Source organism: Tremella mesenterica (genome assembly GCF_000271645.1).
Source record: "Tremella mesenterica DSM 1558 unplaced genomic scaffold TREMEscaffold_11, whole genome shotgun sequence".
Classification (NCBI taxonomy): Eukaryota; Fungi; Basidiomycota; class Tremellomycetes; order Tremellales; family Tremellaceae; genus Tremella; species Tremella mesenterica.
The window spans coordinates 158,812-297,169 of NW_006711235.1; the positions used below are offsets into that span (position 1 = coordinate 158,812).

The 138,358-nt window shown below is 47.0% G+C and overlaps 32 protein-coding genes across 32 annotated transcripts; 14 read left to right on the top strand and 18 right to left on the bottom strand.

The window, feature by feature from the left end:
• Positions 1-748: 748 nt before the first annotated feature.
• Positions 749-1,889, top strand: TREMEDRAFT_64437 (uncharacterized protein; the record flags this gene model as incomplete). The annotated part of the gene is made up of 4 exons (XM_007006723.1): positions 749-1,002; positions 1,030-1,121; positions 1,483-1,528; positions 1,694-1,889. The coding sequence occupies 4 exons, from the start codon at positions 749-751 to the stop codon at positions 1,887-1,889; spliced, it is 588 nt and encodes a 195-aa protein (XP_007006785.1).
• A 22,200-nt stretch (positions 1,890-24,089) lies between these two features.
• TREMEDRAFT_64441 (uncharacterized protein) lies at positions 24,090-24,748 on the bottom strand (the record flags this gene model as incomplete). The annotated part of the gene is made up of 2 exons (XM_007006724.1): positions 24,090-24,128; positions 24,182-24,748. The coding sequence occupies 2 exons, from the start codon at positions 24,746-24,748 to the stop codon at positions 24,090-24,092; spliced, it is 606 nt and encodes a 201-aa protein (XP_007006786.1).
• A 2,163-nt stretch (positions 24,749-26,911) lies between these two features.
• On the bottom strand, positions 26,912-27,536 carry TREMEDRAFT_64442 (uncharacterized protein; the record flags this gene model as incomplete). Its single annotated transcript, XM_007006725.1, has 2 exons — positions 26,912-27,097; positions 27,366-27,536. The coding sequence occupies 2 exons, from the start codon at positions 27,534-27,536 to the stop codon at positions 26,912-26,914; spliced, it is 357 nt and encodes a 118-aa protein (XP_007006787.1).
• Positions 27,537-35,628: 8,092 nt separating this feature from the next.
• TREMEDRAFT_64444 (uncharacterized protein) lies at positions 35,629-38,134 on the top strand (the record flags this gene model as incomplete). Its single annotated transcript, XM_007006726.1, has 6 exons — positions 35,629-35,711; positions 35,777-35,883; positions 36,560-36,658; positions 37,173-37,330; positions 37,853-37,943; positions 38,013-38,134. 6 exons carry the CDS (start codon positions 35,629-35,631, stop codon positions 38,132-38,134), a joined length of 660 nt encoding a protein of 219 aa, XP_007006788.1.
• Positions 38,135-40,373: 2,239 nt separating this feature from the next.
• TREMEDRAFT_64445 (uncharacterized protein) lies at positions 40,374-41,072 on the top strand (the record flags this gene model as incomplete). The annotated part of the gene is made up of 2 exons (XM_007006727.1): positions 40,374-40,505; positions 40,686-41,072. The coding sequence occupies 2 exons, from the start codon at positions 40,374-40,376 to the stop codon at positions 41,070-41,072; spliced, it is 519 nt and encodes a 172-aa protein (XP_007006789.1).
• A 1,302-nt stretch (positions 41,073-42,374) lies between these two features.
• On the bottom strand, positions 42,375-44,066 carry TREMEDRAFT_64446 (uncharacterized protein; the record flags this gene model as incomplete). The annotated part of the gene is made up of 1 exon (XM_007006728.1): positions 42,375-44,066. One exon carries the CDS (start codon positions 44,064-44,066, stop codon positions 42,375-42,377), a length of 1,692 nt encoding a protein of 563 aa, XP_007006790.1.
• Positions 44,067-44,226: 160 nt separating this feature from the next.
• On the bottom strand, positions 44,227-46,237 carry TREMEDRAFT_64447 (uncharacterized protein; the record flags this gene model as incomplete). Its single annotated transcript, XM_007006729.1, has 7 exons — positions 44,227-44,409; positions 44,510-44,650; positions 44,752-44,803; positions 44,985-45,496; positions 45,643-45,800; positions 45,882-46,033; positions 46,197-46,237. The coding sequence occupies 7 exons, from the start codon at positions 46,235-46,237 to the stop codon at positions 44,227-44,229; spliced, it is 1,239 nt and encodes a 412-aa protein (XP_007006791.1).
• Positions 46,238-46,484: 247 nt separating this feature from the next.
• Positions 46,485-47,615, top strand: TREMEDRAFT_64448 (uncharacterized protein; the record flags this gene model as incomplete). The annotated part of the gene is made up of 1 exon (XM_007006730.1): positions 46,485-47,615. One exon carries the CDS (start codon positions 46,485-46,487, stop codon positions 47,613-47,615), a length of 1,131 nt encoding a protein of 376 aa, XP_007006792.1.
• Positions 47,616-48,073: 458 nt separating this feature from the next.
• On the top strand, positions 48,074-50,248 carry TREMEDRAFT_69735 (uncharacterized protein; the record flags this gene model as incomplete). The annotated part of the gene is made up of 4 exons (XM_007006844.1): positions 48,074-48,256; positions 48,317-48,478; positions 48,543-49,379; positions 49,934-50,248. The coding sequence occupies 4 exons, from the start codon at positions 48,074-48,076 to the stop codon at positions 50,246-50,248; spliced, it is 1,497 nt and encodes a 498-aa protein (XP_007006906.1).
• A 1,852-nt stretch (positions 50,249-52,100) lies between these two features.
• Positions 52,101-52,301, bottom strand: TREMEDRAFT_24075 (uncharacterized protein; the record flags this gene model as incomplete). Its single annotated transcript, XM_007006596.1, has 1 exon — positions 52,101-52,301. A coding segment is annotated over one exon (201 nt), but the record flags the coding sequence as incomplete, so codon positions are not given.
• A 3,004-nt stretch (positions 52,302-55,305) lies between these two features.
• Positions 55,306-57,404, top strand: TREMEDRAFT_64451 (uncharacterized protein; the record flags this gene model as incomplete). The annotated part of the gene is made up of 5 exons (XM_007006731.1): positions 55,306-55,320; positions 55,515-55,565; positions 55,625-55,875; positions 55,925-56,115; positions 56,317-57,404. The coding sequence occupies 5 exons, from the start codon at positions 55,306-55,308 to the stop codon at positions 57,402-57,404; spliced, it is 1,596 nt and encodes a 531-aa protein (XP_007006793.1).
• A 3,027-nt stretch (positions 57,405-60,431) lies between these two features.
• On the bottom strand, positions 60,432-61,984 carry TREMEDRAFT_33656 (uncharacterized protein; the record flags this gene model as incomplete). The annotated part of the gene is made up of 2 exons (XM_007006605.1): positions 60,432-61,603; positions 61,642-61,984. Coding segments are annotated over 2 exons (1,515 nt in total), but the record flags the coding sequence as incomplete, so codon positions are not given.
• A 7,697-nt stretch (positions 61,985-69,681) lies between these two features.
• Positions 69,682-71,949, bottom strand: TREMEDRAFT_64453 (uncharacterized protein; the record flags this gene model as incomplete). The annotated part of the gene is made up of 3 exons (XM_007006732.1): positions 69,682-70,957; positions 71,429-71,666; positions 71,838-71,949. The coding sequence occupies 3 exons, from the start codon at positions 71,947-71,949 to the stop codon at positions 69,682-69,684; spliced, it is 1,626 nt and encodes a 541-aa protein (XP_007006794.1).
• Positions 71,950-72,777: 828 nt separating this feature from the next.
• Positions 72,778-73,818, bottom strand: TREMEDRAFT_64454 (uncharacterized protein; the record flags this gene model as incomplete). Its single annotated transcript, XM_007006733.1, has 1 exon — positions 72,778-73,818. One exon carries the CDS (start codon positions 73,816-73,818, stop codon positions 72,778-72,780), a length of 1,041 nt encoding a protein of 346 aa, XP_007006795.1.
• Positions 73,819-74,461: 643 nt separating this feature from the next.
• On the bottom strand, positions 74,462-75,052 carry TREMEDRAFT_64455 (uncharacterized protein; the record flags this gene model as incomplete). The annotated part of the gene is made up of 1 exon (XM_007006734.1): positions 74,462-75,052. The coding sequence occupies one exon, from the start codon at positions 75,050-75,052 to the stop codon at positions 74,462-74,464; it is 591 nt and encodes a 196-aa protein (XP_007006796.1).
• Positions 75,053-76,184: 1,132 nt separating this feature from the next.
• On the top strand, positions 76,185-78,987 carry TREMEDRAFT_40410 (uncharacterized protein). The gene is made up of 5 exons (XM_007006656.1): positions 76,185-76,236; positions 76,350-76,644; positions 76,770-77,563; positions 77,646-78,426; positions 78,577-78,987. Exons 2-5 carry the CDS (start codon positions 76,442-76,444, stop codon positions 78,797-78,799), a joined length of 2,001 nt encoding a protein of 666 aa, XP_007006718.1. The 5' UTR covers positions 76,185-76,236; positions 76,350-76,441; the 3' UTR covers positions 78,800-78,987.
• A 2,667-nt stretch (positions 78,988-81,654) lies between these two features.
• Positions 81,655-82,581, bottom strand: TREMEDRAFT_69737 (uncharacterized protein; the record flags this gene model as incomplete). The annotated part of the gene is made up of 2 exons (XM_007006845.1): positions 81,655-82,186; positions 82,226-82,581. 2 exons carry the CDS (start codon positions 82,579-82,581, stop codon positions 81,655-81,657), a joined length of 888 nt encoding a protein of 295 aa, XP_007006907.1.
• Positions 82,582-83,449: 868 nt separating this feature from the next.
• TREMEDRAFT_33866 (uncharacterized protein) lies at positions 83,450-85,070 on the bottom strand (the record flags this gene model as incomplete). The annotated part of the gene is made up of 4 exons (XM_007006637.1): positions 83,450-83,737; positions 83,933-84,506; positions 84,714-84,853; positions 85,023-85,070. The coding sequence occupies 4 exons, from the start codon at positions 85,068-85,070 to the stop codon at positions 83,450-83,452; spliced, it is 1,050 nt and encodes a 349-aa protein (XP_007006699.1).
• A 492-nt stretch (positions 85,071-85,562) lies between these two features.
• On the top strand, positions 85,563-90,028 carry TREMEDRAFT_64459 (uncharacterized protein; the record flags this gene model as incomplete). Its single annotated transcript, XM_007006735.1, has 7 exons — positions 85,563-86,060; positions 86,105-87,858; positions 88,344-88,433; positions 88,532-88,676; positions 88,877-89,183; positions 89,676-89,823; positions 89,893-90,028. The coding sequence occupies 7 exons, from the start codon at positions 85,563-85,565 to the stop codon at positions 90,026-90,028; spliced, it is 3,078 nt and encodes a 1,025-aa protein (XP_007006797.1).
• Positions 90,029-92,012: 1,984 nt separating this feature from the next.
• On the bottom strand, positions 92,013-93,976 carry TREMEDRAFT_64460 (uncharacterized protein; the record flags this gene model as incomplete). The annotated part of the gene is made up of 8 exons (XM_007006736.1): positions 92,013-92,120; positions 92,358-92,416; positions 92,617-92,738; positions 92,774-92,915; positions 92,969-93,047; positions 93,214-93,581; positions 93,735-93,837; positions 93,890-93,976. The coding sequence occupies 8 exons, from the start codon at positions 93,974-93,976 to the stop codon at positions 92,013-92,015; spliced, it is 1,068 nt and encodes a 355-aa protein (XP_007006798.1).
• A 6,499-nt stretch (positions 93,977-100,475) lies between these two features.
• On the top strand, positions 100,476-104,101 carry TREMEDRAFT_64461 (uncharacterized protein; the record flags this gene model as incomplete). Its single annotated transcript, XM_007006737.1, has 7 exons — positions 100,476-100,557; positions 100,587-100,897; positions 101,087-101,373; positions 101,418-102,359; positions 102,446-102,760; positions 103,836-104,022; positions 104,057-104,101. 7 exons carry the CDS (start codon positions 100,476-100,478, stop codon positions 104,099-104,101), a joined length of 2,169 nt encoding a protein of 722 aa, XP_007006799.1.
• Positions 104,102-105,205: 1,104 nt separating this feature from the next.
• TREMEDRAFT_64463 (uncharacterized protein) lies at positions 105,206-105,667 on the bottom strand (the record flags this gene model as incomplete). Its single annotated transcript, XM_007006738.1, has 1 exon — positions 105,206-105,667. The coding sequence occupies one exon, from the start codon at positions 105,665-105,667 to the stop codon at positions 105,206-105,208; it is 462 nt and encodes a 153-aa protein (XP_007006800.1).
• A 1,019-nt stretch (positions 105,668-106,686) lies between these two features.
• TREMEDRAFT_64464 (uncharacterized protein) lies at positions 106,687-107,208 on the bottom strand (the record flags this gene model as incomplete). Its single annotated transcript, XM_007006739.1, has 1 exon — positions 106,687-107,208. One exon carries the CDS (start codon positions 107,206-107,208, stop codon positions 106,687-106,689), a length of 522 nt encoding a protein of 173 aa, XP_007006801.1.
• A 4,176-nt stretch (positions 107,209-111,384) lies between these two features.
• Positions 111,385-112,483, bottom strand: TREMEDRAFT_64465 (uncharacterized protein; the record flags this gene model as incomplete). The annotated part of the gene is made up of 4 exons (XM_007006740.1): positions 111,385-111,507; positions 111,565-111,597; positions 111,776-112,315; positions 112,445-112,483. 4 exons carry the CDS (start codon positions 112,481-112,483, stop codon positions 111,385-111,387), a joined length of 735 nt encoding a protein of 244 aa, XP_007006802.1.
• Positions 112,484-114,368: 1,885 nt separating this feature from the next.
• On the top strand, positions 114,369-115,419 carry TREMEDRAFT_64467 (uncharacterized protein; the record flags this gene model as incomplete). The annotated part of the gene is made up of 4 exons (XM_007006741.1): positions 114,369-114,393; positions 114,743-114,852; positions 114,976-115,149; positions 115,276-115,419. 4 exons carry the CDS (start codon positions 114,369-114,371, stop codon positions 115,417-115,419), a joined length of 453 nt encoding a protein of 150 aa, XP_007006803.1.
• Positions 115,420-117,750: 2,331 nt separating this feature from the next.
• On the top strand, positions 117,751-118,318 carry TREMEDRAFT_64468 (uncharacterized protein; the record flags this gene model as incomplete). Its single annotated transcript, XM_007006742.1, has 3 exons — positions 117,751-117,800; positions 117,828-117,829; positions 117,867-118,318. 3 exons carry the CDS (start codon positions 117,751-117,753, stop codon positions 118,316-118,318), a joined length of 504 nt encoding a protein of 167 aa, XP_007006804.1.
• Positions 118,319-119,877: 1,559 nt separating this feature from the next.
• TREMEDRAFT_64469 (uncharacterized protein) lies at positions 119,878-122,551 on the top strand (the record flags this gene model as incomplete). Its single annotated transcript, XM_007006743.1, has 4 exons — positions 119,878-119,978; positions 120,043-120,176; positions 120,441-121,555; positions 121,700-122,551. The coding sequence occupies 4 exons, from the start codon at positions 119,878-119,880 to the stop codon at positions 122,549-122,551; spliced, it is 2,202 nt and encodes a 733-aa protein (XP_007006805.1).
• A 509-nt stretch (positions 122,552-123,060) lies between these two features.
• TREMEDRAFT_64470 (uncharacterized protein) lies at positions 123,061-123,603 on the bottom strand (the record flags this gene model as incomplete). Its single annotated transcript, XM_007006744.1, has 3 exons — positions 123,061-123,125; positions 123,189-123,381; positions 123,514-123,603. 3 exons carry the CDS (start codon positions 123,601-123,603, stop codon positions 123,061-123,063), a joined length of 348 nt encoding a protein of 115 aa, XP_007006806.1.
• Positions 123,604-124,125: 522 nt separating this feature from the next.
• On the top strand, positions 124,126-126,460 carry TREMEDRAFT_64471 (uncharacterized protein; the record flags this gene model as incomplete). Its single annotated transcript, XM_007006745.1, has 7 exons — positions 124,126-124,227; positions 124,543-124,599; positions 124,881-124,934; positions 125,174-125,200; positions 125,482-125,946; positions 126,100-126,331; positions 126,456-126,460. The coding sequence occupies 7 exons, from the start codon at positions 124,126-124,128 to the stop codon at positions 126,458-126,460; spliced, it is 942 nt and encodes a 313-aa protein (XP_007006807.1).
• Positions 126,461-126,768: 308 nt separating this feature from the next.
• On the bottom strand, positions 126,769-129,013 carry TREMEDRAFT_69739 (uncharacterized protein; the record flags this gene model as incomplete). Its single annotated transcript, XM_007006846.1, has 9 exons — positions 126,769-126,808; positions 126,925-127,050; positions 127,206-127,439; positions 127,613-127,901; positions 128,000-128,321; positions 128,440-128,637; positions 128,685-128,708; positions 128,764-128,917; positions 128,958-129,013. The coding sequence occupies 9 exons, from the start codon at positions 129,011-129,013 to the stop codon at positions 126,769-126,771; spliced, it is 1,443 nt and encodes a 480-aa protein (XP_007006908.1).
• Positions 129,014-129,274: 261 nt separating this feature from the next.
• Positions 129,275-134,489, top strand: TREMEDRAFT_64473 (uncharacterized protein; the record flags this gene model as incomplete). The annotated part of the gene is made up of 6 exons (XM_007006746.1): positions 129,275-129,671; positions 129,724-130,127; positions 130,208-130,429; positions 130,472-130,579; positions 130,648-134,416; positions 134,485-134,489. The coding sequence occupies 6 exons, from the start codon at positions 129,275-129,277 to the stop codon at positions 134,487-134,489; spliced, it is 4,905 nt and encodes a 1,634-aa protein (XP_007006808.1).
• Positions 134,490-135,038: 549 nt separating this feature from the next.
• Positions 135,039-135,921, bottom strand: TREMEDRAFT_64474 (uncharacterized protein; the record flags this gene model as incomplete). Its single annotated transcript, XM_007006747.1, has 2 exons — positions 135,039-135,062; positions 135,142-135,921. 2 exons carry the CDS (start codon positions 135,919-135,921, stop codon positions 135,039-135,041), a joined length of 804 nt encoding a protein of 267 aa, XP_007006809.1.
• Between the last annotated feature and the right edge of the window lie 2,437 nt (positions 135,922-138,358).

Here is a 138,358-nt window from a genome sequence, read left to right on the forward strand (position 1 = left end):
AGAGTATAAATACTAGACATATCTACTTTGTAGTTTTCCTTTTCTCAAGGATCAAAATTTTATTTGCCACTCCCAAAAGACCTCTTGACATACTACTTACGCTCAACACATCCCTCATCATCATCACACCTGTCTACGCCATCACACACGTCCTTGTCATCATCTCGACTGTCACAGGGTTTGTTCTTCGTTAAGTTCCTAGGACTGACGGCCAATAACTTCGTGGGCTTTGACCTTTAACTACCTCGGTGTTTGAAATATGAAATAGATGACAATAACTTCTGGGTGTAATAACTTCGTACTTTACTAACTTCTATCACTAAGACAACAACCAGAGATCGTCAAAGATCTCTGGGAACTTTGCCCCTTAAGTACTTCGTCCTTCCCTAACTTCGCCTACGCAGAACTTCGTTCAACCCAAAGCCCCGAGCTTTGTACCTGATGAACTTCCTCCTCGACAAAGTTTGTGCCTCCCTAACTTCTTCTCTTCCTAACTTCGTATTCCCCTAACTTTGTATCTGCCTAACTTTGTATCCTCCTGACCTCCTACATGACTAACTTTGTCCCCGACGAAGTTAGTTTCCTAATACCCTCGTGGGTGGTGAAGTTCATGAGAACTGGGTCGTTGATGGTGAACTGATGTCCAAAGGAACCTCGTTGATGGGAAAAAGATGATGTGGTGCCGTGTGATATCGACCTGCCTATCAATAAAGGTGAACTCACACAAGTTCTTGCTCAGGAAGAAGGAATGAGCGGTTGGGTTATACAATTCAAAGCTACTGGAACAATCATGGTTTCTTGGGATGTGCGAAGTGCTTTGGAATATACAGTACCAGCACCTATCGTACACGAACATTTACCAGCTGCAATCCCAATACAACCAGCTCCCACTTGTACGCCTACGGTCAATGTACGACCTGCTCCATTACCAGAACCACTTCCTGCCCCTCCACAAGCCCTTACGCCCCCTATCAAACAAGTAAAACAACTGTCACAAACTAAGTCGTGACACCTCAACTATCCCACCAGCAACGACCCTCCTTTGACCATCAAAACCCCATCACGTCATAATCTCTCCAATCTACACGTAACTCAGGACAGCTGGGACCGACTACGGCAAAGTAAGACGGAGTTAGGTGGACTAGAGACAATGGTGGCAGAAGTACGGCAAAGTTGGACGGAGTTAGGCAGAGTAGGGACAATGGTGGCAGAAGTGCGGCAATGTTAGGCGGAGTTACTCGAAGGTGGAGAAGGATGGCCAGGGACTCGGAGAAGTTGGACGAAGTTTGTTGAAGTACGTCTAAGCGCGAGAGGGTTGGATGAACATCTAGGAGGAGTAGATAATAGTAGTTGAGAAGATTACTGAAGTTCTTCAGCGATCCTTGATTGTTGTCAGTAGTGAGATTCATAGAGATAGCTACATTCAAATCGAGATACATCACCATCAGTAAAAAAACCCTGGTCAGAGTGACTACGTTGAAGTACACCGTGGTTACACCCCTTTCAACGCCTGCGCCCTTCTGTTTGGGTGAGACACCAACTCCAAAGTGTCAAGTTAGCCGAGGTTCTTGGACCGTCGGTCCGTTAAAGAGAAGTGATTCGACTGCCGTGACACAAGGTAAGGCTAGAAGCACCAGGGATAACAGGCTGGTAAGGAGACGCAGGACAAAGTGTGGCAAAGTGAACAGAGTAGAATGTTGGCGATGTGGGGAGGTACAGTGAACTTGGATCGCGACTACGCGCACACCATGAATCTAGTTTACACACACCATTCAGGGTCAATCACAGGGTTTGTGAAGCCACTCCCCTGGAACTCCAGCCTGAATCAGCCCAATTTCCTGAGAGCCTGGGCCATGTCACACAGGTTGAGCCCCGACGATCTCGAGTGATACAATTAATTCCGCTTTTACCTCCACCGCCACATTGGTCATGTTTCAACTTTACCAACTCTTCTCTATCATTTCAAGTCATAGAATCACAAAATAATTTATTTCATCACATTTTACCTATCAAAATTCTAAGCTCAAGGCTGCGACATGGTCACAGAGGTTTCCCCTTCCATTCTACGTACTTTAGCGGCCTTGACACATGCATTAGCGGCCTCACAAAGACAAAAAGGGAAAGAACTCACCCTTTCTAGATCTTTGGCCTAGGACTGGATTCTTTTTGTCTTTTCCATGAGGATTTTTCTCTGTGCGGCCGTTTCTGGACACTTATTCGACTTGTGGCCTGGTTTGAGACAAGTAGAGCACTTTGGGAGAGGTTTCTCGACACCCCAGGCCCGTTCACCTGCAGAAGCAATTGTACCGGTCTTATGTACCTCGCGACAACCTGAAGGAAGTTTACCTGCATGTTTAGCCTTCTCCTGAGCCCTCGTAGACTTCAATGGTGGGTTCCTGAGCCTTGGTTCTTCAGAGAACTCTTCAACTTCCACTTCAAGCTGAACCACCGAATGTCATGAATAGTGATAAGGAATTCTGACTCATGCTCAGAATAGTGATAAGGAAATATGACTCATGCTAGGAACTGTGATAAGGATTGAAGGAAAATATGAGTCATGGTATTTAGCAGTTCAGCAGTGAGGCATTTACGTGATTGGCTGAAGCCTGGAAGGTTCAGCAGTTTAGCAGTGAGGCATTTATGTGATTGGCTGGAATTAGTTTCCCGTGGTGCACTCACTTTGAGGCATTTATGTGATTGGCTAGAAAATCCCTCACACGCTTTTTATTTAGTACACCTACTTTAGTTTTGAAGGGTTCAAAAGGAGCACATCTCCCCCCTCTTTCTTCAGCAATGTATCTTCATCTTGAAGTTGAACTTCATCTTTGAAAGTCACCTAGTTGGTCCTAACCCAACACCTCAGTACCCTCAGTACCTAAGGCAGTCATCAAGCTCTACGAGCCAGAGACTAAAACCCTTCAGTACCCAAGGCAGTACTTTGCAACCACAGTCTACCCGCAGGCGTGACACCGAAGGATTTTCACGATTTTTGCTGAACTGTTCATCAATCGCAGATTTCAAGCTCTTCATGTGACTCATTGAGGTTAGTTTCCACTGGTTGTGAAAGTCTTCCGGTTTAAGAGGACGATCCTGACGAAGCAGAGAGAGAATTCAATGAGAACAAGGGATCCCAAGGGCCGAAGTGGTGGTACCTAAGCAGGGGACACGGGGAGGAGGATTTTCACTTCGGCCACTTTTGATAGCTTGATCTGTAAGATTTTTTTGATGTGAAACCATTTTCAGAGCTCTGTCAGAGATAATACCATTCACCTGCACATTAGCAACACTCAGCTAATGTCTGGACAGAAGACAAGGAAGGAGAAAGACCGGAGACGTACCAAAGACATGAGAGGACCTGTCTTAGTAGCCTTTTCGTCATTTCCAACTCCATGGCCATTGTGTTCGTGGCCCATTGATCATTAAAATACTGCTGAAGATCATCCACCACATAATACATGTCTCTCCATCAACGGTCCAGGTATGTCTTGGCCAGGCTATGTCTTCCTTCAATGGGAGAAGTCGTACGAACCCCAAAATGACAAAATTCGTTGGTGTACGCATAACAAAAATGCTCCTTGTGATTGTCCAATAAAGTCATGACGTGATCCACTGCAGGACGAAAATTTTCAGAGTACTCTTCCTTTAACATCATTATCCCGTCCTCCATTGCTTCAACCGTCCTGGCCTGCACAATCCACACTGTCCGGGCCCTCACAAACTCAAGAAACTTCGGCTTCCACTCTTCTAGATGATGAAAATGTTTTCCAAAATTGCGCTTGAGGCTTTCCTTTATGTGCCAGAAGCAATAAACGAGTTTGATGTCGGGATATGAGTGTTCGAGACCTCTGTGCAGAGCAGCTTGCTGATCTACCACTGCTACCTTGAACTTTTTCACCATTCCTCCTAACAATTCTCGGAGAGCTTTGATAGCTAGCTTGTACCAAGCTGTTGTTTCACGAAATATGAATACAACTCCTGCAGTAATTTTTTTCCCAGTGGCTGTAAATCCAACCATATGAAGCATTGGTAGTTTATACGCATTGGTTTTACAAGTCGCATTGAAGTCAAACAGATAAGGAAATCGACGGGCCAGAGCTCTGGCTTTGGGGGTGGAAAAGGCAAGGCTACAGAGCTGATCGTCTTCGTTCTTGAAGGCTTTAAAAAGACTGTTGGTACCCTCGAGCTTCTTGATACACACCTCTGCAGCAGTGTGTCCTGCACGAGCTTCTTGGCGAGTACGAAAAGACAGGTTGCTGATGTCTTTGGGGATGATGGTGAGACCGAACTTCTTGGCAACTTCAGCACAGATTGTTCGCTGTTTACGACCTTTGGCTGACTCTTCTTCAACAAATTTGCGAGCTTCAGGAGAGAGACGGCAAAGTAACTTTAAGGAGACGTCTTTTATTGGTGGGTGGTTATGAGTACCATTTCTAACCTCTGCAGACCAATCCCATGTGTCCTTTTCCTCCAAAATCTTTATACCACACGCCCACGCATGGTACCCACACCCTGTCTTGATTGATTTACAGTTTCTCAAAGGTTGAAGTGGTGGATGGGCCCAAATGGCAGCTGAGTCAGGAAGTGGTAGCTTTGGGACATGGTTTTCAGCCTTTTCTCGATAGGGACGATATTCCCCGTTACAAACACATCGAAAATCGATGACACGACGAGTAGGGCTTGTGTACTTTGAGTGGGCGATAATGAGAGCGCAGTTGTGGTCTGCATGAAAGACATACAGGTCGCGAAGCATGTCTTTCTCTGAGTACCAGCTCATAAATTCCCGTGAGGGGTGGCTGAGTAGTTCGAGGGGATCTACTGCGTTGAAATCATGGTCCGAGGAGGCCTGTGAGCTTTGGTGGTGGAGCCCAAGAAGACTGGGAGGCTCAGTATGAGCAGGAGATGAAGAAGGGGGGGGGGTTGATACATGTCTTGGTTCGGTGGAGAAGGAAGAGTGATAGGACGTCCTTCTCTTTCAGCGGTTTCGATGTCATTGATGAGTTGCAGGAGATCCAGATAAGGGAGTTCTTCATCGTAATCATCAAAGGGGATGTCTTCTTCATTCTGGAAGGGAAAGATAGGCTCAGACATCTTGAAAAAAGGTGGGGAGATGTCTAGAAACATGTCAGCATATGGCGTTGACTGAAGTTCGAAAATGTTAAGAAGGAGGAAAGTCGTATGAGATCAAGAGACACTCTTACATGACGTTTCTAGTATCAACAGAAAGCTAGAGAGCAGGAGAATTGATTGGTGAAGACAGCAGAGTGAAATGATTACACAGTGCTGTTTTAAGAGGTTTGGCGTATAGGTGAGATGAGCCAAGATACAAGTTGAAATGATGTACGCGTTGAGTGGCATGTGTGACGTGTAATTTTGAACCACGTAGTGGTTGAAGGTACTCAAAACGTATGACAGGAAAAGGGGAGGTAAGGACTAGAATGACAACTTTTCCGTGTGAAAAGACTAAATTGACATCACACCCTACAATAACATCAAAGGACTAAAATGACATCACCACTTTTAGGAAATTTTGGTCACGGCACAATGAAAATGACACTTTCTAGTATCCCTGTGGGGTAAAAGTTATCTTCAAAGGATCAAGTCTCAAAATTCATGGATAGGGATGGAGAATCATGTAATTTGACTCCTGTCATTTTAGTCCTTTGATGTTATTCTAGTCCCTGGTGTTATTCTAGTCTTTTCACCCGGAAAAAGTGTCATTCTAGTCCTTACCTCGGAAAAGGGCAATTTCAGGCAATCAGGAAACTAAAATCAGCTGATCATAGCCAAAAGAGGAGTTTTTCAGGAGTGCCTGCTCAAAGGACACCAATACCCTATGATTGACCCTGAATGGTGTGTGTAAACGAGATTCATGGTGTGCGCGTAGTCGGGATCGTGAACTTGGGCCAAAGAGAACAGAGTGCGGGGCAGTGCAGAGTTGTGGGATATTCTACAAGGGGAGCAGAGAGGTATAGATAGTGTACAGATCACTGAACTTTCTCAGCAATTTTTGATTGCTGTCCGTAGCCAGAGATACAATCAGTAGCTGCCACCATCAAACAAGGGAGATATATGACTAAGCAGCACAACCTACTATGGCAAAGTGAGCTGCAGCACTCCAACAATCATCTTTGTCTTGTCAGTGTCAGGATCACGGGTACCTGGTTACGGGAGTGTAGAAGTACGACTACTACACTCCTGCAAACTCGGAGAACTTGCCCGATTGGGGGTCCACCTTTTGGGCAGTGAAATTCGGACGTATCTATGGCGTTAGGTCAGTGATCGGCCGACGACCTCTAATGACGTGGTGATTGGAGGATCTCGTCTGTAAATAGTGGTTTCAGCTCTCTGTTTCTTTCTCTGTCTCTCTGATTAATTGTCTTTTTTGATTCAAGCGCCCTACCTCAACTTACTGCCACCCTTAAGACTGTTTAAAAAACACCAGTGCAACTTCATCATCATCAGTCTTATATTCATGACAGGACCACTGTTAATAGACAGAATCCTCCAAACTGAGCCTGAAGCTCCTTCCTCTTCTCTCCTACTTCCAGGGTGGAGACCCTGAGGAAAGCCTGCATGAAAAACAGGATTTCAAGCTACCTTACAGAATGCTCTGAGTCATCCTGGCAATTGCCAAAGAGATCTTGGCATCAAAGGTTGGGAGCACGGATAAAGGATCCATGAAATGTGGTCGTTTAATACCTGCAACTTTCCCATGCTATCGTCGCGATAACGACGTAGGACACTACCCTGAGAGACCCCGGGCACCATCCTCGACCAGGAACCTAATGAACCGATGTATTGAATTAGAAACACAAGACTATTGGGGGTGATTCCTATACTAATTGTCACAAATCATAGTGACATCCCCTCACCACGACTACACCGCCTCCTTTGAAACACCAATATCCATCATTCATCCCTGACTACAACTTCCATTGGACCCAACCAAACAATCACCCTGACATCAGACTAGGTATGACAAAGTGGGGCTAGATAAAGTTAGGGGTATGAAGGGGGACTAACTGAGGCAAAGCCAGATTAAGGGGATTAAGAGCGGTAGGGTGGATGTAACGGTACTGGAAACACGACAACAAAGTCGCAGGTTCGGTCGAACTTGATGGAATTCTCGTTGAAATCTATGTGTCTCTGGTGCTATGTGTCACGACCTGTCCCTAGCAGATCTCTAAGACACAAGAGACAGGTGGACTGAAGTAGTTTACAAGCTTGAGCTACGACTAACGAAGTGTAGCTCGTAGACTTGTGAAGCTGGTCGGACAGCTGAGTGACTTGGAAGGATCTGGCAAGTCGAGATGATGAGGAGAGGGGTGTCGATAGCGAGGGAAGGTATGTCGAGGTTGAAGTCGAGTTGCAAGGTTAAGTCGAGATCTTTGAGGTGTGGCAAGAAGATATATTGATCCTTGAGAAAGAGGATCCTACAAGGGGGTTTATATAGACATTCTCCTGGAACAGATGGTATATCCAGTTTGTCCTTTTCCATCCTACATCTACCATATGTGTATACCATTTGGATATCCCATTTGTGCATATAATCTGGCTATACCATTTGCCTATACCATCTGCTTATACCATTTGACTATACCATCTGCTTATCCCATTTGTATCACCCATTTGTCCTGTACCAATTGTATCACACCATTTGGATATCCTGACGTATACAACTTCCTCTTCTATCATATGGGTGACGACAGGGTCGTAACACTATGTGATGGATTGTGTCTCCTCTGCAAACGATGTAGTCAAAGAATGATATTGAGGAATTGGCAAAGTTGGTACTTTGCTGATTGTACTATATACTATCTACCAGGGTTCGTGTCCTCCTTTCAGTCCTACTGCAAGCGTCTATGTACATACTTGGACAGGCGAAAAACCGCTTTTGAGCAAACCCAGTGAGGAAATCTCGAAAAGGGAAAACCCGTCCCTACCTAAAGCAGCACTGCCTCCAACTGCTGCTGTCCTCCATCCTAATTAATCAGACTCGATGGAGTTCTCTCGATTTGTTGTTACCCCATAACAAGTTTCCCCCCCTGTGTCAAGGATCCTTGCCGAGGATCCTGAATCCTGTAACCAGGTGATTCACATGGATTGCTCTGAGACACCTTTGGTGCGCCCTGACGTCATACCTACGCTAGTGTGACGGTTGGCATGAAATGTGTCACCCACATGGATGTCCAAAGTGATTGAGAAATTACTGACCAAGTCTCCTCCCTGTCTCTTTCTCTTCTGTCCTCCTCATTCCTTCTTTTCACCTTGTTTGTCGCTCTTTATTACTTATCTATTAATATTGATCCATATCGTACTTATATCTCACTTGTTGTTGACTTACAAGATCTCTGTTTGTAGGAAAGATACTTTTGGACATCTCAATGTAAGGCACTTCCAATAGCGCCTGGACTGGTTTCTACAACCGAAGGCACCCTGCTAAAGAAACCCTCTTTGCAGCCATGAATTACCCCAGCAATCAGGTCGTTCCAATTGTAGCTCTCTTTGTTCAGTAATGGGTACTCTGTTCAAAGATCCATCAGCACTCCAGCAGCATGACTCCACCAGCGCGTGTATGCCTGCGCATTGGCAAGTTCACTCCTGACCATTTTGCATTGCAATCGGCTACATTGGACAGTAAGACCTCTGCAGTGGCTTCTTCATTGCTCAAGCCAGTTCTCCATGTCTTTGCTTGAGTTGACATTATCTCTCAGATCTCTCTGATGGGTTTAAGAAGAGATTGATAGTGTGTGGGGAGTGGTTTAAGGGTTTTATGTGTATGGGGAGTGGTTTACGGGTGTTATCTCTGAAAGTGGGGTATCAAAGTGGAGTTTTGATACAGGTTGCTTCTCCACTTGTCCGGCACCCCGTCTGACCGTCTGACCGTCTGACCTTGAAGCCGTCAGACCATGGGAATGTGGGAATAAATTTGATCCGTGCGAAACTTTCAGGATGAATGGTGGAGGTTTGCTTCTTGTCTGAAGATCAACCTAAGTGACACGTTGCTACAAAGGCAAAGGGGGATGAGACTTCATCTTCTCCATCCTCTTCCTCGAATCTCATCCTCACGTATCGTCGGAGTTGTAATCGAACGATATAGTAATGCATAAAGACATGAACAAAGGAACGCAGAGAAAAGTTTCAACACCCATAGCTTATTTGATCCCTCCAACACTCCCACCAAGCTATTGCTGTTGAACATAAACTACACAGGTACTCTCACTGCTAGCAGGAAATAGCGATAGACCGAGCATTTCTGTGAATCGAGCAAACAAAGTTGGTGATAGGGGTTTTGTGAGTCCATCAGCAAGCATTGCAGCAGTTTTGACATACTCAATGTTGATGATCGATCGTTCAACTAATTCACGAAGATAATGAAACCGAATATCGATCTGTTCTGCTCGAGAGTGACCAATTGGATTTCGAGCAATGGCGATTGATGCTTGATTATCCCCATAGAGCTTGATTGCTTTCTTGGGAGCAAACCCAAGTTCTGACAAGAGTGAACGAAGCCACATTGCTTCTCGAGCGGCTTGAGCGAGTCCCACATATTCAGCATCTCCTGTTGCAAGAGCAACAGAAGGCTGAAGCTTTGACTGCCAACTAACGGTCCCACCCCAGAGTCGAAACACATAACCGCTTGTACATCGACGTCGCTCGATATCGCTTGTGGCAAAATCTGCATCACTGAATCCATCCAGTTCGCTCCCACCGTTCGCATATTGTATACCGACCGTTCGGGTTTGTTTGAGATATTGTAAGACAGAGAGGACTGCTTCCCAATGAGTGATAGAGGGGTCGTTTGAAAACCGACCGAGCAAACCAACCACATATGCAAGGTCTGGTCGAGTTCCGAGCATGGCATACATGAGCGAACCAATAACTGTCAAATATCGAGCTCGATGGGTTGTGGGTTCTTCAGGTAGGCGAGCATGTAGGATTGTCTTTTCTTTCATAGGTGTATCTTTCAGTTTGCAATTTTGCATGTCAAATCGTGTGAGGATGGTGTCAATGTATTGAGTTTGACATAGATTGAGCTGGCGCTTCGATCGATCGCGCTTGACTTGTAAACCAAGGATAAAGTGCAGCTCACCAAGATCTTTCATGTCATATCGCTTCGACATTTCATTCTTGAAGAACTCGAGCGTGCTCAAGCAAGAGGCAGCAATGGTGAGGTCATCCACTTACACTCCAACAATGATCAGATCATCAAACTGACCTCGAACATAAATTGAGTGATCGGACATTGTTTGAACAAACCCGAGTGAGTGAAGTGTTGAGTCGAGTTCACGGTACCACGCTCGAGGTGCCTACTTGAGTCCATAGAGGGATTTGTCTAGCTTCCAGACCATCTTTTCATCTTGAGTGAACCCTTCCGGCTGTTCCATGTAGACTACTTCATCGAGCGAACCATAGAGGAAGGCAGTTGTGACATCCATCTGATGAAGTTCAAGATTGTGCATAGCAGCAAGTGCAAGGATTGTTCGAATGGATTGAAACTTGGCAACAGGAGCAAATGTCTCATCATAATCAATACCTGGTTGTTGGGTAAAACCTCGAGCGACTAGTCGAGCCTTGAACCGATCGATGTCACCATTGGCAAATCTCTTGACCCTAAAGACCCATTTGCAAGTTACAATCCTGCCTTGAGCGGCCGAGCGAGGTACTAGGTGATAGACACCTGCCTTTTCTAGAGACTTCATCTCGTCCTGAGCTGCTATTCTCCACTGCATTGAATCGCTCAATCGAATTGCTTCATCCCATGAGCGAGGTTCATCAATCGAGATGTGAGCTGCAAAGGCAGCAAGCGAGTATGCTGAGAGGGGATTTGGCCATTGAGGGAGTCGAGCGTCCGAAGGGGAGAAGTCTTGTTCACCTGGTCGCCCAAGGAAATCGTTCAGCTCGATTTCATACTCTGGGTGCTGGGAGATAAGACCAAACGTTCAACCTGAGCGAGTTTGCATTTGTTCTGGTTGTTGTTCCTCCAGCTCAGGTGAGGGAGCATGCTCTCGAGCAAAGCGAGGATCTTCCTCATATTGCCATCCTGGATATCGAACGAGTTCGTTCGATTGATCCTGATTGTCCTGCTCTACTTTGTTTTGCACTTCATATCCCTGTCCTCCTGCTCCCACCAGTTCTTCATCCCCCACTCCTTCTTCATCTCCCACCACTTCTTCATCTCCCACCACTTCTTCATCTCCCATCACTTCTTCATCTCCCACCACTTCAAACGCATTGACCGGGGTCGAGATGCTTGAAGTACTCGTTTGAGAAGTGGGTGTGAGTTCGATTGATCTAGTTCTGGCACCAAGCTGTGTGTCCAGTAGAAAGAGCTTATTCAACTCAGCGAGCGAAGGAGATGAGCGAAGCATTCTCTGCGGTGAGATAGATTCATCAAAGATGACATCCCGCGAGATGATCACCTTTCGAGCGAGTGGATCCCAGAGTCTGTACGCCTTCTGAGTAAGAGCATACCCAAGAAGACAACACAAAGTTGCACGAGGTTGAAGCTTACTATCTCGAGCGCCTTTCTGAACGAGCGCCCAAGCCGCACATCCAACAACTCTGGGTTTGGATAAGTTAGGCTTGATATGAGCGAACATCTTGAGTTGGGGTCTTGTCTTTGATTGAGCGAGATGGTGATCGATTCTTGAGATACACAACAGTTGCCATGATCTCTGCCCACAGAGTGACAGGAAGTTTCTCTGAATGGAAGAGTGCAATTGTTCGTTCAACAATAGTCCGATTTGCTCGCTCAGCTACTCCATTCTGCTGAGAAGTGTAAGCAGCCGTGATTTGGTGCTCTACCCCGAGCGATGCAAGATAGCTTTCAAACTCCTTGCTTGTGAATTCTCCTCCATTGTCCGAACGAAGACATTTAAGTTTCCGCTCACTAACTCGTGCAACTCGAGCAAGCCACTCTTTGAATTGACCGAATGCATCTGACTTTTGAGCGAGAAAGAACGACCAGGTATATCTCGAATGATCATCCACCAGCACCATCATATACTGTGCTCCTCCATCCGAACGAACTCCCATTGGTCCGCAGAGGTCGGTGTGAACGAGGTCTAGGACGGCTTCAGCTCGTGATTCACTTGGTGGAAAAGAGGGCGCACAATCTTTCCCATGACACAACCTTCACATACATCTTTAGAAGGTGTTGAGCGAGCGAGTGAGGTCCCGCTGCTCATTCGACCGAAGAGTGATTTCATGGCACTAGAGGATAAATGACCAAGGCGTCGGTGCCAGATGTCCCAGGTCGTTCGAGTGTTACTGGCTTTGATGTTGTTGGTTGCCAATGCAAGAGTAGTGGGTTCGAACGAGGTGGGTAAGATCCGAGCCATGTCCTTCAGATCGGTCGATCGATCAGACCATTGTCCAGCTTCCACCACATACACCTTATCCACCTTGTGTGCTCGAAGTACCTCGAGCTCACCTTTCATGACAGAACACTTTCCACCACCAAACACCACTGTTGCTCCGAGCGAGTCAAGTCGAGATACCGAGATGAGGTTGAATCCCAAATCAGGTACACAAAGAACTCGACTAAGTGTTACTTTGTGAGCGAGATGGTTTGTAAGATTGACCGAGCCGCACGAGCTTGCTGTAAGAGTTCTCCCTCCAGCAGTTGTGATTCGAGCGATCGACTCGGTCGATTTGAGATCATTCATCCAGTAGATATCCCCACTCATGTGTTCACTTGCCCCAGAGTCAAGAATCCATTGACTTGAACAAGCGGCCAGCGAGATTGAGTTGATGTCTGTGGTGAGGAGGAGATGTTCAATATTGTTGCATTCAAACGAGGTGATTGCTTGCGAGGCAACGGCAGCTGTCTCAGTCTTTACAGGGGCAGCAACCTCGTTTGATCGACCCTGGTCTTTCTTTCCCTTCCATTTCTTGGTTCTACCTCGCTCATTCGAGGATGCAGGAACCGAGCAGTCCACTACCCAATGATCAACCAATCCACATTGAGCACAGGGATGTTCCTTACTTGGTCCCTTCCCTGCCTTCTTCAATCCAGCATAGAACACCATGAGTGAGTCTTCGTCCGAGCGAGCAGCTGAGGTTTGTCGCCAAGAAAGTGAGGAAGCTTGAGCTGCTAGAGCTTTGTCATTTGTTTGGCTCCTCTGACCTGTGTTCACTCGAAGGATTTCGATCTTGATGTTTTCCACAGATGGTGTATCATCTTCCTTCCAGATGCCGTCAATGAACAAACTGAAGCGATCAGGAAGACCATTGAGGAGAACATTGACACATAGTTGATTGAGATCGTACAAAAGAACTTTGAGATCACGATATTGAGCGAGCACTTTGTTCACCCATTCCTCAACATCCTCATCCTCTGAACACCGGTTCTCCACAAATTTCTTCCCAAGAGCGAACGAATATTGAGCACCAGTAGTTCCATAGATCTTCTTGAGCGAATCATAGATTGTTCGAGCTCGATAAGCAGGGGAAATGGTGGTGGAAACCGGTCAATCGGTCGAAGGAGGATCAATGGGTGACAAAAGGTGAAGATGAGCAGAGAGGATATCCTCAGAAGTGGAGTGGAGGATGGCGGCAGCAACCTGTTCATCTCGTTCGTTCCAGGCTTCGAGCGAAAGGGATGATCCAGTGGAGGGGATTGTAGTGGTAGCAGTTGGTGCAATGGTGGTGAGAAGAACGAACGAGCGAGTTCAAGTCATGAAGAGGACAACTGTTAACCTCTGATGCCATACCAGGTAGTTCTCTTTCCCAGTGAGCTTGGGCACAGTGTCAAACGATTTGGAGAAATCATTGGACGACATGATGGGGGTGATGATGCTGATATTGAGCGAGATGAGGACAGGACAGGACGAGTTCGATCTAGTCGATGTCGGTCGAGTTCTCTATGTATGTGGTGGTCAGCCGTTTGAACAAGCAAGAAGACAATGACGTTCAAGTGAAGTGACTGTTTGTATAAGAACCTAAGGCTCGTCGCACTCCCACTCACACAAAAGGCTAGTCTTCCTGACTTCCCTATCTATACTGCAGCAGTGACGAGACGAGCGAGGAGGCAGGCCGGTCGGGCTGGTCGAGTGAACAAGTGAACGAGCGATGGGTAGGTTATGCTTGCTGAATTCGCTTAGTCGGTTAAAGCACGGGTCTCATAATCAGTTGTAATCGAACGATATAGTAATGCATAAAGACATGAACGAACGAACGCAGAGAAAAGTTTCAACACTCATAGCTTATTTGATCCCTCCAACAGTCGGCACGGTAGTTGTTCAAACGCTTTGTCCTACAAATGCAGACGCTTGTCTGAATGTGTATGACGAGTATGATTACGATGATAGTAAGAATCGCATCGAAGACTACGGATGGTATCATATCTATAAACAGTTTTGAGTCGTAGTTACGTGGCATTACTTATCAACAACGCTCCTATGGCCTGAAGCAAACAGGGTGTATTGCTATGTTAGGTATGTCAGTACTGGCTTGGTGACATGTCACCAGCATAGTGGTTTGAAGCCAGGGTCTCTTACCCATGTCTTTCCTTCAGGGCCAGGGGCAAAGAGTGTGTCAGATTTGTCCAACTGCCATGATAACTGTTGCTGCTATGGGGTGAGGTGTCAATCTCAGTGTCTCCTGAATGCTCCAACCACAAAAGCACTCCTATTCTCAAAATTACTTGAGAATTTGCCAAAAGTGCGTCCAACATGCCTTGTCTGAAGCTTGCAATCGTGGGGTTGATTGGACTGTCCTTGTGTCCATTCTCCAAAACTTCCGGCTAGGAATATCTCACCGTGTGCTCCATGAATGTGTACCCCAGATCTTGTGCTGTACCAAAGATTTCTACTGCTTCCTGTGAGGTTGTCCCTCTGTCAGGACCTGTCACGGTCCTGTCCTTGACAGACCTTGATGGATCAAAGACAGGTGGACTGCAACTGTTTAGTTAGCTTGGACAACAACGGTTAGTATGTTGTCCGTAGACTTGTGATATGATCGGACAACTAAGTGACTTGCAAAGGATCCGGGCAGGTCGAGATGATGATGGCGGCGTATGTGATGGTGTTGACAGAGATAATGATGAGGGTTGGTTCGAAGTAAGTAGTATGTCAAGAAGAGGTCTTTTGTGAAGTGGCAAATAATATTTTGATCCTTAAGAAGAAGAATAACTACAAAGTAAATGTGCTCTTTATATAGTCTACCTAGAGATAGCAAACCTATCCATGATATAGCTCGCATAGGTAATTCTCGAGGCAAAACTGCCTATTTATCCCTTGAATTACCTATTCTGTCTATTAACTAACCTATCCCCTGTCTTAGATTACCTATTTCCTATTCGATAACCAATTTGGCTTGTCAACTAACCTATCTAATATGGCCCATCACCTATTTGATATGACTGATTACCTATTCAATATGAGTAATCATCTACTTGATAGGATTGATCCTCTACTCGATAGGATTGATCATCTACTTGATAGGATCAATCATCTATTTAGTCGTCAAACAACCTATCATGGCTTGATCACCTATCGTAGTGATTTGAATAGGTTATTTACCATAGAGATGAGATATGGGTCACGACTGAGCCATAATATCGCGGTCGTGACAGGACCAGATGTTGAAAATAGTCTGTGTCTATGAGCTATGGCTCATTTGTAGGTAACAGACCTAGTGAGGGATGGAAGAGACTATAAGTCAATGAAATCAAGTGGCAAAAGATTTAATGAGTGATGAGAAAATACATTCAACAAGACATTTACAAAAAGGGGCTGTTTCTACATACTAAAAAGGAAACACAGTGATACCAAAATCTATGGAGTAAAGATGGAAAATGATATGAGGTGAAGAGCAAAGGAAGACGAAGATAGATGAGGGACACACAGAAGAAGTAAAATATGTTGGTAGTGATTGTAGAGCGGTAGTGATTGCTAGAGCGGTAGTTATAGGTAAATGTATCTGGTAGTTCTCAGCTCTGTATAAAGCAATGCATGATACTAGTCACTCACCTGGTAGTTCTCAGCTCTGTAGAAAGCAATGAAGAACTACCAGGCAGGAAACAATTTGGTAGTATGAGTTGCTTATCACGATGACATGTATTTCAAAAAAAGTATCATCTGGTGGACAAATAGCAACCAGGTGTGGAAGGAGAACTATGGCTGGCCAGTATCCGTGGGCCGTGGGAAGGGGACGGAGAAGAGAATGCGACTCTGAGACACTTACGCGTGTTCAGGTGCCCGTGATCCTGACAGCCAGTGATCATCTTTGACACTCATCACCTACTGTGTTTGACGGAACACTTAACACATGCTCCATGACCTACACACCAGGACTAAGATGCTGAAAATGCTGACGAGCACTCCGCCAGACTTCTCACCTCCAGCTGGAGGTGGTTAAGGCACTTCAACTGGGCGGAGGAGCTGTTAGGGACCCAGCCGGAGACGGACCCCTCCGGAGCTGCATGGACCCAATCAGACCTGACCAAAGACGTTCCACTCCAGAGTGGTCTGACCCCTTCAGCAGACCCAGCCAGAGAAAAAGCAGGTTCCTAACAAGTTTATGAGGCAAGAACAGCTAGATGAAACTGTTTCCATATGCTTCAAACAAGCACATCCATCTGCAGTGATTTGCCGTGGGATTGACATGGTCTGTGAGCAATTTGTCATTTGATCATCAGCCCATGCCTTGCCGTGACAATACCAAACTTGAAGCAACTGTTAGAATTGTCTTGCTTACACAATGCTCAGAGCTAAGTAAGATAGAGTACTGGGAGGTTTGGCTACTAAATTGTCATTGGGAAGAAGAGTAGTTTGGGAAGACTAGGGTCAAAAACTCAAGGGCATGTGGATTACTCTGGGTGGGTCCGGACCCCTCTGGAGTGGCATGTTTCTCTGGCTGGGTCCAAAAGGGGTAGTTTGAACCATGCCACTCCCGGGGGGGGGGGGGGGGGGGGGGGTCCTTTTCTGTTGGGGCCTTAACAAGGGGGATTTTTGCACCTAAATCCCTGAAACATTTCCCATTGATTTTCTGCAATCCGCATTGTTAGCCGATAGAATCGGGCCAGGACGGCCGAACCGCCGTTAGAATTACCCCTTCCGTCGAATATTTCTCCGTTCAACTTATCCTCTGAACTTTATTCGATCGTCTCTGGTTTTATGCGTGTGAGTGGAATGTGATAAGTATAGAGACATGTAGAATTGATGCATGCTCTTTTTCCCCTCTGTATTACCATCTAATTATCAGCAAACAGATTAACAGTCGGAAGCCCACTTACCTCTGTGTATAATAAAGGCAAGTTCCACTTCTACTCTCCTCTCATAATGTCCTCAGTGTCGACTAAGATTTCGTTTGAGAATCTCCCCAAGTTATCCTACGATCCATCAATGTATGCTTTGTGGAGGAAGGCAATCGAGGTGTATCTACAGATAGGCGACGTATGGAATGTTGTCTCAGGTAATGATACCGAACCTGGTCGCAAAGGGGTTAGGCCGGCAACGGAGGGGGGGGGATCAGTACCTCCTACCACGCCCACCAAAGGGCAAGTGGTTGGTAGAAGGATTACTGCAGAAGAGTTGAAAGAGTGGGAAAAGTGGCAAGCGAGGGAGAATAAAGCGCAGGGGATGAGCAAGGGAACAGTGTCGAAAGCTGTAATGCTTGACATATCTGAGAAGATGTCAGCTAAAGAAATGTGGGATTACTGTTTAAACATACATGTAACAGCCACGAACGAGAATCAGAGAAACGTCCGTCAAGCATTGTTTGGCTATGACTTGAGGGAAGATGCCACGGCCGAAGAAATGGCTAAGCATGTAGAGGATGTCTCGAAGACAATGGCTGAAGCGAAGTTGGTGGGATTGATCTTTGACTCACAGGCTCAAGCAGGTTTATTCCTCAATACCATTCCAGCACCAGCATACAGGATCATCCACGTAGAACTAATGTCCGTACCCGAAGAGCAGAGGACATGGGACAAGGTGTCGTCAATCTTTAACGCAGAAGCGGCGAGACGTAAAGCTCGCCCTGTTGGTAGGACCAATAGAGAGGGATTCGCGATGTTCACCAAAAGGGATCAAGGAATGAGGGTGAACCGAGGTAATATCTCTGATGGTCAGCCCAGAAAAGAAACCAGAAGGTGTTATAACTGTGACACTGTAGGACATCTAGCGAAGTACTGTTGTAAACCTAAAAGAGAGGATACGAACAGGAAAGAAAACGCAGATGGAAAGGATGGAGGTAAAAAGGAATGGAGGAATAATAAGAATAACAAGAAAGGACATATGGTCTCAAAGGATGAGAACCAGTCCAAGGATAACTCCAAAACCTCCTTGATATATTGGTCATTGGATGGTGAACATGAGGCGTGGGCCGGGATGGCCATGTCGACAGAATGATGGTTCGATGATGACGAAGGGTACACGAGTAACATCGTATGGCCCGAAGAAATTGAAAACCCGTGAGTTGAGGATAATGAGTGGGTGGGATTAGCCACAGAGTCTAACGATGTAAGCCACACTCGTGTAATCCCCACCTGGGTAGTGGATAGTGGTGCTACTCACCACATAACTCCTCACAGGTCAATAATGATGAATATTAAAAGACTAGTGGAACCGAGAGTATTCGGACTAGCATCTGGCAAGTCAATGACGGCTTGGAAAACAGGTGACATTAACCTCGAACTAGATTCGGGACAGAAGATGGTACTGAAAGATGTACATCACGTTCCCACAGCAAAGATAAGTCTTCTCTCCCTTTCGAAGTTACTCTCATGGGGATGAAAGGCAAATCTAAGCAGTGGTGGTGGATGGATAGGTAAAGGTAAAGAGAAACTAGGTTTGAGGAAACATGACTCACTGTGGTCGGTACGATTTGGCAGAGCAATGTCTGCCGCAATGATCGTGATATCGACACCGAAGGCGACTTCACCGCTTGAATCTGAGCATCAGCGACTCGGACATATAGGTGTAGATAAACTAAAGAATCTAGGTAGACAGGGACTATTGAAGAAGGACTGGGACACTTACAAGAACGATCCCTTTACGACTGATAAATGTCCTGCCTGTATGCAGGCCAAGATAACACGTCTACCGAAGAATAAAGAAGCACCAATGTTAAAAGGAGATGGTGAAGGAGTAGGAATGGATGTCGATATTACTGGTCCGTTCGGTCCGGCGATAAAAGGTGAACGATATTTCTTCGTTGGTGTGGAGAGGGCGAGTTGAATTGTATTCGCTATTTCAATAACGACAAAGAACAAAGCGTCTGATATCGTTTGACAGTGTATTTCGAAATTGGAGAAACAGCTTGGTGAAAGGGTGAGGGTGATTAGGTCTGATGGGGGAGGTGAATTCGATAGTCTTGATATGGTGGGGAGGGAATTCTACCTGTTAGCAGGGATCAACCACTACATCACACCAAGATACACACCAGAATTAAACGGAGTGGCGGAGAGAATGATACGTACCTTGAAGGGGATGGTATCAACAATGTTGTTTGACTCAGGACTACCGAACGAATATTGGTCCTATGCTGTCAGATACACCGCCATTATAATTATGAAAACATCGATTGGTGTCAGTGGTAAATCAGGTTGGACATCACTCACTGGAAGAGACACGCACCTAGATAGCGTGTGGAGATTCGGTGAACGATGTTTTGTTCAGATACCAAGGGAGATAAGGCTGAAGTCTAATTTCACGATACCTAGGGGATCGTCAGCGATTGTACTAGGTCAAGATGAGGGTGTGAGCGGTTGGATTGTTAGAATGGACGGATCGGGACAAATCGAACACTCACGAGACGTTCGTCGCTCGACAGGACGAATGGTGGCTACTAGAGAGTTGCCAGATGTCATCCAAACCCCTCTTGACACCATCGAAGTGGACCTAGACCCCGTTGTCAACGAAGAAATTTTCCCTGACGACCGCTCAGAAAGTGGCGAACAGGAAAATATCAATAATGAACAAGGAAATGATGTCCACAGAGACAACTCACCTTACAGGCCCACAACCTACTGAAAGACGACGTGGACAGGGCATTTGGGGAGGAAATTGGATCTATGAGAACGATATCGTTGAAAATGAGAGAAATGATGAGGAAGGAAGAAATGATGGGGACGAGGGGATCATGACGACACATCACGGACGAATTATTCAACCCCCCCATCGTTTTGCCGGCCTAACAGACTCGTTCCTAGAATTTGGTCGCGAGCCTAATAGCTTAGTTGCACTCGCCTCTATCGCAGGTATTGAAAGCGACACTTCTCTCATTGATCCTGTCTCTCCTGAAGAAGCAGTAAACGGCCCAGATGGTGAGAAGTGGCTAGAATCCATGGAGAAAGAGATATCCAACATAGAATATAAGGATACATGGGTGGAGACGGTACTTCCACCGGGACGAAAAGCCATTGGATGTAAATGGGTATTCAAAGTGAAGACAGATTCTGAGGGAAACTTACTAAAGTACAAGTCACGACTAGTAGCTCAAGGTTTCTCACAGATACCAGGTGTCGACTACGAAGAAACATTCGCACCTGTAGGAAGATCGGGATCGTTGTGAATACTCTTGACTATAGCAGCAACCGAAGATCTCAAAATTCGTCAGGCCAATGTCGAAGGGGCGTTTTTGAACGGTAAACTCAATGTCGAAATTTACATGAAGTATCCCAAGGGGATAAAACCGAAACCTGGATGTAATACCTTGAAGTTAATAAAGTCCCTTTACGGTTTAAAGCAATCTGGTAGGACATGGTGGATAGAACTCGGCGAAGGATTATCTCACCTAGGCTTTTCAAGAATCGAATCAGATTGGGGTCTTTACTATAGTCAGAAGGGAAAATCGAAGGAAAGGGAGCAGCAATACTGCTAGCCTATGTCGATGATCTAGGATTAGCCACAAAATCGAAGGAAGAAGCAAAGGAAATTTTCGATGGGCTAGGAAAAAGGTGGATAATAACCGATCTGGGGGAGATAAGTACCATTCTAGGTATAAAGGTAACAAGGAACAGAGAAGAAAAGACAATATGGTTAAACCAACCAGCGTACATTGATAAGATAGTTCAGAAGTTTCCAGAAAACGACTTACATCGAGACCGAAAAACACCGTTACCTCTTACTGCGAAAAATCCTTTGATGTCGGAGGTGGAGAGTGAAATTCGACCATTTCAAGAATTGATAGGATGTCTACAGTGGTTAGCCACATGTACTCGACCAGATATATCCTATGCAGCATCCTACCTTGCTAGGTACCTCACCAAACCAACGAAGAAAGTATGGGAAGAAGGGATAATGGTAATTACATACCTTCGGTCCACTCGGTTACATGGTATTCGTCTCGGTGGCGAGGCTAGCGATCTAGCAGGATGGGTTGATGCCGATTGGGCAGGATGTAAAGATACACGACGATCAACAACTGGTTGGATCTTTATGATGAACGACTCACCGATAACATGGAGTTCAAAAAGACAAGCTACAGTATCGTCGTCAACAGTCGAAGCAGAGTACATTGCGATGGCTGAAGCAGCGAAGGAAGCTCAGTGGTTGAGAGGATTACTGAGGGAGATAGGCTACGATCAGCTAAATCCTACTGTATTGAAGTGCGATAATCAAGGATCAATATCACTAGCGAGGAAACCTGGTACTCACCAGAGGACAAAGCATATTGATATTCGACATCATGCTCTTTGAGATCTAGTCAGTAATAAAGTTATTGAACTAGAATACGTCAGCACTGTCTATCAGAGAGCAGATGTACTCACGAAAGCTTTAGGTGGACCAGTACATTCGGTGAATATGTCAGCAATACGGGTAGAACCACCAAAGAAGAAAAACATTGGTTCAGTATACGTCACATTAGATGATGACGAAATTATCGATTACAATTATTCTGATTTCGAGGATCTAGGAGATCTATCAGGTGGTACAGAGGACGAAGTGGTATCAAGGAATCAAATGGTACCAGAGACAGAACCAGTACCAGAGAGAGAAGTGTGGGTGGAAGGAACTTCAGAGAAACCCACCGAAGGTACCACCAAAGGAAAAATTCTCGTGAGCCAAAATGTAAAATTTTTGGGTGTACCTAAGAATGTGAGTAATTCTAAGATAGATCAGAAGCCACCGGTAGAACCTAGAATAGTTAGAGAGATGGAAGAGAAGGGACAGAAGAGGAGGGAAGGTGTTACGACCTGGTAAGCCAGCTTGTAACACCAAGTCCCATGATCTCTGAACAATCCACCTGAAGCCCTTCAACCCAATTACGCCTCATGGCTCCTACAAACTACAAGTGACTTTGTCACCAACCGACAACCACCGATATCATTCGATAACCTGTGCTTACCAGTGATATCCTTAGACAAGCACCGACACCCTACGACCGTCTCTCAACGCATAGCAAAGCACTGCGGTGCAACACATGTACTTGCACCGCAATGCATGCAGACCTCCGGCCAGACTCGATGGATCTCAGAGCATAGCAATGCAGTGCATAGGGAAGAGCCGAATGTATCATAGCAGAGCAATGATAAGCATAGGAAGGTGCTAGAAATCCGGTGGCCTGCAGAGCAGGCCTCCTGGGACCCTCTGTAGACTATTTAAACCCTACATCTTCTGTCCATAGTTTCTTTTCTTCAGAGATCAATTATCATATGTTTTCACCCTTTACGGACCAAGTCTTTGATACTGACTTTGACTTCAACTTGTCCTTCAACATCGGCCCCAAGCCTTAATCTGTTCAACACCTTGGGCCCAATATCATCATTGGACATCCTCTTGTCATCATCCTAGACCCTCTCATTGTCAGTAAGTAATCTCGTCCAGTGTATCAAAGTTCCACTCTCTCTCTCTCTTCATCCTTTTACATCCCTTCATCCTCAACTCTTCTCTCTTCATCACTCGTCCACCTGCTGTCTTTACCTTAAGACAACCAGGCTTGACAGAAGGACGGCTACATAGTGAGAAGAAAGAGAAAACTACGTATTTCCCCTCTCAATATCACGACCCCTCATTTCATTGTCCAGGACGTCTCCTACCGCCCCTTCCCAGACCACCATATCGTAGACCAAATCGAACAAAGGGGATGAAGCCCCTTGGCCACCACGAGAGGCCGCCACCAAGAGAAACCGAGCATAGGCCAATGTGGCCACCAACATTTGAAGATAAAAAATTGTTATTGGAGAGAAATCAAAAATTCAGTCTAGATAATGACAGAATCAATAAACAGTGTACCTTTTCTCTCCGAATCCCTCCACAGACCAACCACGAGAAAGCCTCTACGAGATATGACGATAATTCTTATAAAAATAAAAGATTTTCGAAAAGTGGTGAATCTATGATGTCTCGTCAGCCAGGACCGCGAAGGAAATTCATCGATTCTCCGGAGTCTACTAGCAAACCTGAAGTTTTAAGAAGTAGACAGGACAGAAGGAAGGTCAGAGAGTCAGAAATGAGTGATAAATGTGGAGAAAGTCGAAAGGTGGACATACCGATAATTGGAGATAAAAGTGATGAAGTCAAAGGAAAGATAGAGAAGAGTCAGGCATCAGTAGTGAGTGGTAACCACGTGTCAGAGCGGAGCCCCGCGGGGGGCCCCACAGAAATTCATTTCACGATTTCACCTACTACTACTACCACACACATAACACTCAATATTTCATCATTACTACCCTCTACATCATCACAAACCTCGCCGTCGCCATTGATGAATCGTCCGGGACTACTGCAGAGTCGTGCATTGTCCCGTGGGGGAGTGTCAGCCGATAGAATCGGGCCAGGACGGCCGAACCGCCGTTAGAATTACCCCTTCCGTCGAATATTTCTCCGTTCAACTTATCCTCTGAACTTTATTCGATTGTCTCTGGTTTTATGCGTGTGAGTGGAATGTGATCAGTATAGGGACATGTAGAATTGATGCATGCTCTTTTTCCCCTCTGTATTACTATCTCATTATCAGCAAACACGCATCACAGTGCATGTGGTTATTTTCATCATCTTTCTTTTAAAGGGGATTCACCCAAACGTCGGGGTGGTCCCATGCAATATTTGTCTATCACACATCATCAGCATGACTCCTCAGATGCATACTTTAGTCAAAATGCTCTACTTCCAAGCCAAGGACCCCTCCATTGAGGTTCAAATCAATCTTGCAGAGCCAGCGGTAGCTGTTCTGGCCTGGACAAGAAGCTCCCCAATTTGATTGAGATCTTGCTCAAGCTACCGCTCACATCCTTCCAGAGTTGATCAACATTGGATGTGCTGGGGGTGGAACACCTAGATTCGTGTGAGATTACATCATTGTCTCCTTCCATCTGACGCCACGCGGCCCCGTCCTCCTCCCAGATTTGGCTCGGTGGGAGCTCAGCATTCAACTTCAGTAACAGCTCAGTGAATATTTGGACGGTGAAATCCTCCCCTTCTGTCTCAGACGCTACCACCATCTCACTCTCTGAGAACTGAAGTAAGCACCAGCCCAACTTCATGCCAGACTTTAATGCGGTCTGCCTCTCTTCCTCTGTGTAGAACCCATTGTCAAATACTAAATGTGGATTGGAACTGAGATGCAAGGAGGTTCCTAAGGTGTGTAAAGCCAGCTTGAGTTGTTGCGGTTCAAGAGAAAACTTGTAAGAACGTCCACTGTCGGTGGCTCGCCAGGCATGGAACCCAACAGCACCAACTCGAATTCCATTAAGTCCTGCTTTTACTAACTGTGTGCCATGTTGAGGTCCTGTCTCCTGTGTCCCGTAAAATGTTGTAAAGGGGAGGGGGGAGGGGGGAGATTCCCCTCCAATCATACTGCCCTCGAAATCTAGTCTTCATATGACCGAGACCCCCGTTTGGCCGGTTTGGACATAGCATCGTGGGAAGATGTGGGAGGTTGAAAAGAACGATACGGAGTGCGAAGTAGAAGGAAGTGGTGGAAGGAAAGCGCCGACGGATATTCAGATATTCAGATACTCGTCACCTGTTACTCGCTCAGCACTACCTTGAAGGTGATGAGGAGCAACAGGTTCATCATGAGACTATAATATAATCGTTGGCGTCATCCTAGGTCATACCTTAGCTGCAGAGAGACACTTGAGCGCACTACCTATCTGCAACGAGCGCGACAATACAGTATCATAGGTGACGGAAGGAAGATCGAGGCCGTTCGACCGGTTACAGCTCCTGTCCCCATGTAGCATCATATCAGGTAAAGGCTGGCAGAAGAAAGCCAGAGATGAGGTGCTTGTCAGGAAGGCAGGTTCTAGGTGCTGAGTTCACTAGAGTGGTGGGCAGCATGAGGTGGACGAAGCAGGAAGAGAGATCCCGCTTTAGTTCAGACAGGTGCAGGCATGGGTGTCAGGATCACGGGTACCCCTAGACGGGTTCCTCAAGAGTCGTACGCAGAAGCAGAAGTCGTACTCCACCTACCCGTTCCCGTCTCCGCTCCACTATTCCCGCTACGGTGTCCTCCGTTCTCCTGTCCTACCTAATCGTTACTTCTTTACCATGCTATACTTTTCCTTCATCTCCGTGTCCCTCATCTATCTCCGCCTTCCTTCGCTCTTACACCCCTCGTCGCTTTCCACATTTACTCCATAGATTTCGGTATCGCTCCGCTCCCTTTTAGTATATAGAAACACCCCTTTTTCGTAGATGTCTTGTCGAATGTATTTTCTCGTCACTTAGCAAATCTTTTGCCACTTGATCTCATCGACTATAGTCTCTTCGATCCACTACATCACTAGACTATAAACTACATCACTAGGTTTGTTCCCTGCGAGGCCCTATAGCCATAGCTCATAGACGCAGACTATTTCAACGTCTGGTCCTGACAATGGGCCATTGCATCTCCTGGTCTTTCCTGCATTCCAAGTGTAACATGTGATCTGGATGGGCCAGGGTGAAGAAGTCAGCTCCTTCTCTTTGTCACAAACCATGTCGTAACATCCCTGACAACTACCATCACCGACCCTCCTTTCACCATCACCGAACCACTATCCATCATTGACCACCATAACCCCAAACCGCTGAGACCCATTACAACAAAGTTACGAGAACCTAAGGAACATTTGTCACGATGATCCTGCCTGGCAGAGAACTACAGCGAAGTTAGGAAAAGGGGATCAAGGGATACTGAGTAAAATGGAGGGAGCTAGACGAAGTACGGCTACATTAGCGGAGTAGGATATTGGGGATATGGCGAGGTACAGCAAGGTTGAACAAAGAGAACTAAGTGTGAGGCTGTGCAGGAGTTGAGAGACGTTCTATGAGGAGAGGGGAGAAGTATAGATAGTTTACAGATCACTGAACATCTTCAGCAATCCATGATTGTTGTCAGTAGCGAGAGATATATTCAGTAATTACCACCTTCCAGTTAAGGAGAGCTACCACTCAGCAGTTTGACACACTACGACGAAGTTAGCCGCAGTTCGTCGACAATCATCTTATTATTTACCACTCGACCTATCACCACGGCGTAGTTAGCCGTAGACGCCCAACGAGTACCCTGTCTCAGTGAGACATCACCGCCCCACGACGACGTAGTTAGTCTAGGTTTGTCGACCGTCGGTCAGCAGAGAAGAGGAACAACATTTGTGGCAGGGGTTGTGGTGGTTGATGACAGATAGGGGTTCAGGGATGGTGAATGGAGGGTCAATGATGGTGGCTGACGGGGGATGTTACGATATGATTCGTGACATCACGCCTAACAGGCATAAGCTTCAAGTACTTCTCTAGTTGCTCTTTCCTCTGTTCTGATGCATTGTAAGGCATAATCTCTCAGTCTCTTGTTCTTGCAGCTCTTCTATGTTCTGCACGGTTCCTCATTGACCACCTTCAACAAAGTCACCGACTTCTAGTGCATCACATAGGATTTCATAGTAGGACGTGGGTCAACACAGATATGCCATCATAAGATATCAGCGGTAATTGGTGGGATGCATGACAATGCATGCAGGACAGAGCAAGATGGTTCAGAACGCTCGTATTCCACAGGCCTGCAGGAGCCTCTTGGAACAGGCTGATTTTGATAGTGCTGTAGGTTTCTTCTTCAGGAAAGTATCTTCTCTATTCCCTTCCCCTTGTGTGGTAACTGTCACGTCCGTCGAACTACTACTATTTAACAGACCGACGGTCGACGAACCTCGGCTAACTTGACGCTTCTAAGTCAATGTCTCACCCAACCAGGAGGGTGCAGACGTCGAAAGGAGTATAACTACGGCGTACTTCGACGTATTGACTCTAACTGGGCTTTTGTTCTACTGATGGCAATCTATCTCAATTTGAATATAGCTATCTCTGTCTATCTTTCACTACTGACAACAATCAAGGATCGCTGAAGAACTTCATCAATCTTCTCAGCTAATATTATCTATCCCTCCTAGACGTTCACCCAACCCTCTCATGCTTTGACGTGCTCCAACGCACTTCGTCCAACTTCCCCGAGTCCCCGGCCATCCTTCTCCTCCTCCGACTAACTCCGCCTAACATTGCCACACTTCTTTTGCCATTGTCCCTACTTAGCCTAACTCCATTCAACTTCGCCGTACTTCTGCTCCTGTTGTCCCTACTCAGCCTAACTCCGTCTAACTTTGCCATACTTCGATGTTCCTATGCTTTAGGTCCCTGTATATCTTATTCTCCCGTTGTACTTCGCCGTAGTTGGTCTCAGATGTCCTGAGTTACGTGTAGAGTAAAGAGGTAGAGACATGATAGGGGTTTTGATGGTCAAAAGAGGGTCATTGTTGGTGGAATAATCGAGATGTCACAACGTAGTTTGTGACAATAAGTCACTCATTCAGGTCTAACCTAACCTCTCAATCCCCTCAGTACCTAAGGCAGTCACCAAGGTCCACAAGCCAGAGACTAAACCCCTCAGTTCCCAAGGCAGTCCTTTGCTACCGCCGTCTATCCGCAGGCGTGACAGTCAGGGGTAAGTGTTCCATATATGTTTCAAGTATGGGAAGACATGGGAAGACTATCTTGGGTGGCGACTAGGTGATGTATGACAATAAGCCTCAGGGTGCAGCCGTAACGGTACTGGAAACTGTCACGAACCATGTCGTGACATCCCTGACAACTACCATCACCGACCCTCCTTTCACCATCACCGAACCACCATTCATCATCAACCACCACCCGAACCACTAAGACTGACTACAGCAAAGTTACAAGAACCTAGAAAGGACTGGTCACAACAACCCCACCTGGAGGAGAACTACGGCGAAGTTAGGAGAAGAAAACTAAGGGAGAGCAAGTTAGTCGAAGTGAGTGGAGTTGGATACCGGGGATATGGCAAAGTACGGCAAAGTACGGCAAAGTTGAGCAAAGTTGAGCGAAGAGGACTGAGCGCAAGGCTGTGCAGGAGTTGAGGGACGTTCTATGAGAATGGAGGGGAAGTATAGATAGTTCAGAGATCACTGAACTTCTTCAGCGATCCTTGATTGTTGTCAGTAGTGAAAGACAGACAGAGATAGCTATATACAAATTGAGATACATCGCCATCAGTAGAACAAAATCCCAGTTAGAGTAACTTCGCCCAAGTACGCCGTAGTTACACCCCCTTTCAACGTCGCACCCTCCTGGTTGGGTGAGACATCGACTTAGAAGCGTCAAGTTAGCCGAGGTTCGTCGACCGTCGGTCTGTTGGAAGATAGTTTTCAACGGCGGTGACATTGGGTCAAACTCGATGGAACTCTTGTAGAAGTCTAGGTGTCTCTGGTGATGTGTGATGGATTGTGTCTCCTCTGCAGTTGATGTAGGCAAAGAATCATATTGGACAATCAGCAGAGTTGGTACTTTGCTGATTGTACTATATACTGTCCGCAGGTGTCCACATCTCTGTCCCTCCCGCTGCAAGCGTCTAAGTACATACTCGGACAGGTAAAAAACCGCTTCTGCACAAACCCAGTGGGGAAATCTCAACAGGGAGAAGCCGTCCCAACCTAATTGCAGCACTGCCTCCAAATCCTGCTCTTCTCTATCCTAATCCGCCAATTTCAATGGATCTGTCTCAAGTTGTTGTTACCCTGTATCAGTAGTCTCCACACAGGCTTGTTCCTCACCAAAAAGCACATTAAACAATGATGCTCGCTGACCTTTCACATCATGACACTCAGTATTGGACCGTCTAAGCCTGGATGTAGGAGCCGTATACCCCACCACATTGGTGAAGGGATCATCTTGAGGGTCCTGTTCACTCTCAAATGGATTACCCCTGTACCCCACAAAGACTTTGCTCCAGAAAGTATGTTCTAGGAGCTCAGGACAGAAAGTCTTCCCTCTGAGAACAGCAAATGTGACTGCTCCAAGCATATGACCAACTTCCCATACTCTTCTGGTCTCATGTTCAGACCACTGTGATTTATTGAGAATGGGAGAGATCTCACTAAGAAGGTTGCACATGCTTGCATGTTGCACATATGATGGTGATCCCCGTTCCTGGGGACTGTCAGGAGAAGATATCTCCTCCCTCCCCTCTGAGTTTATTGCTACATGCTTTTGTTCTTGCATTCCATGCTCCACACTTTCCCAGAAGCAGTAATCATCTGATTTTGAAAAGTGTATTGTTCGATGACTAAGCAAGAATAGCAGACCTCCAAACCGCATGCCAAGGCACCCCACCTGATCATGGTCAAAGGTACTGTTCTGGGACATTGTACCTAACTTCTTGATTAGGTCCTTCCACTCGTTTCCAAAGCTCAACGCTGGCTGTGTATTCTGGCGAGGAAGAATGAAGTGGGTTTGTATTGGAGAGCTGTGAAGACTTTTGTTGCTCCACCTGTCTGGCACTGCAGAGAGATCTAACATGTTTTCTGTTGAATACCCAGCTTGACTGGTTTGGGGGAAGGAGGCCATCTTTGTCCCAAAAGATCTTGTGTGTCAGAGTGGGTTAAGGGAAGAGAGGCTCCACAAACAGCTCACCCATCTTATCTATTCTGTCCAAATCAAGCTCAACCCCTTGATCATACTCCGAAGTGAAAGGTTGGCGAATTGACGGACATACCCTGCGGCGTCGCCTACCACACATCGCAACCGGTGCAGCCCGTCTCCGTTCTCAGGACAACACCACCGGAGATGGACATCTTCGGAGCTGCAAGGACCCCCCGGAATTCAGCAGGAGACGTACCACTTCGGAGCTGGACGCACGATTAGATCAGCAGGAGACTGCCACTTCAGAGCTGGACGCACGATTTAGACATCTCTGTTCAGTGAAACATGTAATGTGCTATGTATGTTAAGGACCCAGCCGGAGATGTTCCACTCCGGAGTCGCACGGTTCAAAACACCCTTCTTGGACCCAGATGGAGAGGCATGCCACTCTGGAGGTGTCCAGACCCAGCTAGAGTTATCAATGCTAGTCTTGCCAAAATACTACTCTCCTCAAAAAGTATACTTAGTCTACCATTCTTCCCATCAATGGCACATTGTAGCCCGCTCTGAGATTAGTTTGAACATACAACCACTGCAATAGTTGCTCCACAATCTGTATGAACATTGAAGACATTGACCCAAGAGGCATGGTGTATTGGTAATGAGGAACAGGTTCAGTTGAGTCAGAGTTGGAAACAATATTGAGGGGAATCATCACTCACATGTAAGGGTGTTCAGATCATATGTATCTAGTCTGCTGCATCCATCTGTCCCCTCCTCAGCTCCCAGGTAATGAGACTCTCTGGCTGGGTCCGTCCAAGGGGTTGGACCACTCTGGGATGGGGTGTCTCCCATGGGGTCTGATCAGGTCCCTGCAGCTCCGGAGCTGTCCGTCTCCGGCTGTGTCGATAACTGTTATGACACTGCATACAAGGAGGTACGATTGGGATTGGAGAGTATGACAAGGAGCATGATGTGGAATAGGAGAATGAAGCTTATCAGAGTTAGACAGAAATCAGGACATTAAGAGACTTGGTGAGAATTGGTCATTGCTGATTCAGCATGGAGATTAGTAGTGCTTACTCAGCTGCTTGATCAGCAATGACATCATTGCTTGATAAGCTGCTTACTCAGATGCTTATCAATCATGATGTCATTGATGATTCAGCAAGGTGGAGGCAGCCGGACTAGTTTGTAGTTTGGTAAAAACAGAGGTCTAGATAAGAGCGCTGAATTTGCTCTTTTCCCTCTGTCAATGAAGTCTCATAAGTTACTCTCATAAAACTTTGCCACTCACTCTACTCATCCCTTGTTATCTTAGTGACTTACGCCATAACGCATTCACCACTGAGGTGCTCGTCATCATCATCCAATCCACTCTACGCTATCACTTTGTCTTCCGTCGCTCTTGTCCACTTAAGTTGGGTCTGGTCACTGCCTAGCTCTCCGTTGTAACAATAACACATCCTTCTACTACGCATCTTGCCCTACATGTACAGTCTGGTTCAAAAAAGTCATGTGTTGGCTTTCAATAGCAATCTGGCAGAGACGTCATGGCAATCATCTGTGATGTGCTATACTGCACTCAGCTTGCAATATGCATGGCTAGTGACATAAGACACTTTGTTTAGAAAGGGTGTTGGACAAGGTTTTGTAGAGATGAAAATGAAGAAAGAGGTTGATAAATGAGGCATTTGAGCAAGAGTTAGAAGTTCAAACAGTCCATGCTTGGTGAATCATCTGTAACAATCTTGATGCCTTCAAAAGCCAGATCATATCATTAAATAGATCCTACAATTGGATTATACACAATTTGATGGGTTATTAATATGATAAAATGGTGTACAATACAGCTCATTAGAGGGTAGCTTAGAGAGACAATGTGGACTGAGGGAGGAGAAGGGAATGCATATTGTGTATGACCGTCTCTTACCACCTGCCTGTGAAATTCAGTATCTCATATGAGACCTGTCATCATGAATATGCTTATCATGTTTCAAGTCAAGAGCTTTCCTGATGCATGAGATATGGTGATCTAGTGGGGAAGCAACTCAGATGGAATGTGCAGTGAAAATCTCAACAGAGACGCGACTTTTTACACCTGACTGTAGTGGCAACAACCCGGGCGAAGTTAGGCACAACGGAGTCAGGTAGTGCGAGTACGGCCACATCTCCCTCTGGTCTCAACGTGGCAAACTCCGCTGTATCTAGTAGATACTTTATACCTGTTGTATCTTCATCACGTATAGAATAGTGCTGACTGAACAACAGGTGACGGACACATATAATGTTGTCAAGGCAAGGGGACCATGGATAACAGGGTAGGGAGTGACAGAGTCAGTATGGTAGAGTCACACAGCCACACTCGAATATCCAAGACTTGTGGTAACTGCAATGATTGGTAGATAGTTAGATTGTAACCTGTTTCCTCATCATCTCAATAAGTGCTGAGCTGGTAACAGGTGAGTTCTCTAGTATACATCATTCTCAATAGGTGCCGAGCAGGTAACAGGTAACGGAAATCAAGGCGACTAGATTGATCTCATCAAATTCCGTCGGGCGGAGGAGATGTAAGACGAGGTGGGGGGAAGTAAGTGCAGTACAGTATCAGGGATACAGTGAGGTGCAGTGAACTTAGGCAAAGGAGGACTGAGCACGGAGCAGTGCAGAGTGGTGACCAGATTTCAACGAGTCAAGCACAGCTTCTTCAGCAATCCCTGATTGATATCAGTGGTGAGAAATATAATCAGTAGCTGTTACTATTGAGAGAAGGAGAGCTATAACCAAGCAGTACAACCTACCACAGCAAGGTTAGCCAAAGTGCCACAACACTTACCGTTTCTTATTTGACACCAATGTATTCCTAAGGTGTAGTCAGCCCTAGTTGACCAAAGAGCACCCTGTCTCTGTGAGACATCAACACTTGAGTACAACAAAGCTAGCCAAGATTTGTCAACTGTGTTAATATTCAAGTGGTAGTGGTAGTCACGTAACATCCTGGACCTCTTTATATTGAAACTTTTCATCCTCTGGTAGTTCTTAACTGCTTTCTACATAGCTAAGAACTACCAGGTGAGTTTCTATCATAAATGCATTGCTTTCCACATAGCAAAGAACTATCAGACCCACCAGATTTTACCGCCCTAGCAATCATTGATGAACTGTTGGTCAGACAAGAAGAGAAGAAAAAATGTTTGTGACAACTAGGTGCAAAACAAGAACAAAGCTGACTTGTAACTGTTGACAGTAATTGATGGAGAGGTAGTTGCAGGTATGCTCGTTGTCACAGGTGTTCCAGATGTGACGGCCTTTTGGATGTACATTGGTTGGATATCTATGAGGTTTGGGACCCTGAGTAGGCATAGGGCATAAACTCAGAGTTTCACGAACTATGTTGTGACACCTCAATTATTCCACCAGGAATGACCCTCCTTTGACCATCAATACCCCTATCATGTCTTAACCTCTTACCCTACACATAACTCAGGACATCTGAGACCAATCACGCCAAAGTAAAACAGGAGAATAAGGTATACAGGGGTCTGGAGCATAAGGACAGCAAAAGTAGGCGGAGTTAGGGGAACTAGGGACAATGAAAGCTGGAGTACGGTGAAGGTAGATGGAGTTAGGCCGAGTACGGACAATGGGAGCAGAAGTACGGGCAAGTTAGACAGAGTTAGGCTGAGTAGGGACAATGGAAGCAGAAGTCCGGTGATGTTAGGCGGAGTTAATCAAAGGAGGAGAAGGATGGCCGGGGACTCGGGGAAGTGAGACGAAGTGCATTGAAGTATGTCAAAGCGCAAGAGGGTTGGGTGAACGTCTAGGAGGAACAGATAATGTTAGCTGAGAAGATTGCTGAAGTTCTTCAGCAATCCTTGATGGTTGTCAGTAGTGAAAGACAGATAGAGATAGCTATATTCAAATTGAGATACATCGCCGTCAGTAGAACAAAAGCCCAGTTAGAGTCAATACGTCGAAGTACACCGTTGTAGCACCCTCGGACCACCCTCCTTCTGTCGCCAAGAGGGACCCGTCCACCCTCGGGTCTGGAGGTCCGGGCTACTGGGGAGCAACGCCTCCCCGGGCGGGGGTGGATGTCAGAATGGAGTAGTGTTGTCTAGGGTCGAGCGGGTTTGGGATAGGCTTCGGGTGATAATGATATGTATCAAGGTATCAAAGTATCAAACTATGTAATGATACTTAAAAGTACTGTAGAAGTATAAGTATATGATATGATTGAATCCCCAAATGTGATTTCTCCGGTGTGCCACTCTCAGAAGGTCTCCTGGTCACGTGTCCTAATCACCCCGACTATCACTCCTTCTTCACCTTCCAGCACTACACCGTAGTTACACTCCTTTCGACGTCTGCGCCCTCCTGGTTGGGTGAGACATCAACTTAGAAGCGTCAAGTTAGCCAAGGTTCGTGGACCGTTGGTCTGTTAGAAGGCAGTTGTTTGACAGCCGTGACATGGTAATCACAATTTACAAGCATGAGAACCCACCTGCCGTACTACCTTGTACGGACCACTTTGCTCCACATCCAACTTCTTCATTGGTCTCTTAGTTTTGATATTCTCTAACAACAGCATAACTAGGTCACCTTCCGCAAAGTTCGGAGTAGTTTGGTGTTTCCTATTGTACCCTTCGGCGTACTTCTCATTAGCCTTCTCAATCCCTTCAATACATTCTTCATGTATTTCAGTCAGATCCTTTTCCACCACGGTAGCAGCAGGTACTTCGACTTCACTAGTTTTATCTCTTCAGCCCACCTCGAGGGTGGTATCCATAGTTTGCATAGAATGGTGTCTTGTTTATAGCAGAATGATGGGTGTTGTTATTGGCAAAGCTAGCTCGAGCAAGCAGCTTCGACCAGTCGTTTTGCCGGTAGGAAGTGAAGATTCAAAGATGTAATTCCAGGGACTGATTGGTTCGTCCGGTCTGCCCATCAGTCTGTGGATGATACGCGGTGGAGAGATGTTGTAGTGGATCCAACCATCCCCTACATACTGATCAGTACCAAGCTACTAGATTCTCTTCTGGACACCCCCACCCCTGTCTCTTGTCTGTAGAACATAGTCTATCCAAGTGCTTATACACACTTCCCTCAGTTACGTCTTCTCTACCTATAGTCTCTCCTGTCTCCTGGTATATGGTATTCACGGATAACCTGTCAAAGACACTGATTCTGTCGTGTCTTTCCTACTTCAAACGTCAGCTCATTGATGCATATAAGCCAGGTCTGAGGGGGATCTCTTCCTCCATCGTCTTTCTTCTCCCATCGTCTTTCTTTATCCTCTTTCTTCTCACTTCTTCTTCCCCTTCCTTCTTCTCCTCCTTTTTCCTCCATCATCCCTCAGACCCTCTTTGGTTTCCATGATACACTCTTCAGGTACATTGACTGACCTTTGATCTTCACTGACTAGTATTACCCACATCACAGAGTTCCAATTCAGTATCCAGCCCTACTGGTAGGTTACATTTATTTATTTGTGGTGATCCTCACAAGCAGGACCATTACAGTCCGCCATATTCTCTCGGCAACCATTCCCAAACCTAGAAGAGAGACAGAGCTGATTGAGGCAGAGAATTGTGAATATAAAAATACACCACTCAATGCCCCTTGTTTATGCAACACCGATAGTCACCTTCTTATCACTTCCATTTCGAGAGATCAACCAAAATCAGACATTTTCGTTAATGAAGTCAAAGTAACCACGCTCTGGGACACTGGGGCTACTTGTTCATATATCAGCCCTAAGACAGTGGAGAAGATGGGGGTACAAAGGAGACGATACCCGGTGAGCGTACCCGTTCACATGTCTGATCGCTCAGTTAGTGTCGCTGGACCTATCACCGAGTTTGTCAAAGTTGCTTTTAGTTTGACAATGGATGCCAAAGTGTGAGCTGTTTTGTGACTACCCTCTGTGATGGAGACGTAGTGATAGGGTGGGACTGGATGAAGAGAGAAGGTGTTGTCCTTGATGGAAAGAATAACGCAGTGAGGGTTCCCATCCCAACCCTACCAAGTGCACCAAAGTTAGCAGCCATTGGTTTACCTACTCCCGACGGATGTGATAGATCTCCAAGACACAGATGACCAGTATGAACTGAGTCCGTAGGAACAGGAGGAGTTGTATCAGGTTGTTCCGAAACAATACCACCTTTTGATTGATGTTTTCAACCCAAGGAAGGGAGGTGAAGAATTACCTCCCTCAAGGGAATATGATCTAGAATTTGATCTTAAGGAGGGCCAAACCTGAAGGTCGCTCCACTCTACTCACTTGGAGAAGATCAGAGAAGTGCACTGAGAGACAACCTAGATCACGAGATATCAGCCGGCAGGATCCGACCCAGTAATTCGCTGTATGGATCACCAATGTTCTTGGTGCCAAAGAAAGTAAAAGGTCAATGGCGAATGGTTATTGACTACCAAAAGTGAAACAAAGCAACACTACCAGAGGCCTATCCACTACCTTCAATCAGCCAGATAACCGAAGAGCTAGGGAAGGCGACGTACTTTGGCGGATTGGACCTGATTGGAGCGTATCAGAACCTCCGAGTAGAGGAAGGACATGAACACCTGACAGCGTTCAGAACCCAGTACGGTATGTTTGAGTCTCTTGTTGTTCCAGATGGTCCGCAAAATGTGCTTGCTGTATTCCAGCATTTCCTGAATGAAAGTTTCTGAGAGGTATTGGGAAAGGGAGTAGCTGTCTACATAGATGATATACTTGTATGTGACATAAGTGTTGCATACTCCGTTCAACACCGAGGATGTGGCACAGTTCGGGGCGCACGAAAACCTCACCTACGGCAGTCGTGCCACATCCATTGGTGTTGGTCGGAGTATGCATCACTTTTGTTACATAAAGTACTCATCTATGGTCAAACATTGGAAGAATTGTGTAACGGTACTGGAAACACGATGACTAAGTCGCAGGTTGGGTTGAACTCGATGGAACTCTCGTAGAAGTCCATGTATCTCTGGTGCTAATTGGTGGATCGTGTCTCCTCTGCAATCGATGTAGCCAAAGAATGATATTGAAGAATCAGCAAAGTTGGTACTTTGCTGATTGTACTACATACTGTCTACAGGTATCCGTGTCCTCCTCTCAGTTCCTACTGCAAGCATCTATGTACATACTCGGACAGGTGAAAAACTGCTTTTGAGCAAACCCAGTGGGGAAATCTCAAAAAGGGAAAACCCGTCCCTATCTACTGCAGCACTGCCTCCAACTCCCTCCATTCTCTTTCCTAATCCGTTGAATTCGATGCAGTTCTCTCAATTTGTTGGGGAGTAACAAATTGAGAGGAACTACAGCGAAGGTATTTGAAGTTCTCTGAAGATCAAATTTGTCAGTAAAAGCTAGTAAGTGCGAGTTTGAAGGGGATTCGGTAGTCTTCTTAGATTTTATGGTCTTGCGGGAGAGAGTTTCTAGTAATCCAGAGTACATTGATGCTGTAGTATCTTTCCCCCGTCCTAAGAACCTGAGGGAGAGTAGAGGATTCATGGGAATAGTCAGTTATTACCGTTGTTTTGTCCCCAACTTCTCCAGAATTGCTAAGCCAATCAACGATCTCACAAGGAAGGATGTGCCCTTTGTTCGGGGAGTAGAATAGGAAAGGGCTTTGAGGGAATTGAAGGATAGAATGTGTAGGGCTCCAGTATCGGCTCATTTTGATCCCTCATTGAAGACATGACTACAGACAGATGTGTCGTTCTTCGGCTGGGGTTTCATAATACCGCAGGTGAACAAGCTAAAACAAGAACACCCGGTAGCTTTCGAGTCCGAAGCGTTCCAAGCAGCGCAGTTGAACCATACGGTAGGCAAAAAGGAGTTACTGGCTATTGTCGATGCTTTCAGAAGACGAAGACACTTACTGCTACAGGTGGAGACAACAGTTCTCACAGATCCTTTGAACTTAATGTATTAGATGGAACCAAAACATCTAAGCCCTAGACAGGGCAGCAACGGATCTATTGTATCCGTCACCTGTTGCTCATTCAGCACTTTCCTATGAGTGATGAAGAGACAACAGGTAATGATCTGGCTATGTACTACTACCAGCGGAGTTTACCGCTGTTGTATAAGGAGGACACGTGATCGTACTACCTACTTCCAATGGGCAGGTGGGTCAAAGAGCTTTCTAATTTCAGGTTTAAGAGAGTATTGACCAGGAAAACACGCTATGTTGCCAGATGGGCTCTTGAGGAGGGCAGACTATCACCCTGGAAAAGGAAGTACTGTGGTGCAAGAGAGCAACCTTATTCAAGGTTTGCCAAAGTTTGACGAACTTAACGGAACTACCTCTGGGTTATAGCACCTCCTTTGAGCTTTGCAAGGGACAAAGGAAGTGAGGGAGAACAACCTTCTTGACCCCATGGAGCTGGTAATTGGACAACAGGAGGACAAAGAGGTGAGTGAGGTTAAAGAGGAGCTATTGGGAGTTATCTGCACTGAGTGTTCTCATCAGACGTGTCACCATAATATACAGGAACCAGGGTCAATAACTGAATTATGTCGTAGTTCACGGTCCCCCTTAATATTTTGCCGTGGATGGACCTCAAGAGGTTTTCTCACATTTGACAAACCCACCTGTGTGCCAGACTACGCCAATGCTCGACTAAAGGCCGTGAAGATGCAACATCACTTGCCTCTAGCTGGTCATCCGGGCTCAGCGAAGACCCTTGAACTATGTCACGACCGTCGAGCAATTCCTTCCTTTTAGACCTACGGTCGACGAACCTCGGCTAACTTCACGCTTCTGACTCGATGTCTCACCCAACCGGGAGGGCGCAGACGTCGAAAGGGGTATAACTACGGCGTACTTCGGCGTAGTTACTCTAACTAAGGCTTTGTCCTATTGATGGCAATGTATCTCAATTTATAGCTATCTCTATCTGTCTTTTTCTACTGACAACAATGAAGGATTGCTGAAGAACTTCAGCGATCTTCTCAGCTAATACAACCTATCCCTCCTAGACGTTCATCCAACCCTCCCGCGCTTTGACGTACTTCAACGCACTTCGTCCAACTTCCCCAAACCCCGGCCATCCTTGTTATGATCCCATCATAACACCTTAGTAGACAGTACATACTTCAGTAGATTCTTGTGACCTTGGGGGCTCCATCCTGAATAACTTCTAAGAGCTGCTTCTACGAGCTGCTTCTACGAGCTGCTTCTAAGAGCTGCTTCTAAGAGCTGCTTCTAAGAGTTGCTTCTAAGAGTCTTTTCTAAGAACCTCCTCTAAGAGTCGGTTCTAAGAATACACTCTAAGAATCCATTCGAAGAACCCGTTCAAGAAGTATTTTGCCACCCAAAGTGGGGTTCTTTGGAGGGAGCCGAAAAGGATAAAAGGCGGCCTTCCGGCCACCTTTTCCCCAAGGATCAAATTATCAAAAGTTACTTCACTTGACCTCAAACCAATAACTAGCTTACTTATTTCTTCAAGAGACTTGCGCAACTTGCCGGATCCTTCCAAGTTGATTCACCACCTTCGACCAATTCACAAGTAGTGACTACTTCATTCCTTGTAGTCACACCCCTTGTAAACCTTCACTTTCCAATCGTCTTACGTCAGCGAGGTCAACGTAGGACGGTTCGTAACAATCCTCCTCCTCCTTCGACTAACTCCGCCTAACATCGCCGCACTTCTGCTCCCATTGTCCCTACCTAGCCTAACTCTGCCTAACTTCGCCGCACTCCTGCTCCCATTGTCCCTACCTAGCCTAACTTCATCTAACTTCGCCGTACTTGGTTTCAGAGGTCCTGAGTTACGTGTAGAGTAAAGAGGTTAAGTCGTGATGGGGGTTTTGATGGTCAAAGGAGGGTCGTTGTTGGTGGAATGTCACGCCTGCGGGTAGACTGCTGTTGCAAAGTACTGCCTTGGGTACTGAAGGGTTTTAGTCTCTGGCTCGTAGAGCTTGATGACTGCCTTAGGTACTGAGGGTACTGAGGTGTTGGGTTAGAACCAACTAGGTGACTTTCAAAGATGAAGTTCAACTTCAAGATGAAGATACATTGCTGAAGAAAGAGGGGGGAGATGTGCTCCTTTTATACCCTTCAAAACTAAAGTAGGTGTACTAAATAAAAAGCGTGTGAGGGATTTTCTAGCCAATCACAAAAATGCCTCAAAGTGAGTGCACCGCGGGAAACTAATTCCAGCCAATCACATAAATGCCTCACTGCTAAACTGCTGAACCTTCCAGGCTTCAGCCAATCACGTAAATGCCTCACTGCTGAACTGCTAAATACCATGACTCATATTTTCCATCAATCCTTATCACAGTTCCTAGCATGAGTCATATTTCCTTATCACTATTCTGAGCATGAGTCAGAATTCCTTATCACTATTCATGACATGGAATAATCGAGGCGTCACAACGCAGTTCGTGACAAACTAGTCCTGTGGTATTATGTCTGTATTGGAGTCAGGAAGGATGTCGAGGACTACATTGCCGGCTGTGCAGTATGTCAGAGAGCAGAAACTAACAGGCAGAAACCTCATGGAGAGCTTAAAACATTGCAAGTGGCTACAAAACCTTGGTGAAGCATCTCAATGGATTTTATGGAAGGACTCCCAAATTCCCATGGGGATAACTCCATCTTGGTGGTGGTGGTGGGTTGGTTGACTGAATGGGCCATGTTTATCCCAACTTTGACAAAGTTGACCGCAGCTGGACTATCGGAGGTGATAATGGACTATGTAGTGGCTCAGCATGGGTTACCAGAGAAATAGTGCTGGACAGGGGATCGAAGTTTACCTCAAAGTTCATGAAGATTTTAACCAATGGCCCCGGGAGAAGACTACATCTGTAATGATCCTGCTCGTGGGGATCACCACAAATAAATAAATGTAACCTACCCGTAGGGCTGGATACTGAACCAGAACTCTGTGATGTGGGTAATACCAGTCAATGATGATCAAAGGTCAGTAGGTATAAGGAAAGAGTGTGTCAAGGAAATCAAAGAGGGTCTGAGAGAGGATGGAGGAAAAGGTGAGAAGGAGGAGGAGGAAGAAGAAGAAGAAGAAGAAGAAGAAGAAGAAGAAGAAGAAGAAGAAGAAGAAGAAGAAGAAGAAGAAGAAGAAGAAGAAGAAGAAGAAGAAGAAGAAGAAGAAGAAGAAGAAGAAGAAGTGAGGATGAAGAAGAGGATGGGGAATCTTTCTCTCAGGCCCCGCTTATATGCATATCAGTGTGTCTCAAACTCGATACAAGGTCGAATCGTCCTCGATTTGAGTAAAGGAGAAACTATGTAAGAGAAGGAGGGAAAACTACGTATGAGAACGAAAAACCTATGTATGAGAACGAAAAAACTATGTATGAGAACGGAGAATGTATCCACGAATACATGGTCCAAGTACAAAGGGGAACAAAGGAAATTGTCACGGTCCTGTCCTTGACAGACCTTAATGAATCAAAGACAGGTGGACTATAACTGTTTAGTTAGCTTGAACAACGACGGTTAGTATTATGTTGTTCGTAGACTTGTGATTTGGTCAGGCGACTAGAGTGACTTGCGAAGGATCCGAGCAAGTCAAGATGATGATGATGAGAGTGTGTGTGATGATGTGGACAAGAGTTTTGTCGAGGGAGGTGTCGAAAATAAGTATAAGTCAAGAGGAGGTCTTTGTAGAGTGGCAAATAATATTTAGATCCTTGAAGAAGAAGAACTACGGTTTCTACGGAAGGGGTTTATATACTTTACATAGAGACAAACCTAGAGACATGTCAAGAGACATCTCAGGATGTCTCGTAGAGATGTCTCATAACCTTCTCAGTATATTCTCTTGCTTCATGTCTCATGTTCTCATGCTAGTCTCATGTTTCCCTGAATGTCTTGTAGAGATCTCCTAGAGATCTCGTAGAGTTGTCTCTTGTCTTGGGTTGATCTCGTATGGATCTCATAGAGATGACTGATGTCTCATTGAGATGACTGATGTCTTATAGAGATCTCGTATGTAGCTCCTAGAGATGTCTTGTGTCTCATTGAGATCTTGTAGAGATACCCTGTCTCATGAGGTTCTCAGTGGCTTGTGGCTTGAGAATGCGAGAAAATGAGATCAGCTCTTGGTATGATATGGGTTACGACCCTAGGACGTTATCCGGGTCATAACAGAAATAGTGAAGCACATATTGTGGTCTACACAAACATATGTGTGTATCATGAGTGAGTGTCACGAGACCAACGAACCAACATTGGGACGATATAACAGTGCCCTTCAGAGACAGTGGTCTAAACCACTGTGCTAAAAGGCCTATTAACCGGCGGTTACTGCAAACCTCCGGTTGCTGGTTAAATACCCAACCCAAATCCAACTGTAACCAAACTGACTTGTCACTTTGTGACAGTGAGAAACGGTAATGGACAGGATGAAAGGGTAAGAGGAAAGGAGAGAGGAGACAGCAGAAGATGATATAAGACAATATGAGTTGGGGGAATGGATCAAGGAAGAAGGAGGAGGTATGGAAGGAGAGTTATTACCACTCTCTTATGTAGGGGAGGCCTGATCCACTACAGTATGACACTGTAGGCCTGCAACTCCAACACAGAACAAGACTTAAGAGGATCTCTTGTCATCCACCCTTGACGATTCTGTTGGAGGACCTGCTTTATGTTCAGCATCATAAGAAGGTGGGGGCTCATGTATATCAGGCCTTGAGCGGTAGTGCAAGGGAGGGGGGCATGAGGACTGATTGGTAATGTGAGGGGTAACAAAGGAGGCATCTAGAGCAATTGTGACCATATCATCTCCACCAATTGGAAGCTCGCTGTCCCTGTCCTTCAAGTCTGGTGAAGCCTGATTCTCTTGGTTAGAGTTGTCATCTGGAGGATTGTCTGCTGCTGCTTGAGTGTTTTGAGTAGCTCTAGCCACCCACAAGTCTGAAAAGGTACCTGGAGGAATTTCTGGCTCACGGTTTCTGTCAACTGTATTCCTGCCCGGTCTCATCCTTTGCACCAGTCTTCTCACCCCACCGGGCAATGATGGTGGATGTGTCAGTGGCCTTGAGGCACTCATTCGAGCTTGATCAACAACAGGAGCTGTTGTCTGCAGTGGAGGGACCAAGAAAGAATCCCCACTTTTGTGTGAAAATTGCTGATGGGTAAGGTGGCATGAAGACCCCCTCCAGTTGCAGGAAGTTTGTAAGGCCAAATCATCTGCCAAGACATCATCAGCTGGCCGCTTCATACTCATGGTACAATTGGGTGTGGCTTCAGCAAAGTTGATAGGTAACTGGTGTTGCACACACCCATTTGGTTGTGCCCAGAGGCTTTCCTCGATGTGACTTTTGTGTGTATCATTGTGAATCATGGTGTTATCTGGTATGAAGGATGAAGGTGAATGTCCCCTAACCATCTCATTTGGTATCCCACTGTTATGTGTGACTGTGTCTATCAACTGATCTGTATTGTGGACCGAAGACCGGGGCATGCCCCCAATAGAATTTATGATTGGAGCTCTCACATGCAAGGCATCCTCTTCCCCATGTAACTTGTTACGCACAAAATATGGTGCCATGCTTGTATCATTTGGTGTTGGGAGAGGCAATGATGGTTGGAATTCTGGTGATGGCCTTGTTGAGTAACGCAGCTGAGAAGCAGATGAAGACCCTTCATACTGTGTCATGGAAGATGAGCGTGAGGGAGTTTCTTTATGCCAAGCTGATGAGGTGGGAGGATGAGGCATCATACCGTGACCTGATGTTGCATGACTTGGGGACATACCAGCTGGGCCAGAGGGAGCCCCACACAAAGGTGGCAGGTAACTGGGCATAGTTGTTACCCTATCACCAGGAACAGAAGGCATATCTGGATGCCTTATTGAGGGATATAGGGAGGCTGGGACATCAATTAGAGAGCGTTCTTCCACTGCCGCATATGGCATGGAGTTACAAAATTGAGATGAACCTCGGTTTTCCATTGTAGAAGTAAATGTAGGAGTTGGAAGTGAAGGGATGAAAGGAGGAAAGTGTGTGGCATAACCCTGTGGTGGCGGCCAATGATCAGGTTCCATAAGGTTGACAGAGGAGTATAGTGTACCATTGTTGGGTGAGGGTGTAGGCATTGACAGAGCTTTTGAAGGCATTTGCAGCGGTCCACCAACTATAGAATGTTGACCTACTCTAGTGGAAGCGTCTATCTGGGAAGAGAAAGGATGATCTCTTTCTTGCCTTCTGTTTGACCCATAGGTATTGTTAGAGGTTGTTGGGGGAACCTGCGGGAAAGAATTATAATAATCCTGGTTGTACATGAGTTATTTGATTCTTGCTATCAGGGGATGAGTAGTAAAGCTTGGCGTGAGATAGGTGTATAACATGTAAATCAGAAGGGTCAGATCTATTAGCTTTTATAATCAGAGGGTGAGTTTTAGTTCTGCACAGCAAGGCAGTGTTTTCTCAATATCACAACTTTCAGAACCCGCGACCCCACCACGGACAATGGAGGAATGTGTGATTATCCTCGAAGAAGACCGGTGAAGGCAGTGCTAGAAAAGACTCCTTCTCACGATCCCACGGATCCCCGAGACCGCGGGTTTCGATTTGATATGATTTCGTTTGATCCGGCCGTTTTTCACACGTATTAGTAATACACCGCTATTAGTCGAAATGACATCAGTTTTCTAGATGTGGTAGATGAAATTGGTCCATCGAGGCAAAGAATATTGACGTCTAGAGGTTGAAACTCCGAACTTACATTTAATCCATCACCGCATTCCCTGACACAGCATGTAGTAAACCGTCGAACAATGGATGTCCATGACCTCATCCTACGTACCGCTTTCTCTTCTACGATGTCGGTCCCGTATGCCATCGTGAAATCGCCGTCCTTCGGTGACTAGTTTGTGTCGTTTTATGAATCAGGAGTAATATTGTCCCTGCTGATGTCCAAGACAATGCACTCCTCTGATGTGATGGTTGGGTCTACGAGACTTGTACTTGCCGTAGGGTGCGGGCGTCTAAGATGAAGGCGTTGGAAGATTTTTGAACTCTGTATTATAGCCTGAAGCCGGGGACTAGGGGAGAGGGGAATTGGGGGAAGGCCAGGTATCTCATCGAAGGGCAGTCGACGATGTCGCCGCTTGGCAGGCAGATGGAGAGTGATGGTACTATCCCAGTCATTGAGTGTCTGAGAAGTCAGCGGTGTCGGATTGTTATCGCTTTCATCTGACAGATCCGATCGAGAGCCTCTGGGGGATGATAAGGCAGTAGAAGGCTGCTGTTCGATGAGTGACGTCGTGATAGGTGTGTGGGCGGGAGGTCCAGAGAGCTGAGTGTCGGTCAAGAAAGATGGGGAGTGGTGAGTAGCGTTCTCAGCGGACGAGTGTGGGAATGAAGAGACACCGTCGTTATTGTTACCATCATCTTCTACCACAGCAGTCGTAATGTCATCCGTACTGTCGGGTTCATTGGTCCGGCGGGATGATTTCCATGCTGGGGGGATAGTCAGAGAGAGACCGCTCTTGATCTCGGAAGCGGCTGAATGTGAACATGAAGAGTCATTGCATCCACTTCTCCCAGATGTGTGACCGACCTGAACTAGCTTTTCCGGTCGCCCTTGACGTCCGCCCGATAAACCAGCATACGCTCGATCCTCACTAGGTTCTTGGGGGTCGTGGCTCACGGCTGTGTTTGGCGTATTGATGATGGAAGGGTAGAGATTTGCATATTCCGAGACCAAACCCTGTATGTTAGATAGTGATAATCAGTACCTAAATTACACGTCACGTAAGAACCCCGAAACTCTTGTAGACGCCTCTCCATAGTAGATAGTTAGATGCAACTCTCATCCCCAACAGATTAACAGTCGGAGTAGCATTCTCCTCTCACCAGATATATTGAGAGTTCACTCATATCCTGCCGATAAATCACACGCTTGACATATACCTGTTTCGGCCCCTCTAGGGTTCCCCCTTGGCCACAATTAGAAACGTTAGATCTTGGTCGGAACTTAGATATTGGTCGGAACGCTGGAAACATCGAATCTGCTGGATATCAGACGGAAACGGAAACGTTAGATATTGGTCAGAAACACTGGAAAATCACGGAACGCTGGATTTCAGACATACACGGGTTTATCGAGACGATCGTGAGTACATCAAGTTGAAGCTTGGAAGCCTCAACGTACATTTGTCCCAATCGACGCTTGGAAGCCTCGACGACACACATCCCTTCGATAAAATCCTCCTCTGATCCATCATCATTTCCGTCATATTCATTTCTGTCTCACATCACTCTCCCACTCGTGTAACATACACATAACCACAGAGTCATCACGCATCCCATTCCTAGTCAATCCTCGCTAGGGCCATTTCTTGGACACTTTCCGGCTGCGAGTCTCAACACCTTCGAGTCTCTACACCCTCAAGTATCCATTGACGCACAAGCCTCTTGCCACGTCATCACATTCCTTTACCGTATACATCACTCATTACTCCACTTCCTGTCTTTGACAGAGTAAGTTCAGTAACACTCTTGACACTGCAAAGCCTACCCGCTGCGTAGGTTCCGGGACATCCGCTCGACTCTCCATACCACATTCCTCTGCGCACAAGCACGTTTAAACACCTCTGCAGCGCCTCCATCCGCCAAAGCAAGTTTGAACACCTCTGCGGCAACACATATCTCGCACAAGCACGTTTAAATAATCACCTCTGCAGCGACATTGCACGATGTCAAATAACGACGACCTCTCTGCACTTTCCAAGTTGATCCCAACTTTAACAGGGACAGAAACCTTTGTGCGTTGGCGCCGAGGTGTACGTAACTACCTCTTCGACAAAGGTGCTCAAGGTCATCTCAGCGGCCTTGAGCCCGAGCCTTTCAGACGACTTGTAAATCCGGCAGTGCCGACAGATCATTCCGTTGTCTTTCCCCCCAACACCATTGCAGGGGAGGCTCCCCCAGACACCACAAATTCAACAACAGCCGTAGCTTTGACAGCTACTCAACGTACCACCTGGCTAGATTGGGCCAACAAAGAGCGTAAAGCTCGTTCGACACTCATTTTCACAATCTCTCCGGGACTAGCCGCCCAAGTCGAGGACCTCTGGTCAGCCCAAGAAATCTGGGCGCGTATTACTGCGCAGCATCAAGTTAAAACGACAGCAAGGCGTAATGATCTCAACCAACGTATTTCCCTCCTCCGTCTAGTTGAAAATGCCAACTTCGACACCATGCACACTCACCTCGAGACCTTTAGTGAGCTAGTAGCCGAGGCTCTTGGTGCAGGTGCCCATATAGATGATGGTGATCGTTCTGAAAGATTTCTTCTCTCCCTTGGTCGAGACTTCGCTCCACTTCGTCAACAGTGGGACCTCCGACCAGACACACAGAAAAGCTGGGACCATCTTGTAACCGCGTACCACAGTATTGCCAACACCCGCCGCCTTGAGCAAGAAATGGAGAACCATACTCAACAAGCCATCAGTGCTGTTCTCGTAAATAAAGATGCTATTAAGAAGGATAAGGGGAGATCAGGTAGTAGAGTAGGAAAGGGTAGAAGTAATGGTGCTGGTAGTGAACATGGAGGTAACAAGGAGAAGGAGAAGGGACAAGGAAAGACGAGGAAAGAAGGAAAACGTGGGAAGGATGAGAGTGATAGTGAAGAAGACGAAGAGTGTGATTGGTGTGGTAAATACGGACATAGTGTGGAAGACTGTCGCATTAAGAAACGCGGAAATCTATCCAAGAGTCAATTACAGGAAGCCATTAAAGAATACCGATCAAAACACCAAGTCAATGTCATGAGAGACGAGTCGCCAGAACCCATAGTCTTCGGTAATCTTTCTTCCCTCCTATGAAAGCAACTTAGTACGGATTAAGGGGAGTGTTAGATAGTGATAATCAGTACCTAAATTACACGTCACGTAAGAACCCCGAAACTCTTGTAGACGCCTCTCCATAGTAGATAGTTAGATGCAACTCTCATCCCCAACACTGTAGCGCGAAAGACAGAGAAAGTCTCGGTCTAGTCGGCGGAATTTCCACAGTTAGGAATTTGGACGGCAGTGGTGAGGAAGTCGGCGATCCACCGTTTGACGACGGGAGCGACGAATGATTGTATGACAGGGAAGAGAGAGCTGTCGCCATGTTGTTGTCTTTTGTTCGGTGATCTGAAGTGGGATGATGATGAGAGTTCGCAATATGTTTGTGTTGGCCAACTCGTCGCCACGTGTTTCTCGGCAGTGGCACAATTTCGGACGAAATTTTTCATAGCTTTCATATACTTTCTGCATACAATTTGTTGAATCATCCTACCATGGAAGACCCTATGGCTCTGGCCGTACAGTACAAGAATCAGCACCCCTCGGAAAGCTACCAAAGCGTAGCAGATCGTTTCAAAGTTCCCAGGACCACCCTCAATGACCGACATCGTGCCATCCATCTCCCTCACCCTATCAACGCCCCCCGACGTCTATCAGTAGAGCAGGAGAATCAATTGGTGCTGAAGATTAATGACTACGCAACTTGAGGTACCCTCCTAACACCTCAACATGTCAAGGAGCTCGCCGAATCCGTCTGTGAGGAGACACTGGGGTTGAATTGGGTTGGACGCTTTGTTGATCGACATAAAGAGGTTCTTACCTCTCGATTTTACACATATCAAGAGCTGGGACGGCTCAAAGCAGATAAACCAGAGACCAGGCGAGCCTTCTACACACTAGTACGTCTGTAGTCATCTCTGTGATACACTGGCTGATGTGATATAGGTGAAAGATGTGATACAGGTGAAAGATGTGTATGATACCGGTCTATACGCACCCTCCTGTATTTTCAATATGGATGAAGTCCCATTCAGTCTCTCCTATGAGAGGAAAGTGCGCAGGATAGGACCCCGTGATCATCCTCGGAATGGCCAGGCAATTCCAGCATCAAGTGAGCACATCACTTCCATTGCCTGTATTGGTATCGACTCGGCCCCTGTTCCCCCTGTCATCATCTACAAGGGAGCCTGTGTCCAACAGAACTGGACTTCAGTTTCAGAGAAAGACATCCGACAGCTTGCGGTGACCACAGACTCAGGGTGGATCAATAGCTACATCATGGTCAAATGGTTGGAAGACGTTTTCGATCCCTACACCAGGGACATTGCTCAAGGTCGACGTCGCCTGCTATTCATTGATGGTGCAGAACCACACACCAAAGTCAACTTTCTAGAAGCCTGTTGGGCTCGCAACATCGTCTGTATCATCTTTCCCTCCAACATGACCGACAAATTCCAGCCACTTGATGTCGATTTCTTCAATATCTTGAAAGCACATTACTTCGAACGTCTCAGCAAGTACCAATTTGGTGCATCGGACTCAAGTGCAGCTAAGGGTATGTTTTGGGGATGGCATCAGCAGGCCTGGCGAGAGACTGCGACATCTCGACAGATGAGGGGAGCATGGAGGAAGGCAGGGTTGTGGCCATTAGACCGGAATGTGATGGGTGCGCAGGATGAAGGAGTTTTGAGGACTCCACCTCCCCGAGACCTGGCAGAAGATCCTCTCACCCCTCACACTATTCACATCCTTCGAGCAAATAATTGTGGAATGCGTCATGGTGAAATCAATAAAGACAAGGTGTTAGGGACACCGCCGGAGACGGACAGCTCCGGAGCTGCACGGACCCCATCATTCCCAGCCAGAGACGTTCCACTCCGGAGTTGTCTGAGTCGTTTGACAGACCCAGCTGGAGAATCATCATCATATGAGATGATGAAGAGCATGTCATACATAGCGTATGGGAAACATATGATCTAAACTCCCTTACATGTGAGCAGTAGTTCTGCATGAATTTCTCTTCCACTTTGACCAAAATAATTTGTTCCTCAACACCAATAGTTCTTGCCTCTTGGGCCAATATCTTGAGATGATTGTGCTGAATTTGAAGCCACTGTTGAAGCAGTTATATACCCACACAACTTCTAGAGCTTACTAACATAGACTATCAATGACAAGAGGTGTTATCTAGGTTTACTAAAAAAAGGTATTATATTTCTGCATGACTAGGATCAGAATCTCCGGCTGGGTCCGGACACCTCTGGAGGTGCATGGTTCTCTGGCTGGGTCCAAAGGGGGTGTTTTGAACCGTGCAGCTCCGGAGGTGCACGTCTCCGGCGGTGTCCCTAACAAAGGCAATTGAGAAACTGGAGAAGAAATGTGAGCAGTTGATGGCGGAGATTGCTATGTTGAAGCGGGAGCTTGCGGATGTGTATGCCGCCCAGGCATTAGACAAAGCGACTAGGGGTAGTAAGAAGAAGCAAAGATACCCTGATGGAGGATTCTTTGACCCTCTGTATCAGGAAGAACATGCAGAGGAGCTGGAGGCTAGGAAGAATCAGGAGGAGGAGGCTAGGAAGAAAAAGCGGCAGCGCACGGGTCATAAGACCAATCTACGGGCACCAAATCCCTCTCCTACTCCCACTCCTGGGCCGTCCAACTCTGTTTAAAAGTGTCTGTCATCAATGTGCATAGTTTTTGAGTTATACACATTACTAGTGACCATAAAGGTACCGGGTCTCATGTCCGAGAAGGTGGGATTGCCGAGAAAGTCGTGACGACGAGTACAGATCACGACCGTCGCTTGTCGAATAAGGCAATAGAATGATGACTCAAATGTGTGTGGCTGGGAGGAATATCACGGATAGAGGTGAGCCCGCTCAACTCCGAGACTTATATATGCGTTCTTGTGTGACAAAAAGTCTAGCCGCAAGATAAAAACACCGGTCATTGATCGCCGGGGTCGTTTCACAGGAGTTGACACAGTTTAAGGGGGGAGAAGAAGGATCCTTGGTGAAAGGAGAACTTTGGGGATGGGTGTTTGCGCTTGAATTCATTGACGTCATTTGAGGAGAGAGACTGCAGTGCTCGTCAGCGTTTCGAGCACAATCGGTCCTCACACACGTATGCATGAGGGGCGAGTGAGATAGGGAGAAAAGAGATCCGGGTCGCTTACCTTTGAATTTTGAGGTTTGGACGTGAGACGCAAACGACAGCATGAAGCCTCGCCTTCCTCCTCGGTCTCTTGAGACATTTCCCCCTCCGCCGTAGCCTGTGGGCCCGAGGGCCCTGTGTTTGTCAAGGACTATTCATCAAGTTGAGTGACATGTTATGCTATAAGTAGTCTTTGATTTCTGCTTGGCAAGATTCAGCCGTTGGAAGCATCGTTGGCCCATTCGTGGCAGTTCGTTCAATGTGGCGAATTGCTTCACCATCAGTATATGATGCACGGAGGCTCATCTTTCAGAAGCTCATCAAAGTACTGACATCCATGAAAATACCCGAAACTCGTGGACACGGCTCTTTCTGAGACCTTTGGAACAGGTATAACATTTGATGAGCTGGCATATGATTATGCCACCCACTGCAATATACACTCAGTAATAAAACCAGGTTGCTTCCATTCCACAAACTCATCCCCAGTAGGTCTTGTCTCTCAAGTGTTGGGATCTCAGGAATGGCAGGTCACAGTAGCTTTGTAACATCAAAACTTTCTGTCTCAGTACTTTCTCTAGATGCATTGAATTGTCATATCAACTTCAAGGCCAACTGAAGGATCAAATGCAGAGTTGTTTTGTAGGACTCAATACCAATGGTACCGTGGATCAGTGCATGACATACACATGGGAAAGATCCCCAACACTCAGTCCTTGAAGACGGTGGCGTCCAATCTGGTCAAATGGTAGCTAGCTTGCAGTACATACAGATGAACTTACTGCAAGAATGTCAGTCTCATGAGGATTAAGGGTCTGAAATTGCCAGAGCTTCCTTGGGTTGAACAGCAAATGTGAGGACAATCAAGAATTTGTTGGGGTGTCTGAGGTAGGAACAGCCTTTTTCACATATACTCAATGTCTTCCCTTGACAGGCTTGCCGCTCCAATTACCGGTAGGACACATGTCGAGCACTTTTGGGCTGAAGAGCTGTGATGGACTAGAAGACAGGCTTAGTAGATGTCACGGTCCTGTCCTTGACAGACCTTGATGGATCAGAGACAGGTGGACTGCAGATGTTTAGTTAGCTTAGACAACGACGGTTAGTATGTTGTCCGTAGACTTGTGATGTGGTCGGACTACTAAGGTGACTTGCGAAGGATCCGGGCAGGTCGAGATGGTGATAGGGGTGCGTGTGGTGATGTGGACAGGGGTAATGATGACAAGTGATGTGTTGGATGTAAGTAGCATGTCAAGAGAGGTCTTTTGTGAGTGGCAAATGATATTTTGATCCTTGGAGAAAAGAAACTACAAAGTAGATAGGTCCAGTATTTATACTTTTCGAGGGGATCTCATGCACAAACAATGTCGTCTCCCCTCGTCTCCCCTCGTGTCTCCTCGTACTCGTGTCTCCTCGTGTCTCCTTGTCTCTCCTCGTGTCTCCTTGTCTCTCCTTGTCTCTCCTTGTCTCTCCTTGTCTCTCCTTGTCTCTCCTTGTCTCTCCTTGTCTCTCCTTGTCTCTCCTTGTCTCTCCTCGTCTCTCCTCAGGGTCATGGGTCACGACACTGTGTTAGCCGGGTCGTGACAGTAGATGATGTCATGGTGAGATCATGGTTTGGAATTGTCCACCGTAGATCTCAGTGACATTGTACTTGGGTGTGAATTTCGCCTGATTGAAAGTGTAAACTTCATTGAGCAGACACAATAGGATTTGAAGATGTCACCGGAGATCTCTTTGGGAATTTATTTATGCTGAGGTCTACAGAGGCCTGCCAGATTTTGTAGTTTCCCCATCAGTGGATCTTCTTTAATGATGTTCTAATACTACTGACTTTTACAGTCAGGCAGGAGATTCATCACTCAGTTGGTTTTAACCCAACACCCTAAGTCCCCTGAGTATCAAAGGTAAGGCAAGCCAGAGACTCCACAGTCTGCCCTCAGGCGTGACAGTAGGAGTGATAGAGGGAAGTCCCGCCTTGTCCCAGGTCTCCTTGATCATGCAGAAGACGATCTGAGCTACTAGCCCTGGACTGTCCTCGACCACTTGTCATGAATGACACTATCAAATCAAAACTTGTCATGATCACAAGTTCAAGCCTCAACTCTCATATTGTCACAAAGCGTGTGACAAGTCGAGCAAAAGTCGGGGAAGGGTATTTAACCAGCAATCAGCGGTAGGGTTAACCGCCGAATAATAGGCCTTTTCGTCACAGTGGTTAACAACACTGTCACGTTGGGTACTGTTATATCGAGCCAATGCTGGTTAGTTGGTCCTCGTGACACATATCTTCCTCTGCTTTCAAGCCTACTGTCACAATTGTTGTTTCTTCTCCTCTGCTGAGCGTCAGTCAACAAACGTCGATTAAATATGTCATACTGGGGTGTCAATGTCTCACAGAGACACGGTGCTCTCAGAGGAACTGCAGCTAATTTTGCCATAGTAATACTTTGAGTGGTATACAATAAGGTGATTGTGGATGAATTGTGCCTAACTTCGCCATGGTGTGTCAAACTGCTGGGTGGTAGCTCTCCCTTACTTGATGGTGGTAGGTGCTGGATATATCTCTTGCTACTGACAACAATCAGGGATTGCTGATGTCACAATCGTCGTTTCTTCTCTTCTACTGACCGACGGTCGACAAACCTTGGCTAACTACGTCGTAGTGGGGCGTCGATGTCTCAATAGGACAGGGTACTTGTCGGGGAACTACGGCTAACTACGCCATAGTGATAGGTCGAGTGGTAAGTGATAAGATGATCGTCGATGAACTGCGGCTAACTTTGCCGTAGTGCGTCGAACTGCTCGGTGGTAACTCTCCTTAACACGATGGTTGTAGCTACTGAATATATCGCTCGCTACTGACAACAATCAAGGATCGCTGAAGAAGTTCAGCGACCTGTAACCTATCTATACTACTCCTCATTTCTCATAGAACGTCCCTCAACTCCTGCACTGCCTCATGCTCAGTCCTCTTCGTTCAACCTCGCCGTACCTCGCCATATCCCCGAGGTCCTACTCCACTCACTTCAATGTCATAAATCTCGAATCTCGGTTGCAGCACAAGCAGTTTATAAAGGGTCTCAGCTCATACTATGAGCTGAGCATTGGATCTTTTAGCACAAGAGCTTAGTGCACGTCACCCTTTAGGCGTATGCATTACATTCAACTAACTTCGCCTAACTTCCCCTGCTCTGCTCCCCCTCGGTTCCCTTCCCCTAACTTCGCCGTAGTTCTCCGCTAGGCGGGGTTATCGTGACAAATAATACCCTCTTGGTTCTCGTAACTTCGCCGTAGTCCGTCTCAGTGGTTCGAGTGGAGGTTGGTGATGATGAAAGGAAGGTCGGTGATGGTGAAAGGAGGGTTGGTGATAGCAGTTGTCAGGGATGTTACGACATAGTTCGTGACAGCTGAAGAAGTTCAGTGATCCGTAAACTATCTATATCACTCTGTTTTCCTTGTAGAATATCTCTCAACTCCTGCACTGCCCGTGCTCAGTCCTCCTTCATCCAACTTTGCCCCACCTCTTGGTATCATCAACATTGTCCTCTGCTCACTTCCCTGCAGTTTGCCATGCTTCCCCTTACTTCCACTCTCTACCTGTTATGCCTGTTTGTCTTGGGGGAAAGACAGCAGGTGGACGAGTGATGAAGAGAGAAGAGTTGGTGATGAAGTGATGTAAAAGGATGAAGAGAGAGAGAGAGGGGAACTTTGATACACTGGACAAGATTACTTACTGACAATGAGAGAGTCAATGATGATGACAAGAGGGTGTCCAATGACAATATTGGGCCCAAGGTGTTGAACAGATTAAGGCTAGGGGCCACTGTAGAAGGACAGGTTGAGGTCAAAGTCAGTATTGAAGACTTAGTCAGTAAAGGCTGGAAATGTATGTTGATTGATCTCTGAAGAAAAGATACTATGTAAAGAAGATGTAGGGTTTAAATAGTATACAGAGGCTTCCAGAAGGCTGTCACGGGGGGGGGGTTAATCCCCAGAGAGTAGGCAAGGTGACTGGAATGGGGCTGTAACCCAATACTTGTCTCTGGCTCGTAGAGCTTGAGGAGTATACAGAGGGTGACAAGGGACTGAGGGGACTTAGGGGACCGCAAGATGTCAGGCTGGGACTAACTGGATTGACACGTTGAGAATGAGGCTCTCCAGCTGGGTCCAAGAGGGGCGTTTTGAACTGTGCCACTCCGGAGTGGCACATGTTACGTGACCTACATGTTACGTGACCTACGGAAGTTGTGACACTTCAGAGCCTCATGGGGTCAGCATGACCAATGGGAGACCTGTGCCTCTTTGGAGCATCATGGTTTCTTGACTATGACCCACCAAAGAATCATTCTGAACCAACAACCACTGATCTAGACAATTGCAAAGCTCCAGAGAAGGATGTTGGAGGTGGTGAGAGGATACTAGAACAATTTGTCTGTCAGATTTGACCAGGCATGGTGTGAGAAAGTGCCCCAGAGTCCTTATCAAGAGGTCAAATAAGTGGAGAACCATGCATCACTGGCCTCTTCCTCCCGCAGAATATCATGCAGTATATCTTCAGTTACTTTGCCACGCAATGACAACTGGGTTTGTGTGTTATGGGTTTGGTCAGGACCAGTTCTTCTGTGGATCACGGATCTTCCGACAGTCTTGCTAACCCTCATGCTGCTTCGAAGCGTCACGGCTTCCGTCCGTCACCTAACAGAATGTCTCCGGCTGGGTCCTTAACAATGATCTAATGGCGATTCGGCGGTCGCAGGCCGATTCCACCGGCTAACATTATAGGGAAACTCAACATCTACCGAACAGGTGTTGAGTATGGAGCCTTTTATGGGGGTCAGTATTACGCAGGACCCTCACTGCATTCATGACACTGCTCTACTCTGAATGTACAGCCCGTAGAAGCAAGACCAACTGTCCACTTTCTACTCTCTGACAATGTGAATTCACATGAATTTTCCCTTTCTTACGATATTCTCACGCCGATTGCGGAGCTTGTAATCATGCGTCTCCTCCCCCAGAGTGATACGACGAACCGGGGATACAATCGAGTGGATACCCGGACCCGACAAGGGATCGTTAGTGCTGCGTTTCAAGTTTTCGGAGCTCCGAGAGGCAGTGTGGATTTCACACGCCCTCCCTTCAGGTGAAACGGAAGTTGAAACCCTACATGATCATATAAACTTACAGTCTAGCCATATCATTCTCTTCCACCCGCTTTTAGTATTGAAGCTTCAACAGCAGTACACAAATCTCTTCTGCATCATCCTGTACCAAACATCAGTGAACATGAGTGCAATTCGCAATGGGCGGTCGTCGACACCTCTCAAACGTCCGGTCGGACCTAGATCCCAATCTGCAGACACCGCCGTGAAAACCCAGTATGGTGAGTTGGTTGCTTCAACAAGAGGTACTTCGGATACCAGCCCACACCATCAAGTGCATAGCTCCCTCAGAGGGCTCTACAGGACCCAGTTCCCATCGGTGCCTTTGAGCTCTAATGTCAACTTCCAGAATGTTGAGGCCGTTGGTTCACACCTCGGTCCCCAGGAGGAAACTTCAATTGTGTTAACCCCTTTACAATCAGATCCTTCCTCCTCTCAAGTCCGGGAAGAGGGTGTGATATCAGAGAGCAGTCCACAACCGAGCATAGAGGGGACTCCAAGACCGCGTGTTAGCTCATTTCCAACCACGCCAACGGGCAGAAGCGCCGAGATTGATAATTGGAAGCCAAGTCTGCAAGATGAACCAAGAGGTTTGAACTTCCTTTCGACCAATCAACACCCGTCAAATATATTCCCCACCTTCGCGGTCGATCAAGTTGTAGAAGATTTCTCATCCGACAGCGATGGGTCACTGTTTGATGTGGGAGATACACCCAGCATTTTGTACCCGCTCATACCCAATCGACGAACATCAAGTGTGCGGCGCAACCGGGACCCAAAGCCAGTGCATAACCGCATTGAGACCGATAGCGAGGCGGAGCACTCCTCGGGCTCAGGTTCAACATCATCAGGCCGTTCCCTTCGGGTCCCCCCAGTACTCCGCACTGCTTTTAGGTCAATGAGCTCCATTCCAAAAGCTATGGTCAACATGAGGTCTCGCAAAGGAGGGAGCCAAATCCCTCCTGACGGCAAGAAATCAATGCCGACAAACACCCCTCCCAATTCAGATTGGGATGACGATGGGCTTGAAGAATCTTACACCAGCCAAATCGCGGCAAACGTAAATCCTTTTGAGGAGAAACATCACCAAACAGGGATCAAAAATGAAGTGAGTTTAGGAACATACAAATACAAAGTGTCCAAGGTTGCCACACCGCTCAACGATACCGACCTTCCCCAAGATGCTTCTCGTTCACTGTCTGCGCCTCGCGCATCTGCCACAGCAGGAGGAGACAAACACAATGGAATAGCTCATGGATATCCTGGTTCAGAGGAAGACCAAAAAGGCCATGCTGCCACTCACACGGATGACATGACTGACCTCGCGACGCTCCCTATTCAAAATGATGAGTCTGATGGTCCAGTCACTACTTCAAGTCATGGGGACCCAATTTCAGCTGTTACCAATCCCGACTGGAGACGAGCGAACAATCTGGCTCCACTGACCCGGGACTACCTGGATGCTCTACAGAAGAGAAACACAAGCTTGACAGAGTTCAGACACAACTGAGAGCCACCAAGCCACTGAGCGTGCCACTCTGATAGACAAGGGGTTGAGCTGTTGGGCGGCAGACGGCAATTCGTGACGTGCAGGAGAACCGTGTGGATCCTTCTATCACATTCTACTCTCTCTTCTCTTCTTCTACCAGGTTCCATCCTTATTCAGCTTCTAGGTCGAGAGTAGATACGTGCCCTCGTAGATAGTATCATGCAGCATTATATCCGGCAATTACCTTCCTACGTTACATAAGAGGTGTGTGCTAGTCCTGTCCGGTACACATCTCACAACACTTCAAAGTGTCAAGAGTCTGGTCCTGACACATCAAAGCTCCCTTCCCCTTCAAAGTGTCACACTTTCCAGTCCCTGACCCTCAGAAGAATCCAATTCTACCCTTCTACAACAAGCAGTAGAACATCAAAGATTCAGCAAGACTCTGCAAGACCAGGTAAGGACTGTCCATATCTAAGTAGCCTTACAAAAAAAAACATGGATTGATGTAGCTGCACTGGTCAAGACTCTGCTGCTCTGCCAGCCACCTACACACTCCGACATTGCCTACTCACTGTGTCAGATGAATATCTTTGACTGCGCAGGGACAGCAGTATCAGCAAACAAGGGGTCAGGGAGAGTGTGCAAAATCAGGACTAAATCATTCACTGGTCACATTTTCCACGCCAAGATGTTATTGTTACATAGGTGCGGTACGGGAAGACATGCCACTTTGACGGGCCATGGGTTACCCGTGCCAGACCAAAGATGTGACCCATGGAAGAAAGACAATCACTATGTCAGAAAGGCTTGCAGGTCCAAAATGATTTTACAGCTGTAACAAGATGGTCTTCATCTGTTCTGTATCAAAAGAGAAGGGAGTAGCTTATCAGACGCTGATGCTTTCCACCACACAAGATGAAGGTTCCTGCAGCAATTTTTGTCCTCCTAGGTATGTATTCACCAGATTTCTTGCTGAAGTCTCCTTCTAATGGCTTTCAAGTGTCATAAGCTCCATCTACAGTCAGTCTTGACCAGTGATGTTTGAGAAACTTCAAATCTTCTGAGCGGCATAACCCAGAAGATGTGACTCTTCAGAGAGTCATGATTCTGACCTGTGCAGCTTTAAAGTGGCATGTCTTCCGTAAGGCACCTAACATATATAATCAGCCTGTGGTAGAATGTGGGCTTTGTCAAATGTGTGGCATGAGGCGGAACACACCAGGCCTAGTGTCACGGACGGGGTCCAATCCCCAGAGGGTAGGCAAGGTGACTGGAATGGGGCTGTAACCCAATACTTGTCTCTGGCTCGTAGAGCTTGAGGAGTATACAGAGGGTGACAAGGGACTGAGGGGACTGAGGGGACTGAGGGGACTGCAAGATGTCAGGCTGGGACTGACTGCATTGACACAAGATCCATGGGTGGGGAACAACCTGTTTGGAGGGGGTATTTATCCCCATCAAGCGGGTTGCTCAACATGTCTACGGAATAAACTAGAAAGCGCAAACATGGGAAAGATTGCTCAGCAAGCAGACTGAATTACTACTTTTGGAAAGTGGAGGCAGGCACTGAATGTTCCGGACTATGGATGATTGCTCACCAATCAGCCAGAGTTACTATGTTGGGAAGGTGGAGGCAGGCACAGAATGTTCCAGAGTGTGGAGGCTTGATAAGCAAGTGGAGGTAAAGGTGGAGGCAATGGTGGAAGGTTCCAGCATGTGGAGGTGGAGGTGGAGGTATTCGGGGGTATGTGTTTCAAGTGTCTGATTGCGCAAAAGCACTTTGACAAGTGGCACATAGGTGCTGTATGACACCTAGAGGCTCAACTGAAAGTAGGTTATATTTCCTTTGTCAAACTGTGTCACCAGCTCACCCTAGCTCTTGTCCACATGCGTCCATGAAGGCGATCTGTGCACAAAGGCCATGCTAGAATGTGCATGCTGTAAGGGTTCATGTACACCTTGGCCGGTATCTCATTTTGACCACCTTCAAACATCATCACAGTCAACTGTTCTTATTACATTTTCTTCGTCATCCCATAAATTATCCTACTCAAAACCATGAAAGAGTCTGCTCTACTTGCTACACTTGCAGACTGTCACAAAAGTACCCGACCAAACCGCCCCAACTTCTTGGAAATTGCTCAACAACACCAGATCAATCGCCGTACCCTTTGGCGCAACTATGATTCCTCCTTGCAATCTCAGCTTGTCTCCAATGACCACCAGGCTCTTCTCACAGAAGCCCAAGAACAGGTGCTACTAGAGCATGTGGAAAGCTTGGGCAAAATACACCTTTATCCAACACCAGCAATCCTCCGGAACATGGCTGCCAAGATCATTAGTCACAGACCAAGTGCTAGTTGGGGTAGGAAGTTCATCAAGAAGCGTGAAGGGAGGGTAAAGTGTATGGTCATTGGAGGAATGGAGGCTTCCCATCATACTGCAGAGTACAGGCCAGCGTTGGAGGATTATTTTGACTAGGTGAGTCTACTACATTCACCCATCATTATCTTTGAAGCGGCTGACGATGTTCAGTTGGAATCTAGGTGTGATGATCTTAACATTGAGCTGACTGCTGTATACAATATGGAGGAGAAGGGATTTATGATGGGAAGGCCAAACAAGCAGCACAGAGTTGTGCCAGTGGAGGAGGCAAATAGGGAAGGGGGACCACTGTCCCAGGTGGATTGAAGTCAAGAGTGGGTTAGTCTCATTGCTTGCGTTTGTGCCAATGGTACTGCTCTCAATCCAGCCGTTATCTTTCAGGGAATGGATGTGGGAGAGGACTGGATGTTGGAAGTATCAAAGGAAGGAACATATCGGGTCACAGTGTCAGAGAAGGGATGGACTTTGCAAGAGATAGGACTTAGATGGCTGGAGGACGTCTTTCATCCAGCAACACAAGCCAGGCCGGGTCAACAATGACGACTACTCGTCATCACGTGTTCTTCGGATGAACCACTTTCCCGGACGTTCTCAAGATACCTTTATGATTGCTAAGAACATGCATAACATAGATCACTGTCAATATCTTGACCAACAACTTCACACAGAGGTAGACGGACCTGGGGTGCAGTCCCGAGCCAAGTTTTGCTCCCTCTGAGGTTGTTTCTTCCGTGCGGCATTTCTTTTTCTTTGTTTTGCCTCTTCCTCCTCTGCTTTCCGGATCGCAAGTTCCTCTGCATGTTCTTCTTGGTACCGAGGGTCAAACAACTGACCGTTTGTATACGTCTGACGCTTGCGACTTCCCCTAGCTACCTGGTCCAACTTCCTAGTCTCCCGCTCTCCATCCAACTCCATCCTGAGTAACGCTGTCTCTGCAAGTGAACATTCCTGCGCCTTTTCCGACCTCAGCAATGCTTTTGTTGGGCTAAGCTTCCCTTGTCGAACAAGGCAATCATTCTCACGTAAGATGCGGATGTTGTAAGGTGTCAGGGGATCTTCTAGACGGTCTCGGGGAGGGGGTGTGGTTGGTTTTTCCTCATCCAAAGCTTGCATCATTTCCTGATCTAGGGGCCAAAGTCCTGCCTTCCTCCATGCTCCTCGCATCTGTCGTGCAGTTGCTGTAGCCCTCCACGCTTTCTGGTGCCAGCCCCAGAATAAACCTTTATTGACATGTGTGACGGACGATCCAACCATGAACGTTTGAATATTTTCAACATATGCCCGCTTCATGTTGCCAAAGAAATCGACATTGAGTGGCTGAAATTTATCGCTGAGGTTAGCAGGGAAGGTGATGCAGACAATATTGCGAGCCCAGCAGGCTTCTAAAAACTCAACTTTGACATGTGGTTCCACTCCATCCAGAAAGAGGAGCCGTCTCTGACCATTCTTTGCTTGGTCCTTCATGTATCGGTCAAAGGACTCTTCAAGACAAACCAACATCATATGACTGTTGTTCCACCCGGAATTAGTGACACCAGCGACTTGATGGACGTCTTCTTCTCTAACTGCTGTCCAACTCTCTTGAAGATGTGTACCTTGATAGAGGATAAGGGGAGGAACAGGAGCAGAATTGATCCCAATACAAGCCACAGAGGTGATGTGTTCATTTGCTGAGGGAGCAGCTTGACCATTCTGTGGATGATCTAGAGGAGCAATGTGCCGAGTCTTATGAGTGTCTGAGAGAGTGAAAGGGGACTCGTCCATGTTGAATATGCAGGAGCGGGGATAGAGACCAGAATTGTAAACTGCTTTGACCTGCAACATGAAAGCAACTGCAAATCATTGTGCAAGGTACTTAAAAGACTATAACACGCTTTTCGAACCTCTGGCTTGTCTGCTTTGAGACGTCTGAGCTCCTTGCAGGTGAAGAAACAAGAGGACAAGGTGTGGCGATGTTGATCAACAAAGTGGGAGACCCAATTGAGGCCTACCTGCTCACCACAAATAGCTTCAGCAAGCCTTCTCACATGGCGAGGGGTGAGGAGGGTTCCGCGGTTTGCATACTCATTGATTTTGAGAATGAGCTGTTCTTCTTGCTGCACTGTGAGACGGCGAGGTGCGTTGATGGGGTGAGGCAAATGTCCTGCATGATGTCGGTCATATAGAGTTGATCTTGCAATATTGAAACGATCTACTACCTTTTGGTAGCTCTCTGTCACCACCCTGTCCCTAACAGACCTCTGAGATCAGAGACAGGAGGACTGCAATGGTTTACTAGGCAGGGACTACGACGATATAGATGTAGTCTGTGAACCTGTGATGTGGTCAGACGACTAAGATGGCTTGCGAAGGATCCGGGCAAGTCGAGATGGTGATAAGGGGTATTGTGATGACGATAAGAGAGGTTGTGATGTAGGGGAAGACGTTGGTAAGCAAAATGAGGTCTAGATTGTGTGTGGCAAACAATATATTGATCCTTGAGAAGAAAGACAAACGCAAAGTAGATGCGCTGTTTATATAGTCTACATACGTCCTTGATCCATATCCTCCATTGCACACCAAGACTGAGAATACAGATATTCTCAGTGGTAATACATGTATCTTCAGCAAGGATAGACATATTCTCATGGATAATCTACCTATTCCCATGTATTATCATGTATTCTCACCTATCCCTATATATTCTCAATGAGAATAACCATATTATCATATATTATCATGGATAATACATGTATCTTCATACTGATATGTAGATTCTCACTGAGCATAGTCATACTATGACGTGTATTTTGCGTGTCATGGAGGGGATTTACCCGTCCGTGACACTCTCGGAGGTGTGCTGATCTTTGTATGTGCAAGCCAGAGCAATAGGATCATCCATGATGAAGTAGTATGAAAGAAAGTATTTACTCAGGAGTGGCATGACAGTGGAAAGTTTTGTCCGGGAAGGTGGTTCATCCGAGGAACACGTGATGACGAGTACTCATCTTAGATGGACATTCAAGGCATACCGACTATGACTTTATCAACCGGTATGATTCCCTTTGGATTGACCTCCTCATTCTTTCACCACATTCAACTCATTGTCTTCAACCTCTTGACATTGATCTCTTCTGACCTCTTTCCACCCACTATACAATCATCATTACCAAACACTCCCAGATTGCTGAGGGTCAACTCTTCATGAACAAACCACGCTTCTTCAGTAGTTTCATTGAAGCATGGTAACAGACCATTCATGATGGGAGCATGTCACAAACATAGATTCTTCTTCTCCACTGACTGACGGTGGACAAACCTTGGCTAACTATGTTGTTGTGGGGTGTCGTGATCTCACTGAGACAGGGTACTTGTTGGGGAACTACAGATAACTACACCGTAGTATGTTGGTGGTAAACAATAAGAGTATTGTCGATGAACTGCGGCTGACTTCGCCGTGGTGTGTTGAACTGCTGAATGGTAGCTCTCCTTAACTCCAAGGTTGTAGCTACTGAATATATCTCTAGCTACTGAATATATCTCTTGCTACTGACAACAATCAGGGATTGCTGAAGAAGTTCACCAATCTGTAAACTATCTATACTTCTCCTTGCTTCTCATAGAATGTCCCTCAACTCCTGCACAGCCTCACGCTTAGTCCTCTTCACTCAACGTTGCTGTACCTTGCCATAACCCCAATGTCCTAACTTTTCCGTACTTTGTCTAACTTCCTCCACCCTACTCTGTATCCCTCGGTATCCTTCTCCTAACTTCACCGTAGTTCTCCGCCAGGCGGGGTTGCCGTGACTAATAATCCTTAGCTTCTCGTAATTTTGTCGTAGTTGGTCTCAGTGGTTTGGGGTGGTGGTGGTTGGTGATGGATAGTGGTTCGGTGATGGTGAAAGGAGGGTTGGTGATTGTAGTTGTCAGGGATGTTATGACATAGTTTGTGACAGTGACATTGTCCTTTTCCCATGAAACAATGTTCCTTTGGACATCACTCTGCCATCAATAATCCCGTTCTCATGGATTTCAACACCCACAAGGGTATTTGCACACTAACTTCGTCAAGCACAAAGTTAGTCATGTAGGAAGTTAGGGATGTACAAAGTTAGGAGGATATGAAGTCAGGAGGATATGAAGTCAGGAGGATATAAAGTTAGGATGATACATAGTTGGGGAGGTACGAACTTTGTTGGGGACAATTCACAAGGTACGAAGCTCGGGGCTTTGGGTTGAACGAAGTTCTGAGTAGGCAAAGTTGGGGAGGGACGAAGTACTTAGGGGCCGAAGTTCCCATAGATCTTTGACAATCTCTGATTGTCGTCTTAGTGATAGCAATTGGTAAAGCACAAAGTTATTACACCCAGGAGTTAGTGTCCCCTACCCATATCTCAAAGAACAAGACTGTTGAAAGTCATAGCCCACAAAGTTATAGGCCGTCGGTCCTGAGAAGCCAATGAAGCATCAAGCCTGTGATAGTTTGCATACAAATAAAGTGTTTGAACATAGTCATCATAGCATGTCAACTATTATGCAACTGTCATTGATGTCTCTTATGTTACGGGGTCACAAGGACTCAAAACAGATCCATCAAACTTGATGGATTAGGATAGAGAAGAGTGGGATTTGGAGTCAGTGCTGCAATTAGGTAGCTGGGGACAGGTTTTCCCTTTTGAAATTTCCCCACTGGGTTTGCTCAAAACAGTTTTTCACCTGTCCAAGTATGTACATAGACGCTTGCAGCTGGAGGGACAGAGACACAGATACTTGCAGATAGTATATAGTACAATCAGCAACGTACCAACTTTAGTAATCCTTCAATATCATTCTTGGCTACATTGATTGCAGAGGAGACATGATCCATCACATTGCGGCACAGACTCCTAGATTTCTACGAGAGTTCCATACAGTTCCACCCAACCTGCAACCTAGTCATTGTGTTTTTTATTATGGTGGCTCATCCGGAAGTTGATCATACCTCCGACACATCCTGAAGTTTGAGAACATGTTGTTTACTTCTTTCATACCTTTCATCCAAACACAATACAGACCTGTACGGATCCATTGAAGGCTGCAGTGGAGAGGTATCAGTCACAGCAAACTCTGTCCCCATCCAAACTCAACAGCCTGAGGAAGATTGCTTGTGACTTTGGTGTCAAACAGTCCACACTCCACTATCAAGTCTCCTGTCATGGATCAAGCTATCAAGAGTCACAACAGCATCTCCAGGCTCTCACACCAGAGGAGGAGATGTGTATTGTTGACTACATCCACAGTTCAGCACAAACCGGACATCCCCCCTCTCCTGGACTCATCCAAGAACTTGCCAGTCACCTCCCTCATAGTCTTCTTTCATTGTCCTCTATTCCTAGTGATGTTCCAGTCACACCTCTTAGTGTAAATTGGCTCGATAAATTGAAGAATTGACACCCTACGGTCCAGACTGCATGGTCCCAACAGAGTGATGCTCCTCGAATTAGCAGATGTGAACACACCTTGATCAAAACATGGCTTGAGGAGATGTCAACCATCATTGACAGAACATAAGTACTCTCTGCGGAACATCTACAACCTGGATCAGACTGTTTACAGTATGGGAACAACTCTATCATCACAAGTGATGACTGAAGCAGACAAGGGATGAAGTTTAAGGGGGAAAGTTGTCACGACCCTGCAAGTCCTTGGGTTGTGCCCCTTGGACCCTGAGAATTCAGGGACATCACCAGGCGAGATAGGTGAGATAGGTGAGATGCCAGGCGAGATAGGTGAGAAACCAGGCGAGATAGGTGAGATACCTGGCGAGATAGGTGAGATGTAAAGCGAGATAGGCAAGACTTGAGGTGGGATAGACGAGATATCAGGCGAGACAGAGCGAGAAGCAAGGCGAGACAGGTGAGATCTCTGGTGAGATCAGCGAGACATGGAGCGAGACGATTTGCGAGTAAGAGCTCACTAAAAACTATAAATACTGGTCATAGTCTTCTTGTAGTCTATCCTTCTTCAAGGATCAATATATTATTTGCCACTCGTAAAAGACCTCTTCTTGACAAACAACTTACATCCGACACATCCCTCATCAACATCACCCCTGTCAACACCATCACACACACTCTTATCGTCATCTCGACCTGCCCGGATCCTTCGCAAGTCACTTTAGCCGTCCGACCACATCACGAGTCTACGGACAACATACTAACCGTCGTTGTCCAAGCTAACTAAACAGTTATAGTCCACCTGTCTCTGATCTATTGAGGTCAGCCAGGGACAGGTCCGTGACAAAAGTTGTAAAGTAGCGGAAAGGTAGACAGGAGTGGGTATTGGCGTTGGGATGTGTATCTGCTGCCGGAACCGGTCTTCCTCCTATCATAATCTTCAAGGGAAAGAGGGATTTCAAGCTTCGATGGCTCCCAAGAGACCGAAACATTGATGGATGGCAGTGGAAGACTAGTCTCAGTGGTTATTCCAGCCGCGACTTGGCGTATCATTGGCTCCAGTCCCACTTTCAGCCCCTCACAGTTCCCTTAGATCCTACCACCTGCCAACTCCTTATATTGGATGGTCACGGAAGCCAGGTGAAAGCAGACTTCATTGCCTATTGTGTTGAACATGTGATTGACATCATGGTCCTACCGGCACATTCATCTCACATGACACAACCTCTTGACACTGGTATCTTCAGCCCTCTCAAACAACACTTGGCAAAGTATTCCGACATTGCAGCTTGCCACACTTCACAGCGGGTACAGTCAGGTGTAAAAAGTCATGCAAAACAATTTCATAGTAATTTGGCTGGGAGAATCCGTGCATGACATTGACTTGGTGATTTCTCAGTCAATATCCCCCCTACACTGCTCAAATTCAATCACAATGCTTGTATAACTACCCTGTACCATAATCTGTTTTTAGCTGAAGAGTTGTACTATCAAAAATCATCATGAGAGTGTCTAGAAAACAGTCCATTTTGGTATCAAAAAGCCGCTCTCCAGCCAAATTTGTGGAAAGGGCATCATCTTTCAACTGTGATGCTGAGAAAATTTCAGTCATGCATTGAGCTTTAAACTACATGAAACTGTTTTCCTTGGATGGGAGTATATACTCTATTAAGATAAGTATAGTCCATTTGGAGAAATGAGAAAAATACCTGTCTACAAAGTCAGACATCATGATTTCCCAGCCAAATTACTATGAAATTGATTTGCATGACTTTTTACACCTGACTGTAGCAAAGTCTAACTGGACAGCAGAACTAGTCAGTGCACAAGAAAAAGCAATGTCCAAGCCAGATATTCAGACAGGTTGGAGGAAGTCCGGCTTGCAAGTGTTCGGGACACGGCCAGAGATGTGCACCTCCAGAGCTGCACAGACCTGATTGTTCCCAGGCAGAGATGTACCGCTCTGGAGCTGAACACCCCCTTTAGCCATTCCCATTCAGAGAAACATCAATAACAAATCCTCCACGCCGTACAAGACAGTGTTGGTAACTTCAAAGGGCAAACTGCTCTACTAAGACAAGTGTAAGAGGTTACCATCAAAGTGCTGTTCATCATCACATGCTGTCACGACCCTGCAACCTCAGTCATGACATCAGGTTATAACCGGATTGCAATCATAGGGCTAATTGCAATATTGTGCCTTTTAGCGCAGTGGCATAAGATGTCACATGAATGGCCATTGTATGGCCTGGTGCTGGTTAACCAGGTCACAACAGAATATCACAATCAAACAGTAGGAGGTTTGATCCCTACCCAGAGCGCCTCATATTTGCTCTGCCACATTGGTGGGATGTGGCAGTGGTGGGTGAGGTCCGCCTTCAAAAGTTTCTCCCTCTGAGAATTGAACCCAAAGCGCTGTCAAACCATAATAGCTTTGGGTACTAAACCTGAAGGCCTCAAGGGACTACGGCCCTTGAAGGAGGGGCTCCGGTCACAACACTGCAACTTCAGTCGTGACATCAGGTTATAACTGGATCACAGTCATAGGGCTGATTGCAATTTTGTGCCTTTTAGGGCAGTGGCATAAGATGTCACATGCATGGCCAGTGTATAGCCTGGTGCTGGTTAATCAGGTCGTAACACATGCTGTATCTGGCAAGAAGGTCAGCCAATGTCTTGAATCAGGGGGAATTTTGATGATAATGTTTTGTAGGTGATTGTCACGAGTTGTCGTGACATGAGGAAGGTTATGTTGTTACCCAGTTAAGTTTAGTCACGGTTTGGTCACGGTTTAGGATGGATTGGGTATTTAGCCAGCGACCGGCGATTGTAGATATTGCCGGTTGATAGGCCTTTTCGTCGCAGTGGTTTAGATCACTGTTCCGAAGGGCACTGTTATATCGTCCCAATGCTGGTTAGTTGGTCTTGTGACAGTGATTGTTGCAGTGTTGTAGATTTCTAGTTGTTGGGCCAGACCACCATGACTCCAAGAGTCCAGAAGATGGTACCACAGGATATCTGTGCTGTGATTTATGTATGTGGAGAGCTTGGGGATCAGGAGAGTGAGAATGCTCTGGCCATGTCCGGACCCCTCTGGAGCTGCATGGTTTTCTGGCCGGGTCCAACAGAGGGGTTTTGAACCATGCAGCTCTGGAGGAGCACATCTCCGGCCATGTCCCTAACACAACCATTCAATCCCAATGTCATCCTTTGTCAAGTTAATACCCCGTCAACCCCTCCTCCACCATCTCGTCCATCCCTCTCTACACTACCCTCCATCACATCCAAAAACCCTGACTCTTATCGAGCAGTAAAGCAATTGGTGCAACACCAATAACCAACCAACTCAAAGAGGTCACATCATTGTTAGAATCCGCGAGCACAAAGATTTCATGGTTGGAACGGGAGAATGAGGAATTGTGGACTCTTGTCCACCCGGTGAAGTGCAAACAAGCAGGACCCACAGTCTCAAACATGGAACACACAATTTCACTACTCCGGGGGTCTTGGAGGAGCCCAGGGAGATGGAGGCAGCTACAAAACAAAGGAAGGGGAAGGCCAAAGGTCAGGGAGAGGAGGTGGAAGTGGCGGGGTCTGGATTGAGTAATAAGGGGAATGGAAAGGAGAAAGATGTACGGGAGGAGAGCTGTCACAAACCACGTTGTAACATCCCTAACAACTACCATCACCGACCCTCCTTTCACCATCACCGAACCACTATCAATCACCAACCACCACCTGAACCACTACCCATCACCAACCACCACCTGAACCACTGAGACCAACTATGACAAAGTTACGAGAACCGAGAAGGTATTTGTCACGATAACCCCGCCTAGCGGAGAACTACAGCAAAGATAGGAGAAGGGGACCAAGGGAGAGCAGAGCAAGGGAAGTTAGGCGAAGTTAGTCGAAGTGAGCGGAGTAGGGTACCGGGGATATGGCGAGGAACGGTGAAGTTGAGCGAGGAGGACTGAGCGCGAGGCTGTGCAAGAGTTGAGGGACCTTCTATGAGAAGAGAGGGGAGTATAGATAGTTTACAGATCACTGAACTTCTTCAGTGATCCTTGATTGTTGTCAGTAGCAAGAGATATATATATTCAGTAGCTACAACCATCTAGTTAGGGAGAGCTACCAACGAGCAGTTTGACGCACTACGGCGAAGTTAGCCGCAGCTCATTGACGATCACCTTATCATTTACCACTTGACGTATTACTATGGCGAAGTTAGCCGTAGTTCCCCGACGAGCACCCTGTCCTAGTGAGACATCGACGCCCCACTACAAGGTAGTTAGCCGAGGCTTGTCGACCGTCGGTCAGTAGCGGAAAAGAAGCGACGACCGTGACACATCTTCAGTCCGGCAAGGTCAGACCCATGACACTTCGGAGTGGCATGTCTTCCGTACGGTACCTACTGTAACAGTGTCTAACCCGCGGTGGGAGACTTCACCCTTGGACCCTTTGTTGGTACTGCATGCCTCAGTGCCAGCACGTGTTCATGATATGATATTCCAGTGTTCGAGGGGGTGAGGTATAGCACCGGTAGGTGATACGGGAGAGGATGGTCCCGTATTAGCAGTTGTTGTATCATGTCCTTCGGTGTGTAATTGTCGAGTTGTCGAGATTTTTATATTTCTATCCGATGGTGGCAAAAGCATGACAGAGGACGGCCTAGCTCTTGACAGGCGGAAAGCACTTGTCAAGCGAGATAGGAAATTAGGAGGTGCCAGTGTCAGACTGCGCACGAGTGCGCGAGCGGAGACTCTACGGGGGGCTCTGAGAAAACTCAAACTCTGCTTTGAGGGTGTAAGTTGAACTATTCTTACCTCGTGGCGTGGATCGTCCACATCTTGGTCATCTGTTGAGGCAGTACGAGTACCAGGATGCACATCTGATTTTTGGGCTCCTGAAGTTTGCACATCAGTTTCCTCTCTCTGACTTTCAAGTAGTGGTGGACTCAAGGGCCTTTCTTGAGAGAGAAGGGGCTCAGAGAGTAAAGATCTTTGTCTTACCTCTGTAGTATCATCAGATCCACGGGGAATAGGTGCTCCCAAGGAACCCTGAGAGCGATGATCATTAGAAGAAGGAAGAATTGACGTGGATGCACCCGTCAAATGTACTTCTTCCAATTCTGGTTTCACGGACTGTTTACCCTTCAAACGGCTTTTCGCACTTTCAACACCTTTTTTAACTCGTCGAGACTGCTGTCTCACAAGCCCAAGTAAACGTTGTGAACGCGTGGATGCACCGGCGGACGTCTTGGCCGCATTGAATTGAGAAGGATCGGTGTGTATTGACCGCCCGAAAGAAGTAGCTTGAACTTGTTCATCGATTGCACTAGAGCTACCCGCTACATTGGCACCGCTTAAATTAGAGTCTATTCCTGGTGCTGTTAGTTTGGTTGGAGGTTCTCTGCCAACGCCCTCCCACGATGACGTTTTTCCAAAAAGATCATCAAATAGGTCTTCGAGACTGGGATTGGAGGGAGGCGTTGGTTGCTCAGGTTGAGAATGAGACTGTGCCTCCGATTTACCTTCCTCATTTTGATCAACTAGATCTCTATCATTCTTCTCAAAGGAAGGAGAGCTCATGTCCAAAAACGAAGTCATCTGGTTGGGTACTTCATCTTCTTCGTCGGAACTTCGGCGGCTATTGTCCATCCTGTGAGGTGAGTGGTCAAGACCAAGTTCCAGGGATATGCGATTGCTTGTATACTGATCTTCCCCTGTCAGAGAGGTTGTGGAGTAAGTCTTCCTATGGTTCTTCCTATGTCTGATTGGAGTTGGCTGGTTGAGAAGTCCTCGAACCCGTTAGACCGATGAAAGGACAACGATCTCTCCTCTTCCTCCTCTCCGTGCGCTGTTTTCTTCTATCGGCCGAGGGCTATACGGGTACTTCCTCCTGTGAATCCCTTTGCATTCCCCTTTGGGACAACTGAAACGTTGCGGAGCAACCGAACGGCCATCGTCTCCATGCACGGCCTTCTTTCACTCCCGATTTTATCGGCCGTCGTATCTATGCTAGTGGTGGTAGAGTAGTCTCAATCGGGTAACAAGTATCGTTTTCGCACACTTTTCACATCCAATGGTTATACTAATCTACTGTTTTCAGTCAAGGATAGTCGGTAAACCCCTATATCACTATCATGTCATGTACCTACATATGTACAGTACTACACATACATTGAACGAGGAAAGTCCTATGAACGATGATTCTCGGCTCAACTGATGAACTCCTACTTACTTACTCTCTTCAACACTGATAAAGACATCTTTGACAATCCGGACCTTCAGCGGTTCTCCGAACTCTATGATGCCGTTCAGTACAGTTGGTGTGAGATAGTTCTTTGATTTTGACTGGCATGGAATGAGTGACCCTGTTTTGGGAACCATACTTCCATATGTTGCGTAGGCCAATATCAACGCGACTTTTCTGTTTGACCCGATATGAGGTCTACTTGTTGCCCTTTGGCTTGAATCACCTTGAATATATTCAACTGTACTATTACTACCCTCACCGAGAAAATGGGGGAGTCTCGTTGTTTCACTGCCCTGATCCCCATCCCTTCGGGTGACTGACTCCCCTTCTTTCCCTATCCATGACGACTGATGAACACGTTCACTCATACTATCGTCTCGTTCCAGAAACTCACGTTGACTATGTTCGTCATCCGCAGCCGCATAAAGAGACGATGAATCTGGATGGATTGATGATCTAGGAGATCCTCGTTCACTTTCGTCAAGCTCGTTAGTATCGACGCCCATTTAATTCTCTTTTCTAAGTTGGGTATGAAGAAAAAGTTCAACCTAGATGAGAAGAGTCAATATTCTTGAATCTTAAATATATTTTTCTTATTCATCTATCCTATTCCCACATTGAATAATGGTTCTCAAGGTTTACGTGAGTGTTTAACTTGGAGGGATCAAATGTCCGTTTCACCGAAAGAGGAAGAAAGGAAAGGAATTCTAGAATTCAGATTTATCCATTTGGGACATCTCATTTTCTCACGTTCTTCATTTCCTGTATATAGAATTGTTCGGTCGGAACATGGTCTTCGTCTTATGTATTAGCGTTAAAAATCTGAATTATGAGAATTAAGTCAGTAGATATGTATATTTTGGGAATCACAATTTCCGTATCCTCGTTCATGCCGAGTGGGATGAGGTGCGACTGACGTTAGTATCCACTGGTCAGTCTCAAAGAGATTCGGCGAGTACACCATGGTATAAGATGAGTACTTATCAGTTAGATCTGTGGGTGATGCACATTTGCATCCGTGGGTTTTATATTTTCTTGATTTTTTTTGGTGTTTCACATCGTATCCCCATAATCCCCATCTGTCGCGTGATCAACTCTCCTTCCAAAAACTCCATCTATCGTGTTTCCAACTCTCATTCGCAAATTTTCCTTTTTTCGAAACTTTAAAGGGTTACGAGGTATGCCGCGGTCCAGTGACACCTTCTTCCCGTGGCGACACGCTTTTCCTTCCTTCTATTTCACCTCTTCATCGGTCGCTCCTTCATCAACCAACTGAATCGTCCATCCCAAATATTGTATCGGTCAAGGGTGTGGGAGATGAATAACCAAGACGACTAAGCCTCAGGTTCATCCACTATCCAGACCCAATGTCCTCGACCGGTTTTAGGAGACGGTGGTGTATCTTCATGTTCTCTCCTTGGTTGACGACGTCGTTCCGGTTCCGGAGAAGAGGTTTGTTGACGCGGATGACGATGACGGTGAAAACGAGGCTGATCATGGTCTGGAGAATGATGACGACGCTGACGTTCGAGAGAAGGGGAACGGTGTCGTCGGTTGTGTCTATGATTATGACGTTTCACCTCGTTGGGTGGTCTGTAAGGTTCGGGATGGTGCGAAGGAGGGGGAAATGGAGGAGGACCAGGCGGAGGATGAGGAGGCGGAGGACCACGATGATGGTGTGGAGGACCAGAGGGTTCGTCGTGACCTTCCGGGCCTGGGAAATGGGGAGGAGGGAAATGAGACAGCGGAGGGAAAGGAGGACGTGCTCGATGAGAGAAGTCATGCCTGTGTCGACGGTGGATACCAGGATGATCGAAGAAGGGAGGTGGACCGTGAGGACGAAGATGATGATGATGAGGGTGGTAATCGTGACTCGGAGGTCCATGATGAGGCGAGAAACCCGGAGGAGGAGGAGGACCGAGTGGACTATGATGATGCGGTGATCCAGGTGGACCATAATGTCCATGATGTCCCCCAGGTCCAAATCCGTGATATCCGGGACCGAAGTGATGATAGTCACGATCATGATTATCCCCTTGATGGTAGTCGTGGTGACCACAGTTGTGACCGAAGAACGGATATCCACTTCCTACTCTTCCGAACCCTCCAAAACCTCCTCTTCCCCAATTCATACCACGTCTCCCCCAAGTCCAAGGATGTACACCATGTCCTTCCCACCACGGACCATCTTTCTCATGATTCCAATCTTCCCATACCTCCGAACCACTTTCACTCCTTTCGGACGAAGTCTCGCTAGTCGACACTTGATCTTCCTCAGGATAAGGGGTGACAAGACGAGTGTCTTCCAATTGTTCGGCGAGTTGTTCAACGGGTTGATCGTCGATAAGTTCATAACCTTCAGTATCTTTCGACATGATGTTTCGATTCGGTAAGAAGATTACACGGAGTATATATATACGGTGAGTGGACGAGTGGCAAAGTGAGAGATTGGTACGGGTTAGGTGGGAACAGTCAGGTTTATATGCTCATTAGGTAGACTACGATGACGCGGCGGAATGGCAAATACGCAGCGGGGGTGACGAGTCTTTTGATGTGAATTTGCAATTACTACGGAAAGCTCAATTATCAATATCTGTGCCTCTTCTTGAATATTGGTACATATTACAGCTGTTAGTAGTAGTATCGCTGGTGGTTCAACAGCTGCGCGGAAGGAAGTGGACGAGTATGGTTTGAGCGCAGTCGTGGAGGTGGATGAGGGGAAGAGGGGATGGATGGCTGCGGGTGGCAAATCTGGTAGGAATGTTGTTAATCGTACCGCCACCACATGTCACTTCTGTGGAATCCCGAGAAACTCCGCGAGGCAACCCTCGAGTCTCTTAGGTAAGTCACGATGCATCCCCTCCAACCGCGACCACGTGTAACGTGGTTGATTGCATCCTTATTCTGCGTCAATGAGTACTGTGGTGTCATGTGCAGCCAGCACAGGAAGCAAAACCGAATTCTTCATCGTCTCCCTATCAATCCTATATCTCGTATAACGACCACTACATCTTTCCATCAGATACCCGATTGTGTAGTCGTTGGCGGAGCTGACGGTGTTTCGTCTTCTTGGACCGTACCTGCATTCTTTTCGTGGGCCGTGGCATCCGTGGATCCGTGGCCGACTTTGCCAGAAGAGGAAGAGGGCGCGAGGCGCAACAAATCTGCCACGATTGAGAGGTCTTGATCGTTTCGCGCATTCGCCAACCTTCTACGGATGAAAGTTCCAGTGCTCTTCTTTCCCGAACGGGCCGAGGAAGACTGTTGAGAGGATGTTGCTGAGTTTTGCTTGTACGGATGGCTTTGATTTCGAGTCCTCGTGGACGACAAGGCTTTACCTCCTTCCGGTGGACCACCTCGTTTTGCAGTAGGCGCATTAGGCCACTTAGATGCAGGGGCCGAAGTCGATGTGGATCCATGCGCTCCAATGGAAACAGGCAAAGAGGCCACAGATGCTATATTCATTTGTCCAGTCAGTAAGATCGTCTGAGAAGGGTCAATCATGAACGAATCTGCACTTATAGAGGCATCGCCGCTTGACCAGGGCTCATTGCTCGAATCCTGTGAGGGCTTGGAGGTGTCGCTCTCAATGAGAGGAATGATATCCATGGTAACAAGTCACTGAACCTGTTGTAAGCCAAATGAGATGGTCCGTGGGGTTGAAGAGAGGCGATAAGTTTGGTTGTGAGGTCTGGGGAAACATTCAGATGTGTTCGTTATATCTATACATATGGATTGCATCGCTTTCTCGTGATAGAGAAGAGAAGTAAAGAGGATGGTGGAAGAATGGATGATTTGGCGCTTTTCTCACTTTGTCCAGATCAGTGGAGGTTAGACGTAAAGGAGGAGGAAGTGAATAATCGGACCTCGAAGAATGTGAGGTTTTCGCAATCGGCGAGGCGGTGTAGACGGGGGAAAGAGCAGGGAGAAAGTAGTAGAATGGACGATTCGTCGCGGTTCGCATAGTCGAGGAAGGTGGACGAGAGGGAAGTATGGATGAGTCGACTCTACATGATCAGCAGGAAAGTGTGGACAAGAGGAGAGGTGAACAATTCAGTCGGAGATTGTATGGTTCACAGCTTTTTCATGGTCGGCCCAGAGGAGAGGACAGGGATAAGTCACTTATCTGGTAATAAACTTTGATGTACAAGGTGTGAGAGCCAGTCAACTCTATGAAATCGTAACTCTCACAATGATCAAATAGTGAGTCAAGAAATCTACAGCGGCCAGCGGGCTGCAGAGGTATAAACCGGGCGTGATGGGTTGGCAGGGGGTGCACTGGACACATGGCAGGTGATCCTCCCGATCACCTTCGGCGTACTCACCGTTCTCTATGTCCAACCCTTGCGTGACATCTTTACATGACAATTTTGAGGTTCAAATCTCTTGCGATGTTTTGCTATGGTCGGCTTTGAAGGCTTGCACTAGACGCTAGGCATTATTCATATATCGAATGTGACGTGAGCTGGTGAGACCGACCGATCGGCCTTCGAATGTAAGAGGTGGTCCGAAAATGCCTGATCCACACATGCTGCATGCTGCAAGACATATAGCGGTGAACAAGACTGATGATGCCGAGAGTATGTTGAGATTCATCTAAGTAAGTACGTTAGTTGGTTCGACGATCGACGACTTGGGAAAGGAAGGGGAGCAGAAACGCCACATTGCTTCCCCCAACGGCGTTTCGAATTCTCCGCCCGCTCTCCGCTTATGTTTTCCACCCTCCTCTCTTCTTCTCAGCTTTTTTTCAAAAAACTTTTTGACGTCGAAAGGAAAAGAGAGCATAGTCGTAGGTATGTCTGCTTTCACCATTTCTATCACTTTACTACCATCCTGTATAAGGACGTCCACTCTCCTGACGCGTCTTGCTCTGTCCTCATCCGTGAGAAACCTCACTGACACGTAGCTTCAGAAAACCCACGTAAACGCACTTCAGTCAACTTTTACTACGTGGACGATCCCAAACGACCTCAGTATCATCCCAAAAATCCTAACAAAATGGCAGCTACTCCTGAACAGACCCCTCCCTCTTCTCAAATGACTACCGCTCCGCCTTCCAACGTCGGTGCCATCTCGCCACCTTCTTCCACCCAGGCAGGTCCAGGTGGCACGGGCGCGTCTCTCTATGTCGGAGAGCTCGACCCTAGTGTCACTGAAGCCATGTTGTTTGAAATATTCAATATCATCGGTCCCGTCGCGTCGTGAGTCCCTCAATCTCACATCACCCCTTCTCGCCGTCACTTCTCCTATCGAGTTTCGTAGAAAGGAGAAGAGCGGCTAGCGGCTTCAAATCTCAGACGATGAAAGGATCTCACTGACATGAAAGAATTCGCGTTTGTCGTGATGCCGTAACGCGTCGTTCTCTCGGTTACGCCTATGTGAACTATCTCAATGCCGCCGATGGTGAACGTGCACTTGAACACCTCAACTATTCCGCCATCAAAGGTCGTCCATGCCGTATCATGTGGTCTCAACGTGATCCCGCTCTTCGTAAAACTGGTCAAGGAAACATTTTCATCAAGAACCTCGATGAATCGATCGACAACAAAGCTCTTCATGACACATTCGCCGCTTTTGGTGAAATCCTCTCTTGCAAAGTCGGTGTGGACGAGGATGGAAAATCTCGTGGTTTCGCTTTTGTACACTACCAAACTGGCGAAGCCGCTGATGCAGCTATCAAAGGTGTTGACGGTATGATGCTCAACGACAAAAAAGTATTTGTCGGTCATCACATCGGTAAGAAAGAACGTCAGAGTAAAGCCGAAGAACAACGTGCTCATTTCACCAATGTCTTTGTCAAGAACGTCGACCTTTCCGTTACCGAAAAAGAATTTGAAGATCTCGTCAGCAAGTTCGGTGAGACCGTTTCTATTGCGTTGTCTTTGGATGAAGAAGGTAAAAGCAAGGGGTTCGGATTTGTCAATTACGTTTCTCATGAAGCTGCAGAGAAAGCTGTTGACGAGCTCAACGACAAAGAGGTCAATGGTCAGAAGCTTTGGGCGGGAAGGGCGCAAAAGAGGGTGGAGCGTGACACCGAGCTTCGAAAGACTATCGAGGAGAAGAGGCAGGAGTTTGATGCCAAGAGCGCTGGTGTTAATCTTTACGTTAAGAATCTTGATGGTGAGCTGCCCTTTACCTCGCTGCACCTCTGTTTTTTACTACACTTTTCGCTTTCGAATCCTGGTCAAAGCTGACCAGATAGATGAATGGGATGACGACCGTCTCCGCGCCGAATTTGATTCTTTCGGTACCATCACCTCTTGTAAAGTCATGAAAGACGAACGTGGTGTCTCTCGAAACTTCGGTTTCGTCTGTTATTCTTCCCCTGAAGAAGCCACCAAGGCCGTCTCTGAGATGAATGGCAAGATGATCGGTAGCAAACCTCTTTACGTCGCTCTCGCTCAACGCCGAGAAGCCCGTCGTCAAGCTCTCGAATCTCAGATCGCGCAACGTACCAACCAAAGGGTCCCGTACGCTCCTGGTGGAATGCCCCAGGGATACATGAATCAACCGATGTACGGTTATCCTCCCATGCCAGGATATGGCCAACCGGGCATGATGCCCATGCGTCCTATGATGGGTTACAACCCTCAGATGATGCAACAGCGTCCCAGATACCCTCCGGCCCCGATGAATCAACCTGGTATGGGTATGCCTCCCATGCCATACGGTATGCCACCTCAACAGATGCCTTACGCTATTCCACCCAACTACCCCGTCCGTCCCGGTCCCGGAGGTATCTCTGCCAGACCCCCTACTTCCGCTCCCGCTCCCGCACAGGGAAGGATCAACGGTGGTCCTTCGCCCGTCGGCTACAGCTCTGGTCTGCCGGGGTCGATGCCTCGTCAGATGCCCATGGCCAGACCTGGATACGATCAAGTTCAGCCTCAGCAGAACAAGCTCAGCGCTCAGGCTTTGGCGAGGGCTCCTTTGGCGGAACAGAAGCAGATGTTGGGTGAGGCGTTGTACCCGCTTATTGGAGCGTGAGTGTTTTCTCGTGCCTGTCTGCTTCTGTGACTCATGCTTTCTCCCTCTGACCTCGTATGAGCCTTTCCCATTCCATTTATCTTGTTGCATACATTTGACTCACGACTCGGAAGGCTATCGGCCTATGGAAAGAAGCTGACGATCAGAACCCAGCCCGAACTCGCTGGTAAGATTACCGGTATGTTACTCGAGATGGACAATTCTGAGCTGCTTCATCTGATCGAATCCCCTCCGGCGCTATTGGAAAAGGTAGATGAAGCTCTCAAGGTGCTCGAGGAATGGGGCAAAGAGGGTGGACATGCGGACGGCGACGTTCAAGAGGTCACTGTTGGTGGGACGGATGGAGAGGCCGAGGTAAAGAAGGAGTAGAGTGTCGATTTGTTTGACACTCGCGTTCTCTTAGTCTCTGGAAGTGTGGTGTGGTAGGGAATGTTGGGAGGGAACGAGTAAGCGAGTCGTGACCACTCAGAGACGAGACACCTTGGGGATACCAAACGAAGAGTGGAGTGAAGTGAAGTTGTGTATACGTGGGCGAAGCTATGCACTATGTCTCTCTACTGTTTATTCTTTGTTTACTTATCCGTCAATTTCAAGATACTCTTCCTCAAAATTATTCACACAGAATTGCAGTAGTTGTATAACATCACGGTACGATCAAGGTTTTTCCCTCATGCTGCATGCTTCATGCCTCAGTTAGGCATCGCCTAAATGACTACACTTGGCAGGCGACAAACTTCAGAAATTTGATCCCGCCCTTATATCCCCTTGCTCGCGTTTCTCCTTCTTGCCCAAACTTCTTCACCTTTTAGTAACTGCAGCTCTCCACCTACGCCACCCATCTCCTCATACCAACTCATAGACTTATAGACGAAATGTCATTCGTCTATTCGAACCCGTTCGCACCTCAACGTTCAACTTTCTCCGGGTCTACAGCGGGAGGGTTTCAAGTTTTGTTTGGAGGATTACCTTTGGACGTTTCGGAGAGTGATCTCAAGGTGAGTTCTGGTTTACTTTTTACTTCTTTCTCTCTCCATCCCCTCCCCGCCCCCCTCCCCTCTATCACTCTCCTCCCTCTTCTCCCCCCCTGTATCTTTCTGTTAATCAACTTCTACACGTCTCTCTCTAGTCACATCATTTATATTCTATATCTCTATCACATTCTCGCTTATCCCACTTTACCCATCCATCTATTTCTACGTATTACGATTATACCTAAACAATCTATCATCCGAGTATCCCATTCATATCCGATAACGACTTCTAATCCTTCTTCTCTCGTCTTCTCTTCGCAAGTCTCATCCCACTTCGTTGTGCCCAACTTATCCCCCTATATCACTGAATCGATTCATTCCCATGCTTTCAGTTTACCCATTATGTCGATGAAAATCATACCTGACCCTTCAAGTGGGGTATGGGACAAAGGTTTATCCAAATGTTGATTCAACCAGGACTTACTAACCTCTCCCACCGGGTTAAACTTACCAACCACTACGAGCGTGAGGAATTTACATAATCCTCTAGGTCAATTTTTAGGTTTAGCTATTGTTCAAGTTCATAATGAATTGGATGCGGAGAAAATTAGGAGGGAATATAGTGGTCAAATCATTGATTCCAGTGAGTTATTTGGTTTGGCTACGTTGCTCCTTCTTTCTCCCTTTCTTCACCCCTGCATTATATTTCTCTGTATTGTGTCGGTTTCTGTGTTTTGGTATTTATTTCCTCCCATTCTCCCTTAAAGTGGATTTATCTTTTTCTCATGAGATTATTTCTCTCCCGCTGTTTATTCTTTTCTCCTTTCACGTTTGAAAACTTCCACTAGCGCGACATATCTCTTTATGTCTGTGATTCCATTCTACCTCTCGAGTGACATTCCTCCCTCACTGTTCCTCACCTTATCTTCTTACCCCCATCCGGCTTTTTCTACGATTCATTTCTCCCACAGGTATCTCACGTCTTTCCCCCTTCACCTCCACCTTTTTTAAATTTCAATATTTGAGGTAAGGAGACGCAAATGGAAAAGGCCGTAGGACTAATTTTCAGCTTTTCACCTGACCGTCCAACATATTCTTCCACCATACCAATCTCTCCCCTCTCCCACCCCCGCACAACCTTTCAACTCTCAATCCCCATCCGTTGCTCCTCCTCCCCCCAACCCCACTGCGGTCAAACAGAAACCAGTACCAACGACCTCAAAAGTACCTCCGAAACAGAAAGATGATGGGAAACCATTAGGTTTGAAGCTATTGGCTAGGCTAGGGCAACCCGGACAAGGTGTTGTTTCCGCCAAACAAGCTTCGTGAGTTACATTTTCTTTCGTTTATATCGCCACTCGACTCGTCATTCATACATTTTCGCAAATTTCAGTTTTTCCCCTATCGCTCACCTCACACATGTACCCCAACACCGTTCATACTCCATATCCATATGGATCAGTTGGGCCATTTTGGTCTTTGTGTGTAGACAAGATCGTAGAAGAGTGTAATATTGTCAGCGAGGAATTTGATTGTTCACTTCGCCAAGCGGGGAATGATATTAGTCACAGTGAGATAGACACTGACATCAGACTGATCGCCACTCAACGAGCCAACCTCCGACACCCAGGAAACACCCTTCTCTCCAGACTAGACCACCCATCTCCTTATAGCAAGAACAAAAAACCCGTCCCTACAGCGACAGCCACCAAAGCCAAAGTCATACGTGCGAAAACCGTGGCGAATGGTAAAATGGATGTGGATCAAGCTTTGAAATCGGCTGCGCCATATGGGAAAGAAAGGGGTAGACCGAAGACGCAAGTGGAGTTGGATGAGGAGATGAGGTTGTATGAAAGGGAGAGACGATTTGCGCGGGGGTGAGGGAAATTGGTTCGCATAAGATAAAGTTGTTATTGATAGATGCCGAGAATGCAGATGAGAAAGTTATTGTCTCTTTTTGCGTTCCTATTGAAACTATTTCATCTGTGATCATCAGTGGATGGTGAGGTTATGCTTCGCGCCACGAGGTATGTGATACATGGGTCGCACTGAAGTTGTTGGTTGGTAATACGGTGCGAGTGATGCGAAACAAACGGTGCATATTCAACTTTCTACCTTGATCGTTCGTCCTATTGCATCGAACTGATTTTCGAGTTTCCTGACCTACCTACCTACTACGTATAGTACTACTCATAAGCGATATGGTCGAAGAAGGGATATTCGACGAAAACTCACTCGATCGAAAGAGGTTTCTCAAACCAACATCTTAGTTTCCACACCATCATGAAGATAATTTTGTTTGATATCCTCCAACAAACCAATTTCCTTCGGTTGCCAACCAAACTTTTCCTTTGTTTCTTTAGCCGTAGCGAAGATATTAGCACCATAAACCCTTCCTATAAAACCTAACAATTCTTGAGCTTCTTCCCTACTAACATCCTTAGTTTCTAATCCTAATCCTTTCGCTATAGTTTCCGCGATTTTCTCCGTCGAAATATTTTCATCACCATCACCAACAGCGTGTAAAATACCATGTTTAGGATTTTCCAAAGCTATCCTATACAATTCCGCAGCATCTTTAACATGTACTCCTGCCCAAGCGGCACCTTGAACAAAAGGGACAAAACCTAATTCTTTGGATTTCGTAATGATATAAGGAACGAAGGCATAATCACCTTTACCATGAACAGAACTTGGTAATCTCATTACCATACCATTTATACCTTTTTCTTCTTTTAAACTGAAAACGAAATTTTCAGCTTCACCACGCATTTCGTTTCCTTGTCTAATAGATTCAGTCACTTCAGTTCCATCTGGTCGTAACATTAATCCACCGGCGATGATTATAGATTTTCCAGATGAGAGAGAAGATGACATTGTTTTGATAGCTTGTACATCTTGTCGAATCGATTCCATCCAATTGGAAAAATCATGATTGAAACCTAAATGTGCTATGGCGTCGACAGTTGAAGCGGCGGTGGATAAGACGTTTAGGTCGGTTAAGGATCCACGTATGATTTCGAGGGATGAAGATGGTATGGAAGTTGGTAAGAGGGAAAGTATTTTGTTGTCACTTGATGGAGAACGAGAAAGGGCTAGGACGGTATGACCGTGGGTTAAAAGGTTGGGGATTAAATGATGAGCTACCCAACCAGATGCTCCAGTGACGAAAACACGCATTTTGACTAGTATGTTAGTTATATGAGCCACTTCACGTATGAGACTATCAATATCATCATGTTGATGGAGAAGGTGAACAGGTCATGAGGTTGTATTCAGAAGTGAGCGGAGGTCAACGTATTGTGACTACTAAGCGGGGAGTAAAGTAGTTCTAGGGGGAGGGGCAAAGGGAGACCAGTTGGGAGTCGGGATCATTCGCGAGATCCAGTAGAATAGGGATCTCGATGACAATGTGAGATATGGCGAGAACGAAAGAGCCGAGGAGTGAGCAAACCACTAGCGATACAGTCAGGTAGAATGGTAGATGGCATAGAGAGCGATAGATATGAAGGGTAGGAAAACGACTGTCAAGTCCGAGTTTTACGGGAAAGAGTAACTTACCTTTTATGACCTTTGATCCACAGGCCACAGAGAAGATATCCGACGGAAGTTTGTTTGAACGTATGAGTAGTAGTGAGTTGTAGTCGTTGAGAATGAGACTTAAGAAAGAAAGATCATCCCGACTCAAACCCTCTTATATACCTTTGTATCCCCTCGGCAACGCCATCCTCGGCCGTCAAGAACACCGAACATGTCGTTAAATCTCGACATTCGTCAACGCAACGAATCACCCGATGACCTTGAATCTACTTGCAACTTGACCTCGGGCACGGAGATCTGAGATCTGAGATCTTGGGAACGGAGATCTTTCAATGTCCGTATCACACCGGGCCTCGGGATGCCTGTGGATCGAGTGAATTGTACTGGTATGCTTGAGTTGGACGTTGCGTCCATGCATGTGTCGTTATCAACCTCAGGTGAATACAAAAATCATAGCACATATCACTAACTCTGTTGCTAAGGACATCTCTTGGTAGATATGGTGGGGTCAAATCGGTATCCCTTCTTCCTGTTCAAACTCCGATAATCTCCTCTCAACCAGATCTACAACCTCGGTAGGACCAAAAACACCTTTCAAAGCTCTTCTTGACAATCGAACAAGATCAACACGAGATAAATGAAAATGTTTACAAGCTAGGAAATGTTCGGAAGAAGAAATAGAATGGAATATTCCAAGATCATCAGTGTTGATACTTATCGGATTGGGTAGATACCACCATTGACCGAAATGATGAGATGTATATTGAGCTTCGTATGATTCTTGCCGGTCGTCTTCCTCCATCTTTGAAGATTCCTCTTTGGCTGAGATGTTACCAACGTCGAATGAGTCTTGATCACCCTTCATAAGTCCCTCCAGCTCATATTCATTCCCAGCGCTAGCGTCCATCTCAGCGTTGGCGGAAGAACGAACTGTCATCTCTTTCGTGTTCCGTATCGGAGTTGAAATAGGTGGTAATAACCCAGCCAAAACATTACAACTCAAACACATCTCTACCCCTATGTCCATCTCCACCAACTTCCTCTTCATCTCTTCTTTAACCCATATGACATGTCCCAATCTATCCGGTGCCCAACTTAACATTTCCAATTGTTCTTCATCTCTTCCTTCAATTTCTCCAAAGTGCAAAGTCAACCCTAAACCTTCTCGTTTAGCAGCTTTGAATATCTCTCGATATATCTTCACATCCCCTTTGATGGGATTACCTCCTAAATCTAGACCTACAACTGGATATCCACGAGATCGGAGGTCCAACGCGAGGTTGAGAATCCCCCAAGCTTCAGATATAGAATGTTTACTTCTATCGATAGAAAGGATTAAACCTGTCCACATGAGTTGAGATACGTTCCATTCTTGTATTTGTTGACTGATAGCGATTATTACTTCAGATGCTGAATGAGGAGGTAAGGAACGAGGTGTTGTACGGAGTTCGAGATAGATGACGTTGTCTGATTGAAACGTTTCGAGAACGGATTTGAGAGCTGTGAGGAGGTATGGAAGGGAAGAAATTAGAGAGTAGAGGTACGTGTTGAACAGAGGGAAGAATCTGGATATCAGTGACATTCATCCCATTTCCATGAAAAGTCTGCGACATCGGATCTGTGTACGTTAACCTTAAAGATGAGAAACGCATTGATCACCTAGAGAAGAATTGAACATTCTTCGTCACTCGTCAAAAGAAGGATATCGATTGGGACGTTGAGGAGTGTGAAGGTCAAGACAAGGTGATAATAGGAGGAATCTGAGAACCCACGTAGAAACACTTTGACCTGCTCGATTCCCAAGTACTTGATCAGGCGGAGGAAGATCAAAACCTGCTTCTGTATCGACCCTCTGTTGCCATATCGATTGAAAGATTGGTAGTGTGATACTTCCTGTCAAATGGGCGTGAAGCTTTGTGTCAGCCATCATCTTGCCTTCTTCATACTTTCCACTACATCTATGCTCACTTCATAAGAATCATTGCCTCGTACACCATGACAGGACGGATGGTATCGATACGTCATATAAGGGAGGGAGCACAAGCTAACAACGGGGATGCCGAGAAGAAAAGCAAACTCACTTCGATTTTAGGTAACCTCCTACAGAAATCTTCATCAGCTACCTCCATCTTCATTCCCACTTGTTCCATCCCACTCAAAAGGAGAAAGAAGACAAAAGCTTGATCGTCTCAAAATGAACATTTTCGCTAATTCAAGATGAAAGAAGCATCGTGTTACCCAAAATGGGTGGCGATGATTTCGGGGCTCCAACATGATCCGTGGCGGTGTTGCGGTGTGGCACTTTGAGGTATTTCGCACGCTTCTCATATGGCGTGGGAGATTGTTATCGATGTTCTTCTGGCCGGGGGAAAGTGGTTTCACACGAGATATGAACTCTAGACTTCATGGGGAGGAGGAGAGAGGATATTTAGGAAAATGAGGACAAGTCAAAGGAATGGGAATCGTCCACGGGCCTTCGGACGATATTCAACCGCTAAAAACGATTCCCACGTTCCATTCTTCCCGCAACATTTGGACTAAATTGTAGTTTCAAACTTCAACTACTACTAAGAGCCCACTCCCCTGGTCACAAAAAGAGAGAAACATCATTGATAGATATCATGGCACCTGACCGCACAAATGGTACAACTACCAACCAAACACATAGGGCTCACGGACGTGGTCCACAATATCAACGGCCAGCTGGATCTTCCTCTACTAAAATGGCTTCCCATTCAGGTGCTAAGGAACGTCAGGATCCGGATGCTGACGGAGAAATTTTTATTGGTCATTTTGTAAAAGGCGCACCTGAGCTTCTAGCCAGTATCACCCTCAACATACACAAGGATATCAATACTTACTATGTTGACACATCAGTAACTGTGGGACCTATAGGCAATTCCTTTTGGAAGCCTTACAAGAGATTTCGACGGAACTGTGCAAAGGTTCTGACCAATGAAATGAATTCTGAGTTACAATCTGGTGGATTTGGGACCACCATGCGGGAACTTGTGGAAAGTATGACTGAGGAACTCAGCTCGAAGCCACAACTTTTCAGGAAAAGCTGTCAGCTCCAAACAATACCTGTTGATACAACTACAGTAGCCCAGAGACAAGTTGTGAGACACATACAGAAGGCACTAGAACCTGGTTGCAGACATAGGCTATACAGATCTGTGCTTCTGAATCTTTGCATAGAACACCGTTGGACACTACAAACCACACCAGAAACTTTGGGCCTGACATTGAATTGAAAGTCAATTTGCTGCAAGTGACCTCAACAACACCAATCCCTGATTTCTTTTCCCCAAGACCTTTCTTTCCCGCTGTCCTCAAGCACCAGAATACAGCGGACCATCAGAATCATCATGGAAACTCTTCAAAAGGCAAGCAACGTACATTGATTGGTCACAATTACCTCAACTCACCTCAAATGACTTTGGCAATCAACTGGCGCCCTGCTAGCAACATTGGCTCCAACCCCATGGGGGTACAGTTCAACTTGTCAAGTCGTGAGGTACTGTATCCAGCAACTGCTTTATCCCCAGAGCAGAAATTACACCACCCTGAAGCAAATGTATCACCAAATTCCAATAACTCTGCCTTGAACTCAATCCGATACAATACATCAGCTAAGACACTTGTGGCAGCTGATGCTGATGGTGTAGTCGTTATCTATAGTCTCTGCTCAACCTCCCCTCAGCTCAATATTGATATCACTCCTTGTATACACCTGTATGACAACACTTTCTCCTTAACTGGTTTGGCTACTATGGGCCCCTTGGGTAACAGTTATTGGGAACCTTACCACCTCTTCCGTGAAGAGTGTACCAGAATTATCACCAGATCCTTGACCTATGCGCTGCAGTCAAACTTTCTGGGGTGGGATATTCCATTCCTGGCAAAGAAGGTGCAAAAAGAATTGGAGTCAGACCCAGGCCTTCTTTACAAAAGCTGTCAAGTTGAAGCAACCTCATCTGACAATGCTACACACACACACAGAGAACTTATGACACAAATCAGTCTTGCTCTCAACCATCCTATGCAGCTCAGGCACTACAGGAGAGATCTCTACCTGTCCTGCAAAAACCGTGGGTGGACAACTGTGAGATTACCTGCACGGTTGGGAGTGGATTTGACCTTCCAAGTCCCAAAGTTGGGGGTCAGTGAAACCATGCCAGATCATGAATCTACAACTGCCCCAAGTGTATCCTCTTCAAGTGCTCCTTACCCTGAGCGTGAGGACAAGGATCACACCGCGCTTGAGTCTCATACTGCCACCGAGGTCAGGCAGCATGTCAGCCCAACAAACAATACCATGGATATTCACAACATGGGGCCATTGTCCATATCATATCCTCCAAGCTCTTCAATTCAAGTGTTCCAGTATGGAATGACAGATCATGGACTTGCACCATCACAAGTACTTCTACCCATACCTCCAGAAGGAGCCAATGTTCATGTGTTAGGCTACCCATACACAAATGAAGCAGTTCCAACTTATGCTAATGCCTCAAATTACATGTCCTCAGATCCAGTGTCTTCAACACATGGGGTTGTGTCAGGGTACACTGTATGGTCTCAGCCAATACAGCAGCCAGGATGCCAGTCAGCACAACACCCAGTGCAACAGCAAGGACAACTGATGGTACACCAACAAGTGCAACCAGCTTTCTGGCAATCTGGTTTATATACAGCAAAGCCTGTATATCCTCACAGGCCAATATTGTTTCCAAGTGAAGGCTCAGGGTGGTCAGTACCACAGCCATCTTCTGTTTCACAGCTTCAACATGACGTTCATCTTTGGCCAGCTAACCTGGGAACAGCTGCTAGGTACTCTGCAGACTATGGTCACTTGGGATACCAACAGCCCAATGAGGGTTCCGATCAAGATCTTCAGCTGTTTACAGACAATGAGTCAGCCCACCAGCTGGCCGGTCCTTAGCCCAAGATCTACCAGCTTACACATTTTTGCGCCCTCCCAGCTACTCTGAAATGTGATATCATTATTAGCAAGTGCAGGGGAACAAATATATCAAGTTCAGTATCAGCTGCTACCATCAAAAGAAGGATATTTGCAACCAAGCAGTACGACCTACTACGTCCAGATTACGTAGTACCCCAACAACCACCTATTGTTTGTTATTTATCAACACGCTCATACAGCTCCATGAGCCATAGTTCCCCAACAAGTACTCTGTCTCTGTGAGACATCAACACCCTATTATGACAGAGCTATCTGAGGTTTGTTGACTGTTGGTCAGCTGAGAAGAAAAAAAACAATGATTGAGGCAACAAGCAGCAATTGGATTGAGAATTTCCGGGATTTTTTTGTTAGATTACTGATCCAATTGAATCATTTCAACATTGTCTTCCACCATGCTGGAATGGTGATGTGAAAGCAAGTGGTACGGTGTGCTTCCAGGGTGGAACGTCCATGTGGGCATTCAGCGCCAGACTGGTACAGTACGTCTCCGACTGGGGACAATCAGGTCCGTGCAGCTCCGGAGGTGCACATCTCCGGCCGTGTCCCCACCGGATTGATTAAATCTCATCTCCCCTATACCTGGTCGGCAGAGCTCTGTGACAGACAGCCCAGGAAGATCGGTCCAGAAGCTACCAAGATGCCCGAGACACCAGAAGACATGGGCAGTCCATCGAAAGCGAGGCGAGTAATGTTCGGAGATCAAGCGATTGTCATCGCCTTCCCACCAACCGTTCATTTTGACAATATTGTCCGCCACTTTCTCACTCTGTCCATACGGATGAAAGGATAAATGGCAGAGCGGACTCGGACCGCCACCGGCACCCCCGCTTCCGCCACCCCGCAGTGAAGTATTTTGACGGATGTAAGTTATCCTCTCACTAGTTCTCTCTCCTACGTCTTTTTGATCTCCATCCTCTCCAGTAGCAATAACATTTCCCTACTCCATAGGTCTACCCTATATCACCCACAAGTAACCTATCATCTAATCTTGGAGTACCCACTACCTCTGCAGAACAATTTCGTGAGATGGCTCCAACAATCACCAAAATGGGACCAGTATCCTCTCCCGAGTCAGACCTTCAGCTGCCTGGACCCCTCCCATCCATGCTCACATACTCTGTACTAAAACGGGGAAGGCATCTATGGATGGCGTTCAATGCGGAACTTCAGACTCTTGAAGCTGGAGCTTCAATCCCAGCCATCAGAGACCAAAGCACATCACTGTCTGACATCCTGAGTGCCAAAGGGTGTACTGGTAAACACTCCCATTCTTTATATAAGCCCATTCCTACTGACTCTCTTCTTTGTCCTGGGATCAACTCAGGGCCGGGAGATGAAAGCAGTCACTCCAAACTGTCTTCTGCATAGAGGGGAGTCAAGCGACCTTCATGTGAGGATGATATGGAAAACAGCACCAAAAGACCAAAATGTAGCCATGCAGCTCATCATGGTTCAAGAAGTACACTGTGCAAAAGACTGCATCTCTCCTGCCTTTCAACTAGACCGTCCGCGCTCGCTGGACAGGAGATAGCTCCCTTGTCTATAGATTTTAGCCAGAGCTCCATACTCCCATCCTATGGGATAGGCGAGACACCAAGTCCCCTTCCTTTGGCCCCTATGAGTGGGAACCCTAGCTCAATACCCCGTACAACAGACATGAACAGCCAGGACAAGGTAGCCAAACACACCTTGAACTTGGATGTAACCTTGTGTGTATCAAACTATGATGAGCAGCTGACCATCTCAGGTTCAGTGCGACTGCATTACCAAGGACCTTCCAGAATAGGGCCTAGGTTGGATGAGTTCATTGCTTGCGTGAGCCGCATGTTCACTCAAGTACTTGACGATGGGCTACAGAAGACAGTGGCCGATTCTGCATTCAGGGATAGGAGAAGGTCAGTGGTAGAGGCACCAAGTAAGTTGGAATTGTGTCAGCCTAGAAATGATCTGAGTGGACATCTCAGGTTAGGATGGGATCCCAAGGAATACAAAAAGTCTTTAGTAAGTCTTGCTCCACAAACTTCAAAGGCATTGCCTTTACGTACAGTCCTTGGTGAGGTTCAGGTGGTGTCACAAAATGTGGATGGCAGTGGGGAGTGAGACCAGTGTCAGGCAGTGTGTACAGATAGATATACCGTGGTACTCATACAGTAGTATGTATGACTCTTGTTGTGTAATTTGTCACAGTCGTCTTTTCTTCTCCTCTGCTGACCGGCGGTTGACAAACCGTGGCTAAGTACGTCGTACTGGGGCGTCAATGTCTCACAAAGACAGGGTACTCATCGGGGAACTACTGTAACAGTACTGGAAACACAATGACTAGGTCGCAGGTTGGGTCGAACTCAATGGACTTCTTGTGGAAATCTAGGTGTCACTGTGTCACGAACTACGTCGTGACACCCCAATTATCCCACCAACAACAACCCTCCTTGGACCATCAAACCCCTATCACATCCCAACCTCCTCACTCTACACGTAACTCATGACATCTGAGACCAAGTACGGTGAAGTTAGACAGAGTTAGGCAGAGCAGGGACAATGGGAGCAGAAGTACAGCAAAGTTATACGGAGTTAGGCTGAGTAGGGACTATGGGAGCAGAAGTGCGGCAATGTTAGGCGGAGTTAGTCAAAGGGGGGAGAAGAACGGCCGGGGACCCAGGGAAGTTGGACAAAGTGCGTTGAAGTACGTCAAAGCGCGAGAGGGTTGGGTAAACGTCTAGGAGGAATAGATAATATCAGCTGAGAAGATCACTGAAGTTCTTCAGCGATCCTTGATTGTTGTCAGTAGTGAAAGATAGATAGAGATAGCTACACTTAAATCGAAATACATCGCCATCAGTAAACCAAAACCCTAGTTAGAGTAACTACGTCAAAGTACGCCGTACTTACACTCCTTTCAATGCCTGCGCCCTCCTGGTTGGGTGAGACATCGACTTTGAAGCGTCAAGTTAGCCGAGGTTCATTGACCGTTCGTCTGTTAGAGAGTGGTTGTTTGACGTCCGTGACAGTTGGATGCAGGAGACTAAGTGTGAGGCTGTGCAGGAGTTGAGAGATGTTCTATCAGGGGAGAGGAGAAGTATAGATAGTTTACAGATTGCTGAACTTCTTCAGTGATCTCTGATTGTTGTCAGTAGCGAGAGATATATTCAGTAGCTACAACCATCTAGGTAGGGAGAACTACCACGGAGCAGCTCGACGTACTACAGCGAAGTTAGCCGCAGTTCATTGACGATCACCTTATTGTTTACCACTTGATGTATTACTACGGCGTAGTTAGTCGTAGTTCCCTGACAAGTACCCTGTCTCAGTGAGACATTGACGCCCCAGTACAAAATAGTTAGCCGAGGTTTGTCGACCTTCGGTCAGTAGAGGAGAAGAAACAACAACTGTGACACTACTCATCTCAAGCTTCATTTTAATACCATTTTCACTTATTTTTGACCAGTTTTTTTTACTTTTCCGACCATTCTCTTCTTGGTATGTGTGCTCATCACTCTCACCCATCAGATTCCTATAACTTTACATGGAGAGGTCCTACTGTCTTGCAGCTTCTTTGGGGGTATCCCCCTGGTCTTTAAGGGTCTGTGAGTAGCGCTGTTGTTCATAATGATGAGAAGTGTGCATGGAGTATGAGCAATTCTCAGATGACACCCTCAATTGGCATAGACAATGATAGAGAAGAGTTGGCAGTGATCGGTCATCACCGCTTTGCCACGTTGTCAAACGTGTTCAGTTCGGATTGGTGTTACTGAAACGCCCACGCCTATGTGTTGTCCGCCACGTGTTGTGGTAGGTGGTGCCCGGACGAGACTAGGGTGGTGCCCGGAGTGGACGTCAACAACGACTTGTAGTATTTCCATCAAACTTGACGGATTAGGATGGAGAAGGACGAGAACAGGAGGCAGTGCTGCAGTAGATAGGCACGGGTTTTCTCATTTCTAGATCTTCCCCATTGGGTTTGCTCAAAGCCGGTTTTCACCTGTCTGAGTATGTACATAGACGCATGCAGCAGGCAAAGAGGGGATCACGGATACCTGTAGACAGTATATAGTACAATCAGCAAAGTACCAACTTTGCTGATTCTTCAGTATCTTCCTTTGGCTACATTGATTGCAGAGGAGACATGATTCATCACAGCACCAGAGACACCTCGATTTCCACGGAGTCCATCAAACTCGACCCAACCTGCAACCTAGTCAGTGTGTTTCCAGTATGTTACACTCATGTTAGGACCCAATGCTCTTGCAGATGTGAAAATATGTGCAGTGACCATAATATACCTCCCACTGTGGCTTTATGTAGACGGGCTACCTATAGTCAATGTAAACAGAGAGGAGTCATGGGAAGGTATGAATGAGAGGGTAATGAATGATAGTCGAAGAGAGCGGAATGTCTTCGGAACGGAAATCCATACGGCCCATCAATTTACATATGAAGCTCCGTGTGACAGATAATGCAATTTCGGATCAGATTCTTGGATTTCCCAACCTGTCAGTCGAGTGCCAATTTCCCAAACTCATAAAGGACATGAGGGGCCTCGAGTCATTGTGTTCATTGGGAGTATCGGGTGCAGGCGTCTGCGGCGGGACCTCGGAAACCCGGGAGGGCGGTATGTCAAAGTTATCACCTGCATGACTTTGATGGGCTGCGGATATAGGGTGTAGAGCCGGAGAACTGGGCCTTGTGACAGGTGCAAGTGACAGCGGTGGAAGTGACAGCGGTGGAAGTGACAGCGGTGGAAGTGACAGCGGTGGAAGTGATTCGAACCGGGACTGTTTCAGTAGATCCTGGGCCCCTTGACTTGATGAGCCTGAAGGGTCTCCATTGTTTGTTGTCCCAACAGACTCTTTGGACTGTATGGCAGGTTCCCCATGATCTGAGGGACCCTGATTGGCCCATTTCTGGTGGAGTGTAGGGGAAGAGGCTGCCGCTGGAGTAGCGGTAGGTTCATGATGCTGTATGGTTGTGGTGACTTGCACGTTTTCAACTGTTAGTTTCAGCCTCACCCCTATCCGACTGGGGACTTCTAGCACAGTCCACTGATGTTTGACACAGCAGCGGAAAAGCTCCTGTCTATAATATGAGCGGCGGTCGCGCTGCTCCATGGCACTCTCCAAAGCTGTCATCAGTGCCTTCTGGGTGACTGTAGCTTGATCCTTGGATACCAAATGATGCTGGAGGCTTTTCGGGAGTAGGTGTGGTTTCCACTTTAATTCATCAGTCACCTGTACACAGAGGTCTGCAAAATCCTTCCCAAGTTTCTGATTTTGTATTTGATAACTCACGGAAGCAGTCAGAACATTTGCTGACTCTTGCAGAAATTTGTCGTAACCTGTCCAATGGGTATTCTCTGTAGAGTCTATACTGACTGATACATCAAGGTAAAAACGGTCATCATTGATATGAAAATGTGGGGTGACAGCTGCTATGAGATTGGGAGAGTGAACAGACATAGAATGAATGAAGATCACTCCATCGGCATCTGGGACCCGGTCTTCCCCAGCGCCTGAACCGGATTCGTCTTCTACTGTAGAGGGTCCAACGGGTTGCCGAGAGGTCTGTGTCTCACCACTGTTGAACCTGTTCGTGTTGTGATCGGGTGCCATGGGATCTGCCAATAACGTTATTTTCTTCTTGGGGTCAAATTGGGGTTCTGGATAGTGGTTGAAGGTTGAACAGTGGACCAGGTCGGGGCGGGAAGCATGAATCGTGAGGGACGTTTCAAGCGTCGTATTGATCGCTGTCGAAGGCGGGTGGAGGGGTCTCGGCCCCTCTGTGTCCTCTTTCTAGAAGTTCTAGAACTTACCCATTCCGTGTAGATGTAGTCCGTTAGATCCTTCTACCATCTTCCACCACAATCTGCTGTATCCTTCATCTCCCTTGTGCCACAACATTCTATGCTCATTCAACTCTTGAGTAGTTTGTAGATGTCAGGATCACGCGGTACCACGGGTACCTTACCATGTAGTCGTACTCTTTTTCCATTCCCGTCCCCGTCTCCATTCCCGCGTCCGGGCTTACTCCGTTTGCTACTACGCCTGGTACCATTCTTTCGACACCTCTACCCTTTTTTACATCTCCGTCTCGGTAACCATCATCGCCCTTCCTCTCCTATTCTACCTCGACTTCATTCCAAACTACGCATGCTCTTATCGGTATCATCCCGCTCTCTTTTTAGTATATAGACGTAGTCTTTTCTCAGCAATGTCTTGTCGAATGTATTTTGTGTTTTCCTAGTTATATCATTTAACATACATCTCATCGATCTCACAGATCTCTTTGATACACTACATCACTAGGTTTGTTCCCTACAAGGCCTCATTGTCATAGCTCATCGACGCAGACTATCCCGACGTCTGGTCCTTACAGTAGATATGTTAGGTAACCGTTCAAAGTCGCAACACTTGGAATCTCACGGTTCAGCTCTTGACATCCAAAGGTGTGACACTTTGAAGTATCACAATGCCAAAATCCGTGCCCCTTTGGAGCTGCACACATGTGGATGGTCACAAGTAGAAATGTGTGACTTCAAAGTGGAACGTTTGTGCTTTCAACGGTGACAACTCTTGGCTCTGAGTGCCACAATAGCGGCAATATGAAACAACTGTTAGGTGCCTTACGGAAGACATACCACTTTGAAGCTGCACAGGTCCTGAGACCCCTTTACGTGCCAGAATGAAGATCCATGCCACTTCAATGCTGCACAGGTGCAGTCATGACTCTTCAAAGAGTCACATCTTCTGGGTCATGCAGCTCAGAAGATCTGAAGTTTCTCAAACATCACTGGCCAAGACTGACTGTAGATCAGGCATATGATACTTGAAGGTGATTATAAGGAGACTACCACAAGAAATCTGGCAAATACATGCATGGGAGGAAGAAAATTAATGCAGGAACCTTCATCTTGTGTAGTGAAAAGTGCAAGCGTCTGATAAGCTACTCCCTCCTCTTCTTGACAGAGAACAGATGAGGACCATCTTATTACAGCTGTGAAGTTGTTTTGGACCCGCAAGTGTTTCCCATAAAATGGTGATCCTTCTTCTGTGGGTCACATCTTCAGTCTGGTACGGTCAGACCCATGACACTTTAAAGTGGCATGTCTTTTGTACAGCACCTAACACAACCCTCCTTGTACTTGAAATCCGGCAATACTTCATCCATCACTCATACCATGACCGGCATTCACTTTGTCTCCAGCACCAATTTTGAACAGAACTTTGAGTCCTGGCCACATGATCAAAGGTCTGCCCACTCAGTCTCTGATGAGGAGTATGTCACGACTCTACCAAGTCGTGCCCCAACTCACCTGATTCAGGGACTGTCTGTCACGGCCGTCAAATAACTTCTCTCTAATGGACCGACGGTCGACGAACTTCGGCTAACTTGACACTACGGCTTTGTTGTCTCACCCAAACAAAAGGGCGCAGGCATCAAAAGGAATGTAACTACAGCGTGCTTTGGCGTAGTTACTCTAACTGGGGTTTTCTCTGATGGCGATGTATCTCAATTTTTATGTAGCTATCTCTATCAATCTTTCACTACTGACAACAATCAAGGATTGCTGAAGCTCTTCAGCGATCTTCTCAGCTAATATTATCTACTCCTCCTAGATGTTCATTCAACCCTCTCGCGCTTAGACATACTTCAACGCACTTTGTCCAACTTCCCCGAGTCCCCGGCCATTGCCCCCCCTCTTTGACTAACTCCGCCTAACATCACCGCACTTCTGCTCCCATTGTCCCTAGTTCACCTAACTCCGTCTAACTTCGCCTTACTTCTGCTCCCATTGTCCCTAGTCCACCTAACTCTGTCTAACTTTGCCGTACTCCTGCTCCCATTGTCCCTAGTCTACCAAACTCTGTCTAACTATGCCACACCCGTAAAGACAGAGACAGAGTCAGCTACCATTGTCTCCCAAGCTATCACCTTGTTCAAATGTAACAATATCAAACATCTCCTCCTCACCACCGACATCAACTTGACCTCGCTTGCTGCTCGTTCAAGTCAATGGATTCTTGACTCTGGGACAAGTTGTTAGCCCATGGAATTGGGCCAGGACGGCCGAACCGCTGTTAGAATTACCCCTTCTGTGGAATATTTCTCCGTTCAACTTATCCTCTGAACTTTATTTAATCGTCTCTGGTTTACTGCGTGTGAGTGGAATGTGATAAGTATAGAGACATGTAGAATTGATGCATGCTCTTTTCCCCCTCTGTATTATCATCTAATTATCAGCAAACACAAGTGAACACATGAGTGGGGCTATCAACCAAAGATCTCAAATTGACCGAGTTGATTGCCCAAATCACAACTTCTGGAGGGAAAGCTCTTACAGCAAGCTTTTGCTCACAAAGTATCACTCAGTGAAGTTCTTGATGTACCTGACCTGGGATTTGACCTCATCTCAGTATCTTGACTTGACTCGCTCAGAGCAACAGTGGTCTTTGGTGGCAGGAAGTGCTCTGTCATGAAAGGTGAGCTCAAGGTACTTTGAGCGCACAAAAAGGATAAGGTGTATGTGGTGAAAGCTGGAGAATGGTGTGATTGAACAACCAATCTGAAGGACATGGATCGGATCTTACCCACCTTGTTCAAACCCACTACTCTTGCCATGGCAACCAACAACATCAAACCCAGTAATACTCAAACAACCTGGGACCTCTGGCACCAACACCTTGGTTATTTATCCTCCAGTGCCATGAAATCACTCTTTGGTCGAATGACCAATGGAACTGCCCTCGCTCGCTTGACAGCTCCTAAAACTGTCTGTGAACGTTGTGTCATGGGAAAGATTGTGCGCCCTTCTTTTCCACCAAGTGAATCATGAGCTGAAGCCATCCTAGACCTTGTTTACACCAACCTCTGTGGACCAATGGGAGCTGGTTTGGATGGAGGAGCACAGTATATGATGGTGCTGGTGGATGATCATTCCAGATAAATCCCTGGGAACTTTGGCCCTTAAGTACTTTGTCCCTCCCTAACTTCACCTCCGCAGAACTTTGTTCACCCCAAGTCCTCAAGCTTTGTACCTTGCAAACTTTGTCCCCAATAAAGTTCGTTCCTCACCAGCTTTGTAACTAACTAACTTTCTAGCATTGTAACTTTGTACCTCCCTAACTTCATGTCTCACAACCTTCCTACCTATTATGGGGTAACAACAACTCGATGCAGATCCATCAAACTCGACGGATTAGGATAGAGAAAGGCCGGATTTGGAGGCAGTGCTGCAATTAGGTAGGGACGGGTTTTCCCTTTTCGAAATTTCCCCACTGGGTTTGCTCAAAAGCGGTTTTGCACCTGTCCAAGTATGTACATAGACGCTTGCAGTAGGACCGGGAGGAAGACACAGATCCTGTCACAAGTTGTCGTGACATGAGGAAGGATATGTTATTACCTACTTAAGTTTAGTCACGGTTTAGGATGGATTGGGTATTTAACCAGTGACCGGCAATTGTAGATATCGCCGGTTGATAGGCCTTTTTGTCGCAGTGGTCAGTATCACTGTTCCGTTGGGCACTGTTATACAGCCAGATGCTGGTTAGTCATATTTTGTGACTGATCCCTGTAGATAGTATACAGTACAATCAGCAAAGTACCAACTTTGCTGATCTTTCAATATCATTCTTTGGCTACATCAATTGCAGAGGAGACACAATCCATCACATAGCACCAGCGACACATAGATTTCCACGAGAGTTCCATCAAGTTCAACCCAACCTGCGACATAGTCATTGTGTTTCCACTAGTGTTACACTACCCAACTAATTTTGTGGTCAACAAAGTTAGCCTCCTAATACCCTTGTGGGTGGTGAATGTAATGATCCTGCTTGTGAGGATCACCACAAATAAATAAATGTAACCTACCCGTAGGGCTGGGTACTGAACAGGAACTCTGTGATGTGGGTAATACTAGTCAGCAATGATCAAAGGTCAGTAGGTGTAAGGAAAGAGTGTGTCAAGGAAACCAAAGAGGGTCTGAGAGAGGATGGAGGAAAATGTGAGAAGGAGGAAGAAGAAGAAGAAGTGAGAATGAAGAAGAGAATGGGGAATCTCTCTCTCAGGCCCTGCTTATATGCATATCAGTGTGTCTCAAACTCGATACGAGGCCAAATCGTCCTCGATTCGAGTAAAGGAGAAACTATGTAAGAGAAGGAGGAAAAACTACGTATGAGAACGGAAAGACTATGTATGAGAACGGAAAAACTATGTATGAGAACGGAGAATGTATCCACGAATACGTGGTCCAAGTATGAAGGAGAACAAAGGAAATAGTGAAGCACATATTGTGGTCTACAAAACATATGTGTGTATCATGAGTGAGAAACGGTAATGGACAGGATGAAAGGATAAGAGGAGAGGAAGGAGGAGACAGCAGAAGATGATATAAGACAATATGAGTTGGGGGAATGGATCAAGGAAGAAGGAAGAGGTATGGAAGGAGAGCTATTATACTCTCTTATGTAGGGGAGGCCTGATCCACTACAGTGAAGTTCATGAAGGTAGGATCATTGATGGTGAACTGGTGTCCAAAGGAGCCTTGTTTGTGGGTTAAAGAAGATGAGGTCACATGGCGCCGCGTGACTGTCATGAATGACACTATCAAATAATGACTTGTCATAATCACAAGTTCAAACCTCCACTCTCATATCTTCCTCTGCTCTCAAGCCTATCAGGCATAATCTCCAAGACTATCTTTCCTGTGCTCTAATGCCTGACAGGCATAAGCCCCAAGTACTTCTCTAGTTTCTCTTTCCTCTATTCTGATGCCTTGTAAGGCATAATCTCTGAGTCTCTTGTTCTCGCAGCTCTTCTATGTTCTGCATAGTTCCTCATAGTTCCTCATCGACCACCTTCGACAAAGTCACCGACTTCCGGCGCATCACGTAGGATATCATAGTAGGACAAAGGTAAATGCAGATATGGCACCGTAGGATATCAGTGGTAATCGGTGGGATGCATGGCAATGCATGCAGGACAATGCAGGACGATTCAGAGCGCTCGTATTCCGCAGGTCTGCACGAGCCTCTTGGAAAAGGCTGATTTTAGTATTTAAACCCTATCTAGTACTGTAGTTTCTTCTTCAGCAATGTATCTTTTCAATTCCCTTCCCCTCGTTTGATAAGTCACTCAGTTGGTTCTAACCCAACCTCTCGAACCCTCAGTACCTAAGGCAGTCACCAAGGTCCACGAACCCCTCAGTTCCCAAGGCAGTCCTTTGCTACCGCAGTCTACCCGCAGGCGTGACAGTGACAGTCGCCTCATCCTTGACTGTGAACGTCCTTGTCAGCAAACATCATCATCACCAAGAACAAAATAACTCAGCAGGAAGTTTGAGTGTCACTCTCTCCTGAAGACAAACTCCCTGACCCGGATACTGTCATTGTCACGGTCATCGTTTCTTCTCCTCTACTGACCGACGGTCGACAAACCTCAGCTAACTACGTCGTAGTGGGGCATCGATGCCTCACTAGGACAGGGTACTCGTCGGGGAACTACGGCTAACTTCGCCGTAGTAATACATCGAGTGGTAACGATCAGATGATCGTCGATGAACTGCGGCTAACTTCGCCGTAGTGGGTTGAACTGCTCGGTGGTAGCTCACCCTAACTCGATGGTTGTAGCTACTGAATATATCTCTTGCTACTGACAACAATCAAGGATTGCCGAAGAAGTTCAGCGATCCGTAAACTATCTATACTTCTCCTCTCTTCTAAATAGAACATCCCTCCACTCCTGCACAGCCTTGCGCTCAGTCCTCTTCGCTCAACTTCACCGTACCTCGCCATATCCCTGATATCCTACTCCGCTCACTTCGACTAACTTTGCCTAACTTCCCCTGCTCTGCTCTCCCTCAGTTCCCCTCTTCTAACTTCGCCGTAGTTCTCCGCTAGTCGGGGTTATCGTGACAAATACCCCTCTAGGATCTCGTATCTTCGCCGTAGTCGGTCTCAGTGGTTCGGGCGGTGGTTGGTGATGGTGAAAGGAGGGTCGGTGATGGTGGTTGTCAGGGATGTTACGACGTGGTTCGTGACAGTCGCCCCCTCCTTAGGCGCGAACATCCTCGTGAGCTTTGTATGCATGTAATGAACAAAAGACACTCAGCGGGTTGTAGGAAAGCCATCGTTCATATACCAGCTGTTGGTAGGTGGTACCGTTGTTTGTGGGTAATGAGACAGCTAACTTTGTCAAAGTTCATTGCGGTTGTTTGTTGTTACCCGTGATGATTACGTTGCAAGTGAGACAGAGGATTTGGGGTACAACAAACCTCATCGAAGTTTGTCAGCGTATCCCTAACTTACATGAAATATGAGACACGTAGCGTGGGAATTTTGATTGTCGCCATGGTGTTTGTTGTTGCTGAGACACCTTGTTATGTGAAGTTACCAGCGCCCTGACAACAAGTAGCCGTGTTAGTTATACTAAATACTCAGTACTTCGGCCCACTTCCTCTTCTTCCCCAGTACTATTCCTAAATTGCACTATCATCGTTCATCGATTCTCAGTCTTTTTCTTACCAGACATATCTATTTGATATATTTTTAACAATATGACCTCTCGCTCAGAACTCGACGCCTACCGATCTTTGGCAGATCGTTTCACCGCTGCCCGTAAGCCTACTCGTGCTGGTTGTAAGTTAGATTGTTGCTGATTCTCTCAGTCTCCCAGCAGGGAAACTCTCCCCGCCAGGTGTTGTCCATGGGCTTCGGGGCCCTCGCCATCACCGACGGTTCACCTTCCGTCGCGGCTCCTGTCGTGGCCCCTCCTGCCGCCGCAGCTTCTGTTGTGGTTCCTCCTATCGCCGTATCTCCCGTCGCGGCTCTGACCCCTCTCTCTACTGGCCAACAGGATGTCAGACCTGCTCCTGTTGGCCTTCCGCAAACTCCGGGTCACTCTGCCACTGTGGTGGAGATTGATGATGACGATGAGGAGATGGGTGGTGACGATCGTGACAAAGAGATGGATGATGTTGTTGGTGATTAGGAATCGGGTGGGGTAGACGATGTTGAAGAGATGGGTGATGTAGATGAGGAAACGTATGATATTGATCTTGGTGACAAGGAGTTGTTTGAGGACAGAGATGGTTGGGTGGCCGAGTTAAACACATTGAGTCGTACGATCACTGTTGCATAACCTGTTCATGAGTGCTAAAATGTACAGCTGTTTGTGAAGTCGAGGGGTCCCAAGTTGGACGAGGTGAAGTCCGAGAAACGTCGCTGGTCGTCCCCCACCCAGGGCGAAGTTCGCCCTCCGTCGGCGAAACAGGCCAAAGATACTCGTAGTCGGTCTCCGTCTGTCCTGGACGAAGTGTCTCCCTCTCCTGCTAAGGAACCAGGGAGTGCTCGTAAAGCGTTGATGCGGGAGCAGGAAAGGCTATGGAAGTTGTTCAGCAACAAAAGGGAACGATGGGAGGTTGCCAGTGTAGATGAGTCCTGTGATAGATGTTGGTAGGTTTTGCTCCATAAAGGTTTAAACATCTGCTGATCAATAGCCACAAAATTATTACGTATGGGAGGACAAGGTGGCTGTGTCTGCCACCGGTCAAACCCCATAATTGTGGATCCCGTTGTGCTTCTTGCACTTCTGGGCCCTGCTCGTGCTGTCCCCCCAATACCGCTCGGGACATTCCCCCAAGATCTTCTGCCCCTCTCGGTCCTCCGTACACGCCGTCTACCGCCGTCCGTCACCGTCTCCCTACGGCCCAGGACAAGGAATTCCCTTCGCCCTCTCCTTCGGCGAACTTCTCCTCTCCCGGCCCTACTTCGCCGTCTCCCGCCGTCCGTTGCCCGCCTAACTCTCCTGTGGCCGGACCGTCTCGTCTTCCTGCTACTCCTTTGGCAGGTCTGTCTCGTTGTACCCCTCGTCGTGGTTCTTCCGCCGCCCTTCGGCCCTCTACTCCTGGGGCTGGCCCATCTTGTCTCCCGGCTACCCCTTCGGCCGCTTCGTCTCGTCCTACCAGGAGCCACCCTACTCCTGTCTCAACACAAGAGGACTCTTCTCTAACTCTTCCTCCTGCCCTCGGGACCCAAAGCCGTCAACCATCTGTCCCTCCTGCTACTGGGCTCTCAACTCCTGCCCCTCCTGTCCAAACTCCTCCTTCAAAATCTTCAAAAGGGAAAGGCAAGAAGAAGAAGGCCGTCCAATTCGAACCTGCAGTGGTGGAAAATGAAAGTACTCAGCTACCAGAGGAGATCCCTCCTCCCCTTGACCACCCCTACATTTTCCGCGACCCTCAAATCCCAGAGGAGGAGAAACAACTGGCTACCTTCCGTTCTCTCAGCATTGGATTGATCACGCAGTTACACGCCAATAGACAAGATACGGCAAAGCTTCTCGAATATTGCATGAAGCTGGTCTCTGGTATGAACACTCTGTCTCGGACAATGGCAACCCTTGTCAACTCCTCCGATATAGGGCCATTAGCGCAAACTGAGTTAGCTAGAGTCTCCGAGAGCTCATGATGGACATGAACAATTTCTCCCGCAATCTCTTTGATTCTCTCTTCCTCCTGAACCCCAGAGAGTACGCCCTTCCCCCCACACTTGACTGGTTAAGGCCACCCAACCCGGCTCGACTCAGTTCTCAGGATGGTGCTTTTCTCAATATCCTGGCTCTTCCCCTGGACTGTCTCAGAACACTTCGACAGTTATGGAAGCTGCCTAGCCTGGATATCGCTCGTGACTCCGCTCTCCATAATCCTCACATTCTGGCCTCCAACACGGCATGGAGAGAGACTCGGTCCCTTCGACGGGTGGCGCTACCGAAGGTTACTGAGAGTAGTTCCGGAGGTAGGCCTGCACCGGGGAGCAGGGAACAGGGAGGCAGTTCGCAGCAGTGAGTTGTACTTAGTTAAGTCTTTTACCACTATTGTAGCAGCAGGTACCTCGACTTCACTGGTCTTAATCTCTTCAGCCCACCGAGGGTGGTACCCATAGTTTGCATAGAATGGAGTCTTGTTTATCGCGGAATGACGGGTATTGTTATAAGCAAAGCTGGCTCGAGCGAGTAGTTTTGACCAGTCATTCTGCTGATAGGAAGTGAAGATTCAAAGGTATAATTCCAGAGACTGATTGGTTTGTTCGGTCTGTCCATCAGTCTGTGGATGATACGCAGTAGAGAGATGTAGTCTTACACTGAGACTATTGGTTATGTTCTTCCAAAATGTCACGAACTACATTGTGACACCTCAAATATCCCACCAGCCATGGCCCTCCTTTGACCATCAAAACCCCTATCACGGCCTAACCTCTCCACCCTACACGTAACTTGGGACATCTGAGACCAAGTAGGGCGAAGTGAGACGGAGTTAGGTGAACTAGGGACAATGGGACGAGAAGTACGGTGAAGTTAGACGGGGTTAGGTGAACTAGGGACAATGGGAGCAGAAGTACGGCGAAGATAGACGGGGTTAGGTGAACTAGGGACAATGGGAGCAGAAGTACGGCGAAGATAGACGGAGTTAGGTGAGCTAGGGACAATGGGAGCAGAAGTGCGGCAAAGTTAGACGGAGTTAGTCAAAGGGAGGAGAAGGACGGCCGGGGACTCGGGGAAGTTGAATGAAGTGCGTTGAAGTACGTCTAAGCGCGAGAGGGTTGGGTGAACATCTAGGAGGAGTAGATAATATTAGCTGAGGAGATCGCTGAAGCTTTCAGCGATCCTTGATTTTTGTCAGTAGTGAAGGATAGATAGAGATAGCTACATTCAAATCGAGATACATTGCCATCAGTGAAAACCTTAGTTAGAGTGACTACGCCGAAGTACGTCGTAGTTACACTCCTTTTGACGTCTGCGCCCTTCTGTTTGGGTGAGACATCAACTCTGAAGTGTCATGTTAGCCGAGGTTTGTGAACCATCGGTTCGTTAGAGAGAAGTTATTTGACGGCCGTGACATTGTCACACTGTACCACAGGTCACAGGCCATGTTTGTGCCATATTCACAATGTAAAGTAGTATCCATCCTTGAAGCTACAAAAGTTTTGGGTGCTGGTCTGATTGAGCAGAATACATGTAACGGTACTGGAAACACGAAGACTAAGTTGCAGGTTGGGTCGAACTCGATGCAAGTCTTGTGGAAATCTAGGTGTCTCTGGTGCTATGTGAGTAATCGTGTTTCCTCTGCAATCAAAGTAGCCAAAGAATGATATTGAAGAATCAGCAAAGTTGGTACTTTGCTGATCGTACTATATACTGTCTACAGGTATTTGTGTCTCCCTCCTTCCCTGCTGCAAGTGTCTATGTACATACTCGGACAGGTGAAAAACCGCTTTGAGCAAACCCAGTGGGGAAGTCTCAAAAGGGAAAAACCCGTCCCTACCTAATTGTAGCACTGCCTCCTTTTCTTGATCTTCCCTATCCTAATCCATCGTACTCAATGGAGTTCGCTCGATTCATTGTTACCCCGTAACAATAAGCTTAGGTAAACGGTTCCTGTATAGTCTCCAAGGTGCAAATGGTGTCAGTGACACGCCTTTTTGGTTTCTTGGTACTGGGCTGCCTCAACTGCTCACTGTACAGTCGGGTGTAAAAGGTCATGCAACGGCGCGGCTGATTTTCGGTCCGTGCTACACATTTGATATATGCCGTGTAAGTTCAGACCATCATTTCTCATGCATACGGGTAGCTATGAACCTGTAAATTTGTCAGCATATGCATAGAAGCATGGAGAACGTGACTCACTAGTTTCAAGATGCATAGCTCAAAACCTCGTGCTCCAACCCTGACCCTTCTCAACTGCCTTCCTTCTCCTCTCCATACTGTCAATTGTGGCATCAATCTTGGATTGCGGTATGGCTTTCCACAATTGATTTGCGAGTTCAAAAAGCTGATCAATGTTGGTAGGACGTTCAGGTAGTCTAGCCAGATCGTATTTAACCATTGCCCAACAGTTTTCAATTGGGTTGAGGTCTGGAGAAGAAGGAGGATGTTTTATAAACTTGAATTTATGTCTCTTGCAGAAATCTCGAATACTTGGCGTCCAATGAAGTGGTACATTGTCCTGAAGAATTGCAGGCTCCCCCCAACCCTTCCATATCCTTGTGACTTTCTTGGACGCTTCATAGAGAGGTTTTTTGACGATTTGTTCAAGGTAGATTGCCCCATTTACACCTCCAGCTGCTGATGTACTCTTTGTGGTATCAAAACGGACCAGCTCCGACCTCCCTCCATGCCATATTGCCCCCCAAACCATCACTCCAGCTCCTTTCTTGACTGTGGGGATCATACACTGCTTATTATACGCTTCTCCATCCTTCCTGGTCACCCATTCAATTGTGGAACCACCTATCCACATCTTTGCTTCATCGGTATAAATCCCTGTCCTCCAGTGAAATCTTTGTATTGTTTGGCCCATTCTCTATGTTCTTTGCGATGCTGAGCAGTAAGGAGAGGTTTTGTACGAGCTACACGACGTTTCAGACCCATTTGACGCATGGTGGATCGAAGAAGAGAGCAGGAGATGTGGATCCCTTCCTTTTTGAGAAGAGAAAGTACTTGTTTGAGACTTTGACGGCGACTTTTCAATAACGCATGTTTTATTCTTGTTCTTTCGCAATCAGAAAGCTTCTTTGGACGTCCAGGTTGGGTTTTGGTCTTGGTATGACCACGTAGATTCAGGCGTTGGCATATACGAGTGACGGTACTAGGGCTGCAGCCAAAACGAGCAGCGGCAGTGGTGGGAGTGGAGTGAAGGGCTGCTTCGGCTATTCTAGCCCTTTTTGTGGGGGAAATTGGGTACCCTACCATACTTTGTATTCCAAGAAAGGTCTGGACGAGATTTCAGAGCTCTAGCTTCAATGTTGACTGTTTACTGGCGGTTCAAACGCCGTGGGAATAGTGGTTGTGGCAGCGCACGTGTGCAGCGTTTGCATGACTTTTTACACCCGACTGTACATGCTCCATATGCCTGACAGCCTGTTTTGCACTTCTTGGAACTTAGTGTACACTCCTTGGACATCGCTCTCAGTACCCTCTGGAAGCATCACATCAGTTATTTTCTCTTCAAGGAGTTGCAAGGTTACCAGATCCTCCTTTATGGATTCCCCATCCACTAAGCCCTCTTTGAAGTGATCCAATGTTGACCTTGGTTTCTGTCTCGGTAAGCCCTTCAGCTGGGATCTAAGACTTTTTACCTTATCTTCCATTGCCTTTTTGTCCTGTACAAATCTCTCTTTTGTGAGATTGTCCCAGGCCGTAGGTAATTGCAGCAAGAACTGAATCTCATCATAATTGGAGAAGTATTGAGATAAATGTCCCTCCAGACTGCTCCATATTCTTCTCATCTGTGGCCCAACCAGGTGTCCACCTTAGTTATTCAAAATGGTGTTCACATTGTCAGCTGTCATTGCTCTCATCTCACTGATGATGGCTTCCCTTGTTGTCTTTGTTAGGGACCCAGCCGGAGATGGACCCCTCCGGAGCTGCACGGATCCGATCAGACCTGACCAGAGACATTCCACTCCGGAGTGGTCTGACTCCTTCAGCAGACCCTGCCAGAGGAAAACTAGGTTCCTAATGTGTTTATGAGGGAAGAATGGCTAGATGAAATTGTTTCCATATGCATCAAACAAGCACATCCATCTGCAGTGATTTTCCATGAGATTGACATGGTCGGTGAGCAATCCGTCAATCTTTAGCACCAATCATTAGCCCATGTTTTGCCGTGACAATACCAAACTTGAAGCAACTATTGAGATTGTCCTGCTTACACAATGCTCAGAGCCAACTAGGATAGACGACTGGGAGGTCTGGCTACTAAATTGTCATTAGGAAGAAGAGTACTTTGGGAAAACTAGGGTGAATAACTCAAGGGCATGTGGATTACACTCTGGGTGGGTCCGGACCCCTCCGGAGTGGCATGTTTCTCTGGCTGGGTCCCAAAGGGGTAGTTTGAACCATGCCACTCCGGAGTGGTCCGTCTCCGGCTGGGTCCTTAACATCTTCATCATGGAGCGCAACGGCCCATCGGCGTCCAGGGTCATATAAGTCTTGAGAAGCTGTTTTTGTTCAGAGGTGAAATTACCCACAATTGCGTGTAACAAGGAGAGTTCAAAGTAATATCCCTCACTGGTCCGCACTGAACGGAAGCAGGGACACACTTGAACCTTGGTAGTTAGGGTCACACGTTTTGGGTTAAAAATAATTTGTGTTTCTTCGTGGATCCAGGATATTTGTAGCTCGGCAGCAGTAAAATCATGATTGTTGTCGGAGCTTGCTAAGGGCCAGGTGGATGCATCAGCCGGAATCAATGACTCGGGGGTAGAGTAGTCCCTGTTGGATCTGGTCATCTTCTATGGTGGTGTATGATGATTTGTAGGAAGTGGTTGAATTGTGAGTGGCAAAGACCAGATTCTTGAGTAAACCGGTCAGTATTATATATCTTAAGTGATAGAGAGAAATTCCTCCTTGGAGTGTATAGCCCCACAGCTCTTCCCTTTGATTGAGGGCACTGCCATGATGAAGATACCGACGTCATCGGGTTTGCCTCATCATATCCCAGCGTCAATACTTAGTCCCTCGGCCTTCAGCAATCCGCCCCACCTCCTGGTGTGCTAAACAAAGTGTCTTCATGGTGATGATCCACTGAGCCTCCTCCATTCATTCTTGTATCTCGAGAGGCTGCGCAGCGTGAACCGTGTAGCGTGCTTTGCTCTCTCTGGTTGATAATCTCCCAATGTCCTTGTCTCACTCCCTCTCATTCCTTCTCCCCCTTCTCCCCCTTCTCCCCCTTCTCCCCCTTCTCCCCCTTCTCCCCCTTCTCCCCCTTCTCCCCCTTCTCCCCCTTCTCCCCCTTCTCCCTTGACTGACTCGGTCGGGGGCGAAGTTAGTCAGGTAGGAAGTTAGGATTGGACATGGTTAGGGAGGAGTGAAGTTGCGATACTAAGAAGTTAGTCAGAGACAAAGTCATTCAAGTACAAACCTCGTCCCCAACGAGGTCTGCCAGGAACGAAGCTTGGGGGGGCGGAGTGAATGTTAGGTCACGGACCAAAGCCGTGATGCTTCGAAGCTGCACGGCTCTCCGTGACGGAATGAAGACATGACACACAGAAGAAATCACCCTCACCACACATGCACATATTCTGATGTATTGCGCATTTGTCTGCACCACTTGTGTTAACTTTTCTTGCGATATTCTTCCTTATGGCTGAGGTCAGTCATAGCTCAGAAGACCTCAGAGTTGTACATGTCCTGGGCCAAAGACTGTCTCAGGACTGCTCAGAGAGCTCAGGGGAGACACAGGTGTTGGTGATGCAGGAGAGAGACAGAATTCTGGGCCTTTGGCACATACACGTTGACTCTGTAGTAAGGCTACACGGCTGTGGAAAGTAAGTAGTACTATCACGTGGTTTCCTGATACAAAGGCAGTAAACTCTGCCGGTAGTGGTACATAGCTAGATCAGTACCTGTTGTCTCTTCATCACTCATAGGAAAGTGCTGAATGAGCAACAGTCAAACCAATGATTCTGTCTTGGTGACATCTCTTGTTAAATTGATCCTCTGGCTTCAACAACCCATTCAGCATTGATCCAACCATGTCCAGCTTTGAGATAGAGACCAGGGTACGCCGGACCACAAAGCTGAGCGGTTCAGACAATTACACCGCCTGGAACCGATCGCTTCAAGCAGCACTGGCTGGCAAGAACCTCATTGAACATATCACTGAGAGTTTATTCACCATTCAGGCGTCTACTAGCCTTTGATACCCCCTCAGCAATCCTCCACCCACTTCAGAGCAGCAGAAGCTTCAAGCTGCGCTCTATTGAGACAAACAGAACCAAGGTACGACCTTTGGCATCATATACCACTCGCTTTCTGTCATGGCCGTCGAACAACTACTCTCTAATAGACCGACGGTCGACAGACCTCGGCTAACTTGATGCTTCGAAGTCGATGTCTCACCCAAGCAGGAGGGCGCAGACTTCAAAAGGAGTGTAACTACGGCTTACTTCGGCGTAGTTACTCTAACTAAGGTAGGGTTTTGTTTTAATGAAGGCGATGTATCTCGATTTTAATGTAGCTCTCTCTATCTTTCTTTCACTACTGACAACAATCAAGGATCGCTGAAGTTCTTCAGCAATCCTCTCAGCTAATATTATCTACTCCTCCTAGATGTTCATCCAACCCTCTTGCGCTTTGACGTACTTCAACACACTTCGTCCACCTTCCCCGAGTCCCCGGCTATCCTTCTCCTCCTTCGACTAGCTCCGCCTAACATTGCCGCACTTCTGCTTCAATTGTCCCTACTTAGCCTAACTCTGTCTAACTTCGCCGTACTTCTGCTTCCATTGTCCCTACTTAGCCTAACTCTGTCTGACTTCACCGTACTCCTACTCCCATTGTCCCTAGTCCCCCTAACTCCGCCTCACTTTGCCGCACTTTGCCGTCCTTATGCTCCGGACCCCGGTATACCTTATTCTCCCAATGTACTTTGCCGTAGTTGGTCTGAGATGTCCTGAGTTACATGTAGAGTGAAGAGGTTAAGACGTGATAGGGGTTTTGATGGTCAAAGGAGGGCCATGGCTGGTGGGATAATTGAGGTGTCACAATGTAGTTCGTGACACTTTCAACCCCTGTTCAGAACCGAATTCCTGACTCCCTTGTCCAGTGGCTCAAACCAGACCCGAACACGCTCTACAAATGGCTGCAGGCAACCTACAGTGCCAGCACCGCAGCGAGGCAGGCAGAGTGTTACGACCTGAGAGCTAGGCAGTGACCAAGACCTAACTTCAGAGGACAACGACAATGAAGGACGAAGTGATAGCGTAGGGTGGATTGGACGATGATGATGAAGAGCACCTCAGTGCTGAGGAAGGGTTGTATCAGAAGTCACTTAGACAAAGTGCGCAAGTGTAGCGAGCGCAAAGAGGATTGTGAAAAATGAGAAGTTTAGAAGTGTAACTTTTGAGAATTCATTGACAAGGAAGAGGGCTCGCGGAAGGGGTATTTATTTATACCCTTGCGCCTCTACCTTGCCTCCACTTTCTAAATGACTAGTGTTCAGGCTTAGCCTGACCTACGGTACATAATTCTAACCAATGTGTCCAATATGACCGATGTGTCCAAGTTGACCAATGTGTCCAAGTTCACCGATGTGTCCAAGTTCACCGATGTGTTCAGGTTCACCGATGTGTCCAAGTTCACCGATGTGTCCAAGTTCACCGATATGTCCAGCTATGATGTCATTACTGACAAAGATGACCAGTGTTTAGGCTTAGCCTAAACAGTGGTAAAACATTGATTAACCTAAGTTCCTATTTGCCACTCTAATGCCACATCATGTTCTAAAGTCCCTGATACTAATCCTAATAATGCCACATCATTGTGTATGATCTGCCTCTGTGTCATAACACAGAGCTATGGAGAGACACTTGGGGAACAAAGGTAGAGGAGAATGAGGATCGCCAGACCCGTCTGGGGGCTATCCGAGCCAAGCTGGGTGAAGTATCGGCTTCAGCTGCAGCCAGCAAGATGTCCTTAGGCAATTTCATTGACAATATGACCGCCTATGACATGCTTGCCTCCCTACCACCCTCCTACGGCATGCTTGCCTCCACCCTCCTCTCCACAACCACTTTGACCTCCATCACCTCAGACCAGGTCCTATTGGCTGCCAGACCCGAATACCAATGCAGGAACATGCAGGGAGAGGAGGTGAATGGACAAGGCTTCCTGGCAAGGAAGATCAAGAAGAAGACACCACCCAAGGGGCAGAATCAACAGCACAGAAGGCTGGGCAAGGACGGCAAGCCGCTGCTTGTGAGAGATGAGACCAAGTGGTGTGAAGAACACAAGCGGTATGGGCACAACCTCAGTGGCTGCTACCAACAAATGGAGCAGATGATAGTTGGAAAACAAAGCGATGGAGGGAGACCACCAAGCGGCAAGGTGGCAATGACAGCAGGAGAGGAGAAGGAGATCAATGAGGACGCTTACATTGCTCTTGCTTCCACCATTGCCTCTGGCAACCCCCACAAGATCACCATCAACTCAGCTGCCTCAGACCACTTCATATGCGACAAAACCCTGCTCCACAACCTCTCTCCTCTTGCCAGACCCCTCAACATCAAGGTTGGCAATGGCCAAACCATCACATCCACTGAGTCTGGCACGCTCTACATCGGTAAGGTTGCCTTTAGCAATGCCTACTATGTCCCCTTCAATGATCCACAATCTTCCGGTGGTTAAGCGACTTGGCAACACCTCTGATCATCATTGGACCTTCACCAACACCAAGGCTTGGACGTCCACTCGGGGCACTACCCTAGTCTCGTCGGGGCACTACCTGCCACAAACCCTGAGCTCAAGTTCATAGGCCCGGCGTTACTGAAACGCCGCGACCTCTGCTCACTCTTCTCTTACATCGTCAATGTCATTATTAGCTATACCATGTCATTTCCGGCCATTGTCCATGCATTTACCATATCTATCAATGTCCAGGAGGATAATATGAGCCATAGGGATGTCTAGAAGAGCCCTGGGAGGGATAGGGAGGCCAATATTGAGAGGATAGAGGAGGGAGAGTAGGTGGAAGAGGGGGGTGGTAGGTACCTCTTCTCAGGAGGATAAATGTTGAAAAATGGGGGTACCTGTTCATTAGAGACCCCCCATCGGATACAGCCAAAAATGCAGTATTAGAGACTCACATTCGGTTGATATTGGCCATTTCCTGGTGTCTTCTGGACCAATCAGCTTGCAGGAAACTTTTAGAAGTAAGAGACTAAGAGAAGAGTGAAAATTTTCGAGATCGTGAGGCCAATATAGACAGAGACAGAGCAATATAGCCAGGAATGACTGCAGGACAGTGAGGGGGAGAAGGAGGGAAGGAGAAATGTCATTATCATATGAGAAACCCACCAAATAACCTGTCCTAGTGATCATTTCTCCTGTCCTCACCATCCTGTCCTCTGTCCTCACCACTACAGGCTGATTTTCCTTCTCCCTTTTATCTCTGTCCTCCTGGATACTCTTAGCCAGGCCCAGAACCGTCTCCCGAAGACTCGCGATCTTCTTCTCAAGAGCAGAATTAGTTCCCATTACTGATCCCTCTGTCCAGGTCGTTTCTCCAGCCTTCCAAGCAGCCATTTCTCGATTATAACGATCATTATCCCTCTCCTGTATCTCACTACCTGTCTTACACTTCTTAGCTCCATGTGCTCTTGATCCACAGAAGGGACAGGGACGATTTGCCTTCTTCTTGGTACCTAGGAATTTCTCTGACTGAGTGTGTAATCGACCGGTATGAGAGACATCATTAGACAGTTGAGAAGGGTTCGATTTTACACCCCTTTTAGGAGAAGGAGGAAGAGTAGGAGAAGGAGGTAAAAAGTAGGGATTATCAGCAGGTAGATTGTCGTCTTCGATGGTGGTCAGATCGATCTGAGTGGTGGTGAGGTTCTTGAGGTTCTTCTTGGCTAATACCAACCGGTTTCTTCAAAGGTGGGGGTCACGAATCCTGTTGGTATCATTATCCACCTCCCACTCAGGTCCTAGTAGCTGATGAACTCCAGTAATATCTCCACTAACTTTTGCAGTGGCCTGTTCAATGGTGTTAGGCCAGGACATGGGGTTAAGGAGACGCCAATGACAATGGAGAGGAGCAAGAGCAATGCTACCATCTCTTTCAAGTACTTCTTTTATCTGCAGAGCAGAAGGGAGGCCCATCGATGTCGAATACAGGTGGCTTTCGTCATCATTTTCGACCTGGCCAGATATTGCTCTTTTATATTGCTTCTCCATGAGGAATACTGACCACTTTGAGACTCGATTTTTCACCAGGAGAAAGATGCTGACAAGATCGGGGTTCTGAAGAAGTCAATCAAGAGCCATTTGGTGTATTATCTCTTTACATTGATCGTCGAAGAAGTCATGAGCAATGCGTAGCAAGCCGTACAGGTTGCTATACGCATTTTTAAGACGACTCTTGAACGCTCGGTGGGTTCCTTCGAGTCGAGAGTTTGCTGTTTGACCAAGATGAGTATGTTTATCGATAAAAGCAGAGACGAAGTGTGTCTTGTGTTCATCCACCAATTGTCTCACATAAGCCCTCGCACCATCCAACTTCTCATGTCCCCACCAAGTCTGCATTGATGACAGAGCTTTCTCCAATGACTCTTCAGACTTTGCTTTACAGATATCCACCATGAAATGATTACCAAAATCAGATAACTTTGCCACCCAACCCTCTTTATAAAGTGACTGAAAATTTTTACGACAGTTCACCTTGATGTTTTCGCGAAGGTGCCACCGACAATAATTCAGGTGGACATGAGGTAGGTGGATAGACAGAGCGTTGTGTAAAGCGATTTCCCGATCACATACGATGACTTTGATATCATTGTTGATAGGACCAATGAGTTGGAGATAGGCTTCAATGGCCAGGGAGTACCATTCAGTCACTTCGCGGCTTAAGAAGGCGATTGCAGAGGTGTAGGTTTGATTCGTAGCAGTACATCCAGCAATGTGAAGCATTGGAAGACGATATCGATTGGTTCGGTAGGTGCAATCCATAAAAAGAACGGTTGGGTACGAATGAGTCATGGCTCTGGCTGACGGAGTGGTAAAGACGAGGCCACAGAGCTCTTTATTCGTGTTGGTGAACGCTTTAAAGAGATCCCCATTATCAGTTAGACGTCGAATGGCTGCTTCAGTGGCAGTGAGGCCTTGTCGAAGAAGTTTCTCATGACGATATCGAATATTTTGGACATCTTGACGTGTGAGGGCGACTTTTTCACCGAAACAATGCTGAACCGCAGAGACAATACCACGAAGGGTGTGTTCGCTCTCGAGAAGGTGTTTTATGAACTGAAGAACCTCAGGAGATCGACTAGAGTGACGAATAAACGAATAATGAAAAAGGGGGATAGGTTCATGGTTATGATGGTTTTCAATGATGTGAGGGATCCAGAGGGGCTGACGATCTTGAGCTTGAGCTATTTTCTTTGTCTCTCTTCGCCAGATGATAGAGAACGGGCAGTTGCCTTGCTTGGTGGTTCGAGGTCGCTTTCTAACATCCTCATAGTCGTCAGTTCGATGTGAACGACCATCCCCCCCGTGAGCACATTGAAGCTCCAGTTTTCCCTTCTGCTCCACACTGTGTTTGGTGACAATGCAGACAGTATGCGTGATAGCGACGTCTTGAGTATGAAGTCGAGCAGCTGCCATGGTAGGTTGAGGTTCGAGATCGAAGGGAGGGTGGATGTGATGAGCCAAAGGATCAAATCCTGGTTCTTCGCGAGGGATAAGACCGAGGTTTTCAAGCAAGTTTTCAAGGTCGTCATCATCATTGTGGTCATTAGGACGATGTTGCTGAGTCTCTGGTACGATAGAAGGAGACCGAGAGTGTCGAGGACTGAGTTTAATAGAAGGGGACCGAGAAAAACGATCCAGAATTGGTGATGACGGTGGCGACGATTGTATAAGAATCGGTGATGACATCTAACTCGTCAGAATGACCACTTCATGCAGTAAAAATGGTACTCACTCATAGCCCAAGACCAGCAGAATACATGTCGACAAATTAGAACCCCGGGGGTGGTGTTGTTGAAGAGTAAAAAGTTTTTTTGGCCGGGATGTCGGTGGCAAAAATGATGATGATGACGAGAACCTATGAAAATCAGATTTTTACATTTCTCAATGAGAAGAGTACTCACAGACTTGCAGAGGCCAGGAGAAGAGAGTCGAGTAGTTTAGAAAGGCTGAAGATGTGTTGTTGAACAGCAAAAAAAGTTTTTCTTGACAGGAGTTCAGTGGCCAGGATTTTGAGGTTGAGGAGGCCTATTGAAGTCAGCATTTCACTTCTGATAATAAAACAACTACTCACAGCTCAGGAAGGACCAGGGATCAGTGTCGCTGCATATGTGTTATCGCAGGAAAAAGAATTTTTCGAGAGGAGTTCGGTGGCGAGGATTTTGATGTTGAGAAAACCTATTGAAGTCAGCCTTTCACTTCTGATGATAAAACAAGTACTCACAGCTCAGGACGAACAGGAGAACAGTGTCGAGTTACTGACAAAGGCCAAAAATGTGTTGTTGAAGAGTTAAAAAAAATATCTCAAGAGGGGTTTGTGTTACGGAGTAACAACGAATCGAGAGGACTCTATCGAGTTCGACGGATTAGGACAGAGAAGAGCGGGAGTTGGAGGCAGTGCTGCAGTAGGTAGGGACGGGTTTTCCCCTTTCGAGATTTTCCCACTGGGTTTGCTCAAAGCGGTTTTTCACCTGTCCGAGTATGTACGTAGACGCTTGCAGCAGGAAGGAGACGAGGACAAGGATAGCCGTAGACAGTATATAGTACAATCAGCAAAGTACCAACTTTGCTGATTCTTCAATATCATTCTTTGGCTACATCGATTGCAGAGGAGACACGATCCATTAGCACCAGAGCCCCTAGATTTCCACGAGACATCCATCGAGTTCGACCCAACCTGCGACCTAGTCGTCGTGTTTCCAGTACCGTTACAGTTTGGTGGCGAAAATGATGATGACGAGAGGGCCTATTGAGGTCAGATTTTCACTTCTGATGATGAAACAAGTACTCACGGACTCGCAGAGAGCAGTAGAACAGCGTCGAGAAGACGAGAGAATACCACAATTGCTCGGTCAGAAGTTATAGCAATTTGATGGGTGGTAGTCAGGGAGGGCGCAGTTGAAGAAGCGAAGGGCCAGAAGTGGGTGAAAAATAGTTGTAAAAGAGTGGGAAGAGTATCAAAATGATCCTTGAGACGAGTAGAGACTGTGTGTGTGAAAAAGAGCGTGAGTTTACTAATAAAATGACAATGAAGAGATTAGTGGTGGTGAGGACAGGTTGGTAGGTAGCGAGCAGACATGTCGCGTCGTTGGTGGAGTTCGGCGTTACTGAAACCCCGATCAGTGGCGAGTTCATGTCCGTCGCGTGTTCGGCGTTTCAGTAACGCCGGGCCTATGAACTTGAGCTCAGGGTTTGTGGCAGGTAGTGCCCCGATGTCAAGGATACTGCCCACCCTGGGACAGAGGACAAAGGACAAGGGGACAAGGACTAGGAGTGACAAGGAATATACTTAAGATAACAAGACTGAGTCCAACAAGGAATGGGACTGTGACCCAAGGAATGTCTCTGGCTTGTCTTACAAGGTTAGAGGGAACTGGACTGGACTGGACTCCAAAAGGGTGGCAATGGAAATGACTTTTGATCAAGAACTAAAGAAGACTACAAAGTACAAGATAGGGTTTATATAGACAAATCAACCTTTTCCAAGAGGCTCGTGCAGACCTGCGGAATACGAGCGCTCTGAACCGTCCTGCACTGTCCTGCATGCATTGCCTTGCATCCCACCGATAACCACTGATATCCTACGATGCCATATCTGCGTTTACCTACGTCCTACTATGACATCCTACGGGATGCGCCGGAAGTCGCTCGACTTTGTCGAAGGTGGTCGATGAGGAACTATGAAGGACTATGCAGAACATAGAAGTGCTGCGAGAACAAGAGACTGAGATATTATGCCTTAGCAGGCATTAGAACAGAAGAACTAGAGACTAGAGAATTACTGGGGACTTATGTCTTGCAGGCATGGGAGCTAAGCACCGACATACTAGAATGATACTTGGAGTTTATGCCTGATAGGCATGAGAGCAGAGGTGAAATGTTAAAACACGGAAGTGGAGGTTGAACTTGTTTTGCGCAACAAGGAACACGTGATGGTGTGATTCATGACACCCGACGAGACTAGGGTAGTGCCCCGAGTGGACGTCAAGGCTTGGCTCAGCGACAAGTCTGGGCGCCATCTGATTGAGGGGGAGCTCACCAATGGCCTCAAGGTGGTACGTTCCCATCGTATTGCTGTCACGAACTATGTTGTGACACCTCGATTATTCCACCAACAATGACCCTTCTTGGACCATCAAAACCCCCATCACGCCTTAACCTCTTTACTCTACACGTAACTCAGGACATCTGAGGAGAAGTACGGCGAAGTTAGACGGAGTTAGGCTAGGTAGGGACAAAGGGAGCAGAAGTGCGGCGATGTTAGGGGGGAAGTTGGACGAAGTGCGTTGAAGTACGTCAAAGCGTGAGAGGGTTGGATGAACGTCTAGGAGGAATAGATAATATTAGCTGAGAGAATCGCTGAAGTTCTTCAGCGATCCTTGATTGTTGTCAGTAGTGAAAGACAGATAGAGATAGCTATTTACAAATCGAGATACATCGCCATCAGTAGAACAAAACCCCAGTTAGAGTAAATACGCCGAAGTACGCCGTAGTTACACCCCTTTGGACGTCTGCGCCCTCCCGGTTGGGTGAGACATCGATTTAGAAGGACCAAGTTAGCCGAGGTTCGTCGACCGTCGGTCTGTTAGAAAGTAGTTGTTCGACGGGTGTGACAGTTGACTAGGTCGCAGATTGGGTCGAACTCGATGGAAGTCTCGTGGAAGTCTGTGTGTCTCTGGTGCTATGTGATGGATCGTGTCTCCTCTGCAATCGATGTAGCCAAAGAATGATATTGAAGAATCAGCAAAGTTGGTACTTTGCTGATTGTACTATATACTGTCTATGGATATCCTCGTCCTTGTCCTCTTCCTGCTGCAAGCGTCTACGTACATACTCGGACAGGTGAAAAACCGCTTTGAGCAAACCCAGTGGGGAAATCTCGAAAGGGGAAAACCCGTCCCTACCTACTGCAGCACTGCCTCCAACTCCCGCTTTCCTCTGTCCTAATCCGTCAAACTCGATAGAGTCCTCCCGATTCGTTGTTACCCCGTAACACAACCACCTACTAGCACCAGACCACTTTTTCAGAAAGAGGTGCAGGTCCCAACTCACAAGACTGGTCACAAATCCCCCAAGAAGACCATATGGCCTTCATCTGCAACTGTTGGAGTATCACCAACACTGTCAAGCAGACGTAAGCCTGAGGGCCAACTCATACTAGTAGTAAGCTTGTTGATGGTGGTAACCTATGACACATCAGGCACTCCTGACCTCTCCCCATGGAAAATTGTCAGAGCTGTGTCGGGGAATGACTCTTTCCCCCTTGGTGAGACACAAGAGCTCTGCAGCCGTTTGGAACAGACATACAACCAACAGTGGACCATGAACTACAGCAAATATGACAATGTCACAAGGGCTGTGAAGGCTTTGCTGGATAGTATGAAGGACCACCGTGCCTGGTACACCTGGGGGGTTGGGAGTGAAAAGGAAGCCACCACAGTGACAGATAGCACACAATTGAGATGGAGCAATCTACAGGCGGCTATGCGAAGGAAATTACACAGAAAATCTGATGTCTTCAACTATGGGGATGTGGTAGACTCACTATACCCGTCCACCTCGGAATTTGAACCTGACCTTCAATGGGATCTCAACCTGGCCGTGGACGTGATACGCCGAGACGGTATCACGGTAACGGTCGCACAAGTGTGACTAGCCTTGCCACTAGTGAGAGAGTTGGAGTCATGTAGAGGATCAGATGGCGAGAGTAAACAAGGAATCTTGACGAGTGGGAAGCATGCATGATTGTTTGATGAACGATGTTGTGTTTCCGGGTAATGGGGATCAGACCGTGCGTATGACGGTCGGAGAACGGTGAAAGTGCCACATTGCAAAGACCGCCACATCTAGCACAGGCACCACGTGGGTATTCCGGAGTTGCTCACGTGATATACCTTTTTGTTGTTCAGGGACAAAACACTCTTGTTCGACTATCAAACAGCTTTCTCCCGTCTGCCACCACCACTCCCCTCGTTACGAGTACCATGCCCGCGACGCCATTGTTCGGGCCCGCCCAGCGTGGAAACCGGAACAGTGGTCGGTGATCGGTGATTGATCGGTCAGACTGGGTGGGGGAAGGGGGAAGGGCACGAGAGGTAAGCTGCTTCGGGGTGGACATCCGATCTGATGATGGATGAGTGATACAAAGAGACACACACACACCCACTACTACTGTCTCTCTCTTCCATCAAATACCTCGTCATCTGATTCAATTCCTGACTCTCCTCTTTTCAGCCATGATTCATTCCCGATCTAACTCACACCCACACAAAACCGCCCTTCCCCATGCATCGTCCGCGTGGTCGGCCTCAAGGGCTTCCCTCTTCCCTTCCCCCTATCCCCACTCCTTTTGTCCTCGTATACACATCCAATGTCTATTGTTCTTTCAACCAAAGTACATCTTATCCCTCTTAAAACCACAGTTGACTCACTTCTTACTTTAACCCCTGTTCCTCGACGCACACACCACATCCCCTTCCTTCTCACTCATACGTCAACTTCACTACTCCTCTCCTCTTCCCCCCATCACCCCGTTCACCTAAACCTACCCCCGTCCGTGTCTTCGTGTGTCATACACAACACTCATCTTATACCTCCTTGACGTTTTCCACACCTCACCATCTTAGCTTTTCCTCCCCAGTCTACGCGGCTCTGTCAACAGCGCGCCGATCCATCCCTTTAAAGCCTGACTTGAACGGCCCACCATGACTTTTTATAATCCTCATCTAACCACGCGGAGACAACGTTCCATCTCACCAATTGCTTCTGGTGTCATTCTATCCCCACCTCCTTACTCTCCTTCTCTTCACCCACTCAAGACTCGTGAGAGGATACATAGAAGACGCTCATCTATCACTGACTCTCTTCCCGAATCTTCAAGAAACTCAAAGGCAGTCTCAACCTTTACCGTCAGGTCTGAAGGCTTCAACGGTATCTCGAGAAGGCCAGCACCACGGCTAAGGAACCTTTCCACCTTCAAAGGCGACAGGACAAAGGAACACCTCATCCCGACTGACCAAACCTCGTCGGGTCTCCCCTCTCCCTCGACGTCTTCCTCATTCTCTCTCTCTTCTTCCTCCTTCCTGTCTTCTCCTCACTTTGTCGATTCACACCTCCCCGAGGAATCTGCTTCTTCACCTTCGTATATCATCACAAGTCCGGTGGTACGGTTCGACGTTGGCCAAGAAACTGACGATCTCTACCAACACACAATGTCATTCTTCCAGGGCACTCCAAACTTCCTTTCTTCAAAACTCGAGGTGCAGTTTGACCATGATGGAGCGGTGGACATGCTGGGGAACCCCAACACTGGGTGAGTATTCTTTGCTCCCTCTCACGAATATCTCATTTTCTGTATACTGGGCTGACGGGAACAGTACAAGTTATTCATTACCCGGAAACGTACTCCTTTCTCTTCCCTCTCTGCCGGTGGGACTCGAAGGTCGTGTGCGTGAGGTCAGAGAGATGAAGCTCTTACTGGAAGGGAAGAGCGAGTATCATGATGAGTCTGGTGAGTACTGTCTCATTTCGCATCTTCGCACGACTTTTGCGATCACTCACCTCTCCCCACTTCCACCCCTGAGCCCTAGGCCTGTTTCCGTGAAAGTCTTTCATGTGATTGCCACTCTGACCCCCCTTTCGGTCCTCCAGCTTCTCATAGCCCTGGCCTTCTCGTGATTTACCCGTCTCCGTGACATGTCTGTATTCCGCAGATCCCTGATCTTCTCTTTCCTAGCATCGCCTTCCGATGACTGTGTGTGTGCTAACCGATCAGGTCGCTACACGCCACTTCGTTTATGGTCCACAACCGTTGATCTCGCCACTCCTTCCGAACCCCTTGTTCTACCTTCTCAAGACTATGCACGCCCTCATCTCGCTCGCTTCCAAGTCGCTATCCCCTTTGATCTACGTCTTCCCGGGTGGCTTCCTCCAACGCATTCCTCAGCCAACACAGTCACCTCTTATGGCGTCCAAGTACAATGCACCATTGGCTGGGTCGATCTTTCTTCACCCCTTTCAATCCCTATGACACGTTCCGCCGCTCTGTCTCATTCTTCCCTTTCCACGAACAGTTCCATTGAGATCAAGCCAACACCCGCAATTCGAACAAGAAGACTTGATTCCCTGTTCTCCCACTCATCTCTCCAACTCTCCTCGATACACAAATCTCAAAGCAAATTCGCTCCTATCACAGTACGCCGACACCGACTACCTTCTGCTGTCAGAGGACATGTATATGTACCTGGAGAACGACACTACACTATCAAACCTAACGAAAGTACCTGTCCAGTAGAATGTGTCGTCACTGTACCGGAATGGGTCGACGTACATGGTGATGAAAGAAGTATCAAGATCTCCCTTCGAGTCAGAGCTCGTCGTGACGCTATTTTACAAGGCGACGCCTCCATGGACATTGATGGCGGGGATGAAATCCTCACCAATCTGTTGGAACTCGGCATGGAAGTCGAAGAACTCGAAAGGGTCAGCTCCACACCAGCTACTTCTTTCATGTCAGCGAACCCCCTACCTTCAAATCAACCTTCAGTACACAGTTCAGAACATGCTCTATTAAACCCATCGCACTACGCCAATGCTATTTGTTTCGATTCAACCTCTGGGACAGCTCATAAAGCACAGAAAAGCCGTCAGTGTCTTTTGGCAGATGATGGAACGCAAAGGAATTTCTTCTTTGCTAAAGAAGGGCTGGGGTTATGTGGAGATAAATGGAGGAAAGTGAACGTTGTCTTGCCGATGCCAGCGGACGCGTTGGGCAAGGGAAGTGCGACTGGAGGTAGACCTCAAGCGGAGGTGGAAGGTCCATTTTTGAGGATCAGACATAGTTTGAAGATTAAGTTGGTTTGTAAGAACACGGGGGCGGATGTGGACACGGTGAGTTCTGTCTCTTTTCACCCTTCACCGTCTTTGTATTCCTTACACGAGATTCATCTTCCCTACCGATGTCGAACCCTTGATATTCACTCACTACAACCCAGTTGATTTCCATTTTGAAGGATAGTATGAACTGACTTACAGATGGTTCTTCTATCCACTCCTATTCGTTTCGGCACATGTCAAGATACTCTCCCCCTCTCGGCCTCTTCTCGCTCTCAGCTTCCTCCTTACATTCAGCTATTCCATGAGAACGGAGATTTGAGGGAATGTGATCCTCTCCCATTGTACCACCCACCCGAGTCTACCTTGCCAATCTCAAAACCTCGTCTGATCTCGGACGCTTCCTTCTTGTCGGACCCCTCGGAGACATCTTACCTTTCCGATTCTCCTGGTCAATCCGATTCCCCCGAGTCGAATGAGATCATCGAATCCTCTGTTGGCAGTACACCCAACTCCACGTTTACTTCGGAGACCGGAATCACCACAGCTTCTTCCGTCACAACAGACAATTCGGTTCCTCTTTCCCCCGCTCCAGCTTACTCTTCATTACATCCCAAGAGTCATTCGCCTCCATCGTCTCGATCCCCATCTCCTGGTAACTTTGAACCACTCACTCTACCTCCTTTTTCACCTGGATTGACAGCTCTAGGATTCACCATCACGAATCTCTCCGGCATTCCCTCCAGGGAAGATTTTGAGAGAGTGAATGTGGGTGAAACAAGTTTGGGAAGTAGGACGATAAGAAGGCCCGAATCGATGGATATTGATTGTCCTTCTTTCGTCACTGAGTCAGAAGGGTCAGATGCTGGTGGATCGGAATTGAGAGGAAGGAGAGCAATGGAACAAGGTTCAGAGATGGAAGAACTGCAGTCTGATGAATGGGATGAAGAACTTTTGAGAAATGTCAGAAGGAGGAGTGCAGCACCGCCTCCTCCTACTCCTAGGACACCGGGAGGGAGGAAGATCAGGTCGAGGTCGAGAGTGGTGGCTTGAGGGTATCTCAACTTCTTTCACTAGTTGGGATCACCTCAACATGGACGTTGGTCGAGCTGAGCAGTCGCCATGCCCATGGTAGTAGTGTCAAGTAGGAAGGGAGATTGGATCGTGTCAGTGTCGGACCAGAAAGCAGGAGAGATAGTCGTAAGTGGATGATGAACGTGAAGGACCAAGTGGGTCAGGATATGGGTAAGAGTAATAAGGATGAATATTCAATTGAGGATGAGGGAAGATAATCAAAGGGAAACAATGTCAACGTGTGATGAGTAATGTCAATGTTGGGTGAAATGGGGAAATGTGCATCTTGGAGTGAAATATAATGATATCAATTATTTTAAAGCATTTTACGAGAAGGTATGAAAATCATGATGACCAATTGTTATTGTAACTTACTACTTCAACTTGTTCTCATCTCCCTCCATGTTTGGCTATGGCACTGACAACTTATGACGACTGACTATATTGATCAAACTCAACATGATGGGACTGACAATATGACAAATCCTCTAGTTCTGATCCCGAGGTGTTATTGTATCTCTTTTGAGAGGATAATTCGACTTCTGAATTGGAACTTCGGGTCATTCTCCGTCCTCAACCCTGATGGGCACACTCGATTCTCGATGGTATGACTCACCCTGCTCGAAGTGTGGCCCGAAACTATCAGTAGTGTTGATGAGTGAAAGCGGTGTCATCACCCAGAGATCTTGTAACTCCACTCTGGCCAATCGGAGACATGACGACAATGAACGAAACCGACTGCGCTGCGCGATAGAAGGAATCATCTTGAAACCTGGTTTCGAAATCCAGTTACCACCAGGAACGTCATTCTGACCATTCTCTTCTCCCTCACTACTGTAAAGAGTACTCATAGATTTCCTTCACTACCACCGAGCCTTCACAATGGTTTCCACCCATTCAGGGGGATACGTCAATATGATGTTGCCCTGTGATCCACTAACCCTACCTGTGATGGGGTTGACCACACAGCTTTCCATCTTCAAAAGTTCGTATCCAAGTATCCAAGCTTTAGGAATCTCACTACTGAACATGAGTCAACCTCGATACCGTACGGACCCTCATTTACCTAAAGATAAACGTCATAAATTTTGATAACCCCTCGTTACTACCTTCACGACGATAGTGAAACCTCATTCTCAAGAAAAAAAGATATAAATCCCCTCTTCTCTCATTCTCATACCTTCTTCAGACTTGGAATCTTCTCGTCTCATATTTTCTCTCGTCTCATCTTTTCAAAAAGAGTTGATCTCGAATCAATAAGCGCAGGTCGCAAACTTCTCTTTTTCTTCATCATTGATTGATTGATTTTAGGTAAGTCTTCAACTCACTACTTTTACTCTACAGTAGGATTTGGCTGAATTGTCAGATTTTTAAACAATTAGATCCGGCTGTGCCAGAAAGAAATCTTTTTCGAACATAACTCATCGAATAGATTCATCGATTCAACTAAGAAACAAGTTGACCTTTGATTTCAAGAGTCGTCTTCCAATTTGATTGATTCCGAAAAAGACTTGCTCAACGAAAAGATTTGAAAAAAGAAGAAACGATTCAAGATGTTCAAGATCATTTTGGTTTTAGGAATGTTGGTACCTAGTTTAGTGGGAGCGGTTGTGATTCCTTCGAATTCGGAGAAGATTAAACGTGAACCTTTAGCTGTGAGTTTTTCTATTTAGAATAATTCACATATTCTTATTTATCATTCCGTGCAAAGTTGTTTCTCTCTTGTTGTTGTCCTTCTTCATCATCTCTCCGTCTTTTGGTATTCTACGAACTTTGTTATCAGTTCACCTGCTCCATCTTTTCTGTCCCCCGATTGAGCGATCCTCCTCTGTCAAAGTATCCTCGATTATGTGAACATATGTGACCAGGTATCATGTAAACACTGCATGTACTTGAAGGGATCTGAGGGAGGGAGGATTCACGATCACCGACTTTATCTTTTGTGTTGGCCAGAGGAAGCTGATGTAAAGGGTATCAAAAGGATTCGGGAGTCTCAACCTCGAGAGATTGGTGTCAAAATCTACGGGGTGAGTCTCGAAATCTCAAATAAACTTCCCATGTTTCCTCTCCATTGTATATCTCCTTCATTCTTCCATCATTTGAGATGAATCAGAATTTTCTCAAGAAAACCAATCCATCTTCCTCCCTATAATCTGGGAGTGTTTCACCCCAGTTTACTCAAATGTCTGAATCTTCACACGTAAATTCCCCTTTCTTACCTCGTTGAGTTCACGCTCCGTTGTGATCTGATACCGGAAGATAAAGTAGATTCAAGGACAGACTGGTTTTGGAAGATTGTTAATGACAGAATGAGAAAAGAGATGAAGAATGGTCTAACCAAATTCGTCGAGCACACAAACATGTAAGTCTGCATAATCCCTCTTCCTCCATGTCTCTGTCAATGTTCTCTCATCGATCGACTACGTTTCGGGAGACATGTGTGTGAGAGAGAGATGATATAGGGAGGATGAGGGGGGTGGGGGGAGGGGGTGGTTGGATACGACATTCTGGCAGTCGACGGTGTAGTAGGGAAATCTATGATTCGGGAGAGTAGCGAACAAGGTGGACTGTTGTGAAAGATGATCAAAGCTTATATGATAGAAAGGAGGTGCAGCAGGTGGAAAAGGCGTACGTTTTTTCTCTGCAATCATCATCATTCACCAGTCCCCATCTTACACTTCTCCGTCCCTTTCAAATCTTCTCAAACACCTTACATTCCGCCTCCCTTACTCTTCTCATCCACTCCTCCTTCATCCCTTCTTTTCCTCTCATCGAGTCCTGCTATCCGGGCGGCCCTGATCTCTCGCTTCTTTCTCCCCTCAGTGTCCCCTTCCCCTCCTGTCCCCCTCGATGTCCTTCCCCCACATTCGATCTATTGAGCTAGGGAAAAGACCCACTCTGACAAATAGAAAAACAACAAAGTCGTAGCTGCCGCAGCTGGAGGAGGTGCTGCCGCCGCCGCCGCAGCAGCCGAACTGAACAACTCGACAATCACCAACTCCACTTGTTTATCTGCTTCCAACATTACCGACATCTCTTCAAACGATACTCTTTCCAATGTGGATTGTTCCCTCAACTCTACCGTTTCCGCTCTATCGGATAATTCTACAATTTCCGATCTGTCAGCCGATAATTCTACCGATCTGACGAATGTAACCAGTTCCGATATTTCGTCAGCTGATCTTTCCAATTCAACCATCGACACCTCATCAATCGATTCCTCCAATTCGACCAGCGCCGATACCACCGGAGTAGATAATTCCACTTCCTCCGATATCTCTTCAGGTGATTCATTGAATTCAACTTCGATCGATAATTCCACCGACACGTCTACCTCCTCTAACAGTGGTAATGGGAATGGGAATGGTCATCATGTGAGTGTCCAACCCCATCTCCTCCCTTGGCCCACACGAAGAAAACATCTGTTGCGGTACCAGTGCTCGTCCAGGTAACAATGACACGATACTTGGATCGTTCAGTTTAAAGAGATCTGGAAAGGGTGAAAGGGTACGATGCTAACGAATCAGAAAAACAAAAACGCCGATTCTTCTGCCCAAGCGAATACTGCAAATGTCAACGCTGCGAACGCTGCGAACGCTGCGTCTTCTAACGATGCTGCGAATCTCGCGGGAGACGTATCTGCCGATTCTAGTGCATCGGGTGCGGCCGGTGCAACGGGAGCTGGAAACGTGATTCAAGATCTGATCAAAGGGGTGGTCAGTAAGGTAGAGGGTAAAATTGGGGCGGGAGGAGGAAATGGTATGTCTTTTACTTGACCGATCACGTTCTCCGAAGGTGGCGATGATACGAGGTTCGGGAATGTAGATGTAATGCTAGCTTGAATCATTGACTTTGACTAGATGAGAAGGTGGCTGATGACTAGCCTGAAACAAGAAGTTAGATGAGAACAATGTAGAATTTTTGATGTATTCACATGCACATATGTAAATACTGTATCTCGGAGTAACACTACATCATCAGAGCGGATTAGATTGACCACAGATATTCAGCTGATCAGTATTGCCTCATCCCGATCAGCGTCTGGGTGAAGGTTGAGCATAAGATGTTTTTGGTGAAGTAGATAGCAATGTCCGATCGATGATATTCTATGTATGAGTATGTTGAGATGTTTTCCGGATTGACCGAATCGGCTTTTTGCTCCACATCAGGTCTAGTCGACTACGAGATATGAGGGTTCAATGATCTGGCCACATTTCGGTATGAGAGATGACAGGTCTGAACATCAACGACAACCCACGTTTGACCGTGTCGAGCTTTTGCTGCTGATTGAGATCGATATAACGAGAAGGTCGTATCAGGTGTGAAAAGAAAGTATGCGTGAAGCGACTCACTTGATTTCTCTCGAGATTGGAGCGTGTAGAGAACCGTGCGAGGGGATACCTTCAACTCGATGGAATCCATTCAGGTTTTTGTGCAACGTGATCTGGAATACAGACGCTGTACCTTGACGAGAAGCACTGTTCAGTCAACTTTGATCCTAAATCCTGAGCGGTCAAAATGATTGATACAACACAAGCACAGCAGAGAGAAATTGAAAGTTTTTGTAGTTGTTACTGGAAAAGGTATCGAGGAAATCCAGAGCTATGCTCAGATACGAGAAAGGCCCGCTCACATGACTGAATATGCCAAGAAATACACCCAGATCCTATACCACCTCACCCCATACTTCTCAACCACTTTGTCTTTATTTGACACCCAGTTGAGATACCATCGGTAGATCGTTGCTGAGTAGTGAACGCCCAACACATCGACAGACTTGACTTCGAAATTGGCCGATTCGAGTTTGGATATTACCCATCCGAGGGGCAGGGAAGCGTCGGCACCGGGGAAAACGTATTTGTTCATACTGTTCGTTAGCTCTGCCATGCTATCGGCAGTCATATTTATCAGTATCTCCTATCACATCTTAGGCAGAGCTGAGTTGGTACCAGAGCATGAGTGTGATTATGAGGCGGCCCGCAGTCTTCGAGGGACGAAGACAAAGGAGAGAATAGATGGACAGTAAGGGCTAAAACTCACAACAATCCCCAAATAAGATCCTCAAACTGCCAACAAGTCCTAATTCCCGCAACTTGAAATACCAAAATCCCATCGTCTGCCAACAGATCATACACTTCTTTAAGAAACTTTGAGTATCTTCTAATACCCACATGTTCAGCCATCTCCAAACATGATATCTTGTTGTAGTAACCTTTCTCCTTGGGAAGATCACGGAAGTCTGTACATAATACCCGACCTTGAGATTCGGGTATTCCATTCTCACGAAGACGAGCGTTGCCGAAAACTGTTTGGTTTTTTGCCAGAGTGACTAATCGTCAACTTACTTTCCACAGAAAGACTCATGTCCCATTCCGAGTGATACAAGCGCACTTGGGGGTGGAGGTAGATTGGCAGACAAAGACTCACCTCCGGTAACGTCGACGCCATAGTTCTTCGCGGCGTGAGTGACCAAAGTCCCCCAACCACATCCGATATCCAACATTTTGTCACCAGGTTTGAGAGCGAGCTTTTCACACACCATGGTCATCTTGTTATCTTGCAACTCTTCCAGTGTCTCCATACGGTTGATATCCTTTATCACGCCCGAGGTGTACACCATGCGTGGACCGAGAAACCAAGAATAGAAGTCATCACCTCGATCATAGTGCTCTCTGACTTGTTCTTCGTCTTGAGAAGAGGAATGAATGACTACCTCAGGGATGAGGTTGGTGAAGACGTATTTGAAAAGCTGAAGCTCAGCAAAACATGTTTCAACCTTGACAACTGATAGGAGAGGATGGCAATCTCATATGAAGATTCACCGCAGCGAGTGGGCTCAAAAAGATCAACAAGGACCGAAGACTTACAGGTGGTGTGAATTCAAAAGACGCCCAGTCATGTCTGTATTCCATGATTTTCAACACATCATCCTTGAAATCTATCTTCCCATCAAAGTATGCGTCGTGAAACACCTGCATAGGGATTTTCTTCCCTTCATACCTCTTCTTCAGAGAGTCGGATAGAATCGTGATATACTCGTCTTGAGGTTTACCAGGTAGAGGTATCTTGCTCATCAGTTGCAAGGTCTATTGTCATGACCTGAGTGACTGACCTTCTCGTTCAATCTGGGTCCATACTTGGAGGCTAAGATCCCAATAGGAGATGGTCAGAGGAATGCCAAGGAGGATGACCAGGATAAAGTAGCCGGTCCATGATGTACGCCAAGGAAAAATCTTTGTGATGACCCAGGGGACGAACAACACGATTGCTGCTAGATGATAGTTTGAAAAAGAGGCGTTGCCCTCTGCGGGGAGGGTGGGGTTGGCTATGGCTGGATAAGAGGTGCTGACGGTTAGTGAGGTTTATGAGACGGGCTGTAGCTCACGTGGTATAACTCACCACCCCTTGGGATACTTCAAATGGCTTTTCCGACCCCGACATGATAGTGAGATGTTGGTGGTTGAACGCTGAATATCGAATAGAAGAGGAGGAAGAGTTGGAATGTAGCTACTTGGCTGCTTATCAATCTACCGTCGTGAAATGACACGTCACAATCACGTGGCAGGCAAAGGAAATCAGTCGCCACTCAAACATCCACTCAACTCTTCCCACAAAGTACTTCTCTATATATCTTGTAACCTATACATATACAAAAGGTATATCATGCCATTGACCCGTTCAGGTAACGTGGGGAGTAGCTACATGTACAGAAAACAACATGTCCCACAGGACTATCAAAGTGACTCTGGTCCTTCCGACATCTTCCATCCGACCTCTCGACGTCTCCGGCGGAAGCTGGAACCCTCTCAACGTCTTCCTGCCGCTCACACCAGGTCCAGACATACAAGAACGACATCCCATACCAGCGGGCTGAGCTATCGCTCACCATCCATGAGTAATGCCACCGACTATGCTTCGAGCTTCAAACGACGTCCGAGACTCAGACCTTCCCTCACCGGTCCACAGGTGGAATCAATGACTATCACTCGACGTGCAGAGATGTTGGCCGATATCGCAGCAGATTGTCTGATGAAGATGCTGGCAGAGATGGATGGAGATGGTACTGATGAATGGCACAGATCATGGCAAGCTCTCGTCAGTGAGTTTTTTACACTTTCGTATAAGAATCTGGTTGGTCTGACTTGATGTAGCCTTGCGTCAAGCCTATATTCTTCCCGTTTATGCTCCACCTTTTCCCCTTCTAAAAGACCTTATGGAGTCATTTCATCCTCATGTACGATCCACATTCGACTTTGCCTCACTCGCTCGTTCTGTCGGTCTGTCCAGTCTTGCCACCTTTGTCTACGTCATTCTTGTCCCGGACGAAGCGGGAGATTTGTTGTTGGATATCGAAGATGATGACGGTGCCTCGCAAGCGTCGGGCGGGAAGGGAAAAGCCAAAGCTCGGGAATTGGATCAGGATTTGAGGGCTAGAGTGAGAAGAAGAAATAGGATCATGTGGTTGGCTTGGAAGAAGTTTTGGTTGGTTGTCGTCCCTGCGACCCAGAGGGACAGCGAGAGTGCGTTACGGTTATGGTTGGACTTTGCAACTCAAGTGAGTCTTAACCAGCCACCGCTTCCGCCTGTCCGCTATCTTCCTTCACTTATCTCCACGCCTCAGACGCTCATGACCAGATTCGTCTGACATATCAATGTCCGACTCTCGACCCTCCTTCTGCTCCTCACTCGGAATTACCCCTGCCCCCAGAACACCTCGAAGACCTCTTTTCTCCCTCAGCAATTGGAAGATACGGACAATGGGAGATGTCAGTTTCTGGGACAACAGGCTCGGGGAGTGCGGAGAAGACGTCTGTTCAGAGACGATGGTCCTCGCTCGCTCGCAAAAGAGCCAAAGAGGTAATCTTTTTGCATATTTAGTACCCTCCAGCTGACACTTAGCTTCATAACGTCGGAACCATGCGTAGACGATTTTCATACGACATGTTTAGATCCGAAATATTAGCCTTCATCTCTGCAGAAATATTACCCTCTATAATACCCATCAAGGTGAGTTCGCGATACCTCCATCTTTTGTGCTTTTATGTACTTGCTGCTCTCTCGAGCTGACATGTCAGACCTCACCCGTGCTGGCTACAGACAGTGAAGATTCCTCTGCTGCCATGTCAGAACTTGAAAACGGTCATGGTCGACGTATCAGTGCTCCTATATCTTACCACTCTTCCGACGCAGAAGACGCCGATATGGAAACTGCGGAAGAATCATTGGTTTCATCCTCCGAAGTCGAAGAAGACGAGGAGGTCGTAGAATTCGACCGTGAACTATTCGCCGAAGCGGCTGCCGAATTAGAACGAGAGCTTGACATGTCACGTACACCTTATAGACCTGAAGCAACCGATGTTCACGATTCATCAACCCCACGCCAGAGGTCGGACGGACAATGGAGAATACGAACCGCTCCTTTAGATCCGACTATTCCGATTCCTCGTGGTACTTTCAATTGGGTTGCGAGACAAGAAGACGCTCAGCAACTTTCTTGGGACAGTCAACCTCGAGGAGCCGAGACCACTCCTCGGATTCGGTTCTCAGAAGGTCCGTTGCCAGCTACACCCACGCCTAGAGCTAGAGCAGACGTGCTTCCACCTTCTATATTGCGAAAGAATCCTTCCCCAATGTCACATCGAAGAACACCTCCTAGTCGACCGTTCGACGACAGAGTACACGAAGACCGTCCCGCTGCCTCGCATCTCCCGTCCTTGGCCGTTGATTTGATCTTTAATGGGGAGAGGGAATCTGCAGTGGAGGATCTACTACCTGACTCGCAGGATTTGCAATACGACATAGGTTCTGCTTTGGGCTACTCCGATCTACAAAAAGACGACATGGCGTTGACGTACCTACTCCCCGACACGCAAGAGATACATGGGCATGGTGATGACCAGGTTGCGTATAGGAATGAGGAGAAGACTGTAAATCTTGGGGACGAACACGTGGGCATGAACGAAGGAACGGGACTGGGGGAAATGCTGCTTCCGGAAACCTTGGAGATGACTGGGTATCAACCACATGGTCTTGGTTTGGGTTTTTCGGATGAGGATGGATTATTGGATCAACCTCTGTGGGATGGTGGGGAGCTCGTGGCACGTGAAGGACACAATCTTCCCTTGACCGACAACGTATCACTCCCACAACCCAATGGGCGATCGCCGGAACCCCTCGAGTTGAATCACCCTGCCGAGGGTCATCCCGTCGACCATCAATTGGCACCCTGGGTACCTGACACCCCAAATGACACTCGTCAAAGATTCACAGAAAATGCCCAGGAGTCCGATCCCGAAGAAGCTGAAGAATCGCCTGACACGGAAGTCGAAGAGCAGGTCGAAACTCAACATGACGTTGGTTACCCTCGGACTATTCGAACTGCTCGTCCTGCTCTGCCTACCTCACAGTTGACGTTCCTTTCATCAAGAGGACGGATGAATGACTCGGGAAGATTCATAACTCCCGATCCTACTGAAGACGCCCAAGATAGAACCTTGATTCGTACTCCCACCACTCCGGAAATGACCTCAGCTCAGCCATTTCCTCCTAATCTCAATCCTGTCGGAACCAGTACAGTCTCTTCGTCGCCACTTCCCAGTTCCCCCGTCAACCCCTCTACTTCCTCCATTCGACCAACATCTGTATCAACCCATCGCCCTCGTCCATCTTTCCCACCCGCATCTACCTCTACCTCTACCCTTCGTCCTACCGTACCCGCCCGGGCCCCAGTGGCCACAGCTCACGCAAGGTCTTCTCGTTCCCCCACCCTACCTACTCGACCCATCCCTAGACCTTCCTCCCACGTGGATCCTTATCTAGTGGACGAAGACGGGTCTCCTCTCCAGTCCGATCCTACTTATCTAGTACCAAGAGATCACATTCCACGTCGATCTCGGATCCACGGTCAAGTTTCAGGTCAATCCACAGTTTACTCTCGTATCTCCGGTCGAAGAAGGTGGACGAAAGACGAAGAACTCCTACTTTATAGAACTGTTCAGAAAGTACCTCTGGCAGAGGAATATCCATTGAGAGTCGTATGGTATTTACATGGAGAATATGGGGTTCTCAGTCAATCCTTAGCAGAATTCAATCCGCAACATATGAAAGATAAAATGAGGGTAATTGTCACTACTCGTCTGAATAATGGGAGAAGTGTGGAAGGCAGAGCTAGGTATTGGTTGAGACAGGATGATGAGAGACGTAAAGAACTGGAGAGGGAGATCAAGGAATATAGGAAAAGAATGAAGGCCTTGAATGAGGAGACGTCAGAAGGTGAGGAGACCGTTTCGGGATTTGCGACACCTCGATCCACTGGAAGGAAGAGAAAAAGTAGATCGAAAGGGAAATCGAGAAGAAAGACCAGCCAATCAAAAGTTGTAACATCGGGTGAGGGAGAAGATGGTCAAGTGGATGAGTTAGAAAGTGAGGAAGGTGATGAAGTACAAGCTAGATCTTCGATCCATCCGACAGGTACTTCTGTTCCCCCACCCAACTCCCGATCTCCCGAACACCAGAAAGACAGAAGGTCACATGAACGACAGAACCATTCCAAAAAGAGACCTGCACCAATTGTAGAGATCTCCCCTCGTCGACCTCCTCCTTCTGCTCCTCCGCCTGTAGCGGAGCGTACAGCAAGCGTGAGACGTAATGCTCCACGAGCCAGTCGACCAGCTCAAACCTTGGAAAACGTGGATGTCACTTCACGAGACGGTCAAATACCCCGGCAGTCAAACAACGATCAAGTCACCCCCAGACCGGCGAGAAAAGCCGCCCCTCGACCAGGGGAGATGATAGAAGAAGAACACGAGACTCTTCAGTCTGCTCCTCAGAGGAAAGGTCGCGAGGTTGAGGGAGCAAGGGTGATTTTAGTGGATGCTGATGGTACGAAGAAGAGGCGTAGTGTCTCTCAGTCTTATGAGCCGTCGATGGAACAGGAGTCGGATGGAACAGTGGATATTCAATATGATACCGCGAAGGTTGTCACGCTCAAAACCCAAGCTCATGCTAAAAATCGAACTCATGCTAGAACTCGGACTCAAAGAGCTGCTCTTCCTCCTCAGGACGCAACAGAAGAAGATTCTGAATCACCACTTCCTGAGCCATCAAAAAGTTCAAAGAAATTATTGCCCCTTCCGAGTCAAAAAGAAGCTTATAGGAGGAGACGGGAAGGTTTACGATCTCATGAAGCTGTAGCTGAAGAGGGAAACCCCGTCCGAAGGAGAGCAAGTAGGAAAGCCGCCCCTCAACCGGGGGAGATGGCGGAAAAAGAAGAAGAAGAGGACTCGTCTTCAAATACGCATGAGGCGGAGGGGCCTATAAACATCGCTACGATAAGAGGTCGGCCAAAAGGCACTGGTAAGAATCAAAAGAGGATAGCTAAGGTTGTCAAAAATATGCCTGTGAATTTACGTGGTGGTGGACCATCCCAGAGTGAGAGAAGAATAACACGATCAAGTGGGAAAGAATCCGTAGCTTCTCGGGCGGGGAAAAAGAAGGCGATTGATGCTGAGGAAGGAGACGATCAAGCAATGGATGACGAGGATGAGATTGATGAGCTGAATACCTCAAGCGATGAGGCGGTGAATGAGGAAAGAACAATGGCTGGTGACGCGGAGGAGAGGGATCAGGTAGGAGATGAGCAATCCGAGGTCGAAGATGGGATCGATGACGAAGTAGGAGTAGAAGGACAATTAGAAGATGTGGAAGGTGTAAGTCAGAGGGATGAGGATGAAGAGATGGAAGATGACGATATTAAAGTATCGGCCGGAACGAAGTCTGCAAGCGCTACACAGGCGGATAGGACTGTGAGGCACGCAATGATAAGACACATGGTTCGGGGGAATGGTGAGTGTCTTTCTCCTCGAGATGAATGGTTTGATCATGTTGGAAATGAGGATATGGCTGATGGGTAGAATGATTTTCTTGTTGGTGACTCAAGGTGGATCATCTGTCAGAGGTGGGATGGGAAGTATGACTGGCAATCGGATGTGGATTGGGTTTGTTGGGGTTGTTGGGTGAAAATCAGACAGATGTAGGGTGGGTAACTGACATGCAAGTTATCGCTATCACTGTGATATGCATGTGATCTCAACATCCTTTTCCCATATTGTTCAACCCATCTGATTACCCCGGTACCCCTCACATTGTATCCCATGAATGCTTGTCATACAATGTTTCACAAGGGCAGGTTAACAGAGTTATTGTTGTGACTTGAAGGTAGTAACTCGGACAAAAGCAAAGTGACGCAGAGTAGAAGTTATCACAGGTGATTATGAAACCAGTAATTGTTGACCATAGACATTACCGGGTGCTAGACCTTTTTGTCCAGCGGGAAAGGGGGGGTACAGGTACTGTTATACTGCCGGAAATTGATCAGTCACAGTTTGTGACACAAGATTGAACCTCTGGATGGTGATCAGGTGGCCTGCATGTTACCTACCTTCTAATGTCAAGACCAGCTCCAACCTCAACCACTGGCAATGGTTTGTGCCTGGCATCACAGACAGCTGGTCATCACACAATGTCATTGTCTCTCTTGTAGTCATGATCCCCCCCCATACTTCCTGAACTGTCTTCCAGGCAGCTTTTCTTTTGATTCGAGTCCTAAGTCCACCAAATGCCTGGGGAGTAGGGTTTGGCCAGTCTTTCAAATATCTGCAGGCTTGTGATATACACTCCTTCAATTCCGCAATTGCTTCCTCCACTTGTTGGCAATTGCCCTCCTCAGTCAAGATTTGGTTGTGCAGATGTGTCATGGAGCTGCCCAGTGAGCTGGCTGTCAATCTGTCAATTTTCTGTTTGTCCAATACATATGTGTTCCATCCTTGTACCAATAAATGTGTGGCATGAACATGTATTGTCAGATTTGGGACAAAAATGATTGTGCTAGCTTGGGATGATTCCAGTTCCGATTGAAAATCTGCAGGCTGAGACGGGTGAAGCTGGCCTGTGAGAGTTGAGGGTGTCTCTGATTGGTTTGCTGGCACATGAGAGCTCCCTGGTTGTCTTGCTTCTGAATGAGAGAGGTGTGATGTGCTGGCTATGGGCTGTGTTTCTGTGGTATTGTTTTCCGCCCCTGCAGAGTCCACAGTGTTGTCAACACTCTTTTGTACACCAGCTTCAGTCGAGTCTTCTACAGTGCCGCTTGTTGTAAATTGAGTATCACCCAGCATTTCAGTAGAAATCTGAGCCTCTGCGGTGCTGCTTGGTACTTGAGAGATGACCGGCCCACTCTCTGCACCTTCAGCTCCTATTGGGTCATCTGCTACATTTTGGGTATGTTCTAGCAGGCTAGTTGATCCTTGAACTTGCAGAGTTCTTATCTCCTCATGTGGACCGGGTTGATGCATGGCATTTTGCTGCATCAACCTGATGTCTTCCTGATTACGTTCCCAGAGCCAGTCAAATGGCTAGGCCTTCAGGGGCCATGTAGGTTGTGCAAGTTGTCCAGATGGAGCCTCTGAAGAAAAGGCCGGACCGAAGTAGGGATCCTGCGGATCAGGACCATGGAGATCCTTAGGTGAAATTGAAAAGTCGCCATCCGACATACCACTATCTATTGGAAATCCCACTGATTGATACAAAGAGTAGGTACTTAAAACGTCTTAAAGTACTGTATAGCAAGAAGTCTGGTTGTTGGGGGATCAAGAGGGGCCTTCATACTTCTCATATACTGAAGTATAGAGGGAGGTGTTACGGGGCAACAACGAATCGAGAGGACTCTATCGAGTTTGACGGATTAGGACAGTGTCACGAACTACGTCGTGACACCTCGATTACTCCACCAACAATGACCCTCCTTTGGCCATCAAAACCCCATCACGCCTTAACCTCTTTACTCTACACGTAACTCAGGACTTCTGACACCAAGTATGGCGAAGTTAGACGGAGTTAGGCTAAGTAGGGACAATGGGAGCAGAAGTACGGCGAAGTTAGACGGAGTTAGGCTGAGTAGGGACAATGGGAGCAGAAGTGCGGCGATGTTAGGCTAAGTAGGGACAATGGGAGCAGAAGTGCGGCGATGTTAGGCGGAGTTAGGCTAAGTAGGGACAATGGGAGCAGAAGTGCGGCGATGTTAGGCGGAGTTAGTCGAAGGAGGAAGAGGATGGCCGAGGGCTCGGGGAAGTTGGACGAAGTGCGTTGAAGTACGTCAAAGCGCGAGAGGGTTGGATGAACGTCTAGGAGGAGTAGATAATATTAGCTGAGAAGATCGCTGAAGTTCTTCAGCGATCCTTGATTGTTGTCAGTAGTAAAAGACAAATAGAGATAGCTATACATCGAGATACATCGCCATCAATAGAACAAAGCCTTAGTTAGAGTAACTACGCCGAAGTACGCCGTAGTTACACTCCTTTCGACGTCTGCGCCCTCCTGGTTGGGTGAGACATCGACTCAGAAGTGTGAAGTTAGCCGAGGTTCGTCGACCGTCGGTCTATAAGGAAGAAGTTGCTCGACGGCCGTGACAGACAGAGGAAAGCGGGAGTTGGAGGCAGTGCTGCAGTAGGTAGGGACGGGTTTTCCCCTTTCGAGATTTCCCCACTGGGTTTGCTCAAAGCGGTTTTTCACCTGTCCGAGTATGTACGTAGACGCTTGCAGCAGGAAGAGGACAAGGACGAGGATATCCGTAGACAGTATATAGTACAATCAGCAAAGTACCAACTTTGCTGATTCTTCAATATCATTCTTTGGCTACATTGATTGCAGAGGAGACACGATCTATCACATAGCACCAGAGACCCATAGATTTCTACAAGACTTCCATCGAGTTCGACCCAACCTGCGACCTAGTCATCGTGTTTCCAGTACCGTTACAATCTGGCAGCTTCCTAAGCGTCCCACAAATAAGAAGGAACTGTTCAGAGTTGCACATGAAGTGTGGAAGCAGATGCCTCAGGAAGTGATAGACAGGACTATTGATAGCATGATAAGGAGGTTGGAAGGGGTGATCAAAGCGAAGGGTGGTGTGACAAAATACTGATCAGGTGAGTCTCTCCTTTTGCCTATGCATAGAACCAACCCTGATTGACAGTTCTACCAATTCTCAAGTCATTAGATGGACACATGCATGAGTTATTGACGATCAAAGAGAAAGACATGCAAACGCACGGATTTGACGCGTGTTCGATCCTTTCCCGCACCCCACTGTATCTTTGCTGTGGGGATGTGATGTACATCTTTCAGTACCATCTTTTGTCCTGAATCTAGTTCGAGATTAATGTCACCTGTTTCCCAAGCCGTCATTGACTTGCCAGATGCTAGTCCAAACACTCTCGGTTCTACTAGTCTTTGAATATTGGTCATTATCAATCTATGAGGAGTTATGTGGTGAGTAGCCCCACTATCCACTACCCAGGTGGGGATTACACGAGTGTGGCTAATGTCATTAGACTCTGTAGCTAATCCCACCCACTCATTATCCTCAACCCATGGGTTTTCAATTTCTTCGGGCCATACAATATTACTCGTGTACCCTTCGTCATCATCGAACCATGATTCTGTCGACATGGCCATCCCGGCCCACGCCTCATGTTCACCATCCAATGACGAATACATCAAGGAGGTTTTGGAGTTATCCTTGGACTGGTTCTCATCCTTCGAGACCGTATGTCCTTTCTTATTATTCTTATTATTATTATTCCTCCATTTCTTTTTACCTCCATCCTTTCCAACAGGGCGCGCCTTACGTCTCACCGTTTCTGCGTTGAAGATCTTTAAGACCTCATCCCAGGTTCTTGTCAATGATGATCGCTCGGTAGCTGGATACTCTTAGCTATGATAAAGCGATAC

Bases quoted from the DNA above. Each gene is read 5' to 3' on its own strand.
- TREMEDRAFT_40410 (XM_007006656.1), top strand. From the start codon at position 76,442: ATGGCAGCTACTCCTGAACAGACCCCTCCCTCTTCTCAAATGACTACC. The intron at 76,645-76,769 runs GTGAGTCCCTCA...CTGACATGAAAG, and splicing joins ATCATCGGTCCCGTCGCGTC to AATTCGCGTTTGTCGTGATG. The intron at 78,427-78,576 runs GTGAGTGTTTTC...GCTGACGATCAG, and splicing joins TTGTACCCGCTTATTGGAGC to AACCCAGCCCGAACTCGCTG.